At 37.6% G+C, this 144,179-nt stretch overlaps 1 long non-coding RNA gene across 1 annotated transcript; it reads right to left on the bottom strand.

The window, feature by feature from the left end:
• Positions 1–58,559: 58,559 nt before the first annotated feature.
• Positions 58,560–136,462, bottom strand: LOC116632243. Its single transcript, XR_004299372.1, has 3 exons — positions 135,708–136,462; positions 126,365–126,496; positions 58,560–70,715 (listed from the first exon to the last, which is right to left on the bottom strand). It is a non-coding gene; the product is annotated as an uncharacterized LOC116632243 (long non-coding RNA).
• Positions 136,463–144,179: the final 7,717 nt, after the last annotated feature.

Here is a 144,179-nt window from a genome sequence, read left to right as displayed (position 1 = left end):
AAAATAAAAATTATTTCCTTATTCACCCACGGGAAAATGACTATTCTTGTGATGTCTCCTGTACTTCCTAAGTGACTAAATTCTGATTCTTTATTTTTCTTGTTAGAGACACAATTTTTTAAAGCAGTTATTCCATTCATTGTATATCCTTCATTTATAAGTAGATTAATTTTTCTCTACAGCATCCTTTTTAAATTGATACACTGACCTTCTATGGATCTATCTTTTCTCTCTATCCTTTTTTCTTGAAGCCACTCTAACTTTTCCATGCTTTTATCTGTCAGTCTTAGATATATATTTAAAATCTTATCCTTTGCAATTCTATTATACTTTTCCCTTGGACACAGTTATATAAGCTTTCTTTTATGAGAACATACTGAATGCTTTGTTTTTATAGTAAGAAAAAGGAGGTCCATAGGTGGGCTTCAAGAGGTCCAGAAGCCCTATGAAAACCTATATATGTTCACTTGTGGGAAAAAAAATCCTTCTCGAAAATTCTCCGAGGGTTTAGGGAGACAAAAGAACAATAAACTTCTAGTGTAGACGGTACCCAAGGACACCATGTACACCAGCCCCCACAGTTCCACCAGCCTCGGCTGTTCTCTCTCCAAGTGGTGGCTACATTTCCCTCAACTAAAAACTGAGGGCAGACTGACCCAGAAAGACACCTTCTCTCATACAAATGTTGAGGTGTAACTTGTTACTAGTTGCAAGGTAATCTAATTGACCCAACTCCTCAGGAATGTGAGCTTTCCATGAACAATAACCAGTCCCACTTCTGCAGCCAGGGCCAAGGGAGTGAGTTTTTGGAATTCTAAATTAGAACTCAAGTGAGTTTTCTTATTCTAAAAATTACATAGAAAAAGTTACATGGAGTCATTTTTATGCTGCGAGTGGCTTAAGAATCTACCCTTAGTTACTCCCAAGGAAAACACATGATCAGTTCCAACCTGCTTTCCACTAGGTCCCACCTATGTAGGTCATTCTAAGAAAAGGCAAGGAAACATATTATTTTGTTGCTTTTAGCCTTTTCTCTCAAAGATCATCATTCGATTACTCCGGCTGTGTAACTCTAAGCCAAATCTTTCTTCTGCTTTCCAGAGTCATATTGAACTCTACAATCTTTCTCAGTCTAGATACTCACAGGCTTCCATCTTTCTACCTCAGCATCCCTGCCTAGCTCCAGTCTGCAACGATAAGCCCTCTCTCATTCCTATTTGTTTCCATCTCTTGCATTGTGTCTGGTCCATACTGGAGTTCTAGAAAGGTTTGCTAATGCAAAGATAAATGTAACTAATTTTAAAAACCAGTTTTTTATTTAGCCATTCTTTATTATTGGGTATTATTTTAAAATATGTAACCTGAATTGTTGGTTAAAGTAAGACATACAAATACAGTCTTAGGGCACCCTACTTGGTTTCTTGTTCTGTTAATGTGTTTTAATATTTCTTAACACAATTTTTACTAAATCCTTACATAATGAGCAGAAAATATGAAATGACTATAAATTTCTTAGCTTGGGTCTACTTGATGTACTAGGATGTTAAAAATGGACCATTTCTATTGTAGTTTCTTGTATGGATCAGAGAACATTGATCACAGATAGTCCCAGTTTCCAGAGTGAAGTGTTGAATTACTTATGCATGTAAGCAGTATGCATTTTGATGTGCAAAAAAAAGAGGTCATTGACTAAAGCCAATTTTGTGATCCTCAGCCCACCCACTGAAGGTAGAAAAAGTTTGAGATTTAACAGGCCATTAAAGAAAATGTCTTTGGAGAAAGGTGTTGGATGCTATGGCATTTCCTTCCCACTACTTAGTAGGGGAAGGAAAGAAGCTGCTTTCCTCTCACCTCAAGTCAGGTGGGAGGAGATTGCCATTCTCCCTTGGAGTCTAAGGACCCAATAAACTGATCATTGAATTACTCAGAAAAAAAAGCCTACAAGGGAGAAATTGGCTGAAGTGTCTGATGGCAGCCAAGAAAGCAAGCTTTATTAAAAGGAAATTGGGATAACAAACATGGGAGTAGACACAAGAATACATAAGCATTTTGCACAAATCAGATGTTGGCCATGATGAGAGAATCAGGCTAAACTATATTAAGTATTGCCCAAAAGGACTGCTTGAAAAGGTGATATGACTCTCCCAGGGATGAAGATGATGGACTATTACATGACCTGAGGCTAAGGGAAAAATTAAAAATAGCCAGCTGGAAGACAGAAGACTCATTGCCTATGTCACAGGAAGTTTACTCAGGTATGGCCAATGGGATGAATTTCAAAAAGACCCATAAAAGTCCTCCTTCAAGAAAAAAATCAGCTTCAAACAACCACTAAAACCAGAGAACCCCATTATCAGACCAAGGGATTTCCTGAATATTCCCTCTCTTCCATCCCCCTCATAACCATGGGGGAACAAGGGAGCCAAATGAGGTGGGTATGGAGAGAAGAAATAGAAGACAAAAGAGTTGTTCTCCATACCTGTCTGCCACAGCAGACCCTCAACCAGAACAGGTCCAAGCTGGGGGAGGGGAGAAGCCTTAATTTGATATAAAGTATAAAGTTTTGCTATTCTATGTAACTTGAAAAGAGAATTGGTTTTATGACTAAAGGGGCTAAAAGGCTTTTGATTTTCTGGGAGGAAATGGGAAAGTCATGGATTTGACCCATATTTCATCCAAAGGACAGAGAAGATCTTCTCAGAACAGGTTTGAATGAGCAAAGGGGAAGGGGAGCACTTTTTTCAGTTTCACCATGCCGCCTATGAACTCCTGTTATTCTCACAAATAATTGCCTCCATAATCCAAAAGTATTCTCTGAAGTTCAGAATGGAAATGTCAGTAATTTGGTAATGTCAGGATGCTTGAAATGTTTCCTCTGGACAATGGTGCATCATTCACCTGATTTGCACTTCTAAATTCTCCATCCTGCAGTTATGGAGGCAACTGATGATAACATCTCCATATTCATCCACAAAAATCTTTTTCTTGACTTTAAAAAGTATTTTTGTAACAATATAAATAAATACCCCTAAAAAATTTGCACTAAAACATTTTAACATTGACTCTTATTGAACAGGTCTCATTTACATTTTTTTTATTATTTGATAGACTGCATTCAATTTACCAGTAAGCACAGGAACAAAACTATATACTATCTTCCATAAGCAGATCTATAATTGAGTCGGATAAAATAGATTCTCAACATGTTACAGATGAACAATTAGGAAGCATTTTTACATGATAATAATGGTTGGTCTAGAAATCATCTACACATGCTAAAAATAGAAAGAACCCCTGAAGAGATCATTCAAAAATGGAACATAAGAAGGCTATTTTGCTCACACCATGACTAAACTTAGTCTCACCATCCACCTGGTTGGTCGTGTCGTCTTAAAGTGGAAAGCTGACAGCCAGATGTAAAATATGAGAAATCTTCCAAAATCATTCTAAAATGAATAATGTGCTGAATACAAAGGGTCCTTCCATTTACAACAGTAATTCCAAGTGATATTCCTGGCATCAAATAGGTCTACATTGCAGAAATCAGGTAACGAAAAATGAGAATCTCTTGATTTGGTCAGTTGGCAGATTGCCTTTCTAATCGTACCACATTGATCATTTGCTATTCCTGATTTTCCTATACTCTGGCACGTCTGTATATTGGTCTTGATGAAGACTTTGTTTTTGTTGATCTATGGGCCTGCAGAAGTCCTTCCATTTCTTTAAGGCTGAGAAGATTTAAATTTCTACAGATAAGGTGAAGAAGAATATATGCCTAGTTAAGAAACCAATCATCAGAAATGAGTGGAAAAGAGACTAGGAGGGAATATGCCTATCCAGCTGTCACTAAGCCCATGGGGAGAGACGTGGGGATGGCCCCAATACCTGTTTGCATTCTCCTTTGGTTACATCTTCTCAGGCTACTGTCACAGGTCAGCCTCCTGGCCAACTTTGTTCAAGACCTTACCTCAGTACCACCATCTGCCAGCTACACTCCTTCTGGGTTTATACCAACACAGTGCCACCCAGAAACTTTGGCCTTACATTGAAATCTCCTTTCCTCCCAGTGAAACATCTAAAGGCTTCTTAACTTTGACACGATCTGGGTTCTTCCTTTAGGCTCTGTAACAAGCTCTTCTATGGTAACAATCTGCTATCCACTTTTACATTTATTCATAAGCCTTGTTGGGTATACCCATGTATATCCTTAAATTTGTCACTTACACAAGCACACATCCAAACACACATACTCTTTTCACAGGTGTACTAATAACAAAAACCAACTTAAGCACCATCCCAAATCCTGCCTTCTCCCTCCAGCCACCATCCTCCAACCCTGGCCTCTGCTACTTCTCTTGCTTTCTGCCGGGAGCTACCTTAGCAAAGATATAGGTCTTCCTGTGGTAGAAATAGCCAACAGAAGCTCCATACACATCACCAATGGACAAGGAGGAACCCCAGATTCCCCAGCAGTCCTCGAAGTTCACAGGAGTTAATTCCTTTGATTTAAACCAATAAGATAACAGGAGGTGGGAAAGAGCTGTCAGATGAATGACCGTATCTCTGCAGTCAACTCTTCCATCCAGCCTCTCTGGAGACATTCTGCATGACCTAACAACCATATCTGTCTCCTTTGTTGCAGTTCCACAATGCACCACACTGGGCTTGATTTTTTCCTTCCCTGCCTCCCATTTAGGCACCCCTCACTCTCGCTTCCCTAAGATTGCACCTTCCAATAAACCATTAGTGTTTATCTTTTGTTTTTGGAGGAATCTAGGTAAAGAGAGTGTAAAATAAACTATTTGCCTTGGTCAAGTTTTTTTTTTTATTATCAGACAGGTTCTTTTTATTTTCTAATGTTTAAGGTCTCTATTTTATCCACTAATTTGAGGGCAATTTTAGCTTTTCATGTGGTTCACTTTGCTTATAAATGTGGGTCTTGAAGATCTCAAGATACTATATTTTATCAACATAGCCTATATTTTTTAATCGTTAATAAGTATTTTTCCAAGCTGACTTAGACTTAATATTCTTGAATTTGACGAAATGAGGAAGTTGGTTGGGGCATCAAGAGGAGGTTCTTCTGAAGTAATCAGAATCAGATCAAGATTGAATTTGCTAGAGCGGATGTCACTTCATAGTTTTCCATTTGTGTGCATGAGGATTGAACTGGACATTTCTCCTTTTTATGTTGTATTGAGTTGTTCTTTAAATTACAGAACTAAATGCTCAAAGATGAAATCTTCACAGTACAATGTCACTGAATCAAATGCTGTAAAGATGAAGTAGCTTTGCTGTTATGTCTGTCAAAGCCTTCTAGCTATACTTCACATTTGGTGCCTTTATATTTGTTCTTCTATTTCTATTTTGTTAAATAAAATGTTGGAACATATACCAAGAAACACAGATTGTCCATAGCAGCATGAGACTTAGGCTGTGGTTGGAAATAATTTAAATTAAACATTACATGAACACTGAAGAAGTTTCCAACTTCCCAATTTAACTTGTGTATAAATTATACCCCCCCTCAAAAAATGTAATACAAGAATATTACATTAAGGCATCTAGGTATCTAAATATATGTAGATAGATAAATAGATAGATAGTCTGTATTTGTATATAAATTATATTTTAAAGGGGATAAAAATTAAAAATATCCTTTTTTTAACAAAAAGATTACTAAATCCCACCAGAATAAAGTACTAAACATAGAAAAATCCCTAGAACATAAATCTTGCTTGAAGAAATTACCTTACTTAAAATATAAATTATGCTTTTAAAGAGAACTCTTACTCAAAACATACATCCTATGATCAGATAAAGGGCATTCAATGATAAGGATGTAAATAATCATGCAAATGCTTTTCCAGTTGGGCAACTAGAAGTATTCATTTTATTCCACAGTCCTCCAAAATGCTGTGTTGCTTATCAAGTTTTAAAATAACTGCTTCCGTGTCCACATTTTGGCAGCCACAAACTATGGCGTGACTAGAACTTTGCTCATGTTACTTTGGATTCACAGGCTGTGTCTAAATGCAGCCTCTGAATTGGACTGCCTCATGCAGAATCTAGCCAAATTGGTTGCAGAGATCTTCATCAAATGTTAAGATATCAAAACGATCCAATTATTAAAGACATTTTCAATCTATAGGCCCACACATGGTCTAGGGTAAGGCCCAACATATCCCACAGAATGACAGAAAACATTTGGAGGCTGATACAACTCTTAGAGTTGGTAACAGATGACCCTGATCAGAGAGTGGCAGGAAGTAAAAATTCATTTTTACTCATTTTCTAAAACTCAGCTATGACCTAATCACACATTGAATTACCAGAGTAGTTTCCTAAAGAAAATTACCTCCAGCCCAATTACCTCCTACAGGAGCAAGACACCAGAAGAGAAAACAGTAGATACATTAATAGGAAAATGTAATGAATAATTTTATGCCCATAAATTTGATGACTTAGCCTACATGAACAAATTTCCAGAAAACAGCAACTTAACTAAACATACTCAAAAAGTATTGACAAGCCAAGTAGTCCCATAACCATAAAGGACATTGACGTAGAGTTTAAATTTTTCCCACAAAGAAAACAATGGGCCCAGACAAATCTTACAATTTCTACACAATTTTCAGAGAATAATTCCCATCTTACACAAACAATTCCAGAGAAGAGAAAAGGCAACAAAGAAGAAACAATTCATTTTATGTGATTTTATAAAACCCTGATACTATAAGCAAACAAAGACAGTAAGAAAAGGAAAATCACAGGCCAATCTCACTCACGCACATAGATTCAAAAAACCCAAATAAAATATTAGTAAACTTAATTAATCACTCGATACAAAATATACTATCATCAGCTCAGTTTCTATCAAGAATACAAAGTTGACACTTGTTGTTTCAGCTTCAAGAGGTAAGGAGCTTGGAAGTTGTCACTTCCAACATTACAAGAAGAAAAAGCTGGACAAACTGAAAATCAAAAATTTTTCTTGCATCGATCAGATAACAGAGGTTGCAAAACAAAATGCCACCCCAAGTCCTAGAGAGAGAGAGATGGCAGCCCAGACTGGCTTCACCACAGCAGAAACTTCTGGAGCCACAGACCAATAGGAACAATAAAATGGAAATTTTGACAATTGCTGGAAGAGAAGTGCAGACTAACATGAAAGTGAGAAACTCCAAGGGGAGTTTCTCCTGACGACAGAGTCTTTGAATGGTCCCTCTGGATTTTAATGGGCTTTCTCTCCAGGAACTCCAACAGGTCTTACTTGAGGATCTGAGAATTGGAGAAAGATTCCCCTGTGGCTCTGGCAAGGGGAGGGGAAGAGTAATCCTTAGGAAACATATTCAGAGACATCTCCATTAAATAGGGCTACTCTCCAGGGCACCTGGGTACTCTCCAAGGCAAAAGACTTTGCCTTAGCACAATTTTGAAAGCTTATCCCAGATAAGGGAAAGGAAGTCCTCCCCATTCCAGCCCCCCTCCAGCCTTCTTGTCTCACTCAAGGGGAAAAAAATTAAAACGACAGTGAACAGGGACAGGGCTTCAAGGAAATAGACTCAAAATGCTACAGCTGGAGAAAGGAGTAGGGAGCAGGGAAAATAAAGAGCAAACCACTGGAGGAGGGAGAGAAGTATGAACACCAGAGCCCCTGCACACAGGCCCACTAAAAGACTGAGAGTTCATCAGAAGATTATACAACACTTACTGGGGCACCTGGCTGGTTCAGTCAGTATAGCATGTGACTTGATCTCGGGGTCATGAGTTCGAGCCCCATGTTGAGTGGAGAGATTACTTTAAAAAAAAAAAAAAAATTATAGTACGCCCCTCCCCCACAACATCAACCTGGCTTCAGTACAATAACAGTGGATTTTAGCCATAAAAGCTGCAAGACACAGGCTCTCTCTGAGGAGCAGTACATAGGGAAGCCCCAAAGCAAAGAGAGTAGACAAAAACAAGGATGCTGGAATAATGTGAAGCCTCCAGAACCGTAACTACAACAAACATTAAACCCAGTGCAACTCTTAGCAAGAGTAGCATAAATCCACACACTAAAGGCCTATTAAATTAGTTCCTGTTCTCTGATACTATATATTCTGCTTACAACAACAAAAACATTACAAGTATGCCAAAAGGCAGGAGGAAAAAAGGCAACAATCTGAAGAGATAAAGCAGTCATCAGAACCAGACCTGGATATGGCAAAGCTAATGGAATTATCAAACAGGGAATTTAAAGTAACTACAGTTAATATGTCAAATGCTCTAACGGAAAGAGTAGACAATATGCAAATTCAGATGGGTAATGTTAAGTGAAGAGGTAGAAACCCTTAAGGAAGAATAAAAAGGAAATGCTATAAATTACAAACACAGTTAAAGAAATGATGAATGGTCTTGATAAACTCATCAGTAGACTTGACACAGTTAAGAAAAACAACAGCAAACTTGAGGAAAATAGGCCAGTGGAAACTTCTCAAACTGAGATACAAAGAGAAAACAGAATGAAACAGAACAGAACATCCAAGCACAGTGGGACAACTTCAAAAGGTATAACAAACTAAAAATTGTAATATCAGAAGAAGTAAGAGAAGGAAGAAGAAATATTTGAACTGAAAATGGCCGAGCACTTTCCATATTAATGACAGACAGATACCAAACCACAGACCCAAGAATCTTAAAAACACTCAGCAAGATTTTTTTACATATCAAAAACAACAAAAGCAAACCACCTAGCCATGCTATATTCAAATTACATGAAACCAAGGACAAAGAGACAATCTTGATAGAAGCCAGAAGATGAAGAATAAGATAAAGCTTCCCACGATGACAACTTCTACTTAATACTGTATCAAAGGTCTTGGGGAAAAAAATAAATAAAAAGGATTTGAAAGGAAGAAAGCAAACTATCATGATTCTTAGATAATACAATAATATATATAGAAAACCCAGCCTTAATGATAAATTAAGAAAATTATAAAACTTGATTGGAAAACATAAAAGAAGATCTAAAAAAGTTGACAGATGTGCCGTGTTCATGGATAGAATGACTGAATCCTATAAAGATGCCAATTCTCCTCAAATTCATGTGTAGACTAAAGGCAAGTCTAATCAAATTCCCAAAGGTTTTTGGTGAAACTCAACAAGACAATTCTAAACCTTGCATGGAAGATCAAGGGTTAAAAATAACTAAGTCTATCTTCTGACAAAAAAAACTGGATGGGTCAGGGCACCTGGGTGGCTCAGTTGGTTGAACGTCTGACTCTCGGTTTCAGCTCAGGTCATGATCTCAGGGTCATGACATGGAACCTGGCCACAGACTCCGCACTCAGCAAGGAGTCTGCTTGAGATTCTCTCTCTCCCTCTCCCTTGCCCCTCCCCCCAATCACATGCTTACACACTCTCTCTAAAATAAATAAATAAAATCTTTTTTTCCTTTTTAGTAAACTTTTTTTAAATTATGTTCAATAAAAAAAAACAGAATGAGTGAACTGCCCTATCTGATATCAAAAAATATTATAAAGTTATGTTAATTAAAGCAGTGTGGAACCAGACCGTAAGACAGAAAAATAAAGGAATGGAATATAGAATCTACCGGCAGATACACACTTACATATAAACTTGATTTGTGAAGCAGTAGCATTGTAGATCAGAGAGGAAACGTTTCAATAAGTGTCATCCGGACAATTGCTTATCCATATGTGGAAAAAAATGAAGTTGAACCTCTTTATCGCACAATGCACAAAAATGAATTCGAAGTGGATTAAAGACTTGAAGGATAAAGACAGAAATGTTAAAACTAGAAAGATGGTCAACTGCAGAGGAGATAGAAAATAAATACTTTGAATGCCATATATTAATCAAGTCCGATGATGCCATAAAGGGGGAGATCTCCACTGGGGAGGGTGGGAAGGGAGCATTTTTCCAAGCAGAAGAATGAGTGACTGCAAAGACCGGGGGGTGTGTATTGGCAGGTTCTTTCAGGGACTTGCTAGCAGTACCACAGGGATGACTATCTCAATGTATGCGGGCAGGAATAGGAATGGAAATTAAGCTGGAAAAATAGATGGAGATCAAATCCTAAAGAGCCTTGTTTACTCCATAAAGGAATGTGAGCGGAGTCCTACAGGCAATGAGAGCCACTGAGGAATTTGAAATAGGAGTAAGGGGATTTGATTTGCATTTCAGACAGATCTGTCCGACCTCCAGGTGGATGAAGGAATGGAAGGGGCTTGGGCTGAAACTAGGGAAATAAGCAGCCTAATAAAGGAATGCAGGCATGGCTGTTGGCTTGCCTTAGGACAGCCCCAAAGGAGCTGAGGGAGGAGCAGAGGGAATCAGACAGGAGATAAGGAGTTGGGATCCACTGGGCTCTGTAACTGTGCGGAGGAGGTGGAGGCTGTGAGGAGGACCCTCAGGCTTCCAGAATGGGTAAATGAGTAGATAGTGATGTAAATTAATAACAACAAGAAGAACCAATTTGGGGGGTGGGGATAAGGAGTAAAATAGTGAGTTCAATTTTGAACAAATTGAGTTTGGATACCATCGTCATATCCAGGTAGAGGTGCTCAGTTAGCCCGGAAGACATCGGATAGTAGAAGACCAAAAACAGTATTGTCCATAGTGAAGGAACGAAATCAGAATACACTCTGAGAGTGTCAAAGAAAGCTTGATGTCAATGATTATGATGGTCAGAGGCACCACCTGGAAAATGTGCTGCCTGAGGGGGAAAAAAAGTCTGAAAAACAAACTACTGCTCAATTTCAGTCGTAATTAAAAATAAAATTGTATTTACTAACATGAAAATAATGAGGTCCAAATGAGCTTGAGGACCCAAATTTGCAAAGATACTCTTTTAAAATTTAGGGGCGCCTGGATTAAGCATCTGCCTTCAGCTAAGGTCATGATCCTGGAGTCCCAGGATCGAGCCCAGCATTGGGCTCCCTGCTAAGCAGGGAGTCTGCTTCTCCCTCTCTCTCTGACCCTCCCCCTGCTCCTTCTCTAGCTCCCTTGCTCCCTCTCTCATAAATAAATACAATCTTATAAAAAAATAAATAAAATTTAAATTACTCTACCTTTTCTGACTCTGGGGAAGGTTTCTCTTTATTCACTCTTTATACATATAGAATGCAGAAGAAACACATTGCTGAAGTAGGTAATCGAGGGTCTCCCACCGTATAAGTTCTTCCTCGAAAACTAGAGTGTTCAATACAGTAGCACCAGCAACCCCAGATGTAATGGAAAAATGCAGTCGAATATGCCAGGGAAAATTAAAACAAGCCTATGATGGTGGCACTGACCCTGTAGATCCCTCCATAAACTCCTGATTAGCTAGAGTAACAAAGATCAAATGAACATTGGAAGCAGATTGAGCTTTTCAGACTTCAGAGCATCATAGAGGGAATCACTGCCCCAGGGACCTGGAAGTATACATTCCCTGAGATGAACAAAGAAATTTAACTCAATAAATACTACAAAGAGCGTGAGAAAACTGCGAAAGTTTTAAAGATGGGCTTTTAAATAAAACAATTGTAGAAATGATATAGGAGGATTTCTGGTTTTATTGCTTTCACTTTCTCTAGTTCTCTAAAAAGCAATAAGTCTTTAAATGTTATAGACAGTTTCCTCAGCACCTTTTGACATTAGCTATTGTCTTTTCTAATTCCCTAAATTCTCCCTCTTTTCAAAAGTTACATTTGTCATTTCTCTCTCTATTGTGTCCCCTGACATGCGTGCAGAGATGGAGAGACTCCAAATCCAAGCAGACCTAAAGATGTGTCTGTGTCACTAAACACAGTACACTGTACTCTATTTTTCTTTAGTTACAGAGTCTCTAAGAAAATGCTCAAAACAATTATGTTTCACTTTATACAATAAAAATAGCTTTCTGTATTAAGCTGCTGCACATGTTGGGAAGACAGTGTTGGTTTTTTACTAGCATTTTTCTTGAACACACATCTCTGACAAACTCTGAACTTCACTTCCAAGATATTACAAATCAGCTCTTCTTACTTCTCTCATTTGCTTCCTTGAACAGTATTAGTTAATTTCTAGTTACTAGAAGGTCTGGAACTTAGGAAACCAAGTACTGCTATTTCATTTCTCAAGGTTTGAAAACGTAATAACAACCTTGGCTATAATGGAAGCTGTCCTTTGATTCCAACATCTATTTTAGCATTTAAGATTACCAGGCAGTGTATTTAAATAGTTACGATGTACACTCCTAAATTAGGAAAAGACTCTATCTACCCTATAATGTGGACATTCAAATTAGATATTCAAATTGGTACTTTATAGTTTTGCATACTTTACCGTGTATAATTTTAAATCACATAAATATGCTTAAACGGTTGTGTTTGAAGGTTAAGCTACCATGTGAAAATCTTTGGTTTTCATATTATTATAATAATTGACCAATTTTAATTTTGTTTGGTATATTAACCTTTGCCGCAATAATCCTAAACCATGCTGATTTTTGTTTTCCATAATATTTTAGTGATGCTCAACCCACCACACTTTTATAAATGGGTAAACATAAAGGTCACACCTTTCTGTGAAAGGCTTATGATGCCCTTTCAAATAGAGAAAGAATAGACAGAAAGCTTAAGTAAGAAGTTGGGAGTCAAAGAAAACAGCTTTCTTTGCCATAAGTGAACAGTTTCGAGGCTACTGCTTCAGGTCTCTACCTGTCTACCTGTCCATTCATGAGGTTTTGTTCTGAACTCTTCCCCAAATTGGCCGTTGGAAAAGTATCTATCCCTGAGTCTGAGAACTAAGCCCCCAAATATTGATAATCACCTCTGTTAATTATTAGGGCAGTGAATTTGTCTTCTGTGACAACTGCCACAAATCACCACAAATGTAGTGGCTTAAAACAACACAGATTTATTATCTCATAGTTCTGGAAGTCAGAAGTCCAAAATGAGACTCACTGGGCTAAAATTAAGGTGTCAGCAGAGCTGTGTTCCTTCTGGAAGCTGTAGGGAGAATCTATTTCCTTGCCTCTTCCAGCTCTATCTTAGTCTGCTCAGGCTGCTCTAACAAAAAACCGCAGACAGGAGAGATTATAAACCACAGAAATTTATTTCTCACAGTTCTGGAGGCTGAAAGTCCCAACATCAGAGGACCAGGATTGTCGGGTGAGGGTTCTCTTTGGGTCACAGACTCCCTGTCAAATCCTCACATGGCGGAAGGGCTGAGAGAACTCTGTGGAGTCGCTTTTATAAGAGCACTAATCCCATTTATGAGGGCTCCACCTTCATGACCTAATCACCTCCCAAAGGGCCCACCTCCTAACTACACCACGTTAGCCATTACGATTTAATATATGAATTTTGAGAGGACACATTCAGTCAATAACAAGCTCCTAGAAGCTCCTCACCTTCCTTGGCTCACGGCCCCCTTCCTCCATCTCCAAAGCCCAGAACAAGAAGTTCTTTTTGCACTGCGACCTCACCCGGTCCTCTAGCCCCACATCCTCTCCCACTCTTAAGAATGCATGTGATTACATTGGGTTCACCTGAATATCACAGGGTTATCTGTCCACCCTAAGGTCAGGTGGTTAGCAACATTAATTTCATCTGCAAGCCCGACTCCCCTTCGCCTTATAACTAACATATTCACACGTTCTTTGAATTAGGACCCTAACATTTTGGGGGAGCCACTATCCTGCCTACGGTCAACTATTAACACAGCATGATTTTGACGGCAAGAGCTGTGGTGCTCCCAAGAAAGCAATCTAAGTCTCAAGGGACACCCAACTCTGGCTCCCCTCTTAAGCATTAATCCCACAGAGATATGTACTCCTGAAGAGGGCCACTTACCCACCCCCAATAACTAGGCCAGATTCTCCCACTCACACCTCAGCCCTTGGAGGTGCCCCCAGGAGTACCCCGGCATTGCGAGCTGGCACTGACTCACCTGACAAGGAGTGAGGGTTTGCAGGGGTGGCTATCATGAACGCTTGAAGGCAGAGGCAGGGAATCTTCGGGAAGAGGCAATACCTGTGTCTCCCAGGAACTGTGTCTCACAGGCGCAGTTCTGGACATCTTCAATGCCTGTTTGCAGATGCTGCCTGGAACCTGGTGACCATCCCGCCAAAAAATGTCTAAAATACCTCTGTATTAGTTAAGGTAAAAGTAAGCCACTATGACAGCTCCTTTCTAACAGTGAAATCGAACTTTTGCTCTCTCCGGCATTACGGTCCACCCACTCTCAGCTGACAGGGCCGCTCTGATCATTCATCAGCCCGGATTCCTCCCATGCTGACTCTATTGCATGACCATTGTCCTCAGCTGCCTGCTCATAGGGGGATTACCTTCAAAGCTGTTTCCATCCTAGAGGAATAGGAAACAGGGGAAGTTCAGTGTGAATCAATTTGTCAGCAAGCCCAGCAGTGACGGCACAAATCATTTCCCCTCACATGCAAGACGTAACCCATAGACACACCTAGCTGCAAGGGAGGCAGGAAATGTAGTCTCTAGCTCAGCAGGTTTTAAAATTTATTTAGGGCCCGCTTTGCACCCAGTTCTTTCTGCACGTTATTTTTATTGCTTGTTTGTAACCAAATGAAGCCCCTGAGACAGAAAGTAGCTAAGTCACTGGCTCATGACCACCCAGAACCCCTGAAGCTGAACCCAGGCTTACTGGTCACAAAGCTGGGCTCTTTCTGCATCTACGTGGCTTCCCAGGGCTCCACATACTGCCTGGCCCATGCACAGCTTGTTTTTCAGGATTGGGGGAAACATCCAAGTTGGATCTGCCTCTTTTCTAAGTTCTTCATTTCCCTGTATAAAAACATTCCCTCTACCTTCCCTTTCCTTTCACTGGCCAAAACGCAGCGTTGACATTTATCATTTGTCCTAGGTATTCAGTAAAGCGCTGGCTCCGTGTATAATGTAGAGCCCTGAATTTTAAAAGCAAACAATAGATCATCTTGTTCTCTTATTTTTAAAGAGCTTAATTCAAATCCGTTTGTTTCACTTTTTCTTTGGCTGTCTTTAAAGACATTTGATTTCCTTGGCCACCCATGGCCGCCCCTTGGTGGGAGGGGCTAGTCTGTGAAGGCCAGAAGCAGGCAGGCGGTGAGTTAATGATTAGACCCACAGCCTTGCGCAAGAGGAAACTAACCCAGAACAAGATCAACGAGAGGAGGCTGAAGAAAATTAATAGGTGGCAGAAAACCTTACAAAAAGAAAACAAGGGAAGTCTGCTGCAGAGCCACAGCCCCTTTGAAAGTCCATGTAGGAAAAGCTGGAAAGTCTCTTGTCCATTCCCCTCTCTCATGAAGTTTTTTATTTGTCCTTTTCTCTGCTGGTTCATCGGCGTTCATGAACTTTCAGTTCCAGTTTAGAAGGTAGCTCCGAAAGAGTGACGAACTTGTTTGTTCTTCATCCTTCTACGGCACTCTGCATACAAATGGTGTTCGGTGAATGATTTGGGAACTTAAATGTGTAAGGTATGAGTAAAAAATCTTGGATGAGATTTGTTTTTTTCTTTTCCCTAGAGCCCAGACAGGAAATGACCGTTTGATGGTTCCACACCTGACAGCAAGCCTCGCACAGAATACCAGAGGTATGCCCACTGACGTCCTGGACCCCACTGCGCCCGCCGGAGGGCCTCCAGACCTGGGGGTGCCTGCCAGGTGCTTAATGCCAGAGCTCCTACCACCACCGCTGCAAAGAGACCAACAATGGTGCATGTCCTTGTAAGCTTAAAGTGCTTTTTCTCAAAGCTGCATATCTTGTCAAAATTGTTTGCCCACATCACTGCAATCTGTGTGCAGGGAAGCCTGAAACAAGTCCGTGTTTGGAAAGCAAGGGAGAAAGTACAAGAGGTTCTGAAATTCATAAGCCTGGGAAAGCAATGAATCAGAGAGAAGCTGCTCTTCTCGGCTCTTCCAAATTGAAAAGCACTCAAAGCAATAGAGCAGCTGCTGCTTGCCTAGGCTGGTTCCTATTGACCTGACTTGACCTTGTACCTCACATGTGAATTGGGCCTCCAGCTGGACCAGGAAACCACAGCCCCCTCCCATGACCAAGTTTGACCTCTCCATCTCTCCTCCTCCCTGCAGAAGTACCAGGAGAGCCCAGCAGAGAGACAGTCAAGAGTGAGGTCAAAGGAGTTGCTTAATTAAAGGGTTAACGCCAAAGCAGTTCTCACAGCTCTCCTTCCTTCCCTTTCCGCCAGCCTGCTGGCTTCTCATCCTTTACATTTTTTAGTCTTCAGTTCCATTTACAGGGGATTAATAATTAAGTGATTGTTAATTCTCTTCTGTCTCCTGGAAGTCATGATCCTCTGAGCCACCATGATAACCACCGTAGCCTGGGAAGGAAATGTAGGTGGGTAGAACCGAAAGAAATTACAGTGTTTTCTTTCCTGTGTCAAAATCACAGCATCCTCAAATGCAATGGTCTTTAGTCTATAAACAAACAATTTATTCTGTTTTGAAATACGTTTCTTCTTTCCCAAGTACTTTTGTGTTCTCCAGACTTGGGGAGTAGAAATAAAAGCAACATTACCATTCAGGGATTATGAGCTTCCTTGGCAACAACCATTCAACTTTAAATATTTACTTGGCAGATGATTCAAATTCAAATAGACCTGCAGTTATTGGGTAAAATAAAGTGTGTCCCATAACTCAAAGCACTCATAATGTGTGTAAATTTTTCAATTGACCTAACTTAGGTTTCCAGTTTGACCTACAGTAAGTTGAGTCACTCTCCTGGATGGCATGCAGTTAGGGCCAATCCAAAACCTCTCAGTCCAGGAATGTTCTTCTTTGATGTTGTTCCTGACTTCTCAGAGTTTATAAAACTAAATCCATTCTGAAAAACAGTGAATCTGTATAATGTTGGGGCGGGGGGAGTGCTAGGTGATGAACACCAAGCATATTCCTAACTATTTTAATATTTTAAAGCAATTCAAAGAACTGGCAACTAGAAAACCCTTCACTAACCACCTCCACCTCATACCAATATTGTCCCTGTACTCCCTCCAAGTAATCTGAACTACATTATCCTACTCTTGATTTCCCCATTTTCCCTAATAGAGATTTTTATATCTACAGCAGCTAGATGTTAACCTTTTTCATGAGAGTAGCCCTTTATTTACAGTAGATGCTCAATAGATACTTGGTAATGAACAAATGAACAAATGGATAAATGACTGAAAACCTAATTCAGACCAGGTCCCATTCATTAATGTGGCTTTTTTTGCTACCTAACTACCTTCTTCCCTCCTACCCTCAAAGTTCTTTGGAGTTCCAAGGTTCTGCGAGCATGGGAGAGCATTTGGGTTTAAGCAGCTTTCCCAGGATACTACCCACGGCAAAGATCAGGCAAACCCACATGGCACCTTCCCTTCCTGGCAAACTGACATGTGGGGTCAGTGACAAATGAATGCCCATCACTCATCCATCTCATAGATACCCTTAGCACTTGCATAAACTTTGCAGCCCTTCTCATATGACAAGCTAATGATGAGGTTCGTGAGCAAATAGATATCGTATGGTTAATGATTCAATTTTGAAACATTTTCTACTAGTCCTTGCAAGCTTCTGAATCAATTCCATTGAGGAGTATCCAGGGGTTGCGAGGCAAACTACTCTCATGTGAACCAGTATTTTCTTGCTACCGTATCGGACAAGCAAAAGAGAAGACAGAAAGAAATGGGACTCGAGGCAGCTACAGGGCTGCAGCCGTCACCCAGAGTCCTGGCTTTCGGACTGTCGGTCACACAACACCTTCAGAGTTATCAACTAGCTGTAAAACAAGGGAAGGCTACATCCTGGGACTTAGTCATTAAAAACATTTTTATTTATATATTCAAGTTTTATATAAGATCAGATTGTTTGGAGGTTGAAAATCACTCAAATAAGGCCTCACAAGGGAAAGCGGGGAGCTCTGCCAGGAGCCTGCAGGGGTTTTCAGGAACCTCCACGTTTCATTCATTCCCAGTCATTCGACAAGTATTTCCCAGCCCCTGAACAATGTCTGGTGCTGTTCTAAGTGCTGGGAAAATAGCCGTGAATGAGAGAATCAAATTCCTGCCCCTATTCTAGAGAACTGGTAGAGTACAGTATTTATAGTATTCTCTTTTTAACTTCCTAAAATAACTGTGATCAGGGCACTGTGTCCTAAATTTCACGTATGCCATGGAAAACCAGGAAAATTAATTTTCTGAACCAAAATATCCACAAATTAACTTCCTCATTCATAAAAGACTGTGTGAATTACAACATTACCGATGCAGGTGAAAGCTTCTCTTTCTGAGGTAAACACTCCCCGTAGCTTCCCCTGTTCCGGTGCTTCCCAGACTCCTCAGAGGCCTGGTTCCCATCTTCCTGCAGCTCTCTAATCTGTGCATGCCCATGCAAGGCATCCAACGGTGCCAGGGGAAGCCTCCGCCACTGGATTAAGCACTGGTCGCTGGAGCCACAGGCAATGATATCCCAAGCCACATAAACCCAGAATAAAGACTGTTCTCCTTACCCTGCCCATTGCTATTGTCCAGGTTAGCTGCACGCTGACCAAATTCTGGAATCTGATGCTCTCCAAAGGGCCACAGGAGCACGGCACAGCCCACATTAGTGCTACATACTCTGGGAAAAAGTTGGCCTCCAATTCTTCTCTGGAGTGCAGAATGCAGATCATTCAATTCAATCCACTCATCCAGCAAGAATAAAATTAGTACCTGTTAGATGTAAAACCAAACCTGGGTCCTCTTCTCAAGAAACTTACACTTAAATAGGGTCGTTTCCAAGCCTGCTGAGATATCAGTCATAATGCTATGTAATAAAGACCAGAGGGGAAGGCCAAGGCCAGCCTGGGGGCCACCAGGCGGCAAGATAGCGCCGCGGTACCCAGCAAGGCCTCCAGGCCAGAATGCCTGCGTTCATAACCCAACACCTTGGTACATTCCTCGACCTTTCAGAAAATCCTTCTAAAATGCAGAAGATAAAACAGTGCTTCTTCGCAGTACTGTTGTGAGAATTAAATGAGTTCGTACTTGCAAACCAGTTAGCTCTGAGCCTGGCTTAAAACCCTGGTAGCCACAGTCCTAGGACACATCACAACGGGGGCCCGGACAGTCCGGGCTCAGAACACTGGCCCCATTGTTTGCTGATTTCTGTCCACATGATCTCCCCAAAGAAACATTAAGAAACACATTAAGCAGTGGGAGAGACAGTAAAAATATTTACAAATGATGCCAAACACTAGGTTCATACTAAAATTTTGACGTTTAATTCTTTTCCTCAGTCACTAGTACGAGTCTATCAATCATGAGGGGAAACTCATTCAGATTATTGGACGGTCTCAGGGCACATGCGGACTTTGTCTGTTTCACAAATTCCTCAAAATTCTTTTCTAAAAATGGATGAGGCTATAATTCATTTTTAATGTGCAGAAGAATTGTAAGAAATGCAGAAGTCTCTTAGGTGATATAAAAATTGAAAATGCTCCATAAAAAGGACCCACTTAAATGTCTGACTTGTAAAAGTAAATGTCGTTTTAAAATTTTTCATTTGTCACACTCCATGAGGTCTCTCCTGCTTGCCATGCTCATGCAAGTCCCTCCCGATGCTCTCCAGAGTGTGGGGACAGCACAGCTAATGGGGCTTCTGCCGGTGTGCTGCTGGATATGGGCAAATCTGCCTCACCAGTGGCCCCCCGTTTCCACTTCTCCAAACTGGCTACTCTAAGAAACTCTTCCGTCTGCTGCATTTTACAGCTACCCAGAGAACGACACAGCCAAGGCCATGCATCCAGGTAGATGCCAAGCAAGTACCAGACTCCTACTTCCTGAGGACTCCCAATCCAGTGCTCATTCCACAAAACCAGGCTTGCACTGAGATGCCCCAGTACCACCTTCTAGCCACAAAGTCTTAGATCAGAATCTCGAAAAGCCTCCGAGCTTTGGATATGATTTCGGCCCCAGCACCTCTGGGACCTCTGTGGAAATATCCTCCCCCCCCCTGGAATTCTAGTAAGCCTCAGGCCCCCCAGGACTCCTGAAATAATGCCACGCACATTTTGCCAGGGTATCTCTGAGAGCCAGACAGGATGGCTTCTAGCTTAGCCAAGCAAACCAGTTCTCTAGGGATTTCGGGAACCACCAACCCAGGGAGGGAGCAAGCTGTCTGTGGGCACCACGGGCTGGACTGCTGCTCCTAAGTTCAGGTCTCACCCTGAGCTGCCTTCACTTAAGCGTTGCCAAAGTTCTTCAAAGTCTGAGAATGAAAATCTTCATAAAACAAACACAGAAATCTATTATCAGCAGTCAACAAATACTGGCGCCTTGACGAATGGCCAACCTGCTGGCCTCCAGAAAACGTGTTGTGCTGACAAGTGGCTCTTTCAAAGGAGCCCTTTACTTAAAGGGGGTGTGTACCCACCACGGCAGAACACGTGGGGAAGTTCAAGGATCAATGAGGCTGCTAATTAAAGCAGAGCATCCATCCCCTGTGTTTAGAATGCATTTAAAGATCCAGCGCCGTCGGCTCACTCAAGGTCTCTGAATCTACGACGATCAAATGTTTTCAGGTTGAGCTGCAGCCGTCAGAGGACTCAGCCCCCTGCCAGAGCGACTGCTGGGGGTGCAGGGCCGGCCGGGAGCGGGCTGGGGGAGAGGCGCCCCAGCTGCTTAGGGCCCTGCCCATCGGTCATCCCGCCAGGCAGGCACACAGTCACTCCCATGGAAGGCATGGGAGGAGAGTTCACCGGTAGCCCAATGCTGGAGAAAACCTGAACTCGCCCACCCAAAATGCAGGCATGGAATGTAAAGCTACTGCCTAAGCAGATTAGGATGAGAAGGCTCCCTGATAACAAAAATCTTTGGCAACTTGGGCTGAAATTCTGCAGAAGCCCTCGAGGGGATTTTAAGGAAAAAATATTTTTTTAATCATCATTTTTAATGAAAGCCACATCCCACCCCCCAGTCCACATCTCCACAAGACACCCAAACTAATGTCCTCAGCACATCTCAATACCTTTTTGTATTTATCCTTTTACTGACATTTTTAGTCTTAAGTTTTTGTTGAAACAAAAATTCGTTGCAGAACCTATTGGTTAGGTTAATTTAAAAACAAACCTTTGCACCACCGGCACTTATATGTATATATAGAGTACATTATATGTACTTATATTTATAAGATGTATAAAAATTTATAAAAATATATAATTATATATACAATATAATTTATGCATGATATTATGTTTACTTTTTTAAGATTTTGTTTATTTATTTGACAGAGAGAGAGCACAAGCAGGGGGAGCAGCAGGCAGAGGGAGAAGCAGGCTCCCTGCTGAGCAAGGTGCCCGACACGAGATTTGACCCTAGGACCCTGGGATCATTATAGTAATTTATATTTATAATATAAATATAATATATTTATATTACATTTATATAATATAAATTATATTATACATAAACATATAATACAGGGGCACCCGGGTGGCTCAGTCGGTGAAGAATCTGCCTTTGGCCAATATAATTTATGCTATAAATACAAATTTTATTATATATTTCTATATAATATAAAATATGTATGTATAAATTTTATATAATATTCATATACAATTTTTATTATATATATATTCCCATGTCTTTCTAGTACAAGGATACTTCTGTTTTCTATCACCTTTGAAGAAATATCAGGAAGCTCAGAGGAATGAGATGTATTCCCTAGCCTTTAATCTTCATATTAGTAGATGGGTTTGAGTAAATTAAGAGTTTACAAAGCATAAACCTACAATCCCCACCTGATCCTGTAGGCAAAAGTGCACTTAGCTCCCAGGCACAGGCCTCCTTCTGTGGGAGAAATGGTGTTTTATACCACGTTGATGACTAATATTTCAAGTACATTTTGCAGACTCATTTTCCCAGCATTCTGTTGTTTCAGCTGAACCGTTCGTGCCACAATATTTTTATAGGCTCTGAGGCCGAAAAACATTCCCTTCCAGGCAGGATATATGAACCTCTTAGTTTTCTGATGCAAAAGTAGCATTTCAGATTATCCTCGTGCAAAAGAAAACCAGTCTGGTTGTGCTGGCAGGTGAATGGGGAGTGGAGACTCGAACGAGGGTATGAAGTACAGGTAGTGCTTCTCTGCTGCCTTCTGTCACGGCATATGCACCACCGCTGCTGTTATGCTCCGCTGAGATTAAGTCAGTGTTCCCCACCTGGGGGGGGGGGGGGCTTCTACGAGAGACACAGGTCACAGACAGGAGCCGCGTGCCCCCATTTGGTGGCCCCCCTAATTGTAAGGACCATATTTCGCAGGAAGCATGGTGGATCAGAAGAGCTGGAGGTCTGCAACCAAAGACCCAGGCTTGAATCCCAGTTCTGCTGCCCGTGCGGCCATAGGCAAGCGACGTCGGCTCACGCAGTCATGGCCAAGTGTGCAGTCTCGAACTGGTTTCTTACCGGCTCTGTGCCTCGATGCCCTGTCCTAGAGAGGAGGAGTATTCAGGGGTCTTCTCTCACAGGCCAAGAGAGGTAAAGCACTTAGAACAGAGCCAGCACGGAAGACAGCTGTTTCAGATGGTTCAGAAAATGCAAGCTTGAGAAAGCCCTCCAGGAAAAGATGAAGAGAGGGGAAGGAAGAAGCAAAGACCGGGACAAAGAGAGGAAAAAACGGGCAAACACCGCTGCCCTTGCCTTTGAAAATGCTCGGCCGTACTGGCTTCTGTGGAGTCTGCTCTTAATGCCTCTGCTGCCGAACGGGAGCTGCCGGGCAGGGTGACGGGGGCCCCAGGAACTGACACCTGCTGTGGCTACACAGTTGTTTCTTCAATCGCTTCACCATACAATGACTTGAGAGCTTCCCAACAGAGAACTTTTTTGTAGACATCGATATGGAGAAAAGGCGGAAAGAGAATTGAGACTGAATGCTAACAAAAAATAATTTTTAAACATTTAAAATTAACCAGTGGCAACAGAGTGTCCTAATTGCCATTAGCTTCCAGAAAGTTCTCCTGTAAGAACAATCCAGGAACTAGTCCTTACACATAAATGCCGTATTAGTGTGTGACTGGAGGAGCTATCTATGCTCAGAGTCTGAGAGCTTCTCTTAAGTGGCTAAGATCTGTCTCGCTAAGGTTTGAAGGTAAGGGAGAACTGGGGAAAACCCAGAAAAAAAACAAACTCACTAAGGCTGTCTGACCTCATCCTTAAGCTGGGTACACACCACCTACAGCTGAGTCTGCCAAAGCAGTGGGCTTTCAGGGCAGTGGCCAAAGGCTGCTACAATCTAAAAAGGACCCTGGATCTCCCTGACGTTTGCAACAGTCTGAAAATATGGAGAGAAGGAGAAACGTGGGTACAGAACTCCTCCCATGAAGACTACCACATATAGTTGGAGTACATTATTTGACAAACCTACGGCAAGGAATAGTTGATGTCTAATATCCAAGCTGAGAAGGCTGCAGCCTCTTAAAGTAGTCAGATGACTAGGTTTGGGCCAATGGGTCTAAGCAGAGCCTCCAAATCATGCCCATATAAAAGAAGAGAAGTGGCCTCTCCCTCCCCCGTCCCTTTTTCTCCTTCCCATTGGATGGAGCGTGGATATGGTAGGAAGCCATCCTGGACCATGAATATGAACATCCTGCCGTAGGAATGGCACAGCAACAAGCTAGAGGGAGTCTGAACCCCTAACACTGTGAGGATACCATACCAGTCCTGGACTGCTTACATGCTCAACTTTTATGTGGCAAACTTGCTATTTGCAGTCTCTGTGGCCCTAGCTTCATCTATGTTCTAACTAAAACAGTTTCATTTGGTGTGGGAAGGTGGGGTAAGATCACAGGAGATGTCCATGAGTTATAATAACTGGGCATAAACTGCCTTCAAAGGAGGGAAGGTGCCAGTAATGCAGGGTTTTGCTTTGCTTTTCTGAAGGAGAGTGAATTGCCACGAACAATAAGGAGGATGCTGAGCTTGTGCAACATCCTCCTTTTCAGCTCTTCCCACAGGCAGTGCCCAGCCTAGTCTTCATATAAATGTGACTAAATATTTACAAAATATTGATTTGAAGGCAGAGGCCCTCGGTGCACATCTCAGTCTCATCTTGCCTTCCAGGCAAAGTTTTTTCGAGATGTGAGATGTTTGTGAAAGCACTTAGCAGAGTGCTCGCCAAGTATTTGGGGCTCAGTAAATGTTAGTTCCCTTTCTTCTTGACAGCTGCCTCCTTTTTCTCATAACATACATGGGGTTTCTAATAGAGGACCTCAGTCTGTACTCAAAAATGCCTCAGAAGTTTCCTACCTAAAATTGCCTATCCTATGAAAGATACAAATGCAGCCCAAGCCACCTGTGAATTACTGAAAGGCCAAGTAAAAATGTTTGCTCCAATTTACAAAGCCTTATGAATGAGGCTTTCTGAAAATTTTGTTTGGGAACCAGTGGGTGAAAGGTTAACCCCAATGCCAGGAGATGAAATTATTAATTAAGGACTCCTAATTTAATTATTTTACATTATTCTCCCAAAGTTTCTCTCCTCCCTGTACTGAAAGGAATGGTCTGGGTCAATGAGCCCGAAAGTCCAAACTGTGGAAAAAAAAGAAAATATGACATAGGAAAGTGTCTCTCACCCATTTTGAAAATCATCCTGCTGTAGCTTTATTGGTTCATCCCTCCATCTTCTAGTCACGGCTTCCACGATTCATCCACCAGACCTTCATGAACACTTCCTGGGAGCCAGGTCCTGTGCCAGGCTCTGAGGATACAAGACAAGGCCCTTGAAGAGCTAGAAGCCACTGGGGGTTCAGACCAGGAGCAGGAACTGAGTACAGCACAGGTGCAATGGCGGACAGCGACTTCCGCCTCCACAGAGACAGATTCACCATTCTGGCTGGGCCTGGAAGACTTAGAAGGACTTTGTGAAGGACAAAAACATTCTTGACAGTGACTGATTACAGACCAATTTAGAACAGCACAGACATTGAAGAGGACTGGTGAGAGAGAGACAAGTTAGATTATTATAACCGAGTAGTCAAGAATAAAGGCCTCGGTTAAGGAGGCGGTAAAAAGGATGCCAAAGACACAGAATGTAATGACCATTAGATGTAAAAATAAAGAGCGAGGAGGTGACTCCACCATTCTTGGTTTGCTATGTTAGGTAGATGGTGTCCAAATAAAACAAGACAAATAACAGAAGATAAAAAACAAATTTAGAAGAGAAGACACCGAGTTCATTTTGAGATGGTAAGTTTGCAGTTCTGCAGGTCACATCCAGAAGGAGATGGCAGGGAAGCTGTTAGAAGGAAGAGTTCAGGCTGCAGGTTTGGATTGGGAGGTCTCCCCCACAGTCCGGCTGGCTGAGACAACAGGAGGAGATGAGAGATACAAGGAGAAGTTATGCAGAAATAAGAGGTAAGGACCAGAGACAGAACCATCAATATTCTAACATCGAACCAATGGAAAAGGAATGAAGAAAAGACTCAGGAAGAGAACACAAAAATGGGGAATCCAAAAAGTAGAGAGTAATCACTGGTCTCACAAACTGCAAAGAGGTCCCTGAGAAGAAGAACTGAAAACGGGCCAGTAGACTTGGCCACTAGGAAGACCCTGGTGACCTGTGAGAGCAGGTCTAGAGGAGCCATGGGAGGCAAACCCTGACTGTAGGGGGAGGAGGAAGGAATGGGCATGAAGCCAATTTGGCAAGACTGAATTACTCCTTCAAGAAATGTGGTGGTGACTTGAAGGAGGGAAACTGAGTAACAGCATGATGTAAGGTTGTGTCAAAAGAAAATAAAATGAAAGAGGAAGATTTAAACAAGTCAGCAGGTGGACCAGAGCAGAACGAGGGGATGATGATGCGAGCAGAAAGGAACTGAGGGAAGGAGATCTGGAGCAGGCGAGAATGGAGGGGGTGTCAGGCCCTCATCTGACTTCTGTCTTTTAGCAGACATGAGCCTTGTGTTCCACAGCTCTTCTTTAGGCAGACTGCTGTTTGTAATAATAATAACAAAAAACTAACGTAGGTTGGATCCTAGGTGCCCAGCATACCGGATTGCAAGGTACCACCTCATGAAATCTAGAAAGTCTAGTTGCCTTCTAACTCTAGGAGATTATGACTCTGACTTGAGAAGCCAACACCATTTCCCACCTATACCTATACCCATCTCTCCTTAGCATCATTTGTCACCTTGCCCCTCAGCTCACCCTCTACTCTTCACTCTGGTCTAGTAGGTCAAACACAGGCTCTGAGTTTAAATCCAGATTTCGCCACTTACTCCTTGTGTGATTATAGGCAAGTTATATAATGTCACCGTGCCTCAGATTCCTGATATGTAAAACAGAGATGTTGGCATGCTTCAAAGCTCGACTTTAGTTTTCATGGCACTTCACTAATAACTATAAAAACACCTTTATTTCCTAAACTCCTACAGGAGGAACAACCATGTTTTTGTGATTCAGGAATTCCTTACTCCTCCTATTGAAACAATTGTTTCTATATCATAAATTTTTGCAAAAGCAAAAAAATAGTCAGCTCCCTCTCTCGATACATGACTCTGGCCCTACTATTTTTAGAAAAAGCTCAACAATTGTTGTGGTAGACTTAATAGGGGTTCGCCATATATTCAGATCCTAAACCCTGGAACTTGGGAATATTATTTTATATGGCAAAAAGAGACTTTGGAGATGCCATTAAATTAAGGAGCTCGAGATAGTGATACTAGCCTGGATTATCCAGGTGGGCCCAAAACATAATCACAAGTGTTCTCATAAGAAGAAGGCAGTAGAGATCTGGTCACAGAAGACAGAAAGGCTGTGTAACAGAAGCAGAGGGAAGCTGAGTCGAGAAAAAAGATGCTAGCCAGTGTCTTGGAAGAAGGAGGAAGGAGCCATGAACCAAGGAATGCAACTACAAGGGCTGGAAAAAGCAAGGAAACAGATTCTCCCAGAGAGCATGGCCCTGCTGCCATCCTGACTTTAACGCAATAAAACTAATTTTGGACTTCTGACCTCCAGAACTGTAAGAAAATAAATTTGTATTGTTTTAAGTCACCAAGTTTGTGGTCATTTGCTACAGCAACAACAGGAAACTCATACAACTGTTTTCTTCTTGCTGATACTTAGAAGGCAAGTTATCAAGCCCTCTGCTTTCAAAAGAAGAAGGCATCAGTCAAGTTACTCATCCTCTTTTATTTCTAGACCATGAAAATGGATCCTCTGAGAGATCCTACCAATAGTTTACCCCAATCAGAGCAGCCTCTCAGTCTCTGTGGTGGAGGACTGTCCATCCTCCTCTAAACAAGAACCGAAGAGGAGATTCATATGTGGTAGGGAGAATGGTTTTATGTTCTGATCAGACGAAATTAAAATAATCAGTTCAAATTTTACCTACAACATAAAGGGAATCAGACTAAATTAAGATTCCACTTTTTATTTGCCCAAGAAGCAGGGAAATTCAAGTTTATTTTTAAGTACTAATAAAATCTGCAGTGTAAGGAAGTAGTTTCCAAACACAACCCATAAAATAAGGATGTATTAAAAATGCTGTTATTAGATATATGCCATCCCCACAAACTTCCCCTCATGCATCCTGGCAGCCAATCACACTCTGAAGCAAAAGAAAGAGATGGCTTTATGAATAGTTTTTTTCTTGTGACATTTTGGTGAACAATAAAATCAGGACACCAATAAAAACCTGCTCCGTGAAAGAAAAAAAAAAAAGCATTTAATTTTTATCAGGTGGGCCTAAGAGAACTCATGAAAAATGTACTTCTTCCAGGAGGGTCTCTGGGTGCCTTAAAGATAGGGCCAGAACACAAAAGCCTGGAGATCTCTGTTTTTTACAGTTTACCTTCTTCTTGAGCGGTAAGGAAATGGCATTTTGTGGGTTGTCCTAAGGTGTGGTTCATGTGCCTGGATAAATGCCTATCTCTGTTTGTTCCTGATCTCACTTGGAAGAAAGATAAAACTTGGTTTTCCTGTATCCTCATTCAGCATCCCAGAGACTTTTAATGAAATTTCATTTTAAACATTACTCACATAATTCTCTCTAGCTGGAAATTTACCATGCAAATTTACCAAGGATATTTGACTCATAAGGAACATCTAGGTCTTATTCTCAATTTGATATATCAAACAAATTGAGCCCCTACTGTGTGCAAAAAAAATAAGCTAGGTGTTGAAATTGGGAATGAAGCACAACAGTGAATAAGTTGCCTGTCCTGAGTGAGCTTAAAGCAACCTTTCCTATTTTTTAAAAAAGATTTTATCCATTTACTTGAGAGAGAGAGAGAGAGAGCACACGAACAGTGGGGGAGGGGCAGAGGCAGAGGAAGGAAAGAGACTCCCTGCTGAGCCGACTTGGGGCTCAACCCCAGGACCCCAAGATCACGACCTGAGCTGAAGGCAGACATAACCTTTTCTAAAATAAAGATAGCAGGAAGCGAGTAGTCAAGAATATTCGATTCAAACTTCAGTTTTCCATTGGTGCTTTATGGGCTGTACTGTGTGTCTGTTGTGTCACTTTGTTAGTCTCTACTCCCCATCCTTCTAGTAAGAGCTGTGATACCAATTTAGGAGATTCCATTTTTCAGACTCTTCATACATCTGAAATTCCCAGGTATTCCATATTTCAATTGTTCCAGACCTACTCCACTCCAATACCATAAAGAATTGAGGGCTAGCTTATATTTTTGAAGTGTGTTGAAAAGGGGTTTTTAATTCTTTGAGATCACAGTTCAAGTTATATATATCAAAAATAGAAATCAAATATATACATGCTGGCCTCGAATGTAGTAAGAATTACCCTAGAACAAGTGTTTTTTTAAAAAAAATACAAATAAAAATTATAAAGTAAACATCCTTTTCCTGGGGGCACCAATAACCAGACGAATCAAATTCTAGTAGCATTAGTCTGGCCCGGTGGTTAAGAGCCACATTCTCAATTCCAAAATCCAGCAACAATCCCATTGCGAGTCTTCATGAAAAGCTAGGCTATCCTTTCTGGACATTGACACACAGAAATACAGCTGGCTTTTCTTCTGTTTGCTTTAACTGGATTCCAGGTTTTCTTCAGTATTTCTTTCTCCCGGTGGGTCTGCATCACCTCTGCTTCAGTGTTTAGCGTTCTTGTGTAACTTGTCCTCCTTTTTTTCCTTATGTGCATCTCCCTAGCCTCACTAGAAGGCAGCCCTCTTTCTCCTTTCTCATTTGGCTTGTCCCTTTTGACTCACAGGTAGTCTGGGACAAAGCCAGGTCTGGATACTAGCTCTGGGCCTCCAGTGCACCTGCTTGTCTGATAACCAAATAGATCTCCTGCCTTTAAAAAAGACTGCCAGTTCAGATGTCATCTTTCTTGGTTCTTTAAATTTAAATTTTATATTTTAATTAATTTACAGATAATATTGCTAAATTATCAGGCTTCTATGGTGGTAAAAGAGCCAAGGTTAAGGTTTCCATTTTATTTTCTTTCTCACCAATTGCTCCCAGCAAAAGAAGAGAAATATGTCAAGATTTTAAGACCTTATGAATTGCTGTGTAAACAATGTTATGTACTATAAGAAAAAGAAAACTTTGTGAAAACATTTTTAAAACACCAAATGAAATTAGACTTAACAAAGAGAGGAAATAAAGCAAGGGTTAGTAAGTTTAGTCACCTATTATTCCTAAGGTTTTACATACTGATACACATTTTTGGAGTGGCATGACCAGGTATTATAAATCTAAATACATATAAAACAACCTTTGGTTAAGTTTACTCCTAGGTATTTTATTTTTTGGTGCAACTGTAAATGGAATTGTTTCCTTAATTTCTCCTTCTGCTACTTCATTATTAGTACATAGGCACGCTACCATGTCTGGGTATTAATTTTGTATCCTGCAACTGTACTGAATTAATTTATTGCTTCTAATAGTTTTTTGATGGAGTCTTTAGGATTTTCTATGTATGTTATCATGTCATCTGCAAATAGCGACAGTTTATGGTAGCTACACTTGGGGTGAGCATAGTATAATATAAACTTGTCGAATTTCTATGTTGTACACCTGAAACTAATATAACACTGCATGTCCACTATACATACATACATACATACATAAAACAACCCTTGGGAAAATTGTGTTAAAGAGAAGCATTAAAGTGAAATTAGATTTAGTAAATTTTGTGACAAAGAAAAATATATATTTACTGGTCATTTTTTATACTCTTTTCAATAATTGAAGTTATATATAAATATTCTTTTTGGTAATAATTGAGAAGTTATAGGGGTGCCTGGGTGGCTCAGTCGTTAAGCGTCTGCCTTCAGCTCAGGTCATGATCCCAGGGTCCTGGGATCGAGTCCCGCATCGGGCTCCGTGCTCGATGCATGGCTTCTGCTTCTCCCTCTCCCTCTGCCGCTCCTACTCATGCTCTCTCTGTCTGTCTCTCTCTGTCTCTCAAATAAATAAAATCTTTAAAAAAATAAAATAAATGAAGTTATATATAAATATTATTTTTGGTAATAATTGAGGCAGGAGACCCCCAACATTGCTTTCATTTGACCAAATGAGAAGTCTAATTTGGATCTCTGTTCTAAGAAATAGGTATTATTTTTATTTGCCTATGGTCTCTGTAACTCCCTCTTTGTATATCCGGTCTTCTGAACAATTTTATTCATTTCTAGAAAGAAAGCTGTGGAATGCTCAAGAGCTAAAAGAGAACACAAATTTGAGTGGGACATTAACCATGTACAGCATAGAAGGGGGTAGAGCACCAAGCCATGTGATGTTGTGTGTGGATTAGTACACCGCTTCATAAGCTTGATCATCTTTTAAAATCGTTTTGTCGGGGGCTCCACTAACTAGCACGAAAGGAGCTCTAGAAAATCTTTCGTATACAGGAGGCATATGACTCGGTTTTAGAGCCTCCTAAATCACAGATATTAACACTGCAAAATAATAGAATTTAGGAAGCTAATGAGGCATCCTGGGATCGTGGCCTTCTGACAAATACCCAAAACATACTGGATCCAGAGAGATAAACAAGTGAGGTTGTAATTCTCACCCCACCCAGTATATCCCACTCTACCTGAGTCAACAAAAAACGGAGAGATAACACGGATAGCACAGGGTAGGATATCTGTGTGCGTCGCTGCAGAATGCATTTCTTTCCTTTTCCTGTTGATGTTGTCAGTTACAAAATGCTGAGTTGGAATGTTCTTATGTTGAAGACCTGTTCAGCGTTTTCTCTTTTTCCTCACATTTCTGTTAGCCTTTTCCTTTAATTATCTCGCCGTTGTTATTCTTGGCAAGGCGGCCCTTTCCATAATGGTGTGTTTACCTTCCAAACAGTCCCTACTTCCTCCTTATCTTTGTGAGCGTATTAAAACTTCCAGCTCCAACGGCTCACTTCCCCTCTTCGGCATATCCTCACCTTCACAGCTCACTTCTCTTTCATTCTTTTCAACCCTTCTTTCAACTCTCACCCCAGCCCTCTCACCCCTTTGGAATAACAAGTTATTTCCTCTTTCATTTCCTCTTGCAGAAGATGTTTTTGGACCCATTCCCGAATGTCTTTGGCATGAAACCCATGCCGCTCTGTGTTTCCACTGGGCACATTTCCAGAGGTGTTTCATCGGCCTGGAGCCCTTGGCCTTCACACCAAGTTAGGCCCGGCTCTGTCAATCATGTCCGTCACCATCGGGCAGTCCCGGCCCGCCACCACGGTGGTTAACAGGACTGGCGGGTCTTGCTCCCACTGGCAACAGGCTCTTGTTTCCATATCCTTTTCAAAAAGTCTGTTTGAGGTAGGAGAATCTGGACTTCTTTTCTTGCAGCAGGTGAAAAGGCAAAGAGGTGGAGGGAGGGAGTGCTAAGTCAGCAATACTGGCGGAGCTGAGACATGCTTCGGAGTCTATGCAGTAAGGCTATTATCCACCTGCTTTTCAGTCTTTACAGGTCAATGCAGAAGTAAGCTTGACAGCAGCATCCAAGCTGGAAGAAAAACCTGTGAAACAAGAACTCTACCTAAAATTAAATGTTTTCCATTTTAAGGTGAAAAAAGTTGAGTGGAGGAGAGTCATACTAATTTGTCCCTTAATGGGGAATGGAGTGTTATTCCAAGTAATGAGGCTATTAAACAGCCTAGAAACTTTACTATTCGTTCCTTGAGAGTGTATTGAAGTGAACAGTTTCGTAGCACATTTTGATGCTTGTTCTGAATACTTAGGTACCACTAATATGATAATTTAAGAGCTAGAGGACACTGTCTTGAGAAGGTTTTTCTCAGGCCCTGAGACAAAAGACAAGAAGCTGTGATGGTGTCCTGGGTCCTGTAACCCTAAGCAGTCTCCTCAACATTTGATATCTTGTGCTCTGGCAACCAAGTGAGTAAACACGTGTGAGAACACACTTTCGAACTAATGGCATTGGAATCTGGTACCCATAAACAGACGCACTGAAAGTGAGAAAATAAGTAATTCCCCTTGGTTCGAAGCATTCTAGATTCAAAATCCAAACCTGGTCTTTTTTATGAAGCTTGATTGGTTTGGTTTGGTTTGGTTTGGTGCAAAGGGCAAAGGACAGAGACAGAACAGAAGAGTCTGTGAATTTTAATCTAACTTTTAAATGCTGTTTAGTAAATAAGGCCATCAACTGGGCCAAGGTATAAACATTTTCTAAGTCACTCCAGTACAATGTTGTCAGTACAATTAAAAATGCAAAGTCAAAGAGACTTCCAATTCAAAATGGTATTTGCCAAGCTGTTCTATTACAGCATCTCCCTTCAATCTTAGGAATGTACTGATGAGGGCTCAGAAAAGATCACATTGCTTGTAAGGCCTGTGCTCAGGACACAAATAAATCTGCAGGAGAGGAAGGAGGAATGGGGGATGTTTGTAGATCAGGGGGCACTAGTAAGCGCTTATTTCAAGGATGACTCAGTGTCCATTAAAATCCACCTCACAGCCCTGGAGCTGAAGAGGAGACCAGACCCCACACGTGGGACTGGAGAGCAAAGCCCAGAACAATCCACTTGCCCTCTCCACTAACAATGTCCAGTCTGCAGAGTTCACTCCTTGTGTGAGGATGAACAAAAAGGGGTGGGAAAAATACTGCTGAACAAAGGAAAAAGAGCAGCTTCCACAAGACCCAAAGAAAGAGCAAGCTGGGTTTGAGTTTATCACTCGCTGGCTGCCTGAACTTGGACAAGGTACTTAAAACTCTCTAATCTTCAGTTTTTATGAGAATTAAATAACGTATAAAAAGCAAAAAATGTTGCATCTAAGATATAGTAAGTACTCAATAAATGCTGATTAGTATAATGATTATGATGACCAGATATTAAGATGCACTATCAAGTTATCATTCACTCATTCAGCAGATATTACTGAATGCCTGTTCTGTTCTGACACTGAAGCCATACCGTGTTTCCTTTCTTATTATCATGCTGCTTGCATTCTAGCATAATTAATGATTAAAATAATTCTGCTCCAAGAATGATAAGCTAAGTGGAAAGCAATATGGTAATATTATCAATTGAGTTCTGGGAGAAAGGGTCATGGGAATCTCAAAATCAGAGTCAAAAATCAGAGTTTAACTACACAAACTGTGTTACAAACTGGATTTAATATAAGCCTATGTAATTCAACTTTTACAGCCAATATTTAAGAACAAAATTACTATTGTATCTGCAAACATAAGTGCAACAGTCTCTGAACATAGACCCCACATCAATTGTTTAATGTGGAATTTGGAACATTGAAGGAAATTAATTCCTTAAGATTTGCTATAAAAAAAGTAGACCATCAATACAACAATATCAGTTCTAACTTACTAGCAATCCTGATGTTCTGTAAGTCACTATATCAGACATTATCTAATTTTACCCTCAGAGTGTCTTTGCCATTTCATTTAATGTTATCACATTAGTCCTTTTATAATAATTCAGCTAAAATTGATCTATATGGATTTTCTTAGAGAAAATCACAATATGAACATAATTTTAAGCTGACTTTTAGAATATGGCTTAAATTCATTGATCTCTTTTGTCCGTGTTGGGGCTGAAGAAGTAAGTTATCATACATTTACCTCAAAGTAAACCCATTCTTCAAGTTGCTTAAAATGTTGTATGTTACCATTTCTGTTCCTCACTAATTTAACAGATCTAGTTGAATTTTGTTCCAAAAAAATCCTTGAAGATGTTTATTTTGTTCTATGTATACGGACTCCTCAAGCAGATCGCCGTCCTAATAAAGTATGCTCGAATCTTGCAATCAAACTGTTCTTAAGGTAAGCCTGCTAAAACAATCTCAAGTTGTCATTCAGACTACTTCATTTGATAGGAAAAATTGGGGATTTTACCTAATTGTGAACATTGAACTTACATGATTTTGTGTGTCCCCTGAGAAGTTCTGACTACATAGGTATTCAATGAAACATAGCAGAGTATATAACAATTTCTAAGCCGTACGTTGCATCAGATACTAAACTAGAATCATCTTTTGTTTCTAAGATGATCTGTCTATCCTTATTTAGAGAAGCTAAAAAAGAAAAATAACTTTTTGCCCCACACTAAGTACTTTAAAGTCATGAAATGCAAAGCCCCCTTGGACCATCTCCTGTCTTTCTAGCTCTCTCTCTCTGCCAGTAAAGACTTTTAAAAAACGGAAAGGAATATCTTTATGTTCTTCCTAACTGTTCCCCACTGCCTCCTTCTTTTTGATGGGTAGGTTGGTGCTACCGTCAGCAGTCCAATTCTCTATCAGCACATTTTAAACTACACTAAAAAAAAAAAAAGAAGAAGAAGAAGAAGAAAAAGGAGAGAGTAGGTATATCAGAATCCAGAGAGCTGACCACACTGGCTTCAACTTTGCTAATTGAAACATGACTCCCTGGAGCCACCGGTCCACAACTTTTATCTCCATAATAGTGTCCGTAGAGTTTGAAGAAAGAAAAATAGCTGGAGAAGAAATACCAAATACTCAGATACAAGTAGCTGACCACAAAAGGTTTCTACAATGTTACCAGCCAGCATCTTACTCATGTATGGAGTAGTGGGCAAAAATAGTCTTTGGGAGGTGCCTGGGTGGCTCAGTTGCTTAAGGGTCCAATGCTTGATTTCAGCTCAGGTCATGATCTCATGGATTGTGGGATCGAGCCCCACGTCGGGTTCCAAGCTCAGCGAGGAGTCTGCTTGAAATTCTCTCTCTCCCCCTCTGCCCCTCCCCACCCCCACCTCTCTAAAATAAACAAATGAAATATTTTTTAAAAAGTAGTCTTTGGAAGCAAATAGTCCTGCGTTATAATCATGGCTCTGTACCTGGACAAGTTGCTTAGCTTCTCTGAGTCTGTCTCCTTATCCACAGAAAACAGATCATAATAACTCGCTATTTCTGTTGTTATATAAATGAAACTAAAATAAAGTATGTGAAGTATTTAGAATGGTAACTGACCCCATAATAAGTACTCAGTAAGTATTAGCTTTTAGTATCAGTCCCATCATCATTATTTCTTTTAATAGTCTCTCTTGTGCATTCCTTGTTTCCCTCTATCATGTCAATCATTTCAACGAACATGTTTAAGTACATACCATGTGCCAGAGAAGCACTGTAGAGGGATTTGTGATACAAAGAATAACTGAAATGTGGAGATTCTGTACACAGGAGCTCACAATCCAGAAGATGGGACAGAGATGTAAACACATTAGCAGCCTACCTGCTAGTGAACTCATGACACTTTTCTGCCCTTATTTCTGTGTATGTCTGCATTTGCTAACAAAATACATACCCCCCATTGTCAAGGCTCATGTCTTAGTCTTCTCAATAGCTCTAGCAGCTAATCTGGCCCATGATTACATCCTTGTTCAAAACATGTTTGCAGAACAAACAAATGAATAAATGAATGCCTTGCATTCAGAGCAAAGAGAGCTTACTTCACCTAGAGATGGGGTGGCCTCACCAAGGAGATCTCATTTGAGCTGGCTTTTAAAGAATAAACTGAAATTCAATATGTGAAAGGGCTGACGTGTGAAAGAGCTTTCTGGGGAAAAAGGAACCATATAAAAATTCAATTATAAATTCTTTGAGGGTTAGAGTTCTAGTTTTAAATTCTCTTATAACAGTACACAGGACCTTGAAGAGTGTCTGAACAAGAAAATTATCCTTAGACATATCAGCAACAATTAATATTTGTTGAACACTTAAACATGCTGGTACTGTACTAAATGCCTTACAGTATTAACTCATTTCATCTGCAAAACACTCCTATGAAGTAGGTATTCATTCTACTTAGGAACAGAGAGGTTAAGTGAATTGCTCAAGGTCATACAGCCAGGGACTAGCAGAGCCAGCTTTCAAACCTGGGCAGTCTGGATTGAGAGCTTAGAGTCTTACAGGCTCTCTCACCTCTGTATTTGATTCACTCCATCATTCAATAAATACTGATCACTGATTTTGTGCCAGGCACTGTTCTGAGCACTAAAGCAGTGCTTACCATTATGAAATTTGCATTCTAGTATGAGAAGAAAAACAATAAACTAAACAAGTAAATAATATAAAATATGAGATGATAGTGCTATGGAATAATATGAAGGAGAGAAGGGGAGTAAGGGGTGTCAGATAAGGAGAGGTGTTCAGTTTTAACTACAAAACTGGCCTGTTGTGGAATCACAGGCCAATGTGGCTGAAGCCGAACAAGCAAGGAAAGAAGAGGACAGAGCATGCAGAGTCTTCTAAGCACTGACTGATACTCAGTAGGGAAAACATTATTCAGTGGTTGATTTTGTTTGCATCACTACTCACCCAACCTTCTTCCCCAGCCTGAGCCAAGCAATGGAACAGAGTTTTACAACTGGCCACACCATCCATTCTGTTCTTTAGACCCAAGGAGAATGAGTCCACTTTGTGGTTCTTACAGACCTATCCCATCTTCTTTGGATCCCTTTCCACATACAATAAAATAGAACCATGGACAGAATTATTACTGACATAGAAAAAGTCTCTGGACCCTTAAATAAGATTGCTGAGTTTAATAGACCAGAAGATTAGGGGCAGAGTAGGAAAGGAGTGCCTACTTTAAAATAGCTGCTCTGAACTTGTAACCATTTTTTGATGACAATTTTCATGACTTTATCTTACCTCCTACCCAGTGCTTGTGGGTAGTAAGGTTCATTTAGTTAAAACGGCTTTTTTTTTTTTCAGATATTTTACAAATGTTTCAAATAAATACCAATTTTTTGGCTCCTAAAATTAGATTATTTTGTTTTATCTCAATTTCTAATTTGTAATTTGATACCAGAGTCCCATTTTGGGTGAAAATATTCTCCAAGGAAGAACCCCATTCACTGCTCAAACAAAACCACAAAGAGTAAATGTGACAGGGAAACTTCATAATAAGATAAAAGCAGATGTGAGTAATCAAGAAATTAATAATCTTAAAATCTATAATCTTAATAATTGTTATTTATGGGAAATCCGAAATCATTGATTCAATGAAATTTTTAATTATTTTTATTTAGGTAAAATTTACATACAATGAAATCCACAGACCTTAAGTGTGTCATTCAGTAAGTAAATGTAAACATTCACATAACCAACAACCTTTAAGTATAGATAAAGAAAATTTCCATCTTCCCATAAAGTTTCTCACATATCTTACTGATCAACCCCTCCAAACTCTAAGACAACCACTGTTTTAATTTCAAAATCTCACTATAGATTAGTTGTACCATTTCTTGACTTTCACACAGATGGAATCATACGGTATGAACTCATTTGAGTCTTGCTTCTTTCCTCAACATATTGAAATTCATTCATAGTGCTTACTAGCCTTAGGTCATCATGTTTATTGCAAAGTCATATTCCGTTGTATGAATATGCCACAGTCTGTTTACTCCTTCCCTTGTTGATGGACACTGGGTCATTTACAATTTTTTTAAAGATTTATTTATTTGAGAGAGAGAGAGAGAGAAAGAGTGAGAGCACACACGTGGGGGGGAGGGGCAGAGGGAGAGAATCTCAAGCAGAGTCCCTGTTGAGCACAGAGCCCTACTCAGAGCTCGATCCGAGGACCCATGAGATCATAACCTAAGCCAAAACCAAGAGTCAGACACTCAACTAACTGAGCCACCCAGCGCCCCAAGGATCATTTCCAATATGAGGCTATGCTGAATAAAGCTGCTATGAACATTCTTGTAGAATTCTTTTGTGGACAAATGTTTTTATTTCTCTAGGCTAAAAACACTGGAATGTAATTGTGCAGTTATAGGAGTTATTTATGAACATTTCACTTCATAAAAAAGTACCAGACAGCTTCTGCAACTCATGCCATTTTCTACTCCCACCAGTAATGCATGGGAGATCTAATTTCTACATATCTTCACCAATATTTGGTGTGTTGAGTTTTTTGGGTTTTTTTAAGAAAAGACATTCTGGTCATTCTGAAAGGCTACCTTATCGTGGTTTTAATTTGCATTTCCCTGATGAGAAATGATTCTGAGCTCATTTTCAGGTGCTTATTGGCCATTTGCCTGTCTTCTTTTTGAAGGGCTTAATCTAGCTAGTCTTTTGCCCATATTTATAGAATTGCTTGTCTTTTTTTATTGATGTGAAAAAGTCCTTTACATCTTCTTGGTTATTTTGGCAGTATATTTTTAAAAATAATTTATTTCAGTCTGTTGCATGCCTTTTCTATTCTTAATGGTGTTTTCTGATTATCAAAAGTTTTTAATTTTGATGAAGTCTATTTTAATCATTTAAAATTTTTTTGTGGTTCATTCTTTTTGCATTCTCTCTAAGAAGTCTTTGCTTGTCCCAAGTTCACAGTGATATTCTAAGTTTTCTTCTAGAAATTTTATACTTCTATCCTTAAGTTTATACACCATCTCAAATTAATTTGTATGTAGTATGATGAAGGGGTCAAGATTCATTTTTTCTCCATACTTTTATCCACTTGTTCCAGCACCATTTGTTGTAAGTATTTTCCATTTCCTCACTGAACGGCAGTGGCATCTTGGTCAAAAATCAATGGACCATATATATGTGTACCTATTTCTAGACCTTTCTGTTGAAATAGTTTTCTATCCTTATGCCATAATATATTGTCTTGATTACTGTAGTTTTATGGTAAGTGTTGAAATCAGGTAGTTTAATTCCTTTAACTTTGTTCTTTTTCAAAATTTTTCTGGCTCTTCTAGGCTCTTTTTACTTCCATACCAATTATAGAATTGGCTGCTTTCTCAAAAAAAGCTATTGTAACTTTGATTGGAATTGTGTTGACCCTATCTATAGATCAATTTGGGCAGAAGTGACATTTCAACAATACTGAGTCTCCTTTCCATGAACAAGGCATAATTCTCCTTTATTTAGGTTTCCTTTAATTACTGTCAGCATTGTTTTGAAGTTTTCAGTATAGACATCTAGAACATCTTTTGCTAAATTTATGCCTACTAATGTTGTTTCCTTAAACTTTATTTTCAAATTTTTTGTTCCTATAATATAGAAATACAAATAATTGTATCTATTGGCCTTGTGTCCTATGACTTTACAACTGCACTTATTAGTTCTACTAGTTTTTCTATTAGTTTCTGAAGATTATCTATACAGATACAGATGCTATAATAGCATGTCCAGACAAAAAACAATTTGACTTTTTTCTTTTCAATATTTATGTCTTTCAATCCCTTTTATTTAATTCATTTTCATTTTATTTCTTTGCTTCTTTTTTAGTTTTATTGTAGTAGCTAAGACCTCCAACATAATGTTAAATGGAACTTGTAAAAGTGGACATCCAGAAGAGTGAATATTCTTGCCTTGATCCTCATCTCAGGGTAGACCTGTTCAGTTTCTCATCATTAAATGTTGATGTTAGCTGCAGGGTTTCCTTTTCTTTCTTTTTCCTTCTTTCTTCTTTCTTTCCTTCTTTTTTTCTTTCTTCTTTCTTTCTTTCTTCCTTTCCTTTCTTTCTCTCTTTCTTTTTTCATTTTTTCTTTCTTTTGAAGGTACTGTTCATCACATTGAGGAAGTTTTCTTCCATGCTTTCTGCACTTTTCTAGTATGCATCTGTTGAAAATGAAGTCTCGCAAATTCCATTCATCTAAAAATGTCATTATTTCAGTACAATTTTCAAAGGATATTTTCCCTACATATTGAATTCAAGGCTGACAGGTTACTTTGTTTTCTGAACTTTAACAGTATTTCATTGTCTTCTGATCTCCATTCTTTCTGATGAGAAATCAGTCATCATTCCTATCATTGTTCCTCATCATGTAATGCTTTTTCTTCTTTCCTTCTCTCCTCCCTCTCTTCCTTCCTTTCTACCTTCCTTCCTTGTCTTCTTCCCTTCCTTCGTCCCTCCCCCTGCATCGCTCTCTCTTTATTTCTTCAATATTTTCTCTTTACCACTGGTTTACAGCAAGTTTATTATGCGTCTAAGTATAGGTTTGTTCTGTTTTGTTTTGTTTTGTTTTTTATCATGCTTGAATTGGATCTATAAATGGATGCTTTTCTCCTAGTTGAAAAATTTAGGACCATTATTTCTTCAAATGGCTTTTCTGCCCCATTCTCTTAAGTCATTCCCTTAATTCTCTTAGTTCAGTGTGTCTTATACTATTGGCTATTTTCCCACAGATCATTGAGGCTCCCCGTTCTCCCCCTGCCCATCTTTTCTTCTTTGTATTCTTAAGCTGAAACAATTTCTATCGATTTTCCTTGAAGCTTACTGACTCTTCTACATTGTCCAATATACTGTTACACCCACTTAGTGAAGTTTTTTATTTCATATATTTTATTTTTCAGTGCTAAAATTTCATTTGGTTCTTTCTCATATTTTCATTTCATGTTGAGATTCCTTTTCTTTTTTTTTTTTTTTCCCAAAATTTTATTTATTTGAGAGAGAGAGAGTGCACAAGCAAGGGGAGCGGCAGGCAAAGGGAAAAGCAGGCTCCCCACTGAGCAAGGAGCCCAATGCGGGACTTGATCATGTCCCGAGCCAAAGGCAGACGCCCTACCGACTGAGCCACCCAGGCCTCCCGAGATTCCTTTTCTGTCCATTCATTTGACCACCTTGTCCTTTAAATCCTTGAAAACATTTCTGATAGCTTTTATAAAATCTTTGTCACTAATTCCAACATCTTTACTATTTTAGGGTTTGTTTCTGTTGATTTTTATTGTGGATTATAGTTTATTGCTTCTTCACATATGTAATATTTTTATATGTTGGATATTTTGAATAATACATTGTAAGGAATTTGTCTCCCTTTAAAGTATGCAGAGTATAACTGTGGCAGTTAGATAATTTACTGGGAGATTCTCTTAGTCCAGTCAGACTTGATTTTAGGCTTTGTCAGTGTATTCTCTAATTGAGGATGTGGCCCTTAGTCTAAGCTCTGGTCCTAATCCCTAAAGCATGGCCTTTTGGAGGTTTTAACTGAATGTCAGACGACTTTGGCTGGGCTAGAACTTCAGTATCTTTCAGCACTGCACAAACTATGGGAGCTCCATTCAGCCTTCTGACCCACTAGCCTCACTTTGCTAGGCCTTACAGATTCTTACCCTATATATGTATAGCCAAACTCTTGGCAAAGAACCTAAGGAGAATGTACCTACAGACTTCTGGGGTTCAACCCTTCCAACATCCTCCTCTCTGGGACCCTGGACTGCATATTCCAGCCACCTTAGCAGACATGAACTCTGATCTTTGCCTTCTTAGAGCAAGATTCATACTCTCCACTTGGGCTTCACCTCCCTGAACCACAGTCTGAAAGGGGCCACCAACCAGAAAGTTGGGTTCAACATGAAACTTACCTTTTATCTTTTCTTCCAAGGATCATAGCCTTGTGCTGCCTATCTCCAATGCCTGAAAAACTCTATCTTCATATAGTTTGTTCAGTTTCGTAATTATTTACAGTAGGAGGTTAACTCTAATACCAGTTACTCTAATATATCCAGAAAAAGAAGTCCGATTTACTAATAACTCATCAATTTATTATCTTGTGCCAAAGTTAATTCCTTCAGCCTCAGTTTCATCATCTCATAAAATTATGGGTTGCCTCTAAGAAGTCTACCTCCTCTAAGATCCTAAGATTCAGTAAGGTCTTGCTTCAGAAGTTAGAGAATATCTTGGGTCACAGCCTCATTTCTTACACATGTGCAAATGGATTTAATTAGTGCCAGCATTTGGACTGCCACTTTGACCTTTGCCAGTCAACACTGGTGTGGTGTGATTTTTTTCCAAAGGCTGAAAAAAAATAAATCATTTCCTTAGAGGCATTATAGTCAGCAACACTCTTACAAATCTCCTACATCATTGTGCTAGGGTAGAAATAAAAATTGTCCCAATTTTTCCCATTTAAAATGAAAAGTTGACACCAATTTAATAGAGAATTGTATAGGCTAATGACTAGAATATTGGGAATGTACCTGGAATTTCTTGAGTGAAAAGACCCCAGAAATATAAAAGAAAATTTTCCATACTCAAGAACTATAATACTTCACATATGTGCCATGGGGTAGAATGAAGAGGAAAAAGTGGGAAATGGTTAATAATCTGGCATACTTTCAAATGTTCCAAGAAAACACACACACACACACACACACACACCTATTTTATATGCCTTTCATGAAATGATAGAATAAACTTACTATAAGCTACCTAACAAATATCCATTTCCCCAATTTCCCTTTTTTCTTTTCTTCCTTTCCTTATAGATACTGATAGTTACATATAAAAGTATATTTAAAGGGTTTTTAGGCAAAAATAATTTTGTACCCTATAAAGCCCTTTATTTAAAAGCTTTAAACTTTCTTTTGTCTAAGAGCACTTGAAAGGTTGTCTTGATAAACATTATATGTGGAAAACACAATTTTTTCTTGCATTAAGCATTTTTAATAAAATATTTTTAAACTTCATGTAGTCATTTCAGATGATCTAAAAGAACCCCAGAGACAATAAAAGAAGAGCACATCTGTTATCCTCTCTGTTAATATAAGTGTCTGATTGTTTCATGTCCACAAGGCATATTCCCACATAAAACATGACAGGGAGAATGAGTAGTAATGACTAGAGTGCAATGACTGGATTTGTGAACATCCCACACAATGACCATCAGTCCACTTATGAGATGATGTGCGAACAATACCAAAAATGAGCAATGGCAACCATTGTACCACACATGACTATTAAACAACAGAGAGGGATATGTGAACACTGAATGCTTGTTGGATACAAGGCGTTTACTAACTCTGCTCCTAGGACTCCCAAAGCCTCAGATCCCACTTTACAGCACATTTTTTCTCTTTCTCTGTCTACAGGATGAGAATACCAATTTCAGGGCAATTCTTGACCTTGGGAGAGAATTTTTAGGTGTGCAGTTTTTTGAGATGGTGATATTTTGAGGTTGACTTTACATATACAGGTAAAGGAACATTTGCTCCATTCTGTATACAAACAGTGCTCACATTGCACAACAGTGGGGAACCATAAAAGTGGCCATGCAAACTGAAAGCATGCAAATCATTTTAATAACCAATGGGGAAAATCATGATTGCTCTGTGACCTCTAAAAATTTTTGTCAAAACAAAAAATCATCTCTTACTATCAGTTATAAATATAGAGATAAATGAAAACAATAGAAAAAATTACTGTTTGTTTTATACATTCTAATATAAAACACTTCATTGAAAATTAAAGTTTTTATCTTTGTAAAAATCTTATCAAGAGTAGATTAAACAGTGCTTTCCCTCTTCTTATGGTATAACAGGATATGGAGCATATATCTTTTCTGTCTTATTGAATTTCATACTCTTTCTTAAGATTGGGTCAGCTTTTAATATTTTGTTCCTTGTGATTTAAACATCATGTAATATCTTCAAGAGTACTTTAATGTGAGTTTTTCTGTTTTGGGGCTTGAGGTTTTTTGCCAATGTCACTTCCTCTAGGACACCTTCATCTTTTTCTTCATAACCAGTTTCCAATTTCACTTCCAGAGTCATTATTTTTTTGTTTCTTTGCTGCACTTTCATCTTTGTTGGCCAATTCCCTGTTTCAATGATGTATACATGTAAAATGTCACATGGGTTCATCACTTAGGAGACAAAGACACAACACCACTATGCACTTTGCTGTCTGTGCATAAACTGAATAATCGATGCACACTCACCAATCACCAACAGGCACTGAACAAGGTGATGTGATTGGTTACTGATCATGATGTGCATCTGCTTTTAACATCATGATTTTGGGACTGAATGGGTAGCAGTGAAGTTTGTACATTAGACAATTACTCGAGGTTAATACACTGTGGGTAACTGAAATTTCAACTATTTTGTCAAGGGACTGGTGTTATTTAATTATACTGTGATAACTGAAATGTATGCATATCTGAACCATGCAAAGTGAGGACTGCCTGTATTTGGAGAATTGGTTTGCCCATTGATTTGAATTGGCCTAAATTTAGTCATTGGGTATTTTCTTTCTGTTTTAATGGATTTTATTAAACTTCTAAGCAAAGGGCTTGTTGTTCTCTTCAGAATGTAGAGGAAATAAATCTCAGGCAAAACAGTTACATAAGAGATAGAAATATTCCACTTTTTATAGGACTTAATTTCTATTTAAACCCTATTTCACCAAGTGGCAAAATTTAATATTAGTCAATACAGAATTCCCTTTAAAGTACCTGTCTAGAGGGCACCTGGGTGGCCCAGTTGGTTGAGCGTCTGCCATCAGCTCAGGTCATGATCCCAGAGTCCTGGGATCAGCCCAAAACAGGCTCCCTGCTCAGCAGGGAACCTGCTTCTCCCTCTCCCGCTCCCTCTGCTTGTGCGCTCTATCTCTCTCTCTCCCTCTCTATCAAATAAATAAATTAAAAATCTAAAAAAAGATAAAATAAAATAAAAATAAAGTACCTGTCTGGAGCTTGTGTCTGAATTCAAGAGGCTTATATAATGCCAGAATGTGGTGGTATAGTAGAGTAAGTGAATTTCTGGTCTGAATTTTTGGAAAGCTTTTCTCAACACCACCATACAATAAGCTACCATCTTCCTGCCTGAAACTTGCTCTCATAGAGCCACAATGTCTTCACCTCCTCATCTTGACTACACAGATCTTCAGGTGCCCTGGTTCTTTGGGCACATCTAGCAGCTTTCTGTAATCTAGAAAAACATTCTGTGGATCTACAAGCTAGGCTAGGATGCTCAGGGTCTCTTCAGGAGTCTCAAATTCAGATATCCCATTCAAAAGATGTTCTGTTCTCTCACTATCAATGAAAAATCAAAACAAAACAGAGTCTTGTTCCCTTTCTGAACCCTGCCTGAAAGAGGACACAGGCTTCTTCGTGGCTTTCCAAACCAATCTGGGTATTCTTCCAATGCTCTCAACTCTGTACTGGGACTCAATCCAAGAACTCTCCTCTCAGGATTCACAAACATCCCTTTAGCTTCAGCCTGATTACCTTCTCTTTTATATATAGTCCCTCCCCTCCCAGCAAACATTACAAGAGTGGGTAGATTCTGACTACTATGTCTAGCATGAGGGGTTCTACTACAATGACCCCTTCTCAAGCAGCAGATGCTTCAAGAATGCAGCTTGAGTGGGAGAAGGGCCATGGGATAAAAAGAAATAGGGAAAAAATGAGCTAATGTACTCCTTAAATTTTATTCTATAGCAAAATAAAAAGAAACACAGTGTGGTATGGTAGTTATGAACTTAAGCAAAGGTCTGACTGCTCCCTGAGTCTAAATCCAGGCTTTTCCCCGTATATATTACTTTATTTCTTTGAGCCTCAGTTTCATCATCTGTAACACTGAGATAATAATAGTACAGACCTCGAGATTTTTGTGGAAATTAAACTTTGTCATAAAAAAGCATTTAGCATAGTGCCTGGCAGATAGCAACTGTTCAGTAAATGGTAGCTCTTGTTACTCAGGGAGACGGCCACCAGTGGATGATGGTAACTCACATTTTTGAGGCTACATATCCCCCCAAATACCCTTTGAATTATGCCAATTATATGCCACCTATGTGATTGCCACAGGTTTGCAAAAGACAGTTGTCCCACAATTCTGTTTTAAGCTAAAGAACTAAACTTTGTTTAGAATTTTCTTTACACAAAATTAAAGGAAAGGGATTTGCTGCTTTTTAAGAAGGATTCTACAATTACACATTGTATGCATCCTGTGGTCTAGGATGGAGTAATAAATCATATGAATTTCAGTGAAAAGCATTTTCTTTATCATCAACAGAGTCAAACATTTAGAAGGCTGCCAACAGGGCGAATCATGCTAAGTCCTATTAGCTAATCTATGCCATTAATTCCTATGAACTAATAGATTGAGAGTAAAGAGTCAAGAATCACCAAAATGCAGATTTTTCCCTCCTTTACTTTGATGATTATTATGTCTGTGGCCCTGAGAAACACTCATAACTGTCACTGCCTTCCATCATTTCCATTTTGTGTCTGGAACTGCTTCCCAGAACTCGTGTGTGTGTGTGTGTGTGTGTGTGTGTGTGTGTGTACATGGAAGGAGAAATAAATGGTTTTGAAATGATCGAATAGGATATAATTTATTGAAGCATGAAACAGGGTATCGACAGCTTTCCTTAGTTTTCCTTACAAGTGCCACACATCTGGATACAAAACAAAATCAAGAAAATAAATAAATGATCAGCATCTCCTCAGCAATTGCACCCACTGAGAAAAGTAACAACTGTTAAAGCTGAACACAGGGGTAACACAGTTAAAGAGGTACTAAGTAGGGACAAGCCCAGCAAATAAATCATAGAATCCAATCTATCCTGGGATGGGAAGAACCATCCTCTCAGCTCCTGCCTATCATTTCCAACTCTGTACATCTGTTTCTCTACCAGCTTGACCTCTCTGCCCCTTCTGATGGTAGCACCTCAATTTTGCCTTGGGGAACTACCACTCCCACAAGGCATGAAGCCTTGGGTGAAGAAAGCATCTCCCTCCATCATTAGCTAAAAACACTCAGACTCTCTCTTCTGTAGGAATTCAATCTTGAGCAGGAGAGTGTCCCAGAGAGCTCCTAGCCCCCTCTGCCATGTGAGCACACAGCAAGAAAATGGCTATCTATCAACCAAGAAACCAGCCCTCACCAGACACCAAATCTGCCAGTCTTGGACTTCCCAGCCTCTAGAACTGTGAGAAATAAATGTTTGTTATTTAAACCAGGCAGTCTATGGTATTTTTGCTATAGCAGGCTGAAATGAAAATACAGAAAGTTCTTAACCTAATATTACATTTCCTTTCCAAAAACAATTGGGTTTTTCTCCACATTAAAACAAACAAAAATAATAATAACAACAGAAAACACCACTTGTCTAGAGATTCATGGCTAGTGACAACTTGGTCAACCATCTTGGACTGAGGCGTTGCCACAGCAGTTTTTAACCCATATTCTCGTATGAAGGAAAGGCAGGACTTGAAAGTCCCTGAGTCTTATCTTAGCTCCCTAGACAGATGTCCCTCTGTGCCTCCTTGGCACAGACACGCTTCTTTATTTCTTTCACGTAGCTTGACTACCAGCAGCTCCCCTTCAGTTGGCCAAAGAACACCATGAGGCGATCTTCCACCAATCCCCTGTGAGCAGCCCAGTACACTGTGAAAAACCAGAGCAGCCTCTCTTTCAAACAGCAAGAGGAGCTCTGGACATTATTTTTTTTAATCATTCATTCCAGAACCCTTTGAAGCTGTAAAAGTTACTACTATTCCCACAAGACCTTTAAAGGGGTATACTATACCTTTTTTCCAAACCCTAAACAAAGTTGAACCAAGCAGAAGTTTTGTTTTGTTTTGTTTTTAAAGAGAGTTACACAGCAGTTTTTTCCCATTTTCCAAAGTTACTGCCTTTGGTAGCTAATTCTGATATTTAATAATTCTCAGCTTGGTTTCTCTCTTAAATATGAAGGACAGTGTAGGCCAGTATTTAACTAACTTTTAAAACTACAACAGCTCCCCAACCCTGCTGAGTGAGAAGTGAGATGCCATACCAACATACTTTTCTCCTGACAGGCATAATGCTACCCCTTTTAATGCAGAGACCTCAGACCCTCATTCAGAATTGTCCCCTAGTGCAAATGACCATTCTTACATCAATCTGGAATTCAGCAATCAAATTCCATATTAGTTACCTCTTATATGCTTGCCATTATTTTAGGCACTCTGTTGCATATAATAATAATAGAAGGTAATGTTTGCTTGTAACATTGTAGTGATCCCACCAAATTTCAGGACTGGTATCTATTATTTTCCTGGGAAGACCACATCTTTCTCTTTCTCTGAGCTCAGAACCCCCTTGGATCACCAGCTTTTTCAGTGTCTTCCCATTCTTTGTCAAAGAAACAGCAAGACATAGAAATGGCAAAGGCAAAAAAATAGTAATAATAATAGTGAATAACAAATCACAAAAGAAAGGAACCATGATGCAGAAGAGCTGACTCGAACCCACTTGCTGTCCAAGGATATCTTGAATTATAGTGACCAATGTGTTTATTCTGAGATTCACATTTACCTATGTGATCACTTATTTCCTCATCCCTTTTGACTGACTTCAGGTAGTACCCACTTTTTGGATACAGAAAACCCTGTATCTGAGATGGGTAAAAGTCACAAAAAGATAGGAAGTCCACAGTCTTGTTACTCAAAGTGGGTCCTGGACCAACAGCATTAGCATCACCCGAGATCTATTAGAAATGCAGAAACTCAGGCTCCATCTCAGACCTACTAAATCAAAATCTGCATTCCAACAAGATGCGCTGGCTAATTCCTCCACACATTAAAGCTTGAAAAGCTCTGGTCAATAGTGTTTGATCATTTGAAAGAGTTTTCAAAGCTACCTGGAGTTCCTGGTTGTAATTTCTAGAATATGAGAGAATTTATAATGCATGTGCATGTCTTCCTTGTGGTAGAGCACGAAGCCCTTCTGATTTGTGACTGAAGTAAGAAGACATCTTATAAGATCTGTCTCTACTGATATGAATTGCCCCACAGTGAAATTTTTCAACCATATACGCATCCACTGAAAGAGAAGAATTTATGTGCATATCAAATTTAAAATAGTTACATTTATTTTAATAACACTTAACATGAACATGAATTATGCAACCACATTAAGGAAAGAATAAGAAAAATAAAACCAGTTCCTATAAAATAACTTTGTCCCCCAAATGTGCCCAAAACAAAATCTTGGCCCAACATGACTTTTCTTTGTCTCTTTTCCAAAATATTCCATTAAACAGATTTAACTTTGTCTTTCAGGCAAACTGCCCTTGCCAAAGAATGATTCTGTGGTATACTTAAATCCATATGGCTCATTCCAATACAAAATGACCATGAAAAATGAAGGGAAAGAGCACAGATTTCTTCTAAAGAATTTATCTGAGATGCCAAAATAGACTACAGTGAGCCTATTGCAAGGGTTAAACTTACATTCCGTGTCCTCCCAAAAATCTAATAAAATTTGGGCCTTCTGGGAAGGATGGAGAAAATTTTATAGAAAATGAAGACTCTAAGGAAAACAATCTCCACAGGTAGTTCAAGACGAATGAGAACCTATCTATAGCATTCAGGATTTAGGTTAAAAATATGGAAAAGTTTCCTGACAATTAAGATTATTAAATGCATAAATTATCATTATATGGGAAGTTAAGAGGACACAATCTTAATAGAGCTTGCCTCCTTGAAATCATGGAGTTGATTTATTCTCAGTGAGGCTCTTCTAATAATAATAATAATTTGTTGTTGCTTTTATTACTATTACTATTATTATTACCATTATTATTATTACATCAGTGCCAACTGAGCAGCAGCAACACAGCAGGCATGGTGCTTTGTATTTTACATGCATTGTAGGTGCTATTTTTTTTTTTGCTTTTATAAAATATTTTTTGAAGTATAATTGACATATAACATGTACCAGTTTCAGTCATACAACTGTAGGTGCTATTATTATACTCATTTTACAGCTGAAAAGAACTGAATGTTTCTGGTTAAATGCCTTACCCGAGGTCACAAAGGCAGTGTGTGGTAGGACCAGGGTTCCTACCCAGGCAGCTTCCCTCCCGAGTCAGCACCCTGAACCACTCTACGATACTACTCTGCCTCCTAATACCCATACATCATGACAAGTCAGACTGGGACCCCAAAGTTCGGTTAACTTGGTTTGCTCTGACAAATGGACTTAAAGGGAAACTGTAATCAATATTGGGAAAGGCACTAAGGAATAGTAAGATAACGTCCAGTTAACCAGGTGGTTAACGTAGCAAATTTGTTCCTTGTCTGTTCAATGTGTCATCAGTCACCAGGCATAGCCCACCAAGCTGAGAGCTGATTTAGGCTGCCTCTGGATTTCCATATGCCATCCACATGGCCCTCACTGTATCGACACCCAGAAACAAAGCACTTCTGGAGACGTTCTGACCCTCACTTCCCATTGCACTAACCAACCATGATCTGCCAACATGTACATGCACAACTAGAATAAACACATTCTCTTTCCCATTATACACACAAACCAAATCACAAAAATTTTCTTTAGAAGGTAGCTTCAAAGAGCCTGGAACTGAATCAATACCATCATAATATAAATACAGTGGATGTAATGTTTCTAGTATCTACCTAGATCACATAAGATTACATATGGAAGGCCCAGCCTTTGAGCAGTACATCAGAGGTACTCGACAAATGTCAGTTCTTTCCTTTGCCCCCTCCTTAATCACATGGCTCTTACATATTTTATTTTACTTCTCAAATGGAGAGTGGAAAGGCATGGTCCCTTTAGAAAAAACCATGTGATAGCCCACTGTGAAGGAAACAGATTGGCGTTAGGAGTGACAGGGCAAGAATGGAGCTTTTTATAAGGTGTCTCCATATTGTAAAAGGCAGCTCAATTCCACAAGAGAAAAGGAAGGTGAGCATATATCAAGACTTAATATAAGATAGCATAAAAGACCAGAGAGGTATGCAAAAATTTGACGTCTATTATAAAACCACCTTGTGCAGGAAGAAATCATGAATTGTTTGAAAACACCAAATGCCTGAACTTTACTGAACTATTACCGAACTGACCAAAAGCCATGGAAATACCAAACTGACCAAAAGCCATGAAAATGACCCAAGTGTTCACAGGAAGGTCCAAATAGGCTGAGTAAAGATGGTTCAGGTAACATTTTACTTTTGTCAGAAGGTACATTATTTGTCCTTAGAGGTTTCAAAATGGATTCCTTGGTTATAGGAGAAATTACCAATTTATGTACAAATTTTCAAGTTATATTTTATCTTATACAAGTCTTACTGTAATAAGTGAGATGCCCTGTTTTTCTCGCTGACCCATATTAGAAGCAAATCTAATGTCTATGCCTCTATGCTCTAGTAAATCAGAAGGCAAACAATCTAAAAAGAACGAGAAGTTCTCTCTAGCAAGGTATCTCTCACATTTTTGAAACTCACGTCCTCTTTTGATCTGTATCAAAATCTCATGCCTTCTTTTAAGGTTCTTTAAAATTCACAACAAAATGAATATTGTTATTCTCATTGAGTCAAAGCAGTAGAACAAAGTGATGCTTTGTTTTCAAACCACATGGACCCTGCCTCCAGTATGATATTGGAGGTGGCCGTGAAGGGGGGCAACGTGCCCCCGCTCACTTCTGCTTGAAGATTCATTGCTCTCATCCTCATCTTCAAATACTGCTGGCTTTTACATCAGACAAATATTCTCACTGACCAAATCTCAAAGTTCCAATCTGGCTCACTTTCACTGAATACCCGTGGTCTTAAAAGAAGCCAAATTAAAGTGCTAAGCGAAATACGTAAACTCTGAAATAATTAAATCTTAGCGACTGCATTTGCAACCTTTGCAAGGTTTCTGTTAATCATTCTAACTCTTGCGAAGCTTTTCTAACATCACTCATATTTTATACATGTTGCTGGAACATTTTATAGGTCATCATTTCCTGTCACTATCTGGATTTAGGCCTTTCCCGCCCCCTCCCCGGGATCACACTCAACACATTCGTGCCTCTTGTGAGCTACCATCATTTGTTTACCTGGAATGAGAACGCAGTATGGAATGGTGGAAGGGTCCAAAGGCCTCTGACAGATACACGTACATTCAAATCCTGAATCTGCTGCAGACTATCCAGGTGATCTTGAGCATGTTCCTTAACATCTCTAAGCCTCAATTTTCACATCTGCAAAATGAGTTTAATAATTTCCATCTCTCAGGACTATTGTGAGAATTAAAGTATATATTTAAAGCTCCCTTGCACCGTACCCAGCACAGGGCAGGTACTTACTATATTTTTTTTAGTATCTATCAAGCTTATGGAAAAAAAATTGTTATTAGCATTATGATTTTTAGTACTGAATGATATTGAATATTCCTTTAAGAAAAACAAATGAGTTTGGGTTTTTAAAATGAAAAGTACTATATGTCTAGATTTAATGAAACTTGATCTTTACTATCATAATAGTGATCATTTTGAATGAAATTGAAATATTGTTACCTAGGCAATACCCAAAAGCTAATTCCCCAAGACAGAGTGAAAAGAGATGAAAAAATTGCTTCAATAATTACCAATTTGTTTCTAAATGCTAGTTTTCTTGTCACATTATATAAATTAACCATAGTGTGCCTGCCACCAGTATATCAAATTTTTGCATTTTCTAATACACCAACTAAAATTAATTTAAAACAGTTATCTATGATTATCAAGACACCACCAGCTTCATAAACTCGGACCTTTTTCACTTTATCTCCTCTGCTCACATGGTGTGGTCTCTCATTGGTAGTGGGGGAACCTAATTCTCCTAGCATGGATCCTTCCCTTCTTATCCCCACCCATAGGCAGTATACTCTGCTCAAGAGCAAGGCAGGAAATGCCCACTGAAGGAGCAGGGCCCTGCAATTCCTGCTTACCACACCATAAGGTAGTGGAAACACACAAAGCATTACAAAGTAGAATCTAACTGTATATTATATATAAAATATAATCTGAGATCCAGAAGTTAAAGATGCAATGAAAAAAAAATAATAAAGCAGAGAAAAGGCCTACAGAGTGATAGACAGTGGGGAGATGATCAAGGAAAGCCTTTCTGGGGAGGCAGAACTTGAATGGAGATGTGAAAGGCATGATGTAGTGAGAAAAATTTAAGTGACAATTTCTTATCAACCCAGATAAACTTTGATTAAGTCTATGTTTACATACTGCAAAATGTCCAGAAAAAAAATGACAAATTCAATCATCTTAATAGTTTACAAATAGGAAATTAACCATTGTATGGCCAAAAAAAAAAAAAAAAATCACATACCTAAGAGATAATATCATATGGGTAAAGTATTCTAAGATTTGATTAAATACAATGGGGAAATAAATATCAGCAGTTTCCCTTAGGAGTTAAATAAAGTTTGACATATGTGAAAGTTCCTGGCATAGTACCTACCCAATACAATTGCCTAATAGAGAATATTTGAATGCCAGCCCAAAATATCTTCAACCTGCTATTCTATGTCTAATGTATTAATTTATTTGATTAATCTTATAGCTACCTAATTTCTTTAATATTCTGGTAAGAACCTATCCATATTCTTCTGCTCTGAAAAGAAAAAAACTCTCAGTTTTCACATTTTAGTATAAGCCAGTAACAGATACGCAATTTCTTATGAATGTTCATGGAACCAGAAATGTGCTGGATGCTTTGAACTCGATCTCAGCTCAGTGATGCGTCCAAAATAAAAATCTAAGTATAAAAAGCACTAAAAAATAATGGTAGTTTTTACTGTAGGTCTGGAGTTAGTAGCATAGTAGAATTGCATTGCATAATATGCAGCAGACCTACTTCTTTAAAAATCTTCTTCTTTTTTTTTTTTTTAAAGATTTTATTTTTATTTATTTATTTGAGAGAGAGAGTGAGACAGAGAGAGAGCACAAGAGGGGGGAGCGGGAGAGGGAGAAGCAGACTCCCTGCTGAGCAGGGAGCCCGATGCGGGACTCAATCCTGGGACTCCAGGATCATGACCTGAGCCGAAGGCAGTCGCTTAACCAACTGAGCCACCCAGGCGCCCCTTTAAAAATCTTCTTAACATTCCCTAAAGTTACTCATAAAGGCAGCCTTTCCTTCTCTCTACCAATTCCCCCAAACTACTCCCCAGTCTTATCCCTGTGCTAATTCTCTTCACCTCTTTACTTTTCTCTCCCCTCTTTCACACGCTTCAGAAGAGAACAAAAAGGAAAAATTGCAGAACTGTTCTGAGCTTCCTGTCTGAAATCCTTGGGGCTTAGATACATTCTAAACTCAGAACTTTTCAGATTTTAAGGTTGGTATAATGCATATACTGCAATTTATATGAAGGGAATGGAGAAGTACCCTAAAATCAAACACATTAATATTTTGGCACTGATATACATGAATATTCATATTAAGTGGGATAAATAAATATCATACATAAGACTATTCAAGCTCAGGGCAAATTTAGGACCAAATGGATTTGCCAGAAAAGAAGAGAGCTTTTTGTTTTCAGAGCTTTGGTGATTCCAAAATTGCACAAGAAATTACTAATCTATACTTTAAAACTACTATTTTTTTTTCAAAAAAATAATATTTTTCTTTTATTCCTAGCACATTTAATTTTATTAATAGTCAACTAAGGGTATTAAGAATGATGGAATTGTGTTGGCAGAGGATGGGTGATTCACTGAGCACCCACTCTGTGCTGAGCACTATTCTGGGCTCTGTACCTGCTGAACAAAGCAGATGAAAGTCCTGCTCTCATGCAGCTTGCTTATGTTTTGGGAAAGGCAGTGGGTAGGGACAGATAATAAACAAACAAGCAAAAGAAAATACAATCTGAAATCCAGAAGTTAAAGATGCAATGAAAAAAAATAATAAAGCAGAGAAAAGGCCTACAGAGTGATAGAGAGTGGGGATATGATCAAGGAAAGCCTTTCTGGGGAGGCAGAACTTGAATGGAGATGTGAAAGGCATCATGTAGTGAGCCTTGTGACTTTCTGGAAGAAGACTACTCCAGGCTGAAGGGACGATAAATGCAAAATTAGGGGTCAGTGGTGGGGGAGAGGGTAGGGTGCTTTTTGAGGAAGCCAGGGTGGTAGAATGACCTGAGGGATTAGGAGAGACAAGGGAAGTGAGGTCAGAAGGAAAACATAGTATCTAGGCATGGTTCTTAAAATTCAAGAATGAGGGGATGGGACAGGTGATTGGAACCATCACTGACAGCAGATGACAGGAGGAAGACAGCCAGACAAGGTTGGTGAGTGAGAGGTACAAGCCCAGCAGGGAAGATAATGAGGTGAGCAAGGGGCTGCCACACTGCCAAAAGGCTGTGCCAAGGCTCTAAGCAAGCATGGTGGGGCAATGCCAGAAGGCAGGGGAACAGGCAGCAGAGGGCAGAGCCCCTTTCTTGAGAAGAACAGTGGGAGAGAGTGAACAGACACACTCATGGAGTTGTCAATCAAGGGGAAGCCCTGGCTATAGGACAGGGAAGAATCCATTGCCCAAAGGTGAGATCTCAAGCAAAACAGTTCTGGCAGCCTGGGGTTAGCTGAGTTAGCTGAGTTAGCTGAATACTTACTGTCCTCCTAAACAGAGCTGGGATCAGCTCTGCTGGCTAGGGCAGGACCCAGGCAGGTGGGAAGTGGGATCATTACAAACCTCCCCTCCTGCTTCTGAATTCATGGGTAAAGTTTCTTAATATTTTCCTTTTCCACATACCTAAACAGTCCTAAAACAGTCTTAGATGCCTGGAAAGATCAGAAAAAGTGCTCTGCATTTACTTATGAACAATGGTACTTGGTTACAAGGGAAGGAAACAGCTGTGGTAGTAATACAGCAGGAAGGATAGATCTTTGGAAAGAGTATGCTAGTCCATAATAGATGAAAATGGAGGGAAAAAGACTTGCCAGCCCAGAGGAAGAATGATGCCCCCATGACCATTGTTAGTCATGATAGAAAGCAACCATGACAATGATCATCATTAACTTAGCACTTACTGAATTACCCCTATTTGCCAGGCACAGTGCTAGGCACTTTACATATGCCTTCCAAACCTCACAGCCATGGAAGCATTAGAAGGATGGATAGGTGGTGCTATTCTTGGTGTTTTTATTGGCTGCTGGCACCCTGGGTATAGATGTAATTAAGAAATAAGACCCAAAGATCACACCAATGTTGATTAAAATGTCCACTTTAATCCTGAAAAACAGAACTAGAAAATTTGACATGGATTTGCTGTCAAATGGGCTTCTTAATTTATCTTCCCAAAAGGAAGGCTTCTTCCTCAAGCGTAAGACCTATTTCTGTAAGCTTAGTCCAAAGCAGAAAAAGAAGAAATGGAAGAGACAGAGAGTGAGGTCAAGCAAACACCCACTCAACAAAAGATTCTTTGTCCCAATGGGAAAAGTGAGAAAGGGAGAGGATGAAAGAGTTTCTTCCTTCTATCCTAAGAAGGGCAAATTACCTCCTTTGTATGGAAGAGTGAGGAATAATAATCATTTTGGTCGTCTTATCCACACTTTACAGACTAGCCAACTACAGTTCTAAAGTGCAAGTAACTGGCCCAGGTCATAAAGCTAGGAAGTAAAAGAGAAGTCAGTATTTGAATTCAGGTTAGTCTGACTCAGAAGTGCTAACTCTTTATACTATGTCATCTAAGAAATTAACTTATAGAAAAAAAAAAATCCTAAAATCTGTATGGAACCACAAAAGACCCTGAACAGCCAAAGTAATCCTGAGAAAGAACAAAGCTAGAGGCATCACATGTCCCGACTTCAAACTATATTACAAAGCTATAGTAATCAGAACAGTTTGGTACTGGCATTAAAAACAGATACAGATCGATGGGATAGAATCAAGAGCCCAGAAATAAATCCATACATATATGGTCAACTAATATTTGACAAGAGAGCCAAGAATATTAAATGGAAAAAAGAGTTTCTTCAATGACAGTGCTGGGAAAATTTGATATTCACATGTAAAAGGATGAAACTAGACCCCTATCTTATACCACTCACAAAGAACTTGAAATGGATTAAAGACTTAAATGCAAGACCCAAACCATAAAACAACATAGGAAAAAAGCTTCTTGACGTTGGTCTTGGCAATGATTTTTTGGATAGGACACCTACAACACAAGCAACAGAATCAAAAATAAGTAAGTTGGACTATATCAAACTAAATAGCTTCTGCAAAGCAAAAAAAAAAAAAGAATCAACAAAATGAACTGGCAACCTACAGAATGGAAGAAGATATGTGCAAACCACACATCTGATAAGGGGCTTATATCTAAAATAATTAAGGAACTCATACAACTGAATAGAAAAAAACAAAACAAATAATCCAATTTAAAAATGAGCAGAGGATCTCAATAGACATCTTCCAAAGAAGATATGCAGATGTCAACAGGCACATGAAAAGATGCTCAACATCACTGTTAGGAAAATGCAGATCAAAACCACAATGAGATATTACCTTACACCTCTGAGAATGACTATCATCAAAAACATAAGAGATAATAAGTGTCAGTGAGGATGTTGAGAAAAGGGAACCCGTGTACACTGTTGGTGGGAATGTAAATTGGTGCAGCCACTGTGAAAAACAGTATGGACATTCCTCAAAAAATTAAAAACAGAACCACCATATGATCCAGCAATTCCACTTCTGGGTATGTAGTCAAAGGAAATGAAATCACTATCCCAAAGAAATATCTGTACCCTAACGTTCATAGTAGCTTTACTTACAGTAGCTAAGACATGGAAACAATCTAAGTGTGTATCAAGAGATGGATAAAGGAAATGCGTATATATATATAATAACATTTATATATATATATAAATATATATATAATGAATATATATATATAATGAAATATCATTCGGCCATTTTATTTTTAAATTTCAAAATTTTCCCTTTTTTTTTAAAGATTTTTTATTTATTTATTTGAGAGAGAATGAGAGACAGAGAGCACAAGAGGGAAGAGGGTCAGAGGGAGAAGCAGACCCCCTGCTGAGCAGGGAGCCCGATGTGGGACTCGATCCCGGGACTCCAGGATCACGACCTGAGCTGAAGGCAGTCGCTTAACCAACTGAGCCACCCAGGCGCCCTCATTCGGCCATTTTAAAAAAGAGGAATATCTTGCCATTTAACAATGTGGATGGACCTTGAGGGCATTATTCCAAGTGAATTCAGTCAAAGACAAATACTGTTTGATCTCACTTATATATGGAATCCAAAAAAAAAAGACTGAACTCTTGGAAACCAAGAACAGACTGGTGGTTGCCAGGGGTAGGGGATGAGGGGTGAGGGATTAGAGTATAGACGGTCAAAAGGCACAAACTTCCAGTTATAATATAAATAAATTCTGGGGATATAATGTATAGCATGGTGACATAGTTAACAATACTATATGTTTGAAAGTTACTAAAAGTTCTCATCACGAGAAAAAAATTCTATTACTACATGAAGTGAAGGATTTTTTTTTTTTAAGATTTTATTTATTTATTTGACAGAGAGAGACACAGCGAGAGAGGGAACAGAAGCAGGGCGAGCAGGAGAGGGGGGAAGCAGGCTTCCCGCCAAGCAGGGAGCCCAATGCGGGGCTCAATCCCAGGACCCTGGGATCACGACCTGAGCTGAAGGCAGACGCTTAACGACTGAGCCACCCAGGCGCCCTGAAGTGAAGGATGTAAACTAAACTTGTTGTGGTAACCATTTCGCAATATACACATAAATTAAATCATTATGTTGTACACCTTAAACTTAGACAATGTTATTATTTGAGTATATCTCAATAAAACTGAGAAAAACACCAAATTTTAAAAGGAGACTCACTTATATTTTTAATTCTTACAAAGGTAATAAGGGATCACTATACAGAATACATACAAATTAAGAAAAAGAAAATTAAGAACACCCATAATCACCCATAGCCTTTGTAAATATTTTGGTATAGAGCTTTCCTGCCTTTATATGAGATGTCCTATCTGAAATCAGGCTTGAACCAGGTTATTACCGGAAAATTTCTGAGGGAGTTGAAGGTCAAGAACTGTCAGGGAGACAAGGTTCAGGACTCAGAGAAAAAACCTAGTAAGTAGTTCCTGCAGACTCCTGACACACACCAATCTTCAACAGCTGTCTACCAGAAGTCAGCTGTCGCTTCAGCAAAGCCAGAATCCAATTCCCTCCTGTGTTTGCTCCACCTGTGTATCTGACTGAGGTCCCCTCCCTTCCTTCTGGCACATGAAGTCGGAAAGCTGCCTCATCTGTCATAGTCCTTTTTGTTTCCAAGCTCTCATACCTGTGCTCTTGCTCTTTGGCCATTCTTCCTCAGCTCCCCAGGTGACTGGTTGCTGGCAATTGCCTAGTTTTGGACTACTTCCTCATTTGGACATCTGGAATTGGAGGCTCCCCTTGTCTTAATGTCTACCTGGCTTCCAGCTCACTGCTTGCTCTTATCCTCATTTTTTTTGGCACTCCCACGGATAGTTCTAATACCTGGCTTTCAGAACTAGGACATTCCCATTCCAGCCTGCTGATCTCTCAAAACCAGGTTTTACCCAGAGTCCAACCCATCCTTGCATCTACCATCAATCCAGGCTTTTATCCAGATCTGGATTTCATAGTCCCAATGCCCATTCAACATCCACAATCAACAGCTATCAATGTCCCCAGATAGACACCAGTCTTTTCCATTTCTACCAATAGCCTGATTAGAAACAAAGGACCGAAGACATTTCCAAACCTATATACCTTGTACAATAATTTGTTCTTATTGAGAAGTGGCATCTGTTGCCTATCACCAAGAGGTGAAGTCAGACCATTGCTGCCCACAGCATCTTAGTATTTGAGTTGCCAAGGAAAACACAATGCAGTCAGGTACCAGATGGAGCAACATTTTAGTCACATGAAGAAGAGACAGAGCAAGCTCAGCTTCATCGGTCCCTCATGGCCATGGTTATTGTGTCTATAAATATGTTGTCATTTCTCTTCAAATAACAGTATAAATATATCTCATTAAGTGTAACATTTTTATAAGATATGGATTTAAAGAATGCTTTTTTCTGAATTCATTTTCAGCACCAACTCTGCATGACATAGATTCTCTTAAAGTTACCTGAGGCCATACCTTTCCCTCTTCCTGAAAATAAACCACCAACTTGGCTTGAGACCATAACTCAAGTGTTTTAGACTGTCATTTACAAGACAATAAACACCAAATGGACTAAATCTTAGCAAACAAATTAGAATGATCAGAAATAGAATGATTATATTAGAGTCAAATTAATCAATTAAATTAGAATTACTGATTTGGAAAATGAGCTATAAAAAAATGTTCAAACCAGTGCCTTCATTTAGAACTTGACTAAAATGTCTACAACTTTTCTAGAAAGAACTTAAAGAACCAGTCCCTAAGCCCACACCATGACTATGTTCAATGTGATTGCTAGGGCAATGAAGAACTCTTCTCTTGACAGGTAGCAGATAGGTAGCCAATGCACATATAAACTGCCCTCCTCCTTCTGAGACATGTTTCCATCCTGACAGCAAGGAAGATAAGCATGGGTTTCAATCCAAGTGGAGGAGGGGATGAGTCTTGAATTCCCCCACTGTCCAAATGTTCAGATTCATGTGGCTTCGGGATGTGTACCAAAGTTTTTAAGAAACTTGGAAAAGATCATCAAACTACTGGAATGTACTTCATCTTAAATTCACCTTTTGAAATCACTTCTTGTAACTTCACTAAATAGGAACATCTTCAAACCTGCTAAATACAAGCACGTATAATTAGGTAAGCACCAGATTTGTTCAGACTGTAGCAGAATAAATGAATGGTATGACTTTACCGAGTTAGCACATTGCTTGTTAAAGCCTTCGTCCCTGAAACATCACCAGCAGTGTAACCATCTCCGGCATCAAAGTGTTAGTTAGCAAGAAGCTAAAAACACAAGTTTCTGAAACCAGTGAAGAATCAAGAATTTTTGAAAATGAACAGATTAACTTGTCCTCAGGCACTACTGAACCAAGCTGAAGAAGGACCTCAAGGAATATGTTTATCACTACTGCAGTGTTCTTTTTAAGCCACACCCCCCTGACCCAAGAGACCAGCAAAGTGGGGCTCTAGAAAATCATATGGTCTTCCAGGCCAGGAAAGTGGCCCTTGTCCCATTATCTAACACCAAAAGCACCATATTCACCTACATAGTAGGGACTGATATACAAGAGGTTCTTTATGGGGCAGAGAGAGAGAGAGAGAGAGATTCGTTTTTGTTTTTTTTTTTTCCACTTCAAATGTGTGGGATTTTATAGCACAGTGCTAGACCAGCTCAATACCTGATTGAAATAACCCAAGAGAAGGATACAGAGGGAAGGCTGAATTCAGAATGCTCTGTGAGAGTACATCTGTTTTATATGAGACACACAATCTGTCTCATTCCAACCTGCATTTCTGGGTCACTTGAGACATTTAAACTGCACTTATAATTAACAGCTATTTTTAAACAGTGAAAAAATAGAGCACTGGTAAGGTACAAAAGCATTAAAATTGCCCCAGTTTCGCTTTTGAATAGGACACACCACTGCAATATGCTTCAAGATCAAAGAGAGCTCAGAAAAAGAGAGAGCAAGAGAGAGAAAGAGAGAGACAGCCCGATCAGTGGGGATAAATTGTTCCCATTATGATGGTGTAAGAATAGGGTTCTTTCAATTGAAACAATTTAATAACCACATTCATTACATTGGTGTCCACTTGGTTTTATCTGAGCAGTTTTTGCATAACTGGGGAGCAAGTTCAATTGAGCTTATTCTCTAGAAATTAAGATGTGCAGGGTTTGACATTCAGAAATTAAGCACTAATAGCCGGCCAAGCAGTTGTCTTGAGATTCCCTCTGGATGTAGTGAGATCTGCCTACCACTAATTATGTCAAATGCAAATGCATTCTCTAAAAGCCTGCCCCAAATTTTCATTAGCTCATTTTAAAGCAGTTAAGGTTATATTAGGGTGATGATGGGATAGCAGAGTCTCTTCCTTGGAGTATGTTTACAGAATCACTTCGTAAAGCATCACTTGCATAGTGTAAGCATAGCATTGCCATCTGTAAACTTGCTTTTCCCTCAGCTATCAACAGAGGAAATCTTTCAGAGCACTTTTCTAATATTCTGTGAGATCAAGACAACCAAACAGAATCATGACAAACACTTGGAAGTGCTGATTTTGATGAACAAGGGGATCATTGATTTCGGAGGGAAAAAAATGACTAATTTTCCAGGGTTCACTTCAGTGGTGGATAGCTCTCTACTAGGAAAAGGGTTGGACTTTTTGCCAACTAGCTTTCCTGAGAATGGTTACATTTGCCAGTTCTCAACCGCACTATGGGGCATAACGTGTCATTTGAAGCATAGTTTATCCTAACGAGCTGTTTAAAAAGATATTAGGACTGGAACTGCAGAAAGGCATACAGAGGAAAACCCAAGGTTTACAGATTATGTATGAGATATACATAATCCATTCCTGTCTGCTACCCTCACTAGGAGCTAAATCGTGTACGGGAACATTTAAAAGACATCTCCCAGTGTACACTAAACCCTTCTTTGTTTTCTCGCTGCTGCCAAACAAGGGAGAGAAGAGAAGTGTTGAAACATACAATTGGGTGGCAACCTCATAATAGCTGCACTTCTTCTTTCCTTCTTTTTTCCAGAAGACAAAGTGTAAAAACTAAGAAGTTGCCCTTACCTCTACAAAAGCTTTTAAATAACGGCTTTTCCAGGAGCAACTGCACTTCTCTCACTAGACCATTTCCCCAGATGGGATGTGCAATATAAAACCACCATACATTGGCTTATTGAGGAAAGGAGATAGACTTGTACAAATCACTGGAAAGATAAATAAGCTATAGAGATCAATAAATAAAAGCCAGGCGGAAAAAAAATCAAACTCCGGCATTCCAGACCAATTAAGATGTTATTTACTGCCTATGTGATTGTAACTTCAATACTCTCCTTCCTTGTTTTCACACCATAGGCATTTGTTTTGCTGAGAGAAAGATATATAACTGATGTGTAAATAGAAAATGATATAGATAGATTTTATGTCCCATAAAACTGTTAATCTGTGCTCCACATTAAATATAAAGTACATGTTTTATTTAGACACTGCACTGGTATAATTAAAATAAAGTATGCTAGCTTTATTTTTTCTGTAAGTCACTTCCAACCATAGAGATCAAATAACAGTACAACAGCAGCATGAAATGTGGTTATAATAGCCTGAGACCACATTTCCTGAAACTAAAACATGGGAGATAATAGTGTGAAGGTACAAATTAAATGCAAATAAAACAGATTCCCTATTGTGGCTAATCCCTGTATTGGGTTTCAATGGGGAAATTTCACTCTAATATTTAACTTCTTTGTACAGTAATCATTGACATGTTATCAGTTACATTTTGAGATGTCACTGATGGAAACTATCAGTGAAGGATTTAAGAAGACTACCTGCCCACCTTTCAGAAAGAGAATGGAAGTGCCTGGAAAAAATTAAACAAAAATATACTGCCCAGACTGCTTCTGGGACGCTTATGGCAGTTGGCAAACACTCACTGACTTGTTTCCTAATTGATGTACATTTTTGTGGCAACCTACTTTAATTTGCCAGCAGAAGTTCTTTTTGATTTCAGAGGTGTGTCAGCATATCTTAGCAAGATCCCTTTTTTTGAGGGTGACTGCTCTAAAAACATCTCACATTTTAACACAAGGGGACTTAACAGAGTCCCCTTGTGTCACAATTTCTGGTTTTCCTATGTTGTCATAGGCCCATATGGCATGGAGATCAAGAGTGGCTGGTGTGATATAGATGTTTTCAAAGTCGAAAACTATGATGTAAAATGAACTTAGCAGAATCACCCTTTCTCTCAGCTCAGTTTCACATGGACCTTGCCACTAGTGTTTAAAATGGTCATTGAGCAATTGGCTTCTTGGGATTTTCAACTGAACTGACATGAGTAGCTGTTTGACGAGATGCAGTCTTACTCTAGAGCTTTTGGTGAACAATCTCTTTCTAGTCTTTTATAAAATGGCATATGTCTTATAATTCCATAATTGACGGGTCTCAACTTTCAGGAAAGCTTTGGGTATGTTACATTCTACACTGTTATACTCTGCAACTCCTCACTTCCAAAAACTACCAGAGACTACCAAAAAGTCTCTGCAGTCCCTTCCTCACTTTGAAGACTTCTATTTCTGAAAGAATAAAGAGCCACATTGACACAAGTTAACCCAAACTTCATCCTTTCCTCCTTCTCCTCCAAAATTAGGGGCACACAGCCCTGGGGGCACACAAGATGATGCACTGAGGTGCAAAGAAACCATTAGAAGATTTGTTTTTATTTATTTATATACTAAAAAGAAATGAAGCTTTACTAATAGTATATATACTATTAATATAGATAATGGATGGTTTAGAAGGAAATGTACATATACTGGGGTACATAATTGAAATTTTCAAACTATTTTCATGCATGATTTTAAAAGTTTGGAGACTCCTAGGAACTGCAATTAACTCTCCAAATATTGGTACGGGAAAGAACTCTCAGAGACTCCATGTGGTAGGCAGATTAATGCCATCAACCCCCACACCCCCACTTAAAGATGTCCAAGTCCCATTCTCCAGAACCTGTAAATATTATATCTTGCATGGCAAAAGAGATTTTGAAGATGTGTTTTAGGATATGGACCTTGAGGTGGAGAGATTATCCTGGATTATCTAGGTGGGCCCAATCTAATCACATGATTCCTCAAAGGTACAGAACATTTTCCAGCTGCAGTCAGTGAAAGAGAAAGGTGGCAATGGAAAAGAGTCAGATTGTTGCCATGTGAGGAGGATTCGACTCACCACTGCTAGTTTTAAAGATGGAGGAAGAGGCCATGCGTCAAGGAAAGCAGGCAGTCTCTAGAAGTTGGAAAAGGCAAGGGAAATGATACTCCCCTAGAGCCTCCAGAAGGAATGCAGCTTTGTCAACAAGTGACTTTAGCCCAGTGAGACCTCTGAACTACAGAACTGTATGCCAATAAACTTGTATTACTTCAAGCCACTAAAGTTGTGGTAATTTGTTATGGCAGCAACAGGAAACTTCTCTACTCCATCGGCCCTAACTAATTTTGAATGCTGGAGTATCAAGACAGATCTAAGTACTACATCAAATGGATTCAAGCTGCCATCATTTAAACATTTTGGGTCAACATCTCCTGAATTTGCCTCACTAGAGGAACAAATAACAGTGAAGTAAGTATGACATGAGAAGCTGATGAAATATTACTTGCAAAAATGGGAATAGAAGAGGAACAAGCTCTTTGGTCAAGAAGAGGTGAGAGTTTTCAGATATGATCTTTCCCATTATCTGAACATTATCTATAGTGCCATCAAATACCAAAAAAGAGTAAAAAAGCTGACCTTGGAATAAGTTGCATTTTCCCCCAAACCTAAGGCAGTTAGAGAATTTTAAAACTCATTCTTCAATATTTAAACTTCAAAAGGTAAAATTTCCAGGAATGACAGTATCGTGCTGGAAACATTAATGTGCCAGCATGAAATAATATCATTCTGTAGGAGGTAATAAAGGTATGAATTATGTCAAATTGTATTTGGCTCATGGATGTTACTGTGCTTCTTACGGGCAGATACAGCTAACAGGCACGAGAACACCTGCTTGTCTCCCTTAGAAAATTGAAGTCATGTGCACAAACATCAGTCTATGAAATTAGGGGACCATTTGTTGCAAAATGAAAATGTGCCCTGTTACAGATACACCTCCTAGGAATGTGGACTATCTCTTGTTACAGCAGAACATAATTTTTCTCCTGGCCTTGCTCACTATAGAAAGAACCATTAAGCCATTTACATTACAAGTGGTGGCTTCTACTCCTGTTAGGTAATATAATATGCTAAATGAACTTGCTGCTATGCTATATAGTGCTCTATTATGGGCTCTCACCATTAATTGGTTTGGGGTCATTGGATATCTCAGTTAATGTGAGGAATCTACTGTTCTTTAAGTAAAATGTTCAATAGCATCTCGTATTGAAATGGGCCAGATTCAAATGATATGCGTCATTATGCATGTGCCAATGTACAAGTGTATATGGGTTTTCCTGCATTTGTATTTAGGGTAAGAAAACAGAGTCCATTTTTTAAAGTTTAAAGAAAGTATTTACAGGGGCCATTTTGTACCAAAGTTGTTTAAAAGTCTGAGGAAACGTGGCATGAGGAAAATACAAAATCTGTAGGCCTCGTGATGATGTAACTCTTTTGGAGCTAACACACTCAGGGGGGAAAGCTGCCTTTCTCTTCTTCGCCCCGGCTGCAGATGCATATGGATAACACTGCAAACAGAACCATCACTTCTGCTACAACCTGGGTAATAATGTGCTCAGTTAATCTACACAACATAGAGTCATCCTCTCAAAAAGTAATTCACTTCTTTAAAAACTGGAAGGAAAATAAATATGGTGCAGTAAAATTGTTGAGTAGAGGAATCTATCTGGACATTTCACAAAACATTTCATTATGCTGACAATTCCCAGAAGTACTCTCAAGAGTGCTTTAAGCTGAGGATTACTGCACTGGAGCTGATGGACTTTTTTTGTAGCCCCTTTAAAAGGCAGTGAACCGTTTTTCTATTTTATTTAAATAATGCCCCTTAAAATGGATTTTTAGAGGTATAATAACTCCTTAAGAGTCAGTTATGCTAAACAGTTTCTCTTGATAGAAATGTTGTAAAACTCGTTAACTGCACAATTTCAGATGCCGGCTTGGTGAACACTAACTGACATGTGAATGACCAGAGTTTGTAAAATAAATTGCAATAGTTGTTGTATCACACAGCTAGCATTGCACAAGCTAGAGGCCACGAGGGGCTCCAACCTGACAGAAAATTACTTCAAGATGAATGAAAAGTGCTTGTTTCTCTTTATTAGTTTTTAGAGAACAATGAAAATGTTGAACTGTTTACAGAGGGCTGATTAAATGTGGTCAGTGGGGCCATGTCCCTACTGCTAACTGTTGGCCTCCTTCTCCCGTTGGCCCCCAAACTACACACACACCACCCACTCCAAGCACCCAACCCCCACCCTTAGCTCCCTGCCACATGCATCTTCTTAGAGGCTATTATGGCTGCACATCTGTGTGTGAAATGTGCTCATTCTGACATTCCACTGCTGCTCAGAGCTGCAGAGGCCTTTGTTAGGTAAAACACTATTGTCAAGTCTAACAAGTAGGTCATGCAATTTGCTGGACACTGCAGCAGAGAATAGCCCAGGATGAATTGCTTTGGCCTCAAATAATGCTCAGTTCCATATTGGAATACATATGTATTCTTTTCATTGGGCAGTACTACCAAAAGTCATAACATATTTTTAAGGCTTTGATTTAAATATATATATATATATATATAAATATATATATATATATATATATATGTTGCTAGGGTTAGACAACCACAAAATAGCCTATTTGTTATATTTACTCAGGATAACTACTGTCTTATGGCTAAAGGCAAAAGGCATGAAGTGCTTTAATTGCTCATTTGTGGTTTAAATCCCATTTATGTTTTACCAGAAAGCACAGTGCGAGGAAAGGCACTAGCTACCATTTTAGCTGACTATTTGGTGTACTTAAAGTGGGTGGTCAAAAACCATGGCATTTAGGAGGATGTTGTGGAGAATGATTCTCACTTTATATTTCCTCAAAGTAAACAGCGCTTGATGGAAAGAAATATGAGAACTCATTAATAAGCATATGCCAAGCAGGAAGAGAAAAGTCCTTTTACCAGACCAAGCTAAATGAATCAGATCCAGAAGATGTTTTAGTAAACTAAAAAATTAAGGAAAAGCAAATCACTGTCACTCAGCTCAACAAACAGCCTTCCATGGCCCATCTCCTTCCTCACTCCTAACCTCACCTTACACACGCACACACACGCATGCGCACGCACACGTTAGGGAAATAAGCAGTAATAGGGAGCAGTTCAAATGCTATTTGTGGCATTCTGACACAATACATAGCACACACCCCTAATGTGCAAGCAGGATTCTCTTTCCCTCTGTGCAGAATATGCATTCTGAGCCTATTATGTGTATAAACAATGGCATATGTAATTACCTTTCTAGGGTGGCAATTATTCCTCAGAATCAACAACGAGAGTTAAAGCATGTTCCCCCAAAAGACATTTGGGGATCAATTCTGGGTCAATTACGTCAGGCTTTGATTTATCACATGGTGTCAGGCCATGTTAAAAAAAGAAAGTTAAAAAAAAAAGACATTATGAGATAAAGGCTAAAGGTTTGACTCAAATTGGTTTGTTTCCAACTTTGCTTTCTCCCAATTGCTCTTCCCTCCCCCTTTCTCAAAACAACTGTGATTTGCTGGGTTTTATCTGTTAGACAGTTTGCTGTTTGGGAATACTAAATGAAATGAATCTGGACTACATCCAGATTTGATCTGCCCCCACACCACCAGGCACTGGAAATTTCTCCTGGGATGCAGCAGAGGGGAGAGGTTAATAGTTCAGGCTTTAGAATCTAAGAGATCTGGATTTAGATCCCCATGACTTAAGCAAGATACATACATATCTCTGCAGTAGATAATACCTACTTCAAATGGTTGCTGTGAGGTTTAAATGAGATAATTAAGTGAGAGGATATGTGTAAAACACTTAGCTCAGCGGCTGGCATGTCGTGAATACCCAGTGACTAGAGTGATTGCTCTTCTAGTGGTAGACAAGCCAGAGGAGGAGAAGCAGAACAGCCCCTCCAAGGGCCCACCCCTATGGAGCTGGCCAAGGGCCAGGCGAAGCAGAGTGGATGTTAGTACAAATCACAGGGCTAAACTGATGCATCCAAGACACCCATTAAGAAGCCCAGTGGACTAGACTGAATATAATAAATCCGGTTAATTTGGACTTACTCTCACTAGATTGACTGTAAACCGATGAAGGTGCTACTCTGTTAGCAAGACCCCTCTGTCTTTTATAGAGCCTTAAGCACCACAGAAAAAAAGCTACTTTACATGTTTTGAACACCAAGTGTTTACTCAACACATACCTACTATGCACCAGGCACTGTGCTAGGTCCAGGAACATAGAGATGGTCCCTCCAAAAAATTTCCCAGAACAGGAAATAAATGTCTACAATTTAGTACAATATAGTTTTGGAACTCAGATTAACGAATATCCAGTATCACCATCAGGAGTTTGGGGGCAGCGCGATTCATCCTATTAAGGATGGATCATATAATTAAAGTCATTGGTCAAATTAGAACGATTCTTTACCAAGCAGCAAAATAAAGGTTTTTGGAAATTATGTAAAAACGGAAGGTATGAGAATTCTCAACAAATTCTTTAGGGAGCAATATAATGTCCCATTCAAAGAACACTTTAAATCCATTTTATATGGAGCAACATAAGAGGGAAACATCACTTCACAATTCATTTCTCAAATGATGCACCGTGCTATTGGCAGTATTATTGGCAGCTTAATTAAGAAGTCTGTTGATGATATTTAAAAAAAAAAAAGCTGGCACATTTTCCATTCAGATGGACACTACTCAAGACAAAGACGTGTCTATCGTTGCTTCATACATACTAAAATGTGTTACAAACACTACATAATATGTCTAGTATCTATAGTCATTTTAGTGTCTTAACACTGGAAAAATCATGACTTATACCCAGATCAGAAATAAGTTTTTTAAAAAAACCGTACAGTAATTTTGGAGCATAGAGGACAACACATGAATACTGAAATAGCCAAATTTTCCGACAGAGTCATTGCCTGGGTCTGTTTTGCTCCTATCTCTGCCCTATCTTGGCTCCATGAACAATATTCCCAAGTTTGATCCAAATCTTCCCCTTCCCCATGCTAATAACTCACACAGGATGTCAGGCTCCTAGGGCACAAAAGGCAGAGGCCTATAGAGACAAAAGATGTCATTCACCTACCCACTCTGCAAGAAATGTACAAACACAATATGTTTTTTCAACAGACAATCTACACCTAGGAGGGAAAAAAGAATTTAATTCAATTAATTCCAACTCTAATGTGTTAATATCTCTAAAGTGTACCAAATATTTACAGAATCAATAAAATAAATCCTACCTATTGAAGTCCAAAAAAAATGGAATTAAGATGTCCTGAGTTGCCCACATTAGATTGTTTTGTTTTGTTTTTTATTAAAGGGATTTAAAATACTTGCAGAATACACTTATGCATTCATTTGTTTTCTATCTTAGAAACACACTTAATTAAGAGCAGAAGAAAAAAAAGGGCCCTGAAACTAATTGTAAATCCATTGAAGGCAGGAAACACAACTTACTTGTCTCCCTCGTTTTCCCTCCCCTATTTTGTGCAGTGATTCACCCATAGTAAGTACTCAATTAAGTTGAAAAGGCAATGCATGTTTCAGTTCACATTAATGTGGAGGGGTTGCATAGGTTTAAGGAACAGCTGAGACAAAAAGGATAGGTTCAATCTTCCCTGATCTCTGGCTAGTGAGGCACACTGTCTTGAAAACTTTGCTGAAGCTTGTGTAACACTGGCATCATTAACTGTTGGCCACTGTGGCATTCTTAATGTCTTGATTTGTTTGCCTTTTTGCTGATGGTAACAAGACGATTCTCCAACGGTTGTCTTCCCAACAAGAAAATGTGAAAGGTGCTGTGAAGCAGGTACTCAGTGAAGCAGGTATTCAGTCTAGCCCTGTCCCACAGCAGTACATCTGTGAACAAAATGGAAACAAATTATTAATCCAAGCCTTTCTAAGAACAACTTTTCAGAAGTACAACAGTTGGTCTCCCGCTGATCACTAAAATTATTTAGCTCAACCTTTCAATACAACCAGGATCTTTTATGGTAATAATGTTGGTTCAAGTTTTGTTTCCCTACCTTAAATAATGACTTTGAAATCCATGCCACCCCAGGTGCAGATCCAAGCCCAATAAAATCAGAAACACCACGTGTCTGTACATTTTGAAAACAAAGTTTCCGTATCCAGGTAAGGAATCTGTATTTTCTTTCCTCAGCTCCATAGACAGGAATAAAACCCCTCCCGAAGTTCCAAGCCCTAACCCTTCACAAAGAGTAAAGTCCATGCCTGTACCCCATCCTGGCGGCGCAAAGCTGCTGGCTGGGAATCACCAGCTGCAGACAGCCTCCTGTAGTGAATCGATCTGGCCAGGCAGGAGCACTCTTCAGTCAGCAAAGGCTCTGAACTAACCAGGTGACTAAAAGAGGGACGCATAATCACTTCAAACATCACCTCCAGCAACCGAAGCCCGGTGAGAGCAACACAGACAGATACAGGTAGGCCCCACCTGAGGCTTTTCAGTCATACTCATGTACATGTACACTACTAATACTATCTTAGAACAGGAAAGAAAAGCATCTTGGCAAAAAACATTTCTATTCATTCACATGCTCAAGGGCTCTTTCTCTCTGAAATGTCTCACTGCAGACCCACGGCTGTTGAGATTTAAAGCCAACAAACTCACAAGTAAGCTTGGCCTTAACACACTTATTTACTAATTTACTTTATTTATTTGGGTTTTTAAAAAACAGGCCAAAAGTGTATGTGTTTAAAACGCCCTTCAGCTCTGAGTTCTCAGTGGCTTGGCCTACCTATTGCTGTGGGAATGGGGGTTGGTTATTTAAGGAGAGGGAACTTTGTTCTCTGTGAGTGGGCAAGTTTCCTAGGCTCTCTCTTTTTCCACCCCACCCCCTCCTTGCCTGTCTCAGGGGATCAGGGATCCTCACCCTGCTGAGGCCCAGCTTGGAAAGAAAGAACGCAGGAGCTTCAACTAATCTTGAATCTTGAATCTTGTTTGCCCAGCCTCTTCTATCCCACCCATGTCTGTGAGCCCAGGTCTAGTGTGAGTGTTGGAAGATGCCTACAGCAGGGGACCCTGGAAGTGTACTGAACTGGAGTAGGACTTTTCTTTCCCATGGTGCACTGAGCAGTAGAGGTGGTGAGGGGTGAGGGAGCCATGCTGCTGAATTCTGGTTGGCATTCCCCCCTTGTGCAAGATGGGGAGGCTGCGGATGGGGCAGCCTCTGCTTGGTTTGGTTGTGAGATAAACCTGGAGAAGCAGCACAGTTATCCCATTGAATTATTTGAGCAAAACACTGCTGTAAATAACTTTTGTTGTTGTCTTTTGTCAAAGACAATTGCTTTGGTTTAAAAAAAAATACAACACCCTTCAGCTCATGAACAAAAATGTCATACTACACAAGCATTTAAAATCGACCTGGAATCATTTTAGGTTCTTCCTTCTCTATCCATTATATCAAACTTGTCACTGACGCCTCTTCTTAATTTGAAATGTCTTTTGCAGCCCCCTTTTCTTCTGAATTCCTACTAAATCCTCCCCACCCCTTTGACAAGGCCTGTCCTCCTCAGCCTGGACTATGACAGGCTCCTAGCTATGCCTACATCTCCTATGCTGTAGTCTCCACTCCTTCCAAGTGATGCTCCCTCCACAGGGCCTCCACTTCAGCCATTCATTCCAAGATCTGTCTGAGGTAGGGCCCCTGAAGGATCTACTTAAGAGGCTCAGCACATCTGTGACCTTCAGTGCATCTTCATCAGGCAGGCAAAAGAGAAGCAACCTCAGCCCACCACATAGCAGGAATGGTATTCCTTTCTTGGCCACAAATGCACTGAATCACACTGAGTTTAATCTGCACAGCTTCATCATTGTTCCTCCATTTCCCTACTAACTCCACACATGTTGGCCCAACCTCCAGAACTGGCTTTTGCCCTGACTAGGTTTCCTTTCTCCTTCAAGACCTTGTGCCTTGCCCTGAACTTCAATCTGCTTGACTAGGGCCCTGACACTACCCTTCCCCAGATTCTATTCCAGAACTCCAGCTGCCGGCTGGAATCCAGCTATGATGAGATTGCCCGACTTCCATGACACCACCATTCCTGATGCAATCTCACCTGCTATCTACATTCTAGTTAACCAGATCTCCTGATGAATTGGATCTCCTCAGATCCAACACTTCCTCTTGTTTACTGAGGACTAGACTGCTGGCTAACCCTAGTGCTGCCAGGCTCCCAGTCCCTGATAACACCTAGTCTTGACTTCTCTTATTCCCTGGCAACCTATGTTGCTGAGATCCTACATAGGAACCCCATATTCCCAGCCTAGACAAATTCTACTTAAGAGGCTAGTTTTTGTAATATCTACAATGTCTTTATAATATAATTTATTTATTCATTCATTCAATTAGTCAGCAATTTATTAATTTATCCTCCCTTCATTCCATAAAAACTTAAAGAGGTTAACATTAACTTAGTTAAAAAAAAAAAAAATCTTACCTGACTACCTACAACTTAACCCCTGCCTGATTTTTGAAGTATCCCACTTTCCTATTCCACTTCATTCCCTAGTCTCCAAAAGGAAGTCTCTGCTTCTGGCACATAGGTTCACTGGTCTCTAAGCTCATTATGAATCTTTGTTCACCCCCTCTTTTCTGCCTTCTTAATTAGTTCCTTTAAACCTTTGGCACCTCACTTGTGACATGATCTAGAAAGCCTTCCCCAAGAAACAAATCCACAGTGACTTATCCCTTATCTGGATTCTTCTGGAGTAATCAATAACACATAGTTCAAGTACTTCGGTTTTCACTAAATATTTCCTATACATTAGCTCCCCAATTAGTTCTTTGAGAACTGGGATAAAGGCCATGTCCTGTATTTGTTATAGTGCCTTCTAGAGCAAAGTTCCACTTCTGCTTCTCCCCACCCTTACTCCACTCCCCAAACCCATGCTCATGAAGGAAAAGAGGAAAGGAGACTGAATCAAGTTACTGGAATCAACTAAACCTCTTAATAGGGGCTGGAGCTTTGGGTGTATGGAGAAAAAAGGTTAAAGTTTTGACTTCTGTAGGCTGTGACCTCTTTGGAGTTCATCTCTTGGGATTCTCTCTCTTTAGATTGTTTCTCTCTACTTCCACGTGGCCAATGAGGTAAAACAGGTCTAGAACTGCCTCCCACTTGGGAGATGCTTCCCAATAACCTTTCCCCAAGATAAGGCTTAGGGCGAACTAATTAGACCAGCTCTAACTTCAACTTTTTCTTTTTTTTGTTTTTCTCCTGCCTCAACCAGCCACTAGTAAAATAGGACCTAGAGAGTTGGACCCAGGAAAAAGGACCAAGGACATCTATCTGTGTGCAAGACACAATATTTCCAAGCAGTTCCATGTGGACAGCTGAGTTCATCAGAGACTGCATTAGGGTTGGGGGTTGGGGGTTGGGGGTTGGGCAGCACCTAGGTAACAAGAGTATATGTATATGTACTTGAGGTCTATCCTGTGCTTATCTCCTCCTGTGGACCCAGAAGATACCGAAGTAAGGATCTGTGGGTCCTTCTCAAAAAATATTCCCAATCCTTGTTAATTAATTTTTCTATAGTAAATATCTAAACTTTATCAGTATAGATCAAGAAGGCGCATCTGGCTGGCTCAGTCAGTAGGGCATGCATGATCTCAGGGTGGTGAGTTTGAGTCCCATGCTGGCCTGGAACCTACTTAAAAAGAATAAATTTTAAAAAATTAAAAATAAAAAAAAAAGAATTGACCAAGAATTCTAAGAAACTCTGAAGTTCAGAGTCAGGATTGTTTATGATTTATGTATTGAGTACATGCTTCATTAACTTTAGAGTAATTTTATTTCTATAAAGCCATCTCTCTATGAACTCATCTCTTACAACATAGATCTCTTGAGTTTGAGATCTTTTTGAGTGAGGATGCAAGCAAGACAAATTGCAAGGGTTTTGCAAGGCTTTCTGCCAAAGATTAAAGCCAGCAGACCTCTTGTATTATGAAATTTTGAATTAGCACTTGTAGATGACCAGAGCCCACTGAAGAATCATGTAATAGTCATGATATCTCACATATTATATTTAAATAATTGAAATATATCATACACATACTATATACATGTGTTTGTGTGTGTGTATATATATATGTGTATATGTGTATTTGTGTGCGTGTGTATATCTATAGGTGTATATACACACATATATATAACCTTGATATACTACTTGGAAAGAAATCTATAATGGATGTAGTTGTATCCCAAAGTCATGAGATCATTCATCACTTGTCTAAGTCTGTGGTCAAAACTCCATTTGGAAACAATGTTGTTAATTAGCATGTGATGCAGAGACTGCCAACTGTCCCTAATATCTCATCCTCCCCTTTTTTCCTTTATTAATAGAACCCCTGAATTTTGAGAAGTACATGGCCACAAAAATATTTTTTCAGACCTTCCTGGCAGATAGGTGTAGCTAGTAGGATGTTTGAAGTGCAACACCTAGGAAATGCCTTTATAAAGAATGATTATAAGGGCCTCTGGGTGGCTCAGATGGTTAAGCAACTGCCTTCAGCTCAGATCATGATCCCAGGGTTTTGGGATTAAGCCCTGTGTCAGGCTCCCCACTCAGTAGGGAGTCGGCTTCTCCCTCTGCCCCTCCAAACTGCCCCCACTTGTGCGCACGCACGCGTTCTCTCTCTCTCAAATAAGTAAATAAAATCTTTTAAAAAAAGACAAGAATGATTATGTACCTTGGACATGTGAATGAAGCCAACACCCAGGAAGAGCTGAGTAATAAGGTAGAAGTTTATTTTTCCCTTACTCAACAGTATAAGCAAAAGCAGCCCGGGGTTGATATGGTATCTGCACGATGTCAGGGAGCTCCCCCTAGCTTTTTTGAGCCACTATATTTTGGAATCTCTTAACCAAAACATAAGTTAGGCTGCTGTAGCAAATATAGCACTGTAATTCTAGCTCTGCCACTTATTACCTATCAAAACTTGGACAAATTATTTAAACTCTATGAATTTGTTTCTGTCTATACCTACCTCATAGGTTGTTAGCAACATGAGACTGTCTTTTTTTTTTTTTTTTTTGCTTCCCACTATATCCCCAGCTTCTAGCACAGTGTCTGCACATAGAAAGAATTCAATAAAAATTAATTATTATTTCTGTTCCTGTTGATATGCCAACTCTAGACACATAATGCCATACCTTAACAACTAACCATTAGGTACTTCCAATAAAGATCTGAATAATGCAACTAATCAACATGGTGTGCATTAGAGTGATCACATTTTCTGACCCAAATCTTGGAAAACCTAGTCTGACAAAAGGTTTTTTCTTACTTGTGAATTTATTTATATGAAAATTCTTATACGTTAAACCATTGGTTGTCAACTTAATAACTGACTTTACTTTTAAAAATTATCTGCTTAAGGGGCCCCTGGGTGGCTCAATCGCTAGGCGTCTGCCTTCAGCTCGGGTCATGATCCCAGGGTCCTGGGATCGAGCCCCAAGTTGGGCTCCCTGCTCGGCAGGGGGTCTGCTTCTCCCTCTCCCACTCCCAGTTCCTCTGCTTGTGTTCCTGCTCTTACTATCTCTCTCTCTCTCTGTCAAATAAACAAATAAAATGTTTTAAAAAAATTATCTGCTTAAATTGGGCATCCCTGGAAAGTCAAAGGCATATAGCCCCAACATTAATGGTTCTGTTCCCTCTAGTTTTTATTACATGTGCATGAATATGACGGGGGGGGGAACAACCCTGATTTTTATAACACATTTAGGGTTGTGAATTTGTATTGCAGTATTTCAGAATCTCAAGAAAAATCATTCTTATGTTTTCCCAAAGGAAGATAGGCACTTCTTGCTTCTGCAAAAATAGCATGGATGGTACAGGTAAAATAAAGCTGTAAACAATACCTAATACTGCCCCCATTCCCACTAATAAAGAAAGAATAAACTCAGGGAAAAAAAATAGCATGGATGAGCGAGTTTTCAGTAAAACACATTTTTTTTCTATTGAAGAGCACTTAATAAACACACACACCTGGCTGCTTTCACTTCTCCATGAGTGCCACCCATTTGCCAGTCATCGGAGTAATTCAGTCTGATCTGTTAAGGTGATGGATTTTGATAAACTGTGTAAGCCTGTCATTAAGGGGAGGATAGATTACAGTCTCTACGCAGGACATCATAGTGCTTACATTTCTCATCCATACAGCCTATGAAACATACAGGGGAACGCAAGATGAAAATAAAATTGAACATGGGCTTAACTGCTACTCTCTCCAGTGAATGATAAGAGCTGGTGACCAATCCACACTTTCTACCATATATATATATATATATATAGAGAGAGAGAGAGAGAGAGAGAGAGAGTTCTATTTCTTTCTGACTGATATAAAGACCTCTCACAAAGGACACAAAGATTATACACAAAACTGACTATTCAGTAATTTAAGTCTAACTTCAGGCCTTGTGCTTCCACTTTTAAAATATTATTCTTTCCTCTTTCGCCCTACCTATATATAGTCCTTTTGCTTCTCTATAATTTTTTACTTATGCACTTAAAATCCTCATCTAGAATGGGGATTATATCAATAGTGAAATTTGTTAGTTAGGTGAATTGAAGAAGACGAGTCTGAATTAATAAAAAGTGTAAAGTATGGGCTGTTGTCCAAAAGATCATGATAATAGCAACAGCTGATGTTTTGAGAGTTGACTACATGAAAATCAGGAGGCTGAACACTTTACATGTGTTATCTCATTGAGTCCTCATAAAAGCCCTAGAGCAGGTATTATCATCCCATTTTTACAAATGAGAAAATAAAACCTGAGAGATATTAAGTAATTTGCCTAAGTCCATGTAGCTAATGAGTTACAGAAATACTTTCAAATCTGAGTTTGCCGGACTTCAAAGCTCATGTTCTTTATCACCACATCAAACTGCTGGGTGTTTCCTTCAATCAATAATAATAATGATAAAGCAATATTTCAGATTAGTTTAACAAAACTAAAGTGTGGAAGAATATTGCTTTAGTGAAAAAATGAGAAGTGTTTGAAATTAGCTCACCAATTATTTTAGGAAGTTATTACCTGCCATTTATGGAGTATGTACTTCACACCAGACACTTTCTATACATTTAATCTAATCCTCACAGCAGCCCCATGAATTAGGTAAACTATCTCCCTTTTACACGTGATGGAAAAGATACTCAGAAAAGCCAAGTAATTTGCCCAAGGTCACATAGATAGAAAGTGGCACCGTCCTTGCACTATGCCTTTTCCCACACGACCTCATTACCTCTCCTGCAAGGCCTTTCTCTAGAGTGCTTGAAAAGCTCGCTTTATAAAACAATAGTGCCATCCCCCTTTAATTGTACTTAATACTATTTATTAGCTCAGCAAAGCTTTAATTCAGAGACAATGCAAAAGTAAACTTTAACCCAGCCCTGCTCTCATTATCATAAACTCCAAATTTAGTGAGGTCCACATTAATGGGTTTTACTGTATATAGAAAAGAGTTTAATAGTCACTTAGCCCTCCTCTATCTCCATTAACAAAGGTAAAAGGCCACACAAAGGTAAAGGAAGGAAGAACAGGGACCTTAAAACTAAAACAGATAAGAAGTGTCTGTAATTTGTACTTCAGCAAAAAATCATAATACATATGCCAGTGAAACAATACAGTACATACATACGCCAACATGTAACAACAAATTCAACTCTACAATTTTAAGTGCCCTATTCATCAATTAAAGAAAATTAATCCTAATCAGATGTTCATATTAAGGAATATAGCCATAGCAAATCGGCAATAATAATTAAAAGTCCATTTCAAATCTCTTTGGTGAGCAGGGAAATGATCTAACATAGCCAGGCTGCCCTAGTCCTTTCTGCAGCATTGTATAAATGTGCACATTAAGTGAAAATTCCTGGATGTTTAATATGGTCATCTTTGCTACTCACACTGCACTTGTTTCTAATGAAGATATGCTGCCATGTGCACCATGAATGGGGAAAATGTACAAGTTGTGACAGTTAAGCACATGTCTGCTCTGAGAGCCAAGTCCTTAATACACAGAATTTTCCCACCTAGGTCATCACAGTGTTACAAAGATTCCAAACAAATCCTACCCGCTTTGGACGGAGCTACTTGAAGCAGGCCGGATCCCATAGCTCTCTCTGGTTGCATCATGTTTTGTTTTGTTTTGTTTTTTCTTTTCTTTAGGTCAGCTTGTAAACGAACTGTTACACGGCTCTCTCAAGGCAAAAGAAATAGCCTTGGGATAGAAGCAAAACAATCCAGATGAGAGACAGCCCCCCTAGTCTTTCAGGCCCGATGCACTGTGAGGTGGGTGGTGGAACCCAATTTAAGATCATTGGTGGTTTGGTTAGACTCAGTAAGCCACGTGCTTCCTGGTGATAGTCAAGGGTAAAGGGGGTCGGTGTGCTGAGCCATTTTGAAGGATAGGTTTGCAGTCTTGGACACCCAGAGTGAACTAATCTCCCATTGCTACACTACATGAAGTATAAAAGTATAAACTTTCTACCACAGGAATGGAAATTAATATAAATATCTGAGACTGCCATAATTCTGATAATCCTCTATCCTGTGTTGCTTGGTTGGTTCGCAAAACAGGCTCACCAAAGTATTACCTCAGGATTCAGTCTTTCACCTTCACTTTCAATTCTGTTGGCCAAAGCATTGTAACCATGATTATTTCTTTTACAATCTACTTCAATTTCAAGTCACTGGAAGGCATTACTGGAGACAATATGGAGTCTCATTCTCTGAACTTTTCAAAGTCAGAGCGATAAACTCTGAGCTCTCTCAAAATCCTCCCCATTCTGAGTCTCTGATCACTACTAATCAATTAAATGTTATGAGACAGCCAGCAATTCCAGTTCTAAGAATCTTTCCTATGGAAATATTAGCACAAGTTCACAAAAATAAAAACAGTACCATGTTCACTGCAACACTATTTATAATCTCAGAAGTGTGAAAGGATCTAAATGGCCAGCAGTTGAGGAATGGTTTATTAAAGACCACTTAAACTACAGAACACTGTGCAGCCATTAAAAATAATAATACAGGTTTCCATTTACTGCTATAAAAATGTGTTAGTGGAAAAAGGAAGGTATAGAACAAAATGTATAATGTGTTACTATTTTTGGAAAAAATACAACTGTGTATGTATACAAATAAATGTATATAGAGAGAGACTATATGAAACAAAAATATCTGTTTTAGAGAGCTATAGGTATAAATATATAGCTATGTATATTTCTGTTACATGACATTCAGGTAAAAATATTTCTATTATATACTTATACATACACTTGCATATGCATAGAAAAATCAGAAGAATTCATCAGCTTGGGCTGCTAATAACAAAATATCATAGACTGGGTGACTGAAACAACAGACATATATTTCTCACAGTTGTGGAAGCTGGGAAGTCCAAGATCAAGGTGCTGACAGATTTAGTTCTTAGTAAGCGCTGCTTCCTGGCTTATAGACAGCAACTTTTTTCCTGTCCTCAAAGGTACAGAAACAGAAAGAGAGAGGCCAAGCCTCTGGAAAATGAAATTGGGAAAGAAGACTAACTTTCTATTTGTACACTGTTTATTTATTTAGGTTTCTAAGCAATTCCCTTCAAATTGAGACTCTCTTCTTCTCCTGGGTTGTAATCAAATTAAGAAGTAATACAAAAATAAAACAAATGAGAGGCTAGAATATATCCATCATTACTGATTGAGACCAGGGTAGAGGGGGTAAAAGCCAAACAAGCCTAGCTGTCCTCACTACAGAATTAGTCCATCTCCACAGTGCTGGGCTGGGGTAGGCTCCCAGCCTCAGGTAGAATGTAGGCTCCTGGTAGGGAGGCCCTTCTCCAAATAGAAGGAAGGTGGCAGTAGGCTAAGCTGGACCACTTATTCCAAATTTACCAATTAGGTAAGTCACTCTCTCCTTCTAGGGCAGAATGAAGAGTACAGTCTTTGAGAAAGTAGTACCTATGGTGGCTAAACCTAGACTACAACAGGTTAAAGAGTGAAAGAGTGAATGGTGAGAAAGCAAAGAGAAGAAAGAAGTCAACAAGAAAGAAAGAAAATAGAGTAGGGAATACAGGGAAGGATTTTTCTTTCTTTTTTTTAAGGAAGAGGCCAACAAAATGTCAAATGTAGAAAGTGGAAGAGGCAAAATCATTTACAGCAAGACTCTAAGCACAGTGACAGTATTATGGACACAAGCGAGGTGAATTCTTACTGAGACATGAATAAAAGGGAAGGAACAGGAAAAGTCACAGTGATTTGAGGCAGAGATGAAGGAAGGGAAGTTGAGTTCACAGCATGGTACCAGTTTCGTGAAAGGGTAAAAAGAATCTAGGGCTAACGCCAGGCAACAAAAATTAAACTTGCAAGGTGCCACAGGGCCTGGTTGTGCTAAAGTCCTGACAAAACTTAGCAGAACCAAGACCCACTTGTAAATGTTACATCATACTGTGAAACTTCTGAGAAATTGTGATTTATTATTTATAAGACATTGCTATCTAAGCAATATATAAATATAGATAGATACTCTCTATATCATTCAACATTGTTCATCATAACATTAGTTGATTCACTCCCTTGTCTCTGGGAACCCTAAGGAATAAAGTTTTTCATAAATAACTGGTTTTAAGCTTGACTAGCCCTGTGCAATTTTTCATCGCAATTCTGGCTACCATTACAACCGTATTTCCCAAATCCCAATGCAGTATAAAGTAAAATCAAACAGAAAGAAGAAGAAATTGGTGGGAAAATTCATAATCTAAAAGTCTGGCTCCATACTTTTGACTGATAGAAACTAAAAGCTCTGTACTGGAGATGCTTCTATATTCCCACTGATCTGTTTTCATGCCATGGTATCAATGGCCATAGAAGTTCTGGCAAACTGATTCTTCCGGTAAACTGATTTCTGTGAGCTAATAAAAGAAGGAAAGCTGTGTATCTTTCAAATAGTCCCCAAAGTTATTTTTCTTAATCAGGGTTTAAAGCTATGTTCCAAGTCTCCATTCCTCTGTGTGATTCAGCTTTACAACAAGTGCCCCCTCTTAACAGTTTTTGAGGTCATTCGGGTTTTGCCAAATGTGTGCCGCAGCCCCCCGCGTGGGCTCCTCTACTGCTATTAAAGTCATACTGCATGGGGTTCAGTGTGGGAGCTGCCGCCAGAAAGGATCCACAAGGCTGAGTACCAGGCAGATCAGCGTCAAGTCCAGTACCTCCACAGAGGGCTTCCAGTTCTGCTTCTGCCGTGTCGCTTCCCTGTCCCCAGGATAAAGTGAGCCATCTTCACTGCTGACACTAGACACAACTGAGATTGGTTCTTCTGACAGAGATTAGTGGGCAGCAATGAATCTTTCACTTGGGGTAGAAATAGGATTTTATTTAAGAAAATAACCATACATAATTGGGCTTCTGTCACCTTAAATTTTAATGGTGAAAGTAATATGGAGGCTTCTGGGACTTTAAATTATGGCTTTCAGAAGCTTCACACTGAATCTTTCAATTATTCTCTATAAGTACTTTCTCAAAGCATGTGCCACCATGACATTGATATCACAATTCAAATCTAAATTCAAAACTGACTGCAAGGCTATGAGCTACGTGCTGGCGTGCCGGCGGCCTCATTTTATCTTTGAACATCTGACGAGGTGAATCAAGAGGCACTCTCCCAGAGCCCAGCCAGCTGTTTGCCAAATAGTCAAATACCCTGGCATGCAGAAGATGTCCCCATATCACAATTAGTGAAGACCCCCTATACTTCCCATTAGTTTCCGGCTCACCTACATCCTTTCACACAGGCCCAACTGACTCACTCAGCAAAGTGTGCACTCTTGCTCGCTTGCTCACCTCTCAGGTTCTGCCACTCCAGCAACTGGATCCAGTGTGTGTTGCAGAATGGCAGCCAGTTCAAACAAAACCATGGGGGAGAGTTTTCAAGTCTGTGCTTCCTTGAAGCGGATCTGAAATAGGGGCTGAGCTGATATTTGTGGTAGTAGGCAGATAAAAAGCAAAGAGGTGCATGTATTTTTACTTAAAATGCATTCCATTTGGCTGAAGTAAAAATGGGACTGGGAAGACAATAAGGGAAAAGTGAAAAGGCTTTCCTCTTTTATACTAATGTCTTAACTTCCTTGTTATATACCTATTTTGATCATTTTAATATTTTTATCTTCATATGAAAAGAAGTGGAAATGAATATTTAATTATTTGTAGGTTTAGCTTTAGACTGTTTCAATTAGTTTTAAACGAGTCCCCTATCTCAGCAAAGGCAACGCCGAATTTACAACTGTAAATAACTAAATCCAGCTGCACTAATGAATCCACAATGAAAGACAACCTTATTTCATATTTTAAAGATCCTGAAGCAATCTTCCTCAGCTGGATGACTTAGAACAAAGGCCATGGACAGCACATGGGAGTTCAGAAGCAGAAAGGGACAAAGGTGCCACAAGACAACAGCCCCTACCCAAATGGCTAGTCAAATTTCCTGAAGCTGGACACCAAACCCCAGGATTCCAGCTGGGTAAGGGGATCCTGGTTCCTTCCAGAAAAGTTGGGTCTTTATTTGTTCATTTCCTGTGATGTGTTTACACTTGGACAGAAGGGGCACAGCAGGGATGCTTTCAGGGCACATTTGCAGGGAAGCCAATCTCACAGGAATCCTGACTGCCAGATGTCAAACCAGTGTGTGCTGCTGAGCATGCTCTAAGCAGGATGCACAGGCACCAAATCATGGTCTGAGGAAACTGCTAGCCCGATCTAGGGCCTTTCCTGAGATGCAGGGAAAGCCTGGTAGAAACTTATGTCATTTAAAAAATAATAATAATTTTAAAAGCTGATACGACAGTAAAAATTACCTAAGAACAAGACAGGCTGATGAAATTCCAGTTCTTCCAGTCACAGATACTCATTCCATCAACCCAAATCATCATAAGGCAAATCATAGCAAAACACTCCAAAACTCGGAACCATGGGTGGCAAAGGTGAGGAGGCCCACGTGTGAAGTGACCATAACAAAGATGGTGACTCTCATCTCTTGAAAACAAGCTCGGACGCCTGGGTGCCTCAGTCGGTTAAGCACCTGCCTTCGGCTCAGGTCATGATCCCAGGGTCTTGGGATCGGGCCCCAAAGTCAGCTCCCTGCTCAGTGGGGAGTCTGCTTCTCCCTCTGCCCCTTCCCCTGCTTGTACTCTTTCTCTCTCTCTCAAATAAATAAAATCTCAAAAGAAAGAAAGAGAGGGAGAGAGATACAAAGAAAAGAAAGAAAGATAAGGAAGGAAAGAAAGAAAGAAAGAAAGAAAAGAAAGAAAGAAAGAAAGAAAGAAAGAAAGAAAGAAAGAAAGAAAGAAAGAAAGAAGAAAGAAAGAAAAAGAAAAACAAGCTCAAAGATTGCTTTGCACTATGATCAGGACTATGATGCCCAAGTGAGAACTCTTCTAAGACAATGACCATAGACAGAGAAACAAAATATTTTCAAATCCACATTGATTTTAAAGTCCAAAACAGTACAATTACAAATCTTGTCTGACTTGAATATTCAAGGCTCATGGAATGTTTCAAACATAAAACAGTTCTTCATAAATCATTCACCCAAACATTTACTGTGCTCCTATTATATGCCAATACTACAGTTTTGATTAAAGAATAATCCTCATACTACTGGATTTCTCTGAAGAATTTAGTATCATGGCTCACCCCTTCATCTTAAAGTTCCTTCACTTCTGTAAAAGTTCTCTCCCTCTTAAAGACATAGATCTCGGGGTGCCTGGGTGGCTCAGTCCATTAAGCGGCTGCCTTCAGCTCAGTCATGATCCTGGGGTCTTGGGATCGAGCCCCACATCCGGCTCCCTGCTCAGCGGAGAGCCTGTTTCTCCCTCTTCCTCTGCCTGCCACTCTGCCTACTTGTGCTCTCTCTCTCTCTCTGTGTCAAATAAATAAATAAAATCTTTTTAAAAATAAATAAATAAATAAAGACGTAGATCTCTCAGGCCACTGTCCCTTTTTTCTAATTCCTCTTCCTCAGCACTGTCCTCATTTCACTCTAAATCAACAAGGGGTGAAGGGTAGTATATCAAAGTCACCTGGGAGACATTTTTCGTTTTCTCAAGTTATATGATGCTTTCTACCCCCATTTGAGAATCTTCACCTATAGGAACCTATTCACTATTTCTAGCTGGGATAAATCACATGTCTTAAGAGTTTGGGGATGAAAAAAAAGCTGAAGATCTCTGTACTAAACACTTTCTAAACACATCCTCTTGATCTTACCTACTTCTGTGACTTCAACTACCTATCACCTATATGTTGATGATTTCAAAAATAACATTTTAAATTCAGACCCACATATACAAATGCTTAATGGACTTCTGTTTTCAAATGATCTGCTAACTCAAACTCAGTGCAACATATTATCTTTATTTCTCTTACCTTTCTTAATAGTATCCATTCAGTGGAACTTCACACTCCCTATTCGCACCCCACATACATCAAATCTGTCACCAGGTCCTTTCTCTTCCAGAACACATCTTAAATCTGTCTACCACGTGCCATATCCTACCTGGCCCTCTGCAGTAGCCTCCTCACTCCTCCCAGCTGCAGCCTCTCTACTTCAAATTATTCTCCACATACTCCTGATTCATACTTATTAAAGTAGGTAATCCTGGAATGCAGCACTCATGATATACAAGATGATTTTTGATAGCACACAATGTTTTAAGTATTTATAAATTTTAAGTTTTAGAAAAGTAAAAGTAACACATCAGACTGGGGTTCTAATATTAAGTTTGCTTTTAAAATTAATTTTGGTATAAAAATCAGACAATTTAAATAAAAATCTAGTTCAGGGAGTATGCAGGTATTTTTAAAGAGATAAAAGTGGTACATTAATCAATGAAATTTGGGAAGTCAGGTCCTACAAAATAGATCTAAACTTCTCAACATGATGTTGCAAATGCTGTATGTCCTCTTCATCTTCAGCCACTGCCTCTTCCCACATTCCCTGCACTATTCAGACCCTCTGTATATCAGCTTTGCTGCATAGCAAAACACTCCAAACCTAGTGGCTAAAACAGCATTTTATTTAGTTCATAATTATGCAAATAAGCTGGGTCATTCTGTCTGGGCTGACGACAGATTTCCCGTGGATTCTCCCATGTGTCTATGGTCAAATGATGGATCAGCTAGATGGTCCAAGATGAACTCACATCTCTAGTGGTTAGGAGATGTCAGCCAGAGCCTCCATTTCCTGCAGGTGGCCACTTTATCCTCCAGCAAGATAACCTGGACTCAATCACAATATGGTCTCAGGCTTCCAAGCACAGAATCCCTAGTGCATAAGCACTTTTCAAGTCTCTACTGGTTTCACGTTTGCTAATGTCCATCAGCCAAAGTAAGTCATGTGGTCAACCAAATGCAATGATGGGGAAACAGACTTCAGATCTTAATGGAAGAAACTTCAATATCACATTGCCAGGAGTTGGATGCAGAAAAGGGAAGAATTCGTGACCATTGTAACCATCTACCACTCTTGTCATATCCCAAACATGCCAGGCATATTCACACATGCTCATGTATTCCCATCACCTGAAATGAACTATCAACCTCCTGCTGTCTTTCTGGCAAATTTTTATTTCTTGTCCTTCAAGGTTCTGCCCAAATACAGCATTTACTGACATATTCCCTCAAATTAATTATTCCCTCCTATGCTCCCGTGATCCCTTGCATATGTCTCTATTATAGCATTCAGTGAATTGTGTTATAATGTTATAATGTCTCCCTAAATTGACAGTCTTTGTACCACTAGCACAGTGACTGGCAAAGAACAGGCATTCAATAAGTGTTCACTAAATTGAATTTAACTGAATAAATTCAAAACAAAAATTAAAATCTCCTTCAAATAAGCCTACGTTTAAACAACTTAAGGTGCAACTATACAAAAATCGCCTTATGAGTTGGTAGGACTAATTAGATCCACCTCATCTAATTTGAAGGGCACCAGGGCAATGCTCCCAGTCAGAAGTATTCTTGTTGTGCAACTGGCACAAAGCCTGACCTTTCAGCATAGATTATTCTAGGTCTTAAAATGTTTTGCTATAGTGCAAACAACATAGGCTTTGGGGTCTGAAACACTAGGACTCAAAACCTAGCTACTTGTGTGATCCTGACAATTTACTTATTACATTTCTCTGCACCACTCTTTTATATCCAGTGTTGCAATAAATTATGTAAAGCACCTAGCACCATGCCTACCATATACCCAACACACATCAAACCCCAGGGTCTCCCATAAGAAAAGTAAATCACCTGGGAGGAGGTAACCTCAAGCCTCTTTCATTAACATCTGAGGAGAGTGGGAGAGAGAGAAGAGTGTGAAAGTAAGTAAGGGGTAGTCAATAATTTCACAGTGTTACTGAGAGCCAGAACTGTGGCTAGTATTAGACAGTTATATCACTTTTCAAGGACCCAATCAAGGACTAACAGTTTCCCACTCCCCAAATATAATGACTATCTCTGGTGATACAGGAATATGCAATCAACATTTATACATCTACTTCGGCAAGATTACTGGGGGGAAAAGCTAAGGAAGAAAAGAGGTTTCTCAAAATGATGCTACCCTAGTCTTTTAATGGATAGTCCCTCACTCTTTTAGTTATTACATTTAAAAGGAGTAGTTACAGTAAACAAGTTTTTTTTTCTCCCTAAGGATATAATTTTTTAAGTGAAAAAAATGAAAAGCACATGACAAACACACAATTCGAAGCTTCAAATTGTATCACTTCTGAAGGAAATGTTACCACTGAAACCAACATAAAGTGAGTTTTAGACACACTGAAGTCGTTTCAAAGTAAAGCCAAATTTAACACATTTTAATAAAATCTTTAAACTTCCAAAATCCAAGTAGGAACTTGACTCCTATAAGATGTCTCCACAGTTACCCTTCCTGAGGATGTTCTCATATCTCAGGGGCAGCTCTGAAACACTTACATACTTACTATTCACTAAATCAATCTACATTTGTTGATACCTAGCGCTGTAAATGAATCTCCATCATTTCCCCTGCAATCTTTCATTACTAGCTACACTGCAAACTTCCTGATACCCATGATTCTACTTTCTGTATTTTCCTAATCCACTTCTCCCCACTCCCAGCACCCTGATTGTACTCAACAAATGTTAATTTATGACTGACAAGAAAATGTACAAGCATTTGCTGATAGTAAATTCATTGGTCATTCAAGTTCAGATCAAGACTTCTAGAGACCTTAAAGACTGAAAAATTATGGTACCCCCCCATCCATCTGGAAATCAAAATGAAAATAATACTAAACCATAAAGCACAAAACTTACATATAATGTGCAAAATTACATATATGTTCAAATTAAAATAGCTTCTGCTGGCAATATTTTAGGTAAGCTCATCAAAGGTTGAACAACTCTCTCATTCTCCCTCCCCTCCCCACTGTGAGGTGAGCCTATGTGTGGGAGGGAGGAAGATATGGGGGCGGGGGGGGGACAAACAGGAGCAAGCATGTATCTCTAATTTCCTCGTGCTTGGTCTCCTATAGAATACTCCAATTCTTGGTGCAATTCATAAAACTATATCAGAACATTAATTATGGTAAGTATGCTACAGAATGTAGAAAGAGGAATCAAATGTTGGCCTAAATTCATATGCATATTCGCTGTTCTCTTGTAAGTGCCCAAAGTCTATTGCAGGTGTGTAGCAGGACAGCTTAACATAATATGAATAGAAACAACCTAACATATTGCCTTGCCTGCTGTTACGACTGTATTGTGGTTGTGTATAGAAAAGAAGGTACGATAAATGATTGTCAGCACAGCTCTCAGAAGCATAAGTTTTTGCATTTTATTTCATTAGACTTCAACATTTGATAAAAGCAACAAGCACCAAATTATATTTGGATAAACCTTCCATAAATAATGTTTTCACAGCAGTCACAGAGTCTAGAATGCAGATGCTAATTACAGAGCCAAATCAAAACTACCATAGTTGCAATTAAAACTAAAATATTTTCACTTATGATTCTCATATTCATAGTAACAGATATTGGTTAATATTTCCATTAAATTTGAATACTCTATGCTTAGATATAATTATTTCAACTAATCTGTTTCCACTTTTATATTTTAAAATCTTAGTGTATTCTGTATGGGTTGAATATGTAATTTGATTATTTTAATGTACCCAGGTAGACCTTCTGCCTTTTGATGAAAAATGTTTGGATACCTAAGAACATGGTATAGAGAAATAAGGAAATTCTTGTAATTATAAAGGTCCTTTACATACAGGTACTTTAAAACACTAAGTTTTTAAGACCTATGCTGATAATGAAGTATAAGAATGTACATTTAGGAAAGCAACTGAATAATTCAGTTAATTGTTATGTGATCAGATCTCATTGGTTCTAAGATGTAGTCCAATTAAAAAAAAAAAAATGTCCCTTGGTGACTTTGATCTAGGAGTAGAAAGTGTATTACATCCATTAAATAGGAAGCCAAGGATTACTTGAACAAATAATATTACAGGTCTGTAGAATGACTGATGGTCTTTGCAAAGGTCCAGACTGGTTTCATCTTTCTTGAGATTTTATCACTGATTTGTTCCTAGTCATGTGCAGTTACTAAGGCCAGCAGAGGTAACAAGTGTTTGACATATGATAGTTGGGCCACTTTTGTCAGACTGCATTTATTTTAAGCTATGCTTATACTTGGTACTCTTATGTGTATATGTTCTTGGGCTTTAGTTTTTTCTTGTTTCCAGCAATGGGTCAAACAAATATAATAACACTACCCTCTAAAGCTCTGCAAAAATAATGTATCTGCTTCCTTGCAAGGGATGCCTTTACATTGCAGATAAAATAAGTGACTATAGAGCAAGCAGCTAATGTAAAGACTTACTCTTTGTTCATTGCCTTATTTGCACAGCTTACAACATATCCCTTACCTTTTAGCATATATTATCCATCTCAATTCAATCCATCCTTTACAATCTGCAGCAAGCCATGGAAGTTCTCGGTTAGTTGAAAGGAAATTTCAAGGGAGGAGGGGTGTGGAAAAACACATTTAATTTATGCTACTGAAAAGGGACTGTTCTAAATGGTTTCTGCGCACTTTTGCATCTTCTTACACACTACAAATCAGCTCAGATATCTTAATCAGTGGCTAGAAACATATCCTTATCAGTAACATATTCATGAAAGATGGTATGTGAGCTGCAAAATGTTTGGCAGAGAATGAGGAATAAAAAAGAAAGAAAGAATATGGTAAATAGTTGATGGAATAGCTTTGTGTTTCAACCCTATTCATTTTGGAAATTTTCTATCATCTGTTTGTTCTATTTAGAAGGATAATAGACAAACCAAAAGAATGTCAGCTTTCTATGGATTTGATTTCACCTATACATCAATACACTTACTGTACAATGATCCAGATGGAAGCATATCTACACACAGTGGTGAATATAAGAACATATATACATTTTCGTGTCTCCTAAATTTCCTATTCATGATATTACCTTATGCAAAGTTCAGCACTTTTCTGTTTTGACAATCTAAGCACTGTCTAAACATTATTTCACAAAAGCAAGAGTAGTTCTTGACAATTAATTTCTGCAGTCAATGGTCTTCACAAACCGGGCAACTCCCCTTGGAACTTAGGAGCCACAACAGCAGACTGCGTGCGTGAAAGAGCAAGACAATTCATTAGCCGATTCTGCAGCAACTCAAAGTGGCGGGGGATGTCAGCCCCTGCTCTGGCGCTTCAATACTAATGAGAGTCATTGCATATTCATAACCCCAAATACAGTCAGCTTCTTGTAAAAACTTTTGTCACCCAGGCTTCATGGCAAGAGCAAAGCACTGCACAATTCGTGTCGCGGCACTTCCGCCAAGTGAGTGCAAGAGCAAGATTGATTGTTTTGCAACGTAGCCTGACGGCAAACTAAAAGATGCTGCCCCAAGGGTCCTAAAATTCTGCTTAGTTTGATTGCAAAGCCCCAAATAATCAAAGAAACAAAAAGGAAGCGGTGGTGGTGAATGTATATGTCTATATATACAAATACCCACATACACACCATACACAAAAAATATATAAAAGAATACTCCAAACAAGAAATTTGGCTTATTGAGTGTTCAGAGTAATTATCTGTTAGGAATGTAAAACCACTCCCATCAAGTCCTACCATGTTGAAAGAAGAATGGTGTGCCCCAGTAAACTTGTTCTTGAGTTGCAGAAACACCATGGCATATCTTAATAGAAACAGATTTCTAAAACTGTCTGAAGTTTCCCGTCATTATCGATACCAAAGCTTAGTGAACTGAACCTGTCAGCTCTGCCAAATGTAGAGCAACCTGGAATCCAATTCCTCAGGCAGCTTTTTAAGTTGTTGTCAGTGCCTCCCTTGTTTTATCATCATCATCATTACGATTAGTCTCCAGAAGTGAGCCGTTCAGTGTGCTTGCCAGGAAATCCTAAGGGGCCAGCACAACACCATTTGACCCCAAAATACCTGTCTGTTTGGGGTAGCTACCAGCATCCCCTGGAGTCAGAGGAAGGAAATGTATATTTCAGCACCCGCTTTGAAAAAGCCTTGAGCATTTTTTTTCACTTGTAATGATGTCTTCAGCCAGAATGCCAGCACACTTCCACATTTTTTCTGACAGGAATGCAGTCTATAAACTACACATAAAAATTAAATAAAACAGGCCAGTGAAAGAAAAGTTTCTAAATTTGATCACACTTGAGTTGTTAAAAGTTATTTCCAGATGCATCCTGTGTATAAATATCTGCATAGCTAAAGACAAATCAGGAATATTGGGAAAATGGTGGGGGATAGATGATGAGGTGTTGTGGGGGAAGGGGCTCACCCAACTGGTTTACATCTCAGGCACAGACACACAAGCTTCGAAAATAGAAGGATTTGTGTTTATGATTGATTGAGGTAACTGATTATCCACAGATATTTTAAGTGTTGAGACATTAAATTGTCAGCTCTATCAGTTTGATTGCAGTAAAACATGAAAACATTGACTTTTGTCTAGTTAGAGAAATTTATTTTTCCCAGAATGACAATCCTTTAAGTAGAAGCCAGGCAGCTTGCCAGCTTTCCATGTCATACACTGAAGTTTGCAAATGCAACTCATATTTTCGAGTGTTTTTCAAGGTTCAATGAATGGTGCATTGGTCTTTTGCAAATAGTCTTGTAATAAACAGATTCCTGCAGTATGCTTCACTCTTTAAGCTTGAGAAAAGTATTTATTCATTTCGAAATAAAAAAAAAACCAAAACTGTAGCTTTGCATTCATGTTACCAGTGCTCTTCAGTTATTCAAAGTATCTCTCAAAAATAAAATAAACCTCTTTGGACCACCATGCTGTGAACAAGTTTGATTAATATGTTTTATAAGCCTGAAATAAATGCTCATCATAACTGTCAGTTAGCTGACAGCTTTCAAAAGTCTTTGTTCCCAGAATGAGTAATTTGTCTGATCTTTAAGATACCATATTCCAGCCGAAAAGGAAGATATAACAATCAAGTAAATTCTACTAAAATTTGATTGCTCTTAAATCAGCCTTATATTCTGGGTCCTTGCATGTACTATATGTATGCATACTATTTTACAAAATAAAAATACATCTTATTTGTTATTATTACTTGTCAGAATACCTGTGCTTTTTCATCGGGCAGAATTGTGTGTCCAGTGTTTAAAATCTAGTCCACTATAAGAATCGAAAATGTCAGATACAGTCAGTCCTTTTGTTTTTTTAATTTTTCATTTAAATTCAACTTAGTTAATAGTGTATTATTAGTTTCAGGGTAGAATTTAGTGATTCATCAGTTGCATATAACACCCAGTGCTCATTACATCAAGTGCCCTCCTTAATGCCCATCACCCAATTACCCCAACCCCTACCCACCTCCCCTCCAGCAACCCTCAGTTTATTTCCTATAGTTAAGAGTCTCTTGTGGTGCCTGGGTGGCCCAGGCAGTTAAGCGGCTGCCTTCAGCTCGGGTCATGATCCCAGGGTTCTGGGATCGAGCCCCACATCGGGCTCCCTGCTCAGCAGGGAATCTGCTTCTCCCTCTCTCTCCCCCCTGGCTCATGCGTGCTCTCGCTCTCTCTGTCAAATAAATAAATAAAATCTTAAACAAAACAAAACAAAACAAAAAACCAAACAGCACTATCTCTGAGCCAAGCATCTCTCCAGCTGCTTGTCCGAGTCTCTCTTTTTTTTTTTTTTTAAAGATTTTATTTATTTGACAGAGAGAGACACAGTGAGAGAGGGAACACAAGCAGGGGGAGTGGGAGAGGGAGAAGCAGGCCGCCCGTGGAGCAGGGAGCCCTTTCCTGCCACTCCCCCTGCTTGTGCACTTTCTCTCTCTGTCAAATAAATAAATAAAATCTTTAAAAAAAAAAAAAAAAGAATCTCTTATGGTTTGCTTCCCTCTCTGTTTTTATCTTATTTTTCCTTTCCTTCCCCTATGTTCACCTGTTGTTTCTTAAATTCCACAAATGAGTGGAATCATATGGTATTTGTCTTTCTCTGACTGATTTCACTTAGCATAATACCCTCTAGTTCTAACCATGTCGTTGCAAATGGCAGGATTTCATTCTTTTTGATGACTGGGTAATATTCCATTGTATATATAGACCACATCTTTTTTATCCATTCATCTGTCGATGGATATCTGGCCTTTTTACACATTTTGGCTATTGTGGACATTGCTGCTATAGACATTGGGGTGCATGTGCCCCTTTGAATCACTATTTTTGTATCCTTTGGGTAAATACCTAGTAGTGCAATTGCTGAATTGTACAGTAGTTCTATTTTCAACTTTTTGAGGAACCTCCATACTGTTTTCCGGAGTGCCTGCACCAGTTCGCATTCTCACCAACAGTGCGAGACGGTTCCCCTTTCTCTGCATCCTTACCAACATCTGTTGTTTCCTGAGTTGTTCATTTTAGCCATTTTGACTGGTGTGAGGTGGTATCTCATTGTGGTTTTGATTTGTATTTCCCTGATGCCAAGGGATATTGAACATTTTTTTCATGTGTCCGTTAGCCATTTGTATGTCTTCTTTGGAGAAATGTCTGTTCATGTCTTCTGCCCATTCCTTGACAGTCAATCCTTTTAATAAAATATGTGACTGGGAAATCAATACTAGGCATGATGATTTAAATGAAAACACCAATCAAAAGACAGATGCGGTCATTAATTCTACTGAAATACCAACATTTCTATATTTGTTGCATATTTTCTAAGGATTACAATGATTGTTAAAATACAGAATGTTCTAAAGGCCAGCAGACCATTGGCCCCTCCATGTCTGAATTCTGCAGACAGCAATAGATAATATCTGGAACAGAGGGTACCTGCGCAGCTATCCAAGTCTACACCAATTAGATTAACCCTTCTTCCTGACTCTTAGCCAACCACCTCATGTTCTGGAGCACTAGATTTGACTGCTCTCCTTATCATATCTTAGAGAGTAATAACTATTCTAAGTGGTCATTAAATTATCTCTTCTCCTCCTTTATTCCAACCACCACTGATGTTTCACTCCTTTTCTGTGACAGACTTTAGGAAGCACCCTGTTTATACATGCCTACATAGTTCCTGTTGTCAACATGCTTTCCTCCTTGATTTAGTTGTACCTACTTTCATACCGTGCCCACAAAGATTAAAATTACAGACCATTTTACATTTAGCATCTTTTTTTAATTTTAATTTTTCCTAATCTCTAAAAAAGGATCATTTTTATAACAATTGTGCTTTCACTCCTCTATCACCTTTGTCCATAAGAAGTCGTTTTTCATTTTGTTATTTTCCAAATTGCCCAAAAGCCACAGGTTCTGTACAATCATTGGGATAAGCATTATTATTATTCTTAATTTTGATATATCCATTATTAAACTTTTAATGAAGTTTATTTTCATTCTTTATCTGCTCTCTATGCCATAGCTACCCCTTATAATTTCTAATATACTACGGAAGTTTTGAAACTTTGATCTTTCTGGCTTACATAAAAATTTCCTCACTTTTGTTATATCTCATAATTATTTTATTATTTATTGGTTGCCAGGAACATTTATTCTGATGAAGAGGATGTTCAGGCTATAAGCAAATATTGCCTTCCTGTGACTAAGCTTGGGATGGGTGACTGGTCTTACATCTATCTTTTCTTTTTGATTTCATGACACTCAATAAAGAGGCCTCTTCTTTTAAATGCCTCATGTTCACACTTAATTCAGGTAAATTAAGATGATTGGGCTGGAGAAAATTCAGATGAGCTTCATCCTGGCTTTTTGTCTGGTTTAACTCCTTTTCTTCATGACTTAGCTTAGATTTTCTCTCTCCCAGGAACCTTCTCAAACTCCCAAAGTAGGGTTAGATGTCTCCCGTTTGCTCACTCATGTTTTAGCATTTAATACACAGTATTTAAATTATCTATATATTTATTTATCTCTCCAACTAGATGGCAATCTCCTTGAGGATGTTGTGTAAGACTCATTGTATCCTCAATGGTGGCCTCATGTCTGGCACATGGTAAGTACTAAATAATTTGTTTAGCATAAATTAATAAATAATCAGATCAGGCTTTTAAAAATCAGAAAGAGAACTGTAGTCTTTAAAAAAAAAAAAAGGAGGAGAGGAATTTAGATTGTAGAGCTTTTCTTATCTGCTACCACATACTCATACACACTGACATGCTGTATCACTGATGTTTTACATAATTTCAACTGCCCTCCCACTCTTAGGTTTACATTTTCAGGGCTATCAGAAGTTTTGATGAGAAAAGAGAAAGTGCATTTTTTCCCCAAAGATCTGTTCGTGTAAGGCAGAGTTTAGTATAATCTTACATAAATCAAGTTTGCTTCCAGGCCATGGAGCACTAAGACAATGAAGGTAAGATGACAGCTCAACTGGACAATTTCTTCATTAACTTTTTAGGATCAAATATCCTCATCTTTGCCATTATCCTCTCCAAAGAAAGGAGATATTTCTGGCCTCTGGTCTGAATTTTAAGAAAAGAAACTTAGAATGCTGCTAAGCTTTCTTTCAAGTCCTTACCCAGAACAGCCAATGTAACCCTCCAACAAAGTAAAAAAGGAGAGACCTTTAAGGCAACTGGTACACCATGGCAGATTTCAAGAATGCCTATGATCCCAGCAGTATGAATACCTGAGAGAGAAACTGGTGTCATGGAAATTGGTTATAACAATTTAAATTTTCAGCATTTTCTTAGCCAATATCTGAACCATCAGTTATAAAATGATTTCCAATAAGATCACTGCTGCTGAACTTTATATTTTAACCAACCTGGTTCTTTTAGAATATAGAAAGCAAAATTGTTAAACTCACAAAGCATTTTCTTTTATATAAAGAATAGCATCACATTTGGAGATAAATCTGGGTTCCAGTAATGACAATGCAACTTGCTACGTGACCTTGGAGTAATAATTTAAAACCTTCTGAGCCTCAGCTTCCTCTGTTGTGAGGATTAAATAAATAACAATGCAGTGTGCTTTAACATTGCCCACTATGCTGTTAGTGCTCAATAAATAGTAGTGATAGTTTTTGTAAGGTTCTTCATAACAGGGGTTAGCAAACTAGAGCCTGCAGGACAAATCTGCTCACCACCTGTTTTTATAAATAAAGTTTTATTGGAACACAGCCACAATCCTATGCTTATATATTGCCTATGACTACTTCTGCACTATAATGACAAGAGTTAAGTACAAGAAAGATTAATGACAGAGTTACAGCAGAGACCATATATCCCACAAAACCTAAAATATTTACTATCTGGCCCTTTACAGAAAAAGTTTGCTGACCCCTACCTATAACAGAGATTTCACTACAACTTCTAAAATAAAACATCATCTCCTTGATACTAATAAACCAAATGAGCCTCCTTGGCTTTCTGTTCATAGAGTCCAAAATCACCCGACAAGATAGACCAAAATTGTTTTCATAGGGTAAAAAAAAATTTAAGAGCATTTTAAGGGTTTTCAGTATACTTAAAACTGTTACTAAATGCAGTATATTCAGTTTCACAAAGAAAATGACTAATCTCATGGCACTTCCTCTTCATCTATCCTCAATAGTGATGTGCCATGGCTAAAAATAATAATAGAGACGGCTAAGCATAATAATATGCGCCTGGGTGATTCAGTTGGTTAAACGTCCAACTCCTGATTTTGGCTCAGGTCATGATCTCAGGGTCATGAGATCAAGCCCCATGTCTGGCTCCATGCTGGGGGTGGAGCCTGCTTAAGATTCTCTCTCTCCCTCTCCTTCTATCCCTTCCCCCAGCTCTCACAAAATTCAACTCTTTATAACAACCTGATAGCTTAAGTATACTACTTGCATAGCTCAATTCTAGGCTTACTCAAATAGACAAGAAGGCAGATATATTAGTCTGGGTTCTCCAGAAAAATAGAACCACTAAATGAGAGAGAAAAAAGATTTAAAATAATGACTTGGCTCATGTGATTATAGAGGCTGAAAGGTGCCAAGATCTGCAGTCAGCAAGCTGTAGACTCAGGACAGTCTACAGTGTAGTTCCAGTCCAAGTCCAAAGTCCTAAGAACCAGAAAGGCCAATGGTATAAGTTCTAGTCTGAAAACCAGCAGGTTTGAGACCCAAAAAGACAGAGCCTATTTCTCAGATCCAGTCTCAAAAGGAAAAGATCTATGTGCCAGCTTAAGCATTCAGGCAGAAGGAGCTCCTTCTTACACACTTTTTTTGTTCTATTCATATCTTCAACTGATTACATGAGGCCCACCTAAATTAGGGAGAGCAATCATTTTTTCTTATTCAGGTATAATTACCATACAGTATTACACTAATTTCAGGTGTACAATATAGTGATTCAACAATTCTATACATTATTCAATGCTCATCAAGATAAGTGTGCTCTTAATCCTCTTTTTCTACTTCACCCATACCTCCACCCACCTCCCCTCTGACAAACACATGTGTTCTATGTATTTTGGAGTCTGTTTTGTCTTTTTTTTCTTTGTTTATTCCTTTTTGTTTCTTAAATTCCACATGAGTGAAATCATATGGTGTTTGTCTTTCTCTGACTTATTTTATTTAGCATTATACCCTCTAGATCCATTCATGTTGCTACAAATGGCAAGATTTAACTTTATGGCTAATATTCCATCATATATACACATATCATATCTTCTTTATACATTTATCTGTCGATGAATACAGAGTTGCTGCTCTATATTGGTTATTGTAAACACTGCTGCAATAAACATAGGGTGCATGTATCTTTTCAAATTAGTGTTTTAATATTCTTTGGGTAAATACCTGGTAGTGGGATTACTGGATCATATGGTAATCTTATTTTTAATTTTTTGAAGAACCTCCATACTGTTTTCCACAATATTTGTACCAGCTTGCATTCCCACCAACAGTGCATGAGGGTTCCTTTTTCTCCACAACTTCACCAACACTTGTTCTTTCTTGTGTTTCTGATTTTAGCCTTTTTTTTTTTTTTTTTTTTTGACAGAAAGAGAGAGAGAGCACAAGCAGGGGGAGCAACAGAAGGACAGGGAGAAGCAGGCCCCCCACTAAGCAGGGAGCCTGATGCAAGGCTAGATCCTAGGACCCTGGGATCATGACCTGAGCCAAAGACAGATGCTTAACCGACTGAGCCACCTGGTTTTGACTTGCATTTCCCTGATGATTAGTGATGTTGAGCATCTTTTCACACATCTGTTGGCCATCTGTATGTCTTCTTTGGAGAAACATCTGTTCATATGTTCTGCCCTTTTTTTTTTTATGATCTATTTATTTGAGAGAGACAGGACGAATGGGGAGAGGAGCAAAGGGAGAGGAAGAGAGAATCTCAAGCAGACTCCCCACTGAGAGCGTGAAGCCCGACTCAAGGCTCAATCCCATGACCCTGAGATCATGACCTGAGCCAAAATCAAGAGTCAGCTGCTTAACTGACTGAGCCCCAAGGCACCTCCTGCCCATTTTTAATTGGATTATTTGGTTTTTGGGGTGTTACGTTATATAAGTTCTTTAAATATTTTAGATACTAACCCTTTATTTGATATGACATTTACAAATATCTTCCCCCATTCAGTAGGTTCTCTTTTAGTTTGGTTGTTTCCTTTGTTCTGCCAAAGCTTATTATTTCGATGTGGTCCCAACAGTTTATTTTTGTTTTTTCCTCTTGCGTCAGGAGACATAACTAGAAAAGTGTTGCTGCAGCCGATGTCAGAGAAATTACTGCCTGGCTCTCTTCTAGGATTTTACAGTTTCAGGTCTTATACTTAGGTCTTTAATTCATTTTGAGTTTATTTTTTGTGTATGGTGTAAGAAAGTGGTCCAGTTTCATTCTTTTGTGTGTAGCTGTCCAGTTTTCTCAATACCATTTGTTGAAGAGACTGTCTTTTTCCCATTGCATATTCTTGCCTCCTTTGTCATAGATTGATTATATAATCATGGGTTTGTCTCTGGACTGTTCTGTTCCATTGATCTAGGTGGGTGTCTATTTTTGTGCCGGTACCATACTGGGTTTTTTTTAAGATTTTATTTATTTGAGAGAGTGCGTGCATGTGTACAAGCAGGGGGCAGGGGCAGAAGGAGAGGGAGAAGCAGACTCCCCACTGAGTGGGGAGCCTGACAAGATACTTGATCCCAGGACCCCGAGATCATGACCTGAGCCAAAGGCAGATGCTTAACTGACTGAACCACCCCAGTGCCCCACCATACTGTTTTGATTACTACAGCTGTCTAGTATATCTTGAAATCTGGAATTGTGGTCCCTCCAACTTTGTTCCTCTTTCTCAAGATTGCTTTGGCTATTCAGGGTCTTTTGTGGTTCCATACAAATTTTAGGATTATTTGGCCTAGTTCTGTGAAAAATGTTGGTATTTTGATAGAGATTGCATTAACTCTGTAGATTGCTTTGGGTAGCATGGACATTTTCACAATATTGGTTCTTCCAATCCCTGAGAATGGAATATCTTTCCATTTGTTTGTGTCATCTTCAATTTCTTTCATCAATATTTTATAGTTTTCAGAGTTGAGATGTTTCACCTCCTCGGTTAAATTTATTCCTATTTTTATTATTTTTGGTGCAATTGTAACTGGGATTGTTTTCTTAATTTCTCTTTCTGCTAATTCATTATTAGTGTATAGAAATGGAAAAGATTTATATGTACTAATTTGTATTCTACTACTTTACTGAGTTCATTTATCATTTCTAGGAGTTTTTTGGTGGAGTCCTTAGGGTTTTCTATAATAGTATCATGTCATCTGCAAATAGTGACAGTTTTACTTCTTCCTTACCAATCTACATGACTTTTATTACTTTTTCCTTTTCTGATTGCTGTGGCTAGGACTTCCAGTTGACTGTGTTGAATAAAAGTGGTGCAAGTAGACATCCTTGTCCTGTTCCTGACCTTAGAGGAAAGCTCTTTTTTCACCACTGAGTATGATGTTAGTTGTGAGTTTTTCATATATGGCCTTTATTATGTTGACATATGTTCCCTCCAAACCTACTTTGTTGAGAGCTTTTATCATGAAGGATGTTGTACTCTGTCAAGTGCTTTTTCTGCTCCTATTGATATGATCATAAGGTTTCTATCCTTTCTCTTATTGATGTAATGTATCACATTGATTGATTTGTGAATACTGAATTATGCCTTTATTTCTGGAATAAATCCCACTTGATTGCAGTGAATGATTTTTTAATGCATTGTTGCATTTTGTTTGCTCATATTTTGATTTTTGCATCCATGTTCATCAGAGATACTAGCCTGAGTTTTGTTTTGTTTTGCAGTGTCTTTATCTGGTTTTGGTATCACGGTAACGCTGGCCTCACAGAAGAAATTTGGAAGCTTTCCTTCCTCTTTCACTGTTGGTAATAGTTTGAGAAGGACAGGCATTAACTCTCCTTTAAATGTTTGAATGAGGGGGCGCCTGGGTGGCTCAGTCGTTATCTGCCTTCGGTTCAGGTCATGATCCCAGGGTTCTGGGATCAAGCCCCACATCGGGTTCCCTGCTCAGCGGGAAGCCTGCTTCTCCCTCTCCCGCTCCCCCTGCTTGTGTTCCCTCTCTCACTGTCTAGCCCTGTCAAATAAATAAAATCTTTTAAAAAAAAAATGTTTGAATGAATTCACCCATGTAGCCATCTGATCCTGGACTTTTATTTGCTGAGAGTTTTTTGATTACTGATTCAATTCCATTGCTAATAACCGGTGTGTTCAAATTTTCTATTTTTTCCTGATTCAGTTTTGGAAGGTAGTATTACTAGGAATTCATCCTTTTCTTCTAGGTTGTCCAATTTGTTGGCATATAATTATTCTTAACATTCTCTTATAATCCTTTTTATTTTTTGTGGCATCAGTTGTTATTTGTCCTCCTTCACTTCTGATTTTATTTACTTGAGTCCTCTCTTTTTTGATGAGTCTGGCTAACAGTTCATCAATTTTGTTATTCTTTAAAAACAAAAAAACAAAAAACAGCAATCTTCTTTACCCAGCCTAACAATTCAAATGTTAATGTTAATCTCATCCAAAATAACCTTCAGAGACACACCCAGAATAATGTCTGACAAAATATCTGGGCACCTTGTGACCCACTCAAGTTGACACATAAAATTAACCATCACAGCAGGCAGGCAGCTGAGAACAAACACTTCTATCTAGTAGAAAATATAGGAATGATTCTCATATACACAAATATATTCTGTAAAAACTTTTTTATTGCTGCTACATAAATGGATACAAAACTTAGGATTTAAAAAACTACTTATATAAAATGTCTAAGGGAGCAATTCTACACACTAGAAAACTAGGATTCAATATAAGAATTAGTACTTCCTGAAACTACAATATGTAAACAAGCATATTCATGACAAGACAATAAAATTTACCCAGGGCTTCTTGAAAATAATGGGTTATTGTAAAACTAGATAACCCTCATTTCTTGTAAGCATCATAAAGTAAACCACACCAAAAGCTCTCATTAAATCTGAACAGAGTCTATATTTAACAAAATATTCTCTTTCTTTCACCTAACACTCCAAATATGTGGTATAATTGTTAAGACCTAGTTATAGCCACAACATAGATCACCTTACCTTTCTCCTTTGTTACTTAACTCAGTAGGAAATGTATTTTAACCTTATAAAATACTAACACCAAACCATTCATTAACTATCTTTTCCTAATGGTCACATCCTAATGTGTTTATTAAACCTAACATTTCTTCACTTTTACTTGAGAGATAATAAAAAGGTACTATGATTATTGAAATTAATCAATTACAGACAATTTATTATAAATCTCACCACTTTATAACAATTTTATTGTAAATCTTACACAAGAGCAAGTGTTTCTACAGAATTACAGTATTTTCTGCTCTACTGTTTTGAATCCAGCAGAGTAAACACAACCTAAGGAATTCTATTTTGAGAGGCCCGCTGGCATTACTGGTTATTGTTTTGCATAAACAAAGAGATACCTATTGGAGCTGTGTACTAAGACCAAATATCAAATTGCTGGAGTGGGAGGCACCTAAAGGAAACAACTTTTTAAAGACCCTTCTCTGTTCATCAACAAAAATAAATAAAAGACAAAATATCATGTCTGTATTTCTGGGAGATTAGTGGTCCAACCTGGAATTTCAGCAGATAGTTCTGATAAACCATTAAAAGTGTCTTGAGTAGACTAGTAACCTCAAAAAACTTGCTTTGCAACATATCAAGATCTGTGAAGTTGGAGCACCTGGGTGGCTCAGTCAGTTGAGTGTCTGACTCGTGGTTTCAGTTCAGGTCATGATCTCAGGGTCATGAGATCCAGGCCTGTATCAGGCTCCATGCTCAGCAGGGAGTCTGCTTGAGTTTCTCTCTCCCTCTCCCTGTGTCCCTCCCCCGCCTCTCTCTAAAATAAATAAATAAAATCTTTTTTTTTTTTTAATTTTATTATGTTATGTTTGTCACCATACAATACATCATTGGTTTTTGATGTGGTGATCCACGATCCATTGTTTTCATATAACACCCAGTGCTCCATGCAGTACGTGCCCTCCTTAATACCCATCACCGGGCTAACCAATCCCTCCTCCCCCCTCCCCTCTAAAACCCTGTTTGTTTCTCAGAGTCCATAGTCTCTCATGGTTCATCTCTCCCTCCAAATCCCCCTCCCCATTTTTCCCTTCCTTCTCCTAATGTCCTCCATGCTATTCCTTATGTTCCACAAATAAGTGAAACCATATGATAATTGACTTTCTCTGCTTGACTTATTTCACTTAGCATAATCTCCTCCAGTCCCATCCATGTTGATGTAAAAGTTGGGTATTCATCTTTTCTGATGGCTGAGTAATATTCCATTGTATATATGGACCACATCTTCTTTATCCATTCATCTGTTGAAGGGCATCTCAGCTCTTTCCACAGTTTGGCTATTGCGGACATTGCTGCTATGAACATTGGGGTGCATATGGCCCTTCTTTTCACTACATCTGTGTCTTTGGGATAAATACCCAGTAGTGCAATTGCTGGGTCATAAGGTAGCTCTATTTTTAAATTTTTGAGGCACCTCCACACTGTTTTCCAAAGTGGCTGTACCAACTTGCATTCCCACCAACAGTGTAAGAGGGTTCCCCTTTCTCCACAACCTCTCCAACATTTGTTGTTTCTTTCCCTGTCCATTTTTGCCATTCTAACTGGTATAAGGTGGTATCTCAATGTGGTTTTGATTTGGATTTCCCTGATGGCTAATGATGATGAACATTTTTTCATGTGTCTGTTAGCCAAATAAATAAAATCTTTTAAAAATTTTTTAAAAAGATCTGTGAAGCACATTCTAAACATAAATGTTCATTTTATATAACTCTTGTCTGGAATTTTAAGTTAGGAATGGAGGAACATACACATCCTAAACTTTTTAATTTCTGAATTTAGCAAAACCCAAAACACATTTGGTTAAAGTTTATTTTAATCCATTTCTCAAAATTTATATGCTCCAGGTATACTTCAAAAGCAATTTATTTCATGTGTTTCTCATTTACACTTTGCTCATCAAAAGTTTATTTTTTGTAAGAGCTGGTTCTTCTCTAAGATGCCTTATGAGGTTTAGTTTTATAACACTTCAAACCACTCTTATTTTGAAGAGAGAAAGTTGCTCGGAAACCCTGTACTTCAAAATTACTAATTTGGCTCAAACAAAGTCTTCAGCTGGCAAAATATTTCCAAACTCTCAACCAACTTTTAACATTTTTTATAACTCCACAGCTCCAGATATAGCTACAATGTAACTGAATGGGATATATCACCATCATCTATGCAGCATTTCCAAAATTGTGTTCTCAAGAGGTGTAAAGAGGTGTTCATGGATAGAAAATGGTTAGGAATGTTAGTCAAATAACTGTTGGAAATGTTGAGTTAAACAAAATCAAACAGGTTTCTTTGCTAAAAGATTTTCCAGAACCTTTATGTACATAATGAATATTTAAGAGAGAAATATAGGAAGCAATGCTTCCCAAATTTATTTAACAATGGAACTCTTTTAACAAACCTCTTAACATACTGTGGGACATTAATGTTCTGTAAAACAATTTGTAAAGCTGATCGTTGCGATTTCTAACACTAGGGAAGTGACTGCAATTATGATATTCTACCTGTATCTGTCACTAGTGAATGTAATAATCTAGCAAATATTTTCAGGAAGATGATAGTCCAGTTATTTAAAAAATACTCCTAGTTGGCCAACAACACATGAAAAGATGCTCATCATCACTTATCAGGTAAATGCAAGTCAAAAGCACAATGAGATACCACCTCCCACCTGTCAGAATGGCTAAAATCAACAACATAAGAAACAACAGGTGTTGGCAAGGATATGGAGAAAGAGGAACACCCATGCACTGTTGGTAGGAATGCAATCTGGGGCAGCCACTGTGGAAAACAGTATGAAAGTTTCTCAAGAAGCTGAAAACATAACTACCTTATGATCCAGCAACTGCACTACTGGGTATTTACCCGAAGAATACAAGAACACGAACTCAAATGGATAAATGCACCCCTGTGTTTATAGCAGCATAATTTACAATATGAAAGAAGCCCAACTGTCCATCAATTGATGAATGGACAAAGAAGATATGGTATATATATATACAATGGAATATTATTCAGCCATAAAGAAGAATGCAATCTTGACATTTGCAATGACATGAATGGAGCTAGAGAATATAATGCTAAGCAAAATAGGTCAGTCAGAGAAAGATAAATGCCATATGATTTCACTCATATGTGGAATTTAAGAAACAAAACAAGCAAAGGGAAAAAAATGAGAGCGAGGAATCAAGAAACAGACTCTTAATTATAGAAAACTGATGGTTACTAGAGGGGAGGTGGGTGGGAGGATAGGTAGTTGATGTACTTGTCCTGATAAGCACAGGATGATGTGTGGAAGTATTGAATCACGATATTATATACACCTGAAACTAATATAAAACTATATATTAACTACCTGGAATTAAAATAAAATAGTAACTTAAAATAATTAAAATAAAAACTTAAAATTAAAAAAATACAAATACAAACAAGAAAGAAAAATACTCCTAGTTAAGACAGAATCACCAATTACTCCATTTTAACAAAATAGGAACAAATTGGAAATCTGAGTTGATTAACATAATGATGACAACCTGGCAACCATATTAAAAATACTATCTTAAATTTAACTCACAGAAGTTTTTTAGATATTTGAAGAAAACTGACAGCATAGAATTCTTGGTGAATTAAAAGTGTAATATATAGTTATTTCTTGATTATGACTACAACAAATTTACTTCTAAATTGGCTTCTCCCTACAATGAGATGTCACCTCCAATGAGGAATACAAACATTTCAGAATCATACTTCCCTTTTCCCTTCCAAGCACATGGGATATGCTCAGCCAATACAAAGTAATTTAAATATTAACTTAATCAATACATAATTTTGACATGATTAAGCACACTTGAGAGCTTATTGCTGAAGTTTCTGAAGGGGAAGACTTTATTGACATGTATTTACACAACTGAAAGGTAATTTTAGTGTGTCTCAAAAATCACATAATGCATTCCAAAGATCCCTAGAAATTAATTTAAAATTACCTAGTGTTTTATATAATGCATACCACGTCTTGTCTTCAATTATAAAGATAACTAAAAACTGTTTCTATTAAAAAATATACTGCTTTAAAGCAATTAATTGGAATACATTAAAACTTTATTAAAATTCATAGATATTTTATCAAAAGTACAAAAAAACGATAATAACATAGTTACTTTTGAAGAACATTAACAAAACAGTTTGACAAGGACTTTGACTTCCACCCATGAAGGAAAACTGCTATGGAAATTGCCCTATAATTGTAAATATTAGAAAACTGAATAAAATATATAAAACAAGTTTTCAGACAGTGGGTAACACACAGCATAGAACTACAATTACTGAAAGAAGGAAAACAAACTAGTTGAGCCCTCCAGTTGCCCTTACTACCTGGAAGCATTTTCCAGGCTTAAGAGCAAAGACAGGGAATACAAACAGGGCCTTAAGCAATTAGCTTAAGAGATAGACAGAAAGGCATCTGGGTAATCTGACACAGCTAGAATCTGTGGGGCAGGAGGTAGCTAAACAGAAAGAGAGCTCTGAAGATGTGCAGAGGATCTCCCCAAATCTTTGCCGGAATACTGATCTGCATAGGCATAAAGTCAAACACCCCAAGGCAAAGGAAAGAAACACCAAAAAACAACACATCAAACAATTCCCATAGTCATACTTAGCTAAGAATAGTTCCTAAAGGCCAGAGTGGAGAGACAACTTAACACATGAAGTATCAGTAGAGTCTGCATTGAGACGAACTTAGCAAATTTAAGTTAGTGAGACTAACAGCTAGACTAAAGGCTTCTCTAGAAACTGTAACAAAGTTCAAAAGCAAACTACTAAAGTATAAAACTGATCCCAAGTAATTTAATTGCATGCCAGAACAAAATCCAACATTCTTTAAAGAATATAACAAAATCCAGGGCACCTGGGTGGCTCAGTCATTAAGCGTCTGCCTTCGGCTCAGGTCATGATCCCAGGGTCCTGGGATCAAGTCCCACATCGGGCTCCCTGCTCCACGGGAAGCTTGCTTCTCCCTCTCCTACTCCCCCTGCTTGTGTTTCTGCTCTCACTATGTCTCTCTCTGTCAAATAAGTAAATAAAATCTTAAAAAAAAAAAAAAAAAAAAAGAATATAACAAAATCCAGCACCCAGCATCATAAAATACATTATGTCTGGTATCTGATCAATAAGATTAAAGAAGTAGGAAAATATGGCCCATAACCAGATAAAAAGTAATCCATAGAAACATAAAGAAGAAAAAAAAAATCAACAGAATGACAGAGATGGTGGCATTAGCAGAAAGGTAGATTAAAACAACTATCGTATGTTCCTTAAGTTCAAGCAGGTAGTGAAAAACATGAACATATCAAAGAAAGATATAGGGTATTTTTAAAAAGACTCAAATTCTAGAAATGAAAGATAAAATCTGAAATGAAAATTATACTGGGTGGGATAAATCACCAAATAAAGATCACCGAAAAACAAAAACAAAACAACAAAAAAAACCCCGTGAACTCGAAGACAGCAAACCATCCCAAATGAAGCACAAACAGAAAAAGACCTCACAAAATGAATGGAGATTCAGTTACCTGTAGGAAAATATCGTGCAGACTAATATACATGTAACTGTAGTCCCAGGGGGAATTAAGATAAGAGAAAAATATTTTTTTAATAATCACCGGGGCGCCTGGGTGGCTCAGTCGTTAGGCGTCTGCCTTCGGTTCAGGTCATGATCCTAGGGTCTTGGGATCGAGCCCTGCATTGGGCTCCCTGCTCGGCCAGGAGCCTGCTTCTCCCTCTCCCACTCCGCCTGCTTGTGTTCCCTCTCTAGCTGTCTTTCTCTCTCTCTGTCAAATAAATAAAATAAAATCTTTAAAAAAAAAAAATAATCACCATAAATTTTCTAAATTTGGTGAAAAATATAAATCCACAGATAAAGAAAACTCATGAAATCCTGAGTAGAATAAACCTAAAGAAAACCACAAGTGACATCACAAACCACAACATAATCAGGCTGTTCAGAAACAAGAAATAAAGAGAGAGTCTGTAAAGCAGCCAGAGAGAGAGAGAGAGAGAGAGAAAAGACATTTTGTGCAGGACAATAAAGGTAAGAATGATGGAGAACTTCTCATCAAAAACTAAGCAAGCCACAAGACAATGGAGTGACAACTTTAAAGTACTGAAAATAAAAACAAACCCAAAAATGAATTCTGTACCCAGAAGAAATATCTTCAAAAAATGAGAGCAAAATAAAGACCCTTTGTAGACAGGTAAATACTGCCTGAAATCAATGCTAGCAAACTGGCACTATAAGAAATGCTAAAGTAAGCCCTTCATCCTGAAGAAATGATACCAGAGGGAAACGTAATTTTACAAAAAGGGATTGGAAGTATCAGAAATGTAAATGTGTAAGTAAAAATAACAGTTTTTCACATTTTTTAATCTCCTTCAAAGATAACTGATATTTAAGTCAAAACAATTACAATGTATTATAGGATTTATAAAATATGAATAAGTTAAATATATGACAATAGCACTGTTGTAAAGTTCTTACCCAAATGTGAAGTGGTATAATATTATTTACGGGTGGACTCTGATGCGTGAAAGAGATATATTTTAAACCCACAGTAATCACTAGAATTTTAAAGCAAAGAGGTAGATAGCTAATAAATAAACAAAACAGAGGATGAGATAAATAGAAAAAATATTAAGATGATATATTTACAACCACATCAATAATTAAATTAGAGGTTGCCAGACTGGGTTTAAATTAAGGAAGGAAAAAAAATAGAAAATCTACTTGAAATACAAAGACACACATAGTTCAAAAGTAAAAAGTGCAACAGATATACCATATAAGCACTAGCCAAAAGAAAGCTGGAGAGTCTGTATTGATATCAAATAGGGTAGACTTCAGATCAAGGCATATGACCAAGGATAAAAATAAACATTTCATAATGATAAAGGATCATCAAGAACACAAAACAATATTAAAGATGTACGCACCTAATAACTGGGCACGTAAATACATGAAGCAAAATTAATAGACTTGAAAAAATTAGACAACTTTGCAATTATAGCTAGAGATTTTAATGCCCCTCTCACAGTAAGTGGAAAGAATACACAGAAAATCACTAAGGCTATCAATACTATCGACCAACTTGACTTAATTGACATGTATAGAACCAACAACACTACAACTAACAATAGCAAAATATACATTCTTTTGAAGTAATTATGAAATACTCACCAAAACATCTCATAAACTGGGCCATAAAAAAGGTTTCAATAAAATTTAAAATAATTAATATGCAAAGTAAGTTCTCTGCACTCAACAGAATTAAAATTACAAATCGATAACAATAAAATATTTGGAACACCTTCCACTTTAAGAAAAAGAAAAATAAAGAGCAAATTAAATTGAAAATTAGCAGAAGGAAGAAAATAATAAAGAGTAGAAAGCAGTAAAATAGAAGAAGGTCTAACAATAAAGAAAACCTGATAAAATAAAAAGCTGGGTCTTCAAAAGATTGATAAAAATGATAAACTAGTTAGACTAGTCAAGGAAAAAAGAGAAGATACAAATTACCAATAACAGAAATAGAAAAGGGTTAATCACCATAGATATTATAGACATTAAAATAGTAAGAAAAAATCATAAATTATTTTATGCCACTAAGTTTGACAACTCAGATGAAACGGACAGATTCCCTGAAAGATACAAATTACCAAAACTTAGTACTCCTACATCTTTTAAAACCTTGCCAGAAAGAATATCCCAGGTCCATGTGGCCTCAATGATGAGTTCTATCAAACATTTAACATAGAAATGTTATCAACTCTCCACAAACTCTTCCAGAAAATGGAAGCAAAGGAAACACTTCCCAACTCATTCTAAAAATCCAAGCAATGATATTGCAAGAAAACCAAAAACCAATATCCATCATGAATAAGAAATGCAAAACTCCTTAACAGAATTTTAGCAGAGTGAATCCCACAATATATAAAAAGGATAATACCTAATGATCAAATGGAATTTGTCCGAAAAAGCAAGGTTGGTTTAACATTCAAAATCAGTCAATGTAATTCATCAATCATATTAACTAAAAAAAACACACAGAAAAAAAAGAGAATCTCAAAAAATATAGAAAAAGCATGTTTCAGAAATGTAAAATTTAACTTTTGAAAAATCAGTGTAATTCACCATATTGACAATATACATGTGATCATCTCAAAAGATGAAAAAAGAAACATTTGACAAAATACAACACCCATTTATAATAAATTCTCAGCAAACTAGAAATAAAAAGGAACTTACTCAACTGGTAACAGACATCTAGAAAAAAAATCTAAAGTCATACATATGAGAAAAAGACTGGGATTCAAAGTCAATATGCAAAAATCAACTTTATTTCTACATACCACAAACAATTGGTGACTGAAATTCAAAAAGCAATACCGCTTAACAACAGCAACAAAACAGGTGCCTGGGTGGCTCAGTTGGTTAAAGTTAAGCGTCTGCCTTTGGCTCAGTTCATAATCCCAGGGTCCTGGGATCAAGTCCTGTGTCAGGCTCCTTGCTCAGTAGGGAGTCTGCTTCTCTCTCTCTCTCTCTCTCTCTGCCTCCCCCCACTTGTGCTCACGCTCTCTCTTTCTTACGCTCTCTCTCTCAAATAAATAAAATCTTAAAAAAAAACCAGTAGCAACAAAAAAACTGGAAATAATTGGGAATAAATGTAACAAAATGTGTGCAAGATCTGTACAGTGAAAACCATAAAACACTGTTGATAAAAATTAAAGATCTACACATATGAAGAGATACACCATGTTTATGGAGAAGATCCAATTCTCCCCAAACTAATCTATAGATTTGATACAATTCTACTGAAAATCCAAGTAAGCCTTTTTATAATAACTGGCATGCTTATTCTAAAATGTATATGAAAAGAGGCACCTGGCTGACTCAGTCAGTAGAGCATGCGACTCTTGATCTCCGGGTTGTGGGTTGAAGGTAGAGATTACTTTGTTTTTTCTTTGTTGTTGTTGCTGTTTGAGATTACTTTTTAAAAATTTTTTTAATTAAAATTTATATGAAAATACAGAACACCTAGTACAGCTAAAAGAATCTTGAAAAAAGAAAAAAAGAAAAAAAGAAAAAAGCAAAGTCAGAGGACTTAGACTATCTTACTTCAAGACTCACATTTAAGCTGTCATAACCAAGATGGTCTAATACTGACTAAAAGAAAGACAGATCAATGGTACAGAATATAAATTAGAATATACCTATGATCAGCCAATTTTCAACAAATGCATCAAATTAATGCAATGAGAAAGAGTGGTCTCTTTAACAAAGACAGCTGAAACAACTCCATATTCACATGAAAAAAAGATGTAACTCTACCCTTACACCTCACACTTTATATAAAAATTAATCCAAAATGGATTGCAGACATAAATGTAAGAGCAAAAACTATAAAATTTCTTAAAGAAAACATATGAGAAAATCTTTGTGACCCTTGGTTAAATTCTTGTGATAAGACACAAAAGATATGAACTATAAAAAAAGAAAATCAGCAAATTGACTTTTATCAGAAGTAAAAATTAAAAAAAAGAAGTAAAAACTTTTGCTTTTCAAAATACTGTTAAGAAAATGGGACAAAATATTTGCAAAAGATTAATCTGATAAAGGATTTTAATCCATAATACTTAAGAGCTCTTATAATTTGGGGCGCCTGGGTGGCTCATTCGTTAAGCGTCTGCCTTTGGCTCAGGTCATGATCTCAGGATTCTGAGATTGAGCCCCGCATAGAGCCCCGCATTGGGCTCCCTGCTCAGCAGCGAAGCCTGCTTCTCCCTCTCCCAATCCCCCTGCTTGTGTTCCCTCTCTCGCTGTGTCTCTCTCTTTCAAATAAATAAATAAAATCTTTAAAAAAAAAAAAAGAGCTCTTATAATTCAAAAATAAGGTAAGAACTCAATTTTCTAAAATAGACCAAAGATTTTAAAGACACTTCTCAATATATACAAATGGAAAATAAGCACATGAAAAGATGCTCAACATCCTTAATAATTAGGAAAATGCAAATTAAAGCCACAATGAGATGTAACTAGATACAACATATCCACTAGAGTGACTAGAATTAAAACACTGATAACACTAAATGATAACAAGACTGTTAGGTGAACTTTCATACATCGTTAGTGGGAATGTAAAATGATACAATCACTTTGGAAAACAGTTTGGATTACGTCTTTAAAATTGGTGAACTTTGTATAATTTATACCTCAATAAAGCTGAATTTTAAAAATCAACTTGACAAAATATTTTTAAATAAGTAAAATAAAATTCTGATAATATCTTGTAGTGGTTTAATAGTTTTTAAATACTAGCTAATTTTTTCCCCTATTCTTACATTCTTCCTCCATTCAAGTAGTAGCTAGGCTCACCTTGCCTCAAGAAAAGCAGTGACAGCAGAAAGTAGAAATAAGGAGCCTTTTTGAATTTCAAAATCCCAGGCCTTGAGAATAAGTAGGAAGGATTCAAAACATACGCTTACCAAGTCAGGCAGGTGAGTAATACAAAACGAAAAAGGGAATGTGGGGATTGGAATGAGCAAACCCTGTTAAGGAGCCACTATACAGCTCCAACTGATTTTTACCATATAGAAATGTGGGTCCAGTGTTGCCAGATCATTCTTTCCACCCCACCCCCCAAAAATCTGGAAATTCAGATTTTTATGTGAATTTGCCCAATTTTTGAAATACTTCCCAAGTAAAATGCACTTCTGTGGGTCAAATTCAGCCCATGTATTTGCAATATCTGGCACAGAAAACAGATTTAGAGCACTCTAAAAACAAAGAAAAATAAGACTTCCTCACCCTCTAGACTTGATGCAAATTCCCTGAATGGGGAAAAGAAAAGTCAAAGGAACAATGGATTTAGACAATTGCTCTTACAAGAGAACAGAGGCAATCTGTGGCCTACTTCCTAGGTACAGACTCAGGAAGGTAGGAAGATCCCACAGAACTGAAAGGGATAATGTAACAGGCAAACAAGATACTATCCTCAGAATTTCCCAGGCCCCACTCAGGCCCAGCAAAGATTAGACAAGGAGCAGTCTCACAGAATTCTCCATATCTTAGTGGAGTTTGGGGATCACAGAAAGATTACAATGTTATCAGTAGCATGGAAATTCTAATAAGAGTTGCTTTACCAGCTAATACCTTGTGGATGAGAATGAGGAATGAGCAGCAACCTATGATGACCCATAACTTCAGAAATAAAATGAAAGGATGAGCATTTCTACAAATGCCACCACTGTGAAAAGATGAAGATGTCTAGTAGGACCCACCACTCCCATCCAAGAATTAGGAGAGGTAAGAGAAATGGAAAAAGTAAGAGACCCCTAATTAAGAATAAAATTTTAGTCACCTGGGCTGAACAGAAGTTCAAAATAGAAACTGAGTTTCCAAAAAAATAACAAAAAGTATATCCCTTGAACATCTGACATTGTAGACAGATGTACTTCTACCCTCTGTTGTAAGCAGGAAGGTTATCAAGGGAAGGGGGAAGCATTTTCTTTTCTTTCTTTGGAAGAATTACACCAAATAAATATTGGATTTGGTAATATGCCCTAAAGATAGGCTATCAGAGCATAAGACTTCAAATCACTATTACTCAAGAGACTACAGAACTAAGCTCTTCAGATGACCTCTGGAACAATTTCACTAGATAGACTGAATTATCAAACACATTTATTAACTTTCCCAAACTCGTTTTGCAAATAATACATTATCTTAGGGCAAGTGTAAATGATTGGTAACACTAAACAAAATGAGTAAAATGTACTCATTCTGCAACTATTTAACTAAATACAATAATAGTACCTCCAGAATCCAGTTTTTACACTGGGAAAAGTGTTTATCTGAGGGAGGCATTAACAAGGCGGAAGCAGAGAGGCTGTCAGTGTGTGAGCGTGTGTTTAAAAAATTGTATTTCTAATTTTTCTAAAATGACCACATACATAGTCCTTTAATTTCCAGAAAATAATTAGAAAGTATGTATTTTAAAATATAAGACAAGGCTTTTAATTACCTCTTCAATATCTTGTTAGAAATTTAACAGCAGATTGTCTGATTAAACATGATTAATACCCAGATCTACACTGTTGCAATTAATCCTAGCAATTCAGGCAAGTAGCCTATTTTAGTGCAAATATTCAGATAGCCAAGTAGTTATGGCAGCTGTGGCACAATAGAACCTCTGAGCTTCAATATTCTTCTCTATAAAATGGGGACAAATACCTGCACAGCCTAACATTTGCAACAGCATCCAGCACGGTGTCCAGTATTTAATAAGCCCACAAAAATATTTGCTCAATTAGCTACCACTGACTTCACTTCTACTGGCCTCTAGAAGAACAAATCAATGAAATCTTTCTAGGAAAATAGTCATCTATCCCATCATGGTACTGTAGTACTCTTCCAAAGGTAAAACAGACCTTCAGTAATGTCACTCAGTGTAAGCTGTCCCTGAACAATCACCTCCATTTTTACTGTAGTGTTTATATTAATAAATGCAACTGGGTAAGTGCCTAAGAATTCTCCTGATACCCTGCAGCTCTGCTCTCATTTGAAAAAATATTCCTGGCATGAAGTGAGTCGACCTTGCCTCCCTGATCTCAACCCTCTAAGTGTGATGAAGTCATCACTCCTAGAATAAAATTCACAAATTTTTCTGTGGTCTCTCAGCCTTTTCATTATTTGCCTCTGCCTAACTCTTAACCTCATTTCCTACCACTCTCCTCATCCATGCACTGCACTTCTTGCTGACCCTTGAAGACACCAAACCTAAGTCTATGCACTTGTCTCATCCTACTACCAGGTGCATACTGCCGTAAAACTCATATAGCTTGTTCCCTCACATCATTCAGATTTCTGTTTAAATATCACCTCCAGAGAGAAAATTTCTTTAATAACCCTTTCCAAAGTAGAATAGTCCATTATTCTCTATCCCCTTAACTTGCTTTTTTTTCCTCCCCACAGCAAATCAAAAATATACTTATCTGTTTTAATGTAAGCTTGATAAGAATTGAGACGTCATCTCATTAACTGTTACACATCAAGAGCCTAGAACATGCCTGGCATAAAGTGACACTGAATTATCATGGACAGTGAATCTGTTTAACTAAGTGGGAATATTTGAATATTCAAGAAAGGTTTCAAATAAATAACAATGGAATGAGGAATACAAAGACCAGTAATGGTTATGGTGGCCATGTGAACCTAGAATACCTGTGGAAAGAAAAGGTAAAAGTCTGGAGGAACTGGATTAGCACCAGAATTAGAGAGTTTTTTAGTAGCTTGAGGATGATCGGCAGGATGGATGCAAAAGGAAGCCAAGCTGCAGTTGGTTGAGGCCTGAGCTGAAAGGAGAAAAATCTCTCTTTTTTTTAATCTCACCTATTCTCCCTCATCTTCCTTCCTCTAATGTTTATTGTCAGCGTCTACCCACTTTTGCCATCTCTTTACCTCCTCCTCTTTTGCTTCCTCTGTCATAAACTGTTTTTTCACTTGTAGATTATACTCAAAGAGTTTTTTCCTGTGAATCAGTAGTCTCAGCAGAAGAAAATCTCTCTAATGAGAAACTATTAAGAATATCTTTGATATTCCTTTAAATGCCAAGGAGAACACCAACATCATTATCAGCAGTATCACACTCATCATGAAGGCAATAGACTGAAACAGAGAATCATAAAGCCATTCCCTTTAACAAAGTCTTACATCAAGAATTGAATGCTTTATGTCTTCATCTGTTTAATTTTCTTCTCTTCCTTCTCCAGAATATATCTTTAAAATACAATCAACATGCATTGCTTATTAACTTTATTGAGGTATAATTGATATATAAAAAATTGCACATATTTAATGTATGCATTGTGATGGGTTTGGACATATGCATGCACCCCTAATACCATCACCACTATCAAGGTACTATAAACATATCTATTATCTCCAAAACTTTCCTAGTATTTCTCTTGTGTCTTTGATTTTGTTCTGTCCTAAAAACACTTAACATGAGATCTATCCTCTTAACATATTTTAAAGTTCAACTATCATATTGTTAACTATAGGCACCATGTTTTACAAAAAACAATCAACAACTTTGACTTTTATCCTCACACTCCATTAAAAAACTCATGACATATCCACTAAAGTATATTTGCTAAAATCCTAAGCCTGACATTACCTTTTTTTAAGTTGATCCTGGTGCCTATTAATGGAAGAAGAAAGAAGAAGGAAGAAGGAAGAAGGAAGAAGAAAGAAGAAAGGAGAAAGGAGAAAGGAGAAAGGAGAAAGAAGAAGAAAGAAGAAAGAAGAAAGAAGAAAGAAGAAGAAGAAGAAGAAGAAGAAGAAGAAGAAGAAGAAGAAAAGAAAGAAAGAAAGAAAGAAAGAAAGAAAGAAAGAAAGAAAGAAAGAAAGAAAGAAAGAAAGAAAGAAAGAAAAGAAAAGAAAATTGACAAAACAGTACCAGCAGGCCTATAAATGATTGTATATCCCCACCCCTCACCAAATGACACTGGCATTCAACTGGACTTTTTGAAGAATAAACTCTAACACCTTAGCAGCAGCCAACATAATAGCATCTATTAATTTTAAAGACCTCTCAAAATTTCTTATCCCAGAAGGTCAACTTACTCATTTGGAAACCTCCCATAAGTGGTTACAGGTAGAACGTGATCTCTGTAATTCAAACTGAGTCTTAAGAAAGTAAACTGTACATTGGGGAGGGTATGTGTTATGGTGAGCACTGTGAATTGTGTAAGACTGTTGAATCACAGACCTGTACCTCTGAAACAAATAATACATTATATGTTTAAAAAAAAAAAAAAAAAGATAGTAGGAAGGGAAAAATGAAGGGGGGGGAATCGGAGGGGGAGACGAACCATGAGAGACTATGGACTCTGAGAAACAGAGGGTTCTGCGGGGGGGAGGGGGTGGGAGGATGGGTTAGCCTGGTGATGGGTATTAAAGAGGGCATGTATTGAATGGAGCACTGGGTGTCATACACAAACAACGAATCATGGAACACTACATCAAAAACTAATGATGTAATGTATGGTGATTAACATAACATAATAAAATAAAATTAAAAAAAAAGAAAGTAAACCGTAAATCAAAATTTTAGGAGAAATTCATAATGAAGTTCATGCTTTGCCCATTAATCCTAGAGAGCAAAGAAAAATCCAAGCAAGGAGAAATGGGCTTATTTCTTTTAATATCAGGCATATTCACAAATGACAAAGGATTAAGATTTATAAACTACATGATGACCTACTTACAGCTAATCAATATATTCAATAACAAACAAGATGTCAAGTCATAAATGATTTATTTCATTATTTTGGTAACTATGCTTAAATTAACTTCAATTATAACCGTAATTTCAAGACTTAAGAGAAAAAAAAGTTAATTCTACAAATTAAAAATCAAATGCCTAGAGTATTACTCTCCTCTACATCTTTCCCTATTTCATCTTTCCAACTCCCCACACCCACACACCCTGTCTCTGTCACTGTACATTCAAGTCTAGAATACTATTAAATCTGATAGAGTTTGTATAAAATATGTGTAGCTAGCAGTGTGGCTTTATTACTTGCTTTTGTGAGTTTCAAGACTGAAGGATGTTATTACCAATGCAAAAGGGTGATCATTTCGGTATATGTCTCTCCCCAGCCCTTACCAAAGCTGTGCCTTCACTGACATGTATTCAGTAGAGAAAATGACAAGTGCAGAATATGACAACTGTTTGTATTTGTCTGTATTAATACCACAACATATTTACCAACCATGAAGGGAAAGGTCCAAATTTACTTTATTTAGCAGCCTAATCTAGCTTAAAACAAAATACATGTCCTTAAAGCATTTCTATTCTGAAATAACTCATTACTATAAAAGGTAAGTATTTACAGGACAGAAATCTAGAACAACAGTAAGAGCAGCAAATATTCATTTTCATTTTCACTAAGTTGGTGTTACTGAAATGCAAAAATGCTATCGGTGTAGTAAAATAAACATGAAAGGGTGCTCAATGTACAAAGAAAACATGAAAATTCCTACTGACAACAATGAAAACAAAAATTGTATTTTCTCTTTTCCTTTCACATGCCCTTTTTGTTAGCTTGAGAGCTTATGATGTTATCTGTATACTATCATAAAAATAATATTGGTTGCAGTGTGCCTAGATAGAGGCTTAAAAAATAACTAAATAAAATTATATTTCTCTGTGTCCCATAAAAGATACATCATACAGGACCCAGTTCTCGTTTCCCTATGTTACAAGCTATGGTAAATGCAGCTAAACAAGAGAAAAATACCTAAATAACTCTCAGAAGTAGCATACACAGCAGACATTATATCTTTGTTGAAATCTCAAATCTTACATTATCTAAAGATTTAAAACTGAATTTAGTAAAATTCTAAACTCATATTGTGCTTATGCTTTTTGTAAGTGGCTATATATTCCTAGTAACATGTTTGTATCTGATGTTACCCATATAAGTAAAAGCATAGAGTCATTTTAGGGATTAATAGAAAAACAGACATCTGCATGGAACATTTCCCTCATTAGATATTATCATGTTAGCATATTTTTCCTATTTCTGATTTTACTACAAAATAAAATGAGCTGACTTTTACCCTTAAGATTCTCTCTATATATTGCCAATAATGCAAATACTTTAATTGCACATTAGAAGAATCTCATTTTCCTCTAAAAATTGCTATAGAAATTAGCCCCAAAGAGACTTCATAACATATAAAAATCAAAAAATGACTAAGTCAAATTGGCATGCCAGCTACCACTTACACCAAATGTTACTTTAAACATTACTTTTAAATTAAAAGCTATCTTCAGGGAATCCCCGGCGAGATCACATGGGTCATTAAAATGTTATCTGGCCTCTTCCTAAATTAGTGCCAAACTGAATCAATTAGGCAAAAATCAATTAGCCAAAAACTATACATTAATCAACTGACTTAACAACTAGCCAAACTGTATATTCAAAAAGCAATTCACTCTTTTGTCAGAAGGTCATATTTGGGGATAGTGGGAGTATAAATTGACACTTTTCTAGAAAGCAACTTAGGTTAATATATATCAAATGTTAATGTTAATTTTCTTTGACCAATAATTCTACTTCTAAGAATTATCCTAAAGAAATAATAAGAAATGCATATAAAGTTTATATATATAAAGATGTACATTCTAAATTTACTTATTGGTAGGCGCCCGGCTAGCTCAGTCAGTAGAGCATGAGACTCTTAAATTTACTTACTGGAGCAGGAAAAAAATGCAAACTTCAAAAAGAACTTAGTTAAAAAAATGAATACTGTGCAGCCATTTAAATCACAATTGTGAATAAAATGTAATGACCTAATAAAATTCTCAGCACATACATAGAAAGTACACCAAAATATTTACAGTGATTTCCTCTAGCTGGTACAATTATAGGCTATTTTTATATATCCTTTTTACATTTTTAGAAGCTAATATGCTATTCAGGAATATTTGGGAGTGCAGTCAGTAAAGCATGCAACTCTTGATCTTGGGGTCATGAGTTCAAGCCCCACATTGGGCATACAACTTACTGAAGAAAAAAAAAAAGAATATTTGAATATTCTACATTGAACTATTATAAACAAATGGTTTTTGTTAAAAGGCATTTCACTGAGTGATAGTCATAAAATATTTCACGTAAATGGTGAAGAAAGGACTCTTGGTCCTAAGTAGACGATTGTCATAAGCTGGTTTCACTGGAAGCACTAAGGACAGAGATACCCTTCCCCTGTTAATATCTATTAACTATCAAAATAGTAGAGCATTCACGCTAACAATTTGTATTTCCATCTAGGGGTAAATTTACTTAACAACAAATTTCTCAGTACCGGTAATTAGTACAACAAAACACTGCATTTCTCAATAGAGGCAGTTAGTACAACAAAACTGAGAAAGGGATAGGAACCAGATTTATTGAGTATGTAAAAGACAAGAAGCTAAACCCTTTACATATTCCGTTTAATCCATACGACATTATAAAGTAGGTATTATTATCCCCGTTTTCAGAGGAGGGAACTGAACCTAAGAAGTTAGGCAATTTATCTAAGTTTACAAAGGTACTTACTGATACTGGAATTTGAACCCAGCTTTTCCATATGCCAGAACCCCTAATGATATCAGCGAAAGAAATGAAATAACTGTAATGATGGGATTGTTCATCTTGCATAAGATAATAGTCTTGAAAATATTTCAACTATAAAGCACTAAATAATTTTGGAAAAGGCAACTGCTAATTTAGTGAAAATTACTAGTTTTTAACAGATTCTACATAGTCAAGAGAAAGGCAAATAAACATTTTAACTAATGTTCAACAAGATAATACCTAATATTAACTGTTTCTGAAAATAAGAGATGTTTAATAAATATTTGGGGTACTGAACCAAACTAACCTGAGAATGGCTGACTATATATATTATATATATAATATTTCCCTGTCACTTTCCAAAAGATACATGAACACACTCTCACTCAAGATATAAAAAATAAAGTTTACTAAATTATAATATTATATATAATTAATATGTTAGACAACTGTTAATCATTAGGTAGAAAAGATGTGTGTATGTCAGAGGTTGCAGGGGTGGGGATAGTTACATATATATGGAGAAAGAAATCCCACATACAGGATGGTAGTCCCTAGTAAAATCAACACCATATTGATTAAGGATCTAGAAGTGGATGAAATAATTAAGAAAATTTCCATTTAACTCTTAAAATCCAACAATTAAAAATTTTAATCTGAAAGCTACTTTCCTTTACATAAAGCATTCCAGTGATTTCTGTAATTTTCCTATTTAGATAAAGCTATTTGAAATAATAGCTCCTGGCATACCTGGGTGGCTCAGTCTTTAAGCGTCTGCCTTTGGCTCAGGTCATGATCCCAGAGTCCTGGGATCGAGCCCCGCATCGGACTCCCCACTCCATGGGAAGTCTCCTTCTCCCTCTCCCACTCCCCCTGCTTGTGTTCCCTCTTTTGCTGTCAAATAAATAAATAAAATCTTTTAAAAAATAAAATAATAGCTCCTAATAATTTAAATAATCTGTTAAAATGCTGCTAACCAAGTCAGAGTTAAATGGCTATGGTTTTGATTCACAAACATATGCTCTGAATAATTTTTGCCTATTTTTACCAATATATAAAATCTACACCATCTATACCATTAAGATCATTAAACCAAGTTAAGGCTCATGTATCCTGTAAATTTCCAAAGGTCAAACTTTTTGTTGCTGATGAATGCACCGAAGGTCAACTTTACATATGCATTTGAAATAGACAAAGCAATTTAAACTGCTACAGACAATCAAGGAGCAAAGTGGGACTAAAGCACACCAACTATGTATACTTTATATACATATATATTCAACAGCGCTACAGTAGACTCTTAAAGATTAAATGTGTGTGCACACACACACCCCAAAAATTACCCCTCTGAAGATACAAAGGAATTAAGAGTATCTAGTAGAAGAACAGATTCTGAATGTGTTGATATTTCTCAAAACTGTGTTCAAATTTAAACCCTGGCACAGCATGGATAAGTGACTCATGGATAATCAAGAAATTAATTAGCACCACACCCAAGATTATTTGCACATTTTAGAGTTTAAATAAGACCAACTTGTAAAAATTTTATCAGTATGCTTTATGTCTTCTTCATAATCATAAATTATACAATTTAAGTGAATAAACAGAAAAATATGGACCAAAATTGTAGTATTAATTAATATCACCTAAGATTATTAACCAAGATAGAATTATAATTAAGATGGAAATGATTAATAAAATCTGTTGAATTAAACTTTTAAAATTAGTCTCATCTACTGTTTTCATAATTATATTTTTCAGGCAATTTTTATGTAAAATTGTCAATCTTGTCATATTTAAAACTTGTATAAGATTGTGCTCACTTCGGCAGCACGTATACTAAAACTTGTATAAGATTTGTAAATATATGTCAATTTTTAACCAGTTCAGAAAGTAAAAAAGGTTGAAAAAAAAAAGAATCACATAGTAATTTCTGAAAATGTTTAAATAATTTGTCACAGTTAGTCAGGTGTTAAGGTAACTCATCTTACATTCCCAGACCAAGCACATGCCTGTGACACTACAAGTAGTCAGTTACAACTGAGGTTTCATCCTTCAGCAGGCTGTATCAAATTATTTTTTATTAAGATTTACCACCCTGAACATTGAGTGCATGTATGCCTAGGCCCATTTTTTTGGTAAGAGGACTAATATCTTTTTTTTTTTTTTTTAAGATTTATTTATTTGACAGAGACACAGCAAGAGAGGTAACACAAGCAGGGGGAGTGGCAGAGGGAGAAGCAGGATCCCCGCTGAGCAGGGAGCCCGATGTGGGGCTCGATCCCAGGACCCTGGGATCATGACCTGAGCCGAAGGCAGACACTTAATGACTGAGCCACCCAGGCGCCCCGAGGACTAATATCTTTAATCACAGACTCAAGTGACTATATGGCACCAAAAAAAGTTAAAAGCTACAGATTGAAACAAAATAGGGAATTGTTAAATGTAAGCTGTGTCTCTCAAACACACAGTAGAGAGCTGAGGTACCTCTAAGAACAACAGTTCAGAAGAAAGAGGTCAACTCTGGAAGAAAAGGGGGGTTTTTTGGTTGCATTTTATTCGTCTTGTTTACTGCTCTTGTTGTTTTGCCTGTTAACCAAAAGTAGATTACTACAATTCTTCATTGAATTCAACTGCCACAAATGCAGCTACTGGTAGGTATACTACAGCACACTTTAGAAAGGAACACTATGGTTATCATTAAGTTAAATGTACCTACCACAAGTGAACAAATATGGGGGTACATACTAGATAATTCTCTTTGGAATCCAGACATTAGCTTATTAAATACTCTGTTTTATTAATTCCTGTAATCCTTGCTTACTCTTTAACTCAGTAAAATAGTGGCTAAATCTTATGTGATAAAGTAAGCTAGATTTCACATTAATTTTCCTCTATACACCACTTAAAATCTTCTTTTGGGGAGCCTAGGTGGCTCAGTCGGTTAATCATCAACTCTTGGTTTCGGCTCAAGTCATAATCTCATGGGTTGTGAGATCAAGCCCTGTGTTGGGCTCTGCACTCAGCAAGGAGTCTGCTTGAAGAGTCTCTCCCTCTGCCCCTCCCCCACACTCACTCTCTCTCTCTCTCTCTCTCTCTCTCTAAAATAAATAAATCTTGGGGCACTTGGGTGGCTCGGTCGTTAAGCATCTGCCTTCGGCTCAGGTCATGATCCCAGTGTCCTGGACTGAGCCCTGCATTAGTCTCCCTGCTCAGTGGGGAGTCTGCTTCTCCCTCTCCCACTCCCCCTGCTTGTGTTCCCTCTCTCACTGTGTCTCTCTCTGTTAAATAAATAAATAAAATCTTTAAAAAATAAAAAAATAAAAAAATAATAAAATAAAATAAAATAAATAAATCTTTTTTTAAAAATCTTCTAATATTGAGTATACCTATTTTATAGGTAAACACCATACAGCCCTGCCCCACCAAGCTCACTGTACGTGCTCATCCTCATGTGAAATGTAACTTAGATGCTCCAATTCCACAATGTTACATTAAGAAAAAGCCAAGTTTCAGATTTTACACTGCCTGATTACTAAGACCACATTAGCTCACTACTAGTGGGTTACTCACCTTATCAACTATTCATATTAAATCTTTGGATGCAATGAAATTTAACAATGCTATTTTTATGTTGTGCAAAAAAAAAAAATCATTCAGTCTGTTTTCCCTTTTTGATTACAGTTCATTTAAGGAAAAAATGTTGCTGTATGGCTTGACAATGTTTTATGTATCTTCGGCTGATAGAACATACAAAACGTTTGAATAGGCCCATTTATTTGAGCAGACGTATTAAATAATACTTTAAATGTGAACATGCATGTCATAAATTTTGTAGTCTCTTTAAAGTAGGATAAATCTGGTATTTAAAATAGTCTTTGTTCAAAGCCATTTTTTTTTCTAACCGTCATAAAGGGACTCTGATTTGTGCTGCATGAACAATGCCAGCATCATCATTTTAATGTTATCCATATGGGCTTCTAATAATAGATAAGAGTCTACATTTGTATTATATGTCTTAGAGACATTTAAAATCTAGATAAGGAAAGGCTGATTTCATTGGCCCCATAGTTAAAGGAAAGCAGACCCTAATTAAAAGAATTCTGTTCTGAATTAACTAGTTTGACATGTGCTAATTGACAGTTCCTGTGAAATGGTTCTAATTAAAGTCAATATGTCTTTTTCAATTAAAAGGAAATTAAGAATATACTAATATACATTAACAACTTAATCTGCCTTCAATATCCCATACATCAGCTGCTTTTTCCCCCCTAATGTTATTGAAGAACCATCTGACATGAATCATCTACTGTTTGCTTATGGTATCTCATTATTACTTCACACGAGCACAGCAGTAGTATATGTCCCCTTGAGGAAGAGAGTAACCTGCACATGCTTTAATTTTCAGAGCTCCCAACTTTTAATTCATTAAAAATAAACCCAACTTTTTAGAATTTAGAAAATGGACATTCTTATTAAGAATTTTTGCTAACTAAAAACAAAGACAAGTGTTCTCAATTAGTTGGTCTTTTTACTATAGGCCTTAGAGGTAATTGCATTCTGCTGGAAAGAAGGCTGGACTATGTTTTCATCATTTGGCTTGATTCAAAGCAAAGCTTGATTTGAGCAACATATAGAAAACAACCTTCAAATTTGTTCTGTTTCCCAAGTGAAATTTTGGGGAAATCTCAGGTGGGAATACTTTTCATATATACAAAAAGAAAATAGAAAGCAAGATTGTTTAAATGCCAGCACTAACAGAAGGCCCATCATATTCACTGAAAATATAACATTAACAAAGCTGTTTATAGCAACATAATTAAATATTCAAATATGCATTACAAAGCTACGGTGTTAATAATTTTAATGCTAGCAAAAGTAATATTAAACTCAAGCACCAATACTAATGTACACAGCATTAAAATCACATGGAAAACTATGCAAAAGATTAAAACTATTTTCTTTTGTAGATGATTATAATTTATACATTTTAATTATAATTAAAAATATTCTAAAGTTTTAATACTATCAAGATACTATATGCAGTCCTTTCATATGATACAGCTGATGTTCTGATGGGAGTTCCATCACAACCCCCTTTTAAACCCCCAGTTTAAAATTCAACCATAAAATGTGGCTACTTAGAGAAATAGGAAATTATTTTACTTAATTTCACTAACATTAATTTATGTATTTTTAATACAGAACAAAAAAAGGTAAACAAGTCATTTTCACTTTTCCACTTTTATTCACTTATATTTTAAAAACATTAAATTTGCTATCACTTATAGCATTCTGAGTATGTGTGGGAGTGATGGAGACACAGTCAGCCCACCAGTCAATGCAAGATCTCTCACTGAAAGCATTTTTCCCAAATGTACTCTATTATTCTTTTCCAAGTAGTACCAAAAACTTTAATGGGGACTCTAAAATCAGGTGAAGTCTCGTAAATTTCCAGAATGAGTAAATGCATATTAACCCATGTTCAAAAAGCACCTCTATGTGATTATAAATATATTCAGACTCAATAGTCAAAACGCAGTGGACTTTACCACCATTTGGAGCCCCTAGTTTGATTTTCAATCCCAGGATCTTGCTCCTCGAGCTGGCATTGACAAAATGCTGCAGTAACAGCATGTACTCAGCTTTCTGAAATGGGAGGGAAGCCAATGCAGCAACTTTTCTGCCCAACTAAAGAGCATTGTCTATAGCAGGCCTACACAACATAAGGCCTACAGGCTGCACACAGCCATGAAGCAATTGTTCATGACCCACCTACAGATCTGAGAAGGGGATCAAGTAGAAAGACAGACAATATGGCACCCACGTCCGGAACAAGAGATACAGCTGTTCCACAGATTCCACCTCTTAGTTTACATGTTATAATACCCTGTATATAAACCCATGATAAAAATCAATGTGACTGGTCAACCCTAACAACAAAGGCATTCACTGTACCCATGCTAGACTAATATAAAAACTTCCTAACAGGCAGAAACTATATAGAACTAAAACTAGGAAAAACCTGTAGCATTCATCTGACAGCTTATCTTCTTTGAGTAGTCAATAAATATTTATTGATGATCCTCATAGTTCATACTTTCTATAAGAACTTCTTTTCATCTCTTTCTCTTGTTCTTGTCATTTACTTACCCATGGGTGACCATAAAACTTAATGTCCGAACTGGAACACTTTTAAAAATGAATACAGCGGGGAGTAGTATCATGGACGATGACAGAGTAGGAAGCTCTAGAATCAGTCCCTCCACCAAAACAACTATCAAGCTGGTAAAAACAAAAACAAAAACAAAACAAAAACCTGTTAGAAACAACTATTTCAGAACTCTGGAGTCTAGTTGAACATTGTAGCATCCAGGGGAGTACTTGATGAAGAAAGAGACTAAGTTCTAGTGAATTCCAGCATTACACATAGCAGCTACAATCCACAAGCCCTGCCAAAAGTAACCATGGGGAAAACAGCCTAAATTCCTGATGCAGCTTTCCGACATCAGGGCAGACATTAGAGACCTTCTCCTCTAAAAACTAAAGTTCTGTGTTTTGATCTACATGGCAGTTCACTGTGGGGCCAAGACAGAGGCCTGGCCATTGGTTCAACCCAGCAGGTTGCTTTGCTTGCATCACTGAAGGAAGTCACAGAGACATAATACCCTTTTAAATTTTTTTCCCCTCACTGGATCCAGGTATATAAGGAAATCTCTGTCAGGTCACTGGCTGACCACAGAGGTAACAGAATATAGACTTCAGTGACCACACATGACAAGAAATACAGTCTGCAAACACAACATGGAAAAGTCAATAAACAAATGAATGACCGCAGCCTTCATCAAGTAACAATAGCAAACCTTGGTGTAGAGGGAAGAATTTGATTTCGAAAATTACATTACAATATTCAAAATGTCCAGATATCAACAAGAAAATTATAAAGCACATAAACGGAAAAATATTACTCATTCATAGGAAAAAAAAAAACTGACAGAAACCATCCTAAAAAAGCCCAGACACTGAACTTAGTAGGCAAATACTTTAATTTACTACCTTAAATATGCTCAATGAGCTGAAGAAAGCCATGGACAAAGAACCAAAGTAAATTAGGAAAAGTATGTATGAACAAATAAGGAATATCAACAAAGAGAAACCATTAAAAAATCAAAGTAGAAATTATGGGGCTAAAAAGTACAAAAGATAAAACAAAAATTTCAATGAGAGGCATTCAACAGCAAATATAAGCAAGCAAAAGAGAGAATCTTCACATCTGAAAACAGCAATTATAATTGCCCAGTCTGGGGAGAAAAATAAAAACAAAGCAAAATGAACAGGGCCTAAGATGGGACACCATCAACATACCAATATATACATTATGGGAATCCCAGGAGAAGAGAAAGAAAAAGAAGCAGAAAAAAATTTTTTGAAGAAATATTATCCAAAAGCGTCCCAAATTTGATGAAAGATATGAATATACACATCCAAGGAGGTCAACAAACTCTAAGGAGGACAAAAAAATCTACACCACATTATTATCAAATTGTGGAAGGACAAAGAATCGTGAAAGCAACAAGAGAAAAGCAATTCATCATATACAAGGCATCCTCAAGAAAGATTAATGCCCTATTTCTTATCAGAAACAATGAAGGCCAAATGATAGGAGGACAATATATTTAAAGAATGAAAGGAAAAAAATGCAACCAAGAATTCTGTATTCAGCAAAACAATGCTTCAAAAATGAAAAAAAATTACAACATTCCCAGATAAACAAAAGCTAAAGGAATTCAATACTAGTAGATGTTCTCTATAAGTAATGCTAATGGAAGTACTTCAAGCTGAAATGAAAGGATATTAGACAGTAACTCAAAGCCATACAAAGAAATAAAGATCACTGATAAAGTTAACCACATAGGTAAATATAAAACCTAGTATTATTGCATTTTTGGTAAATAACTCTTTTTATTTCCTGTATCATTTAAAAGACATACACAAAATAATAATTATAAATCTATGTTAATGGGCACACAATGCATAAAGATGCAATTTGTGACAATAACAACATAAAGGAGAGGATAAAGCTAGAAATACATGCAACTGAAGTTAAGCTGGTATCAATTCAAATGAAATTTTTATAAATTTAGGATGTTAATTATAATCCCCATGGTAGCCACTAAGAAAAGAACTAAAAATATACATAAAAAGAAATGAATACACCTGAAGCCAATGTAACACTGTGTGTCAACTATACTCAAATAAAAAAATGTTAATGAAGAGGGAATCAAAATGGTATACTAGAAAAAAAAAATCAAACACAAAAGGCAGCAATGAGGAATTGAGGAACAAAAAAAAAGACATGACACATAGAAAACAAACAGCACAATGCAGAAATGTCTTTTATATCGAATAATCACTATAAAAGTAAATGGGCTAAACTCATCAATTAAAAGACAGCTATTCAGCATTATCAACAATAGCCAAACTATGTAAAGAGCCCAAATGTCCATCAACTGATGAATGGATAAAGAAGATGTGGTATATATACACAATGGAATATTACTCAACCATCAAAGAGAGTGAGATCTTGCCATTCACAACAACATGGATAGAACTAGAGTGTGTTATGCTAAGTGAAATAAGTCAGAGAAAAAGAAATACCATATGATTTCACTCATATGTGGAATTTAAGAAACAAAACAGATGAACATATGGGAGGGGGGATAAAGAAAAAAGAGAGGAGACAAACCATAAGAGACTCTTAAAGATAGAAAACAAACAGGGGTGATGGAGGGAGGTGGGGGGATGGGCTAGATGGGTGATGGGTATTAAGGAGGACACTTGATATGATGAGCACTGGGTGTTTCATATAAGTGATGAATGACTGAATTCTACTCCTGAAACCAACACTGCACTATATGTTAACTAGAATTTAAATGAAAATTTGAAAAAATAAAATAAAAGACAACTATTGGTAGAATGAATTAAAAAAAAAATGATACAACTATAAACTGCATATAAGAGACTCATTTTACACCCAAAAACACAAGTTGAAACTGAAAGGAAGGAAAAAGGTATTACATGCAAATAGTAACAAAAAGGGAGCCCAGTTCACAATATTAATATGAGCAAATGGATTTTACATCAAAAACTGTTACAAGAGACAAAGATATTTTATAGTGATAAAGAATCAACTCATCACAAAGATATAACAATTATAAACATCTATGGTGAGGATGTGAAGGAAAAAAAAACCCTCATGCACTGTTCATGGAAATGCAAACTGGTGCAGTGACTATGGAAAACAGTTTGGAGATTCCTCAATAAATTAAAATTAAAGAATTGAAGGGAGAAAGACAGTATATAGTAATAGTTGGAAACTTCAACAGCCTACTTCAATAATGGATAGAACACATAGACAGAAAATTAATAAGGAAAGAGAGGACCTGAATAATACTATAAACCCAACTAGACTTTACAGACATGTGCAAAACACTCTATCCAACAATGGCAGAATATCTATTCTTCTCAACTGCATTGGAACATTCTCTAGAATAAACCATATGTTATGCCATAAGACAATTCAAATTTAAAAAAATATTAAAATCAAAGTATCTTCTCTGACCACAATGGAATGAAGCTAGAAATCAATACCAGAAGGAAAACTGGAAAACTCAAACACCTGGAAACTAAGCAACATACTCCTTAAGCAACCAGTAGATCAAGTAAGGAATCACTAGGAGACACAAAAAATACTTTGAGATAAATGAAAATAAAAATACAACATACCAAAACATATAGGGGGCAGCAAAAGAAGTGTTCTGTGGGAAATTTATGGCTGTAAACACCTCCATTTAAAAAAGATCTCACGTCCACAACCCAACTTCACACCTTAAGGAACTAGAAAAAGAACAACAAATGAAACCCAAAGCTGAGAGGAGGAAAGAAATAATAAAGATCATAGCCAAGAGAAACAAAATAGAGAAGAGAAAAGCAACAGAGAGAATCATTAAACCAAAGGTCAGCTTTTTGGAAAAAAAAAAAAAATCAACAAAAATGAGAAACCTTTAGCTAGACTAAGAAAAAAAATGCAAATAACTGAAATAAGAGATGAAAGCAGGGACATACATTTACTTTTTCAATATTGTTTTGGCTACTGGAAGTCTCTTGCAGTTTCATATACATTTGAGGAACTGTAGATCAATTTTGTAGAAATTTAAAGGACTATAAGAAAATACTATGAACAATTTTACACCAACAAATTAGACAATCTAGATGAAATGGATGAATTCCTAGGAAAACACAAATTACCAAGACTAATTCAAGAAGTAAAAAATCTTAACAGACCAGTAACAAGAGATTAAATCAGTTAATAAAAATAGCCTAACAAAAGAGAAGTCAGGACCATCTGGTTCAGTAGTGAATTCTATCAATCCCTAAAAGAAGAATTAACAACATTCCTTCTTAAACTCTTCCAAAAAAACAGAGAGGAAACTCTAATACTTTTCATAAGGTCTGCATTACCCTGACACCAAAGCCAGACAAAGATACCATAAGAAAACTATAGACCAATATCTCTTATGAATATTTACAAAATTCCTCAACAAAATACTAGCAAACAAGCTCTGAGAGTACATTTTAAAAATTATACACCATCGGAGCATCTGGTTGGCTCAGTCAGTTAAGCGTCCAACTCTTGATCTCAGTACAGGTCTTGATATCGGGGTCATGAGTTCAAGCCCCATGTTGGGCTCCATGCTGCGCATGAAGCCTACTTAAAAAAAAAAAAAAAAAAAAACCTTACCATCACCAAGCAGGATATAAATCAGGAATGCAATGGCAGTTCAACATATGAAAATCAATGTAATGCATACCACACTAACAGAATTTAAAAAAACAAACTACATAATCATTCAATACATGCCCAAAAAAGCATCTGAGAAAATTCTAAATGCTCTCATGATAAAAATGCCCAAAAACTAGGATAAAAGGGAATTTCTTCAACACAGTAAGGGGAATTTATGAAAAACCCATAGTTAATATCATACTTTCTAGTGAAAGAATGAAAGCTTTCCCCCTAAGATCAAGAACAGGACAAAAATGCATGCTTTGACCTATTCAACATTGTATTGGACATTCTAGCCAGAGCAATTAGTCAAGAAAAAGAAATAAGATGCATCCAAATTGATAAAGCCTTTTAGAGGTAGAACGAAGTAAAACTATTTCTACTTGCAAATGGCATGATTCTATATATACAAAATCCCACAGAATCTACACACACACACACACACACACACACACACACATACACAAACCTACTAGAGCTAATAAATGAATTCAGGAAAGTTGCAGGGTACAAGACCAACACAATTAGTTGTGTTTCTACATGGCAGCAATGAACAATCTGGAAATTAAGAAAACAATTTCATTTACAATAGTATTCAAAAGAATAAAATACTAGGGAATAAAGCATTGCTGAAAGAAATTAAAGAAGCCCTAAATAAATGGAAATACATCCCATGTTCATGAACTGGAAGACTCAATATGGTTAAGATAACAATACTCTACAAAGAGAACTAAATTCCTCAAATTTATATGGAACTACAAGGGATTCTGAGTAGCCAAAACAATATTCAAAAAGTAAAATGCAGCTGAAAAACTCACATTTCCCAATTTCAAAATGTACCACAAAGCTACCCTAACCAAAAGAGTGTGGTATTGACCTAAGGATAGAAATAGAGATCAACAGAATAGAACTGAGAATCTAGAAATAAACTCAATCATCCACAACCAATTGATTTTTGACAAGACCATTCAACAGGGAAATAACAGTTTTCAACAAATGATGCAGGGATAAATGGATAACCACAAACAAATAATGAAGTTGGACCCATACCTCACTTCTTATACAAAAATTAACTCAAATAAATGGCCTAAATATAAAAGCTAAAACTATAAAATTACCAGAAGAAAAAAACAGAGGTAATCTTCATAACCTGAGATTTGGCAATAGATTCATAGATTTGACACCAAAAGCATGAGCAGTAAAAGTGAAAGACAAGTTGGCTTTCATAAAAATTATAATCTTTTTTTGTTCATTAAAGAAAATTATCAAGAATGCCAAGGAACAATCTAAAGAATGGAAAAAAATTCTGCAAATCATTTATCTCATAAAGGATTAATAATGAGAATATATAAAGAACCCTTATAATTCAACACATAAACCCAAATAAAAAATGGGCAAGGGACCTGCATAGTTTCTCCAAAGAAGATATAAAAAGAGCCAATAAGCACATGAAAAGATTTTCAGTGTCTCTAGTCATTGAAGAAATACATGATGAAAAAACACTTCATATCCACTTAAGATAGCTTCAATCAAAGACTAAATTAATAAAAATAACAAGTGTTGGCAAGGATGTAGAGAAATAGGACTCCTTGTACATTATTGGTGGGAATGCAAAATGGTTCAGCTGCTATGGAAAACAAGTTGGCTATTCCTCAAAAAATTAAACACAGAATAATCATATGATTTAGAAATTCTGCTCTTAAGTATATACCTAAAAAAAATGAAAACATATGTCCACACAGAAACTTGTACATGAAGGTTTATAGTAGCATTATTCATGATAGCCAAAGGATTAAAATAGCCCACATGCCAATCAGTGGATAAATGGATAAACAAATTGGGGTATGTATGCATTGTGTGTATATATATTCAGCCATTATAAGGAACAAAGAACTGACACATTCTACAACTTGGATGAACCTCAAAAACATTACACTAAGTGAAAGAAAGCAGACACAAAAGGTCATATATTGTATGGTCTACTTAAATAACTGCTTATAAGTTTTGGTGTAGTTTTCTTTGATCCTTTCAAACACCATGCATTTTTCAAGTAGTGATACTGTAATCTACAGTCTCCACAGGGTTTCATATAGGAGGCTTTTCTCAGTACTTTAGTCTCTTCTATTTCAATCTCTTTTCTAATGCTTCATTTTTGTCTTTTCTTATTAAGAAAAAGAAAAGTACAATTATACATCCAAACCTAGCATTAAACTACAATTATTTTAAAGTGAGAAAATAAAGCCAAGTGCATAAGGAAAATGCAAACAGGGTGAGAACCTCTCCAAAATTCTAAGATGGGATCCTTAAAAGTACACAGTTTCTGTAATGAAATGTAAATGTTTACAGACTTTTCACCAAGAGACAGGAGAACTTAGGCTTGGTCAAGACCATGTTAAGGTAAGAGACGTTAAGAATCCTAATACTTACTTTTCATTCTATTTGGGAGAAAAAAATGTATTCCCAAAGTTTTTAATCTTTAATATATAAATATTTGTACCATATAAAATTTTGTAATAAGGTATAATTGCATGTATAAATATGGCTATTGCTGGACATCTAATTTTTCAGAGAAAATAAATTTATTTCAAAATGTTATTTACTCAACTAGTTATGAATTATTTTGGAAATGCTCTCCTCAAACAAATTTTCTGAATTTATTTTACAACTTTAAAACCAAGTAAATAATTACAACAAGATATCACCTCACACCTGTCAGAATGGCTAAAAAAAAAAAAAACACAAATAACAACAGATATTGGCGAGGATGTGGAGAAAAAGGAACCCTCTTGCACTGTTGGTGGGAATGCAAACTAGTGCAGCCACTCTGGAAAACAATATGGAGGTTCCTCAAAAAATTAAAAACAGAACTACCCTATGATCCAGCAATACTACTAGGTATTTACACAAAGGATACAAACATACTAATTCAAAGGGATACATGCACCCTGATGTTTATAGCAGCATTATCTACAATAGCCAAATTATCAAAACAGCCCAAGTGTCCATCAATCAATGAATGGATAAAGAAGATATGGTGTATACACACACACACACACACACACACACACACAATAGAATATTACTCAGCCACAATAAAGAATGAAATCTTGCCATTTGCAACGACATGGATGGAGCCAGAGAGTATTATGGTAAGTGAAATACGTCAGTTACAGAAAGACAAATACCGTATGATTTCACAATGATTTCACGGAATTTAAGAAACAAAACAAACAAGCAAAAGAGGGAAAAAAAGAGTGAGAAAAAGGCAAACCAAGAAACAAACTTAACTGTAGAGCATTGATGGTTACCAAAAGGGAGGTGGGTGAGGGAATGGGTTAAACTGGTGATGGGGATTAAGGAGTGCACTTGTTGTGATGAGCACCAGGTGATATATAGAAGTATTGAATCACTATATTGTACACCTGAAACTACGATACACTGTATGTTAACTAACTGAAATTTAAATAAAAACGTTAAAAAAAAAAAAAAGTAAAGAATGTTTTGGGGCACTATAAACCAAATACAGCATACATTTCTCAAAATTGTTACAGAAGATTAATAATATTGCTAACAACATGACTATGATCTGAACATAAAGAAATTCAGTATCCTCATGCTGGAAAAAATTATTTCTCCTAGACTAAATATCTCTTTTCTAAATATCATTATTAGGTATCCTGAAAGTTAATAAAATCAAAGTGAAACACACAAAAAGAAACTCTGAATTCCTTTATTCATTTATAGACAGTAATATGAAATAAACACAAAACCCACATTTCATTTTGTGTTTATGTAAATAATTAGCAAAGCATTCTGTTTATATCTTACTGTGATCAAGCAGGCTTGTCTGTGAAAAAAAAGAAACTGCTGTGTTGTCAATGCTAGCTAAACCCACCCTATAAATTCTAGAGTCCAGGAAAATATACTTTTGCAAGAAGTCTATTCAATCAGAAATCAGAACTGGGAATATGAAATGTCTTGGCCCTTATAGGAAAAAGCCCCATTTTTGTCAAAATTGTTGTTATTCAAGCACTTCTGCTACTATTCCCTTCTTTCTCTACTATGTCTCCCTACCTTGACTATATAGAAGTAGTAAGGCATCCTCTTAATATATGCATTATGTTTAAAAGATAAACATGTTGGGGCACCTGGGTGGCTCACTGGGTTAAACGTGTGCCTTCAGCTCAGGTCATGATCCCAGAATCCTGAGACAGAGCCCTGCGTCAGGGTCTCTGCTCAGTGGGGAGTCTGCTTCTCCCTCTGCCTCTGACCCTCCCCCTCCCCCTAAATAAAATCTTTAAAAAATAATAAAATAAAGGATAAACATGTTTGCTACATTCATTTGTTCATGAATTGAAAACAGAAATACAAGGTTTTTATTTTTTATTTTTTTAAAGATTTTATTTATTTAAGAGAGAGAGAGAGAGAGCAGGCATAAGCAGGGGGAGTGGCAGAGGGAGAGGGAGAAGCAGGCTCCGCACTGAGCAGGGAGCCCAATGTGGGGCTCGATCCCAGGACCCTGGGAACATGACCTGAGCTGAAGGCAGATGCTTAACCCACTGAGCCACCTAGGCACCCTTATAAGGTTTTTTTAATGTCTTTCTGGTTTTGCCATATAAAATAATTGCTCCCAGGCACTCTTAATTTACATACCATGACTTTTGTGATACTTTTCTTTTTGTATTGAGTATTCATCTTAGGCATCTCAAAGCACAGCAACTTTTCTCCTGATTCTGATCCCTTTATAAGGATTCAAGATCCCTAGATGCATGATAAAGAGACAGTCAATTCCCTGCCAGAAAAAGGATATGCAATATGCATGTACATAGGTCACTTTCTAAGTGTTTGCTTTAGTTAGCTTCCTCTTTACTGTAAATACACATAGCTTCATTAAATGGTGCCAATTTTCAGTAAGGCAGCTTACATACAGAAAAAATTACGAGAAGAAACCCAATGACTGAAATATTCTGTCCAAATTAGTGTACTTCTAAAATGTAGCCCTTTCCTAAATTTTTGTAATACATTCAGTACTTTTTTAAAGATAAAATTCTTCCACATGCCTCAGTGATTCATAGTAGTCATTACCACAGACTGTGATAGATACCAAGTAACTCAAAACCCAGTTTTCTGGTTGAGTTTCTATTAATGCAATGTGTAGGACATATATGAAAAATGCTGAAGCAGGAAACAACATGGATAGAAATGGAGATATTATGCTATCTGTTTAGGTTGCTGTATGAAACCTTCCCATTCTCATCACCAAAGCTGTAGTTAAAACTCTGGCTGCCTGAAACGAAATATAAGGTTGTGTCCTCTTCACAGAGCTGTCAATTTTTCAACTAGCCAGTTTATAGGTTCTGAGAAAAGACATGCTCCTGTTTTATTTTTTTTTTTAAGATTTTATTTATTTATCTGACAGAGAGAGACACAGCGAGAGAGAGAACACAAGCAGGGGGAGTGGGAGAGGGAGAAGCAGGCTTTCCACTGAGCAGGGAGCCCAATGCGGGGCTCGATCCCAGGACCCTGGGATCATGACCTGAGCCGAAGGCAGACGCTTAACGACTGAGCCACCCAGGCGCCCCATGCTCCTGTTTTAAACATGTGAATGAAAGAAACTGCTTTGTAATTAGATGGAAAATGGAGCTTTTTTTTCTTAATTCCACACCACTGTGGGAGAGTGACAACTACAGGACCTTGGACTGTTACCTGTTTTTACTTATTAATTGATGTTTTATTGTCACCACATACAAATTCATATTCAAATGTATATACTATACTCAAGTACATTTAATGTAATACATATTTATAAATCTAAGTTGATAAAACTTTGACACAGATGACATCATAAATGTGTGAAGAAAATGAAAGCAAATGCCATAGACTGAGATTAAAAAAAAAAGTTAAAATTCTTATTAGCTCTCTCACATTCCTCATGTTTTCACTAAACATGTTAGTAAATGTATACACTGTATGATTTCATATAATTTGAATCAAGGGTCAGTTAGAAAACATTGCACTTTTAAATTTGCTGATCAATGCACAGGTTTATATACTGTGTGCCATTTTTCCACTGGATTTTCTAAGTGTTCTTTTAAAAAAGAACTGAAAAAGTATTATGATTCAAAGTTTCTTTACAAGTAAGTCTTATAACAAAAAAGAAAACTGTAATGATAATATCCTTTAGGATACACTGAAAGTTAACTTTCCTTGGAGCCACTTAAAGTAGTCTAAAGAAAGATTTAATAGTCTTTCTTGCATTATTTTTCACTCTGGTTAAAACATTATAAATAATATGAGTTAAAAGCTAACAAAAACAAGTAGGAATGAAATTACTATTATTTTTATCACTTAAGGAACTCAAAAATAGTTGAAACAATTTTTCCAATACTTTTGCAAAATTCTTACCTCTAGTCAAAGTTCTAAGTAAATATGTCATCCCCAAAGGAGAATTTGAAAGCTACAAACCTCTTTAAGCGATCTGAAGATTTAACTATGACTTGTACATTTCTAAGCTGTTTACTGGTATTAATATTGCTTCTATATTTTAATTTGCAAAAATGAACAGCAAAAGACCTAGGTGAAATGTATGAACTAGAAAAGCTCCTCTGTGGCATGCCAATATCTGATAACAGTTTTAATGAAACACCTGCACCGCAAATAAAGGAATATAAAAGAAAGCAACAGGGAGGACACAAGTTAGAGGGCAACACAAGTGAAACAAAGACATAAAATCAAACAGGAATGAATGTCATTGGATAAAGGCTCTTCAACAACTTAAAAAATACCCTGAACCAAGAATCTGCACTTGAGCACAAATTATACTTAGGTATTTTTTTCTATTTTATTAAAAAGAATTTATATTCACCATAATGTTGTGTAAAAAGCCTCATGACTGTATTTATTGCCCTTTTGAAAAAAGCACTAAGATTAGTTGACCTGGATTCTCAACACAGATTTTTCTTTGATTTAGAGAAAGATGAAAAAAGAGGAAAACAAGTAAGAGAGAGAAGAGAAAAAGAGAATGTACTAAAAAACACCTATAATAACTATTACAGAAGATTAATAATCTTTTCAAGCGAGAGAAAGGGGGGGGACAGTTTGGTAGGAAATGCCATAATTTCAGTCACAAAGTATGTTTTAAAAACTTGTTTCGTATTTGTGAATGTGTGCGTATATTCCTTCAGCCAGTTAGTTACAAAAAAGGGATGACAGACAGGAATGATAGGAAATAAATGCTGTCAATCTACTTCTGGGAACATGACAAAGCAAATTTCTCCTGCTCCAAACACAAAGACATGGTGGAAAAAATACAACCAAAAAAATGAATACATAGCTTAGAAATATCCAGGCTCCAAAAACAGAGAGAACTTAAAGCCAGAGTTACAAGAGTCAAAGCTGAGAGCATGACAACTTAGAGAAGTACAGAGTTGAAATGGTGTAAGAGCCAGTAGCTGAGGTTTTAAGGTCCATATGTAGGGACAGAATACATGGTTTGGGGCCCACACAAGCAAGGGAGAATGAAATAACTGGGATACCCAAGTAAAAAGTTTAGATAATCAAAAGACTGCTTACGCTATTAAAAAAGACTGTTAAAAACAAAAACAAAATCTCTGCTCACAAACCCAGAAGAGAAGCAAGGAAGCTGTCTCTCTGCCAAAAGCTCTATGTAGGAAAAAAGTTTCCCATGAAAGAGCAAAACCTGAAGAGAGGTTTAAGGTCTGAATATACATTACATGCAGGGTATGGTAATCCCATGCCAGATAAAAAAAAACAGATCCTAATAAGGAATTTTTACATACTATTATGGTATGATCTCCAGGAAATATTAAATGAAAAAAGCTGGGTGCTGAACAGTGTGAATAGTATGCATGTATTTATCTAAGAGGGGAAATAGAAATACATAGACACACACATTTGGTTCCATTTTTTTAAAAAGATAGATATCAATCAAAAGCTAACTAAATTATTCATCTGTGGAAAAGAAAAAAAGAAGGTGAAGGAAGGATAGAAGCCAGACTTTTCCAAATTTATCTTATTTTCTAGATTTTTAATATGAAATTGTAAATATCTGACATAATTATAAAACAAAATTGAATCAAGAATTTTAAAAGTGCGACTATGGACCTGAGAAACAAACAGGGTTTTAGAGGGGAGGGGGGTGGGGGGATTGGTTAGCCCGGTGATGGGTATTAAGGAGGGCACGTACTGCATGGAGCACTGGCTGTTATACGAAAACAATGGATCGTGGATCACTACATCAAAAACTAATGATGTATTGTATGGTGACTTACATAACATAATAAAATTAAAAAAAAAAAAGAATTTTAAAAGTGCTCCCAAAAGTTTGAAAATAAAATCAAACAAACTAATCCATGTATCAAGTCGATGGGTTTAACAAACACACAGAAAACAATTATTTCAAGTGACTTAAAAACAGAGTAATTTGATTACAAATCATCAGTGGGATATACAACAAGGACCAAAAGAACTGCAAAGAAGTTGTAAACTATTTCAGTAACCATATTATTAGTAATGGCACTGGTGTTGGTATACTGATATTAATATACAAAGAGCAATTAATTATATTAAGGTCACCAGGAACCAACATTTTCAGCATAAAAGAAAAAAACCACAAATACAAAACCAAGAAAAGTTAAAAACCCTTGTAATCCCAAATTTGAAATGGAAATATCAGGATATACTCATGAAGTATTTTCCTTTAAAAAAGTTTGTATTTCCTAGCTGTTCATATTTCCACTAAAAAGGCCTAGAAACATGACAAGTCCAGGCCACTGAGCGCCCCATCATCTAAACTGTGGTCTCTAAATATAATTTTTGCACTAAAAGAAAATAGGGTAGAAACTGATCCCGGTTCTAGGGTAGAAAACAGACAATATGAACCAAAAATACCTTACTGTACCAGAAAACAAGAAAGTTATCAAAAGCTGATGGTGTTGTGTCAAAAGGGCTCAGAAGCTAACTTAGAGATGGCAAAAGATGGGACAATTTTAGGAAAAAGATAGTATCAGTAGGTTAAAATATTAAATGTGTTAAAAATCCGTATGTTCATAGCAATAAATAAAAATGAATGTTCATAATTGCCTTTGCAGGATGCCAGAGAACCAACTTAGTATTCTGAAAACTAGTAAATAAAAGGAAAAAAATGATGCATTTTTCCTGTCTTTTCTTTATTAATTGTACCTCAGAAAAACTAAATAGTTGATGAGGGCAATTATATATGAAAAAGAAAGTTAGGTTTTACAACTCTGAATGGCACGATGAATCTGGGCAATGATCATCAACAGGTGCTAAAATCATTAGATAGGGGGTAATTTAACAATGTACAGACCAGGCTGACAATACCTGAAACTACTGATCAATCTTAACATCACACACACAAAAAGAGCAACCACATGTTATATGCCTCCTGGTGTGATACAAAAGAAAGTATACAATACCACCTATGAAATATTCTTGCCAAAAAAAAAAAAATCAAGCCCGTGTAAGCCTCTAGATCTAAGTACTGGTTTATAGGGAATTGACACAGAGTAACACATTTAACAACACCTCAGATGCAATTAGCAAAATCCTGAAGGTAGGTGTACAAAAAGGAGTTAATAGAGCAAGATTCAAACTGCTATCCTTTGAAAAGTCTGTTTGCAAGACTGGCCTTTGGCTGGTGTCTGGGAATTTGTATTTCAGCAGGGTTCCCACCAATCCCAGAACAGATAAGACCGCTCAATGTGCCTAACCTGTTTGTACAGTGGACAATGTGGTTTATGCTTGACATCTGCTCTCCAAGTCTAGAATTTTGGTACATGCCAGGCAGAAGATGCCTACACAACTAGCCTCCAGTAAAAACCCTGGGCACTGAGTCTCTAATGAGCTTTCCTTTTAAATATTTCACATAGTTGTCACAACTCATTCCTGAGGGAATTAAGTACAACCTGTGTAACTGAACTAGGAAAAGACTCATGCCTGGTTTCCTTCCTCCAGACTTTGCCCCATTTGCCTTTCCCCTTTACTGATACTGCTCTGTATCCTTTTGCTATAATAAATCACAGCATAGAGTACAACTACATGCTGAATCCTATGAGTCTAGTAGTGAATCAATGAGCCTGGGGGTGGTCTTCAAAATCCCCAACACAAGGGGAAAATTTACAGATTAATAACCTGATTTGTTCAATAAAGTGCACAAGAAAAAAAAGGTGTAAAAATCTATTAAGAAACTTAATAATAAATGTTTAATTACAGTATTTTGTTTCAGTTCTTGTGACTAAAGATGGAAAACACTAACTGAAAATTTTAATTTATGATTCAAAAACCATAAAACTGGGGCGCCAGGGTGGCTCAGTCGCTGGGCATCTGCCTTCGGCTCAGGTCATGATCCCAGGGTCCGGGGATCTAGCCCCGCGTCGGGCTCCCTGCTCGGTGGGGAGCCTGCTTCTCCCTCTCCCACTCCCGCTGCTTGTGTTCCCTCTCTCGCTCTCTCTCTCTGTCAAATAAATAAATAAAATCTTAAAAAAAAAAAAAAAAACCGTAAAACTTAAAAAGAAATTTAAATTAACTTCCAAATAATTATACAAGTCTATGATATTTATACCCTTTAAGTCATTCAAATTTAAAACTGCACTAAGACTTTTGGGACATTCTGTATAAATAACCAAAATCTGACTCAAGAAGAATATTGAAAACCTGGATATATTCATAAACATCAAAAAATTAAATCGGTAAATATCTACCCACAAGAAAGCATCAGGCCAAGTCTGTTGTTTATAGACAAGTATTACCAAATCTTAAAAAAACAGATAACCCTTATTTTAAATAAGATATTCCAGAGAATAGAAAAAATAGAGAAAGTTCTTTTTATAAAGAGCCCATTTTATAAAGTGAGTATAATCTTAATGCTCAAAATCACAAAAACTGTATAAGAAAACACAATAGGACATTCAAATATACTAACATCAAGAAAAGAAATTCTACACAAAATATTAGCAAATTTAATCAATTTAATAATGCTGTGTCTATATATATCTACAGATCTACGTATGTACACACACATAATACTTACATGTATCTACACAAACTACATCATGATCAAGTAAGGCTTATCCCAAGAACTCAATGATCAATTAATGTAATTTGCCACATCAACATATAAAAGAAAACTCATACGATCTTTTAGAAAGATACAGGAAAAAAATTCAATGTCTATTCATCACCTTTTATTAAGAATCTCTTAGCAAGTTAAGAGTACGAGGAAATTTCCCTCACCTGATATTTAATGGGATAATTTTAAAAGCATTTACTTTAAAGTTAGAAACAAGGTGAGAATGTTTGTTACTACATACTGCTTATATTCAACCTTTCCTAAGTATAGGAAATGCTAACCAACTTTAAAAGTATTAAAAGAATAAGGACTGAAAAAAAAATAGTCATTATTTTCAGATAACATTATTATGTAAAAGATCCCAGGGATTCTACAAATTGCCAAAACTAATAAAGATAGTTCAACAGGGTTATTGGATACAAGATCAAAATACAAATATTTAATACCATTCCTATGTACAAACAATAACCAAGCAGAAATGTAATAGAAGATCTCATTAGCAACAGAAACAAAATCATAATGTACCTAAGAGTATGTCTAACAAAATCAGAGTAAGACGCCTATAAAGGAAATTATAAAACTTTATTGTCAGGCATAAATGGAAACACAAATGAATGAGAAGATATACTATGCTGGTAGACAGGAAGACTAAGTTTCATGAAAATGTCTATTTGCACTAAATTAACTCTATTAATTCAATTCCAAAAGAAATCCCATGAGGGTTGTTAACAGTACTTGACAATAGGACCCTATAATTCACATGTGAGAGAAGATACTGAAAATAGAACAATTTTCAAGAAGATGGACAAGGTGGCAAGACTTACCTGAAACAGCCTTCATCATATTATAAAGCTCTTACAATTCTGATGATATAAGATAAACAAGGATAAACAAATCAACCACACAGAATAGAGAACCCAGAAACAGATGAAATATATATGGCTATCTGATGAATGAAAAAGCTGACAATACAAATCACTGGGAAAAGGAAAAACTATTTTAAAAAATGATCCTGAGAAAATTAGTTACACATATGGGGAAAAATTAGATCACTGGCTCACAAAATAAATCCCAGGTGATTTTAAAAACTTAAATCTAGAAAGCAAAATTATAACACTTTTAGGGAAAAAAATATGAAATTAGTCACATGGCATCAACTAAGGAAAAGCTTGTTTAGACAAGACACAAAATAGTACAAGCATTAAGGTGAAAGGCTAAAACTTTTTACACAGTAAGTTTTAAAACTTCTATATATCAAGACCACATAACAAAATAAAAAGATAAGATACAAAATGGGACAAATTTATAATGCATACAACCAAAAATGAATTATTATAAAGAACTTCTAAATCAAAAGGAAAACAACAACAAAAAGGAAATAAAAATAGGCAATTCACAGAAAAGAAATTCCAAATGGCCAATAAACATATGAAAGGTTGCTCATCCTCACTAAATGTTAGGTAAATGCAAATTAAAACAAAATAACATTTGATACTATAGTCTATATAGTCTGTAGCCTAAGTATCAGCAAGTATGTAAAGAAAAGGAAATCTTACATACTGCTGGTTGAGGCATAAACTGATATAGGTACTTTAGGGAATGATTTGGCCACACAGTGTAAAGTTGATAATGATTGCAACCAAGAAATGCATACCCTAAAAAAACTTTCACACATATTTGTAAAGAAACATGCATAAAAGTGATCATTGCAGCATTATTTTAACAATTAAAAACTGGAAATGGTCTAAATGTCCATAAATCCGTGTGTCACTATAGACAAATCTCAAAAACATAACAGTGAAAAAAATAAGCTCCCTCGGGACGCCTGTGTGGCTCAGTCAGCTGAGCATCTGCCTCTGGCTGAGGTCATGATCATGATCCCTGGGTCCTGGGATCTAGTCCCGCATAGGGCTCCTTGCTCAGAGGGAAGCCTGCTTCTCCCTCAGCCTGCCGCTCCCCCTGCTTGTGCTCTGACAAATAAATAAATAAAAATCTTTTTAAAAAATAAATAAATA

The sequence above is a fragment of the Phoca vitulina genome, unplaced genomic scaffold (genome assembly GCF_004348235.1).
Source record: "Phoca vitulina isolate PV1807 unplaced genomic scaffold, GSC_HSeal_1.0 scaffold6, whole genome shotgun sequence".
Classification (NCBI taxonomy): domain Eukaryota; kingdom Metazoa; phylum Chordata; class Mammalia; order Carnivora; family Phocidae; genus Phoca; species Phoca vitulina.
The sequence above is the reverse complement of the archived record's forward strand: the minus strand, read 5'-3'. Positions and strand labels throughout refer to the sequence as shown.